The sequence below is a fragment of the Myripristis murdjan genome, chromosome 20 (assembly GCF_902150065.1).
Source record: "Myripristis murdjan chromosome 20, fMyrMur1.1, whole genome shotgun sequence".
In the NCBI taxonomy this organism is placed as follows: domain Eukaryota; kingdom Metazoa; phylum Chordata; class Actinopteri; order Holocentriformes; family Holocentridae; genus Myripristis; species Myripristis murdjan.
Window position 1 is genome coordinate 2,772,169 of NC_043999.1, and position 111,949 is coordinate 2,884,117.

General features: G+C 41.4%; 2 protein-coding genes and 1 pseudogene across 2 annotated transcripts; all 3 read right to left on the reverse strand.

Moving 5' to 3' along the window:
* Positions 1-10,611: 10,611 nt before the first annotated feature.
* On the reverse strand, positions 10,612-11,817 carry LOC115379182 (uncharacterized; annotated as a pseudogene).
* A 5,270-nt stretch (positions 11,818-17,087) lies between these two features.
* Positions 17,088-97,205, reverse strand: LOC115379183 (NACHT, LRR and PYD domains-containing protein 12-like). Its single transcript, XM_030079902.1, has 10 exons — positions 97,085-97,205; positions 93,199-95,235; positions 84,823-84,993; positions 72,581-72,754; positions 40,651-40,824; positions 18,835-19,008; positions 18,540-18,713; positions 17,705-17,878; positions 17,405-17,578; positions 17,088-17,115 (listed from the first exon to the last, which is right to left on the reverse strand). Exons 1-10 carry the CDS (start codon positions 97,150-97,152, stop codon positions 17,088-17,090), a joined length of 3,348 nt encoding a protein of 1,115 aa, XP_029935762.1. The 5' UTR covers positions 97,153-97,205.
* Positions 59,011-60,351, reverse strand: LOC115379050 (NACHT, LRR and PYD domains-containing protein 1b allele 3-like). The gene has a single exon (XM_030079717.1). It carries the CDS (start codon positions 60,341-60,343, stop codon positions 59,084-59,086), a length of 1,260 nt encoding a protein of 419 aa, XP_029935577.1. The 5' UTR covers positions 60,344-60,351; the 3' UTR covers positions 59,011-59,083.
* Positions 97,206-111,949: the final 14,744 nt, after the last annotated feature.

Genomic DNA, 111,949 nt, shown 5'->3' on the forward strand with positions numbered 1-111,949 from the left:
TCATTTTGTCTGTATCTCTATCCTACATTGTACTGTTGGCATTTAGAATTGGCCAAAATTTCTGGTCCAGCCAGCTGGTGCAGATGTTTCTATCTAGATTTCTGAAGACCTAATGACTGAAAGAAAAACAGTTTCCTGGTTCAATTCTAATATTTTAAGGATAATAAATGAGTCAATTTCAGTAAACAAACAAATAACTAAAAGTAAAGGGTCGAAAATTATGCTAATGGTAGGATAGAATGTAGGCCTATCCAGAATGAATTGACCTATGCAATATGGTATTTAATTATCTGAATTATGAAGCTAATGGTGAGGTAGGTGATAGGTGAGGTCAAATTTAGGCAGGAAAATGGTTCAAAAGTCAAAAGGGAGAAAATCTCCACTGAAACACAGTCAAGTGGGCTTAATGGGAGCAGATGGGCTTAAAGGGAACATCAGTGAATTTCTGGTTAAAAGTCAGAATATTTTATGCTACATAAACATGACATTAAAAAACAACTACATGACATGAATCTATATATGCTGCACTAACATAACATGAAAAGTATCAATTGATCATGCACTTAAGTAATTAGCTATACTCATTTACATCCATCCTAAATGGTGTGATTTTTTTTGCTAGTGTCCCCTTTAAGCTCACTTGGTAAAAATGTTAATTAAAAAATAAATAAAGATAAATATACACATGTATTATCTATTTAACAGTATAATATATTCTGCATACAAAAATGTAAACTATACATGCTTATCATGCTTTATGTCATTGCAGTGACCAATTCTATGCAGCGATTGTATTGATGCAACATGTAGGCTGTTTGCTCGCATGCTAAAACGCATATTTTGACTTCAAAAGAAAACATTTTCCTAAATCTAGTAAAATTCTAACATATGTTTTATTTAAAGCACTAATCTCTTAAATTTTGATAACAAATGAGTACTTAACAAAAGCAGGAGTAGAAATGTTACAATTGGCCGTATACTTCAATGTTTCTCAATTATTCTCGGTTGCGTTTAAGTCCAACCTCTGTACGGGGCAGGCCCAAGCCCAAGAACATAAATGTGTATCATTTCCTGATATCGGGGCGCTTTCTGACTGAGATCCCGCGGGAGCTCTGTCACACTGAGACCAGCGCTGCCTTGCTTTATATGTGACCAAATAAATATTATATCTGAGAGCTGAAGATTGAGTCCGGTCTGTCCTTGGGCATTCAACAAAAGAATCGGGTGCTAACAGAAATATGGAAAAAATACTGTTTTCTGAGGGCATCAAAATCACTGAAGTTTTTTTTGCAACTTCTTCTGGGAGCAGCAGGCACATGTCACACATGTGCTTCGATAACTCAAGATCAACAAATCTGATCTGCTTACAATAAAACGGATAATTTATGTAACAAGCAGCTTCATTGGAAGAACCATGAACTAGCAAAAATGGTGATGTAGTTTTTTATTTATTTGACTCAGAAGTCACAAGTGGGCTTATATGGTACGCGGGCTTAAGAGGGACACTTATTAAATACTGTTGATGTTTTGTACTGGGCACCATGTATTAACTGGAAAAAAAAAAAAAAGTTATTAAAAACTTAAATTAGGTTAGAACAATGTGTGTACTCTCGAGCCAAAGTCATACAATGTTTAAAACACAGAAGTAAAAACTCATGAAGGGAATATGCTTTTCGAAACTATACGTATAGCATAGTGGCAGTCAGAGGGACACTAAACTCTGCTCTGCACTAGTCTCCCTCCTCTGTAACACTCACCTTCTCCCGGTAAGTAGACGTTGCCTTGTTGTTGTTGTTTTTAATAAATACAGAGAAGTATAATGAACACTTTCAGTTTGAGCCGTGTCGCGTCAAAATGGAGTCTGACCAGGATGGGCAGATTGACACTGATATAAAAAAAAAACAAAACGTGGATGGCTGCAACAATTCCTAACGTTTTCGGTACTTTCTAATAATGTCTGCGCAAATAAACAGCCCGCATCTGTAAACTGGCCCGTGTTAAATGACCACGGAAAACTAATGAGATGTAAAAACCGAGCGTGTAGCCTACATTTCCGCGTCTGACAGACAGAATCATGGAGGAGGATGCAGACGAGAAAACGCAGCGTGGTGTGGAGTCACTTATCGGCTGGCACGTGCAGGGGGAGGGGGATGGAGCACCTGCCCCCTTGCCCCTTGATGCCCAAAGTGCCCTTTTGTCAAAGTAATATTTTATTTATTTATTTATTTATTTGTTTGTTTGTTTGTTTGTTTGTAAGTGTGTGTGTGTGTGTGTGTGTGTGTGTGTGTGTGTGTGTGTGTGTGTGTGTGTGTGTGTGTGAAAGTCTGTCTGTGTGGCCCAAATTAATAATAAATAAAACAAAATAATAATAATTTAGATCTACCTTGGTCGGTCACATGATCCTGGAGAAGTGTGGTGCCATGGTTCGGTTCCTCCACCAAAGCATCTGACAAGCTAAAAGAAGTATAAGCTCAGATGCAACTCTCAGAGCACAAATTAATCCAAGCAGTAGAAACGAGATGGAACTGGTGGATGGTGTTGTACATACTGGAAAGATTGTATGAACAACAAGTGGTTAGCAAATCTGACGCATCAGTGCGTATCTGTCAGTTTTAGGCTTGACATCATATGATTACGACTGACACAATCACCTCAGACATACAGAACTGGTGTTTCTGCAAGGCTGAAATACAGGCTGTATTTTTATTTAAATATTTGCTTTGATTAAAAAATTCTTTACATTAGTAGCTTTAATCATGTACTACATGCTACTTAAAACCGGTGATGGTTAAGTCATAATTCCCTCTCTAATATCTATTTGATATTGCTGTGAAAACACTAACAAGTTTCTCATTCAAATAAAAAAAAAATAAAATAAATAAAAGATTATTCAAGTTTCTCGCCAAAAACAAAATTTTACAAGATTACATCTGAACACATCGTGATAACGTTGAAATTTTCCTTTGCCCAATACTCATTTTTACTTGACAGAGCCTGAACACACCACAGTGTAGCTGGATGTAATGTGAGTGTGGATGAAGAGGCGGAGTGAGCCTCATGATCCTTCTCCCTGCTCTGCCCTGGCTTGGTCTGACTCGGGTAAGTTTCAGTTTTGCTGGTGGCTTTCAGTTTCGTCCGTGACAGTGCCTCAGACAACACAGCTGGAGGCGTTATAACTGCTGGCATGACCGGGGATATGATCGCTACGGCCGGATCATTTCACAACGGGAGTGGCGCCTCAGTCCAGGACGGGGGCAGCCAGAGAAACTGTGACCAGCCCCGCCGTGGAAAACACAGGCTGCAGCAGCTAGCCATGCTACACTTGTCATTTTCTAAGTGACAGGCAAACAATAAATAAATAAATAAATAATAACAATAATGATAACAACAATAATAATAATATTGACAATGAAATCGTTGAATTCCTCTTTCCTCCGCGAAGCCTCCAGCGAGGTTCGTCCATCCCCAACACATTTATTTATTTATTTATTTATTTATTTATTTTACTGCGTTCCGTTTTTCTTGTGACCTGGTTTTTGATCTATGAAAACATGCTGACACACTGTAAAAAATGATTACTTTCAGGCCGTACTAACTGGTGCAACACTGAAATTATCGTTAAACAACTGTCATGAAAATTAAGGTTATCATTCCCAAATATAGCAGCAGTAGCTAGCGTTAGCATAAACACGGCTCTCAGCCGAGTGCGGTCCAGGCTGTAGGCTAGCTAATGTTAGCATTTGCGGACCAGATTCTTCAAAAAGTATGAGAACCAACATAAATACTGACCTTGTTAATGTGACAATATTCAACTCAGATTACAAACAAACAAAAACAACAAAGATGGTGCTTACCTTCTTTTAAATGAACTGCAGTATTTTTTTAAACTCCATTTCTCGTAGTTAAAGTGCACTAACGGTAAACCTAATTTGAAATTAACCAATTAACGATGCAGCGCGTGACGGATGGCGCTGTTGTCCAGTGAGATTTCCTGACGCGGCCGTTGTCGTCCAGCGGGTCAAAATGAACATTTTTTTGCACAAATTTGATCAACTTCATTACTGGATCAGTTAATAATAAAGCTATTTAACCTAATTAACATTTTTTTTTTTTTTTTTTGCACAAATTTGATCAACTTCGTTACTGGATCAGTTAATAATAAAGCTATTTAACCTAATTAACATTTTTTTTTTTTTTGCACAAATTTGATCAACTTCGTTACTGGATCAGTTACTAATAAAGCTATTTAACCTAATATTTCTTTGGCCAAAAATGAAGCAATTCACATTTAGTTATAGCAGTTATGCTGCATTCAATATCACCGGAAAGTAGGAAAAAACATTTCTGCTACTGGGAAGTCTTTGAATCAGTGAACATGTGCCATCTACACAGCCCCATAATCACACTGGTATTGAATTAAAACATTAACCTGTACAAGTGCTATTTGAGTAACTTCTTTGTTTTACAAGCTTTTTACAATAGATTCATCAAAATGGTTTATTTACACATCACATCAGCAGAAGCATTATCACACACTGACGATTCCCAAGCCAAGAACTCTTTATAATCCTCAAAATAATCCTGTCATTACAGTGGAATAAAATGGCTCAGTCACATTTGGAAAAATGGCAATGGCCACTTGTTCTGACCTATGAAAATTAGTGAAAGATTTTTATTCATTCATTTATTTATTTATTTTTGTGTGCGTGTGCTTTTATTTGTTGCACTTCCCAGTGTTAAAGTTTGCCAAACAGCTATTATCATGAATATTACAACTGTGATCTTTTTTTAAATTTTTATTATGATTATTATGATTCTTCATCTGCATCTTAATCAGCGTCTTGTTAATGGGAAAACTTTGATCCTCAGTCAGGAGAAAAATGTAAGCTATATCATATTGTGTCGAATTGTCCTTTTCTGAAGCATGTATCAAACACCTCAACATTTAAATAGAAAAACAGCTTTGTGGATCAGGTTCTGAATCCCCACCTTGTCTGTATGTGGAAGAATGTGTTTAACTGGATGAATGCAAAGCCGTGCGTTGATTGATGATACATAATTCAAAGCAGACTCCAATTTCAGAGTATCTTCTGAAATTGGTCATATTATTAGCTGCCCTCACCAGGAATGACTGGATTATCTTACAGCCAACATTCAGCCTTTTTTACAGATTCAAGTCATTAACACCAGAGTACAGCTTCACCTTCTCCAGTTATCCAGCAAACTTTCTAATCCCAGTCTGTGAGATAATAGACGTGTGTGAAAAAACACACATGAAGTCCAGATTATGTAACAACTCACTCTGGTTTCATGTGTCCTGATCAGCTGGATCAGCTCAGAAAAACAGAGATGTGGTTTCAAACGTGTTTAAACCCGTCTGGGATTTGAGATTTAAAAAAAAAAAAAAAAAAAAAAAAAAATGAAATGATACAAATGCAGTGAATAATACAATAGATAAATAAACACGGTTGCATGCACAGTATAATGCAGGCATGGCACTACTCCGGGGCTAGGGGGCGCTACAGCCCCATCTCAAGTCTGTACAGCCTCATTTAATCTCCCTGAAGCATTTTAGTATTTTATTCTATTTTGAAACAAAGGATGTGATGAGTGTGTATATGTGTATATGTGTGTGTTTGGACATTAGTATGTGATGTTCTGTTGGGTAATTTTGTGTATTGTGTTCCTCTCGTAGCCTCATCTATTATTATGAATTCACAACTGAAAGGCCTTTACTTTGCTGAAGCGGTGAAGGGAACAGGAAGACGCCTCAGACTGTCGGCCCATTGTTGGAATAAAAATAAAAGTTATGATGATGACGACCTGCAGAACACCATCCTGCAGAACGCACCTGATTCAAAGTGGAGGACAGATTAAAACACAGTCTGATAATCTTATTCAGGAATATTTGTGTTTCAAAACAACCCGACTGTCTCTACTTTAGTAATATTTTCACAGAGCAGACATGATCCTGAGACGAGGCAGGTTAGGAGGGGTCACGTTACAGCGCCTCAACCTGAAGCCAAAGCTACCTGGACAGAGCCTCCTCTCTGTGGAAGAAATAATCTGCCAGATTTAATCCCTCAGGCAACAAGCAGAGCAAGTTTAAAAAGGCAGCTAAAGACTCTAATATTGGGTACAAGCCAGCAAATTATTTATTTGTTTTTTGTAACATAAGCATCTAGCAAATGTGGTTATAGAAGCAGCTGTGAGTACAGATGTGTGTGTCAGCTTGGGGTTGTGCATAATCTGGGTTTTATGTGCATGTAGAGAGGATTGCTTCAAATGTGACATGGTTACTGAAGTGCTGTTGGTTTTGTAATGTCTCCATGTCTTAATTAGGGTGGGAATGGTTGTGTGTGTGTGTGTGTGTGTGTGTGCGCGCGCGCGTCCACATTTCTAATGAGTTTAGTTTTAGTTTCTGGTCAGAGGAGAGGCCAAGGTTCAGGAGCAGTAGCTGAAGGCAGAGACGTGAGAGAGAAACCACAGCGCTGCTCTCACCGCCGAGCCGCACCTGAACGCCCCGGCAAGCAGGTAACAACGTGTTTCACTTCATAGTTGTCGGGCCAGATGTTTGAAACATGTTAATATATGAAATTTTCCGTGATCCGCTCCAGTGGGATTTAGATTTGTTGGTAACTGATTTCCTCGTCTGTCCCGGCCGCTCGTTAAGCAGCTTCAACGCTCCAGAGTTGTGAATGTGAAATCTGTCCGACTGATCAGGCATTCAAAAACTTTTAGTCTGAGATTTTTGGACATGAAACAAAGACAGCATGTGGCAAATGTCTGCTGACAGCTGTTCCCTGAGACAAATGCCACACACAGCAACACAAAACTGCTTTGCTAGCTCAATCATGTTGTAAGTAGAATATCCGCTGCAAAAAATTTTATTCATGGACTGATAGATACTTCTGCCGACTTCTCAGTCATTTTTAATCTAACAGATGCCGTGACAACGACTCAGCAGCACAGCTAATCTTAATTCACAACCAACTTATATTATCAGTTATATTTAAATACAGGCTACTGCTTTCCAGTGTCCAGAACAAACATCTGTCTTTTCATAAACTCACCGGCAGATGTTTTATTTCAGCTGGGGGTGTGTCACTCCAATTTGACGTCAGCTCCGATTAATGTGGCTAAGCAGCAAAAGTAACAGTAAGCAGTCACATTAAGGCTGAACATAGTTATATCATTTCAACCGCACCTTTCGGGGGCTTTTGCTAATCACCTTTTCAGGCAACTATCAATTTACCTCTGAAATAAAGACAAAAGTTTTCACAGATGTGTTGATTTATTAAATGTTCATTTCAATGTACAGATGACAAACTGACAAATTAATTAAATCAGTGGTCTAGGAAACTCATAAAGACTAAACAAATTAATAACGATTAATAGGCTAATTAATAACTGCCTTAATCTGCCTCAGCAGGTACTGTCCGTAGTGCTGAATCTGCCTCAGCAGGTACTGTCCGTGGTGCTGAATCTGCCTGAGCACAGGTACTGTCCGTGGTGCTGAATCTGCCTCAGCAGGTACTGTCCGTGGTTCTGAATCTGCCTCAGCACAGGTACTGTCCGTGGTGCTGAACCTGCCTCAGCAGGTACTGTCCGTGGTGCTGAACCTGCCTCAGCACAGGTACTGTCCGTGGTGCTGAATTTGCCTCGGCACAGGTACTGTCCGTGGTGCTGAATCTACTGAGGCATTTCATTCTCTTTATTATAGAAATTAAAGCTCCATAAAATTCACGGAGGATCTTGTTTAGCTCTTCTTTACTTACAGCTGAGAAATTAGGTGTTTGCCCGGTGTTTGTTTTGTATTGATATACATGTGTTGAATGTGTTTTGTAATAAACATTTTTCTGTAATATGTCTTTAGTTTAGTTTGTCCTTAAGATTTGTAGAACTTGTTAAATGGTAAATGGAATATATAAAAAAAAATAAAAATAAGCAAATAGGCTGACTCTAGCAAGAGAAAGTAGGAATAGACTCTGAATAGAGATACACTAAGATGACCCCGTTAAGAGTAAGTTGACTCTGGAAAGAGTTGTTGGCTTCAAGAGTAAATTTTTCTTCACTCCCTGTGGAGTTTATCTTGGCGATTTTCTAACTCTCTATAGAGTAAATTTAGGAGCAGAGTGAAAGTTACTCTCTGTGGGGCAGGACCAATGGGTCTCTATGACAGAGTTCAAATTGACTCTATAAGAGTTAATACAGCTCTGTCGATTTCACTGTGTAGGCAGGTAGGACATGGAAAAAATATTGTTTCTAGTTTTATTAGTTAGAATAGCTTAAAATTATCTTCATTTAAAATACATAAATATATTGGGGGTGTACCTTGCCATACACTGCCATATGTACAACAATGGGAATCATGAAATCATGATTCCCATGATCATGAAATATGATCACTGGCCAAGGGGACCTGTAGATGAAAAAATCTACCGGCCAACATTTTTTTTAACGGCCAAAATAACAAATTGCCTTTTGTTGTCCCATATGCATCTGTTTTAGTATTTTTAATTGAGACAACAGTATTAAATTGAAATACATGTTTAGAGAAGAGGCCAAAGTAAGATTTAAAATAGATTTTAATATTTTGTTGTTGTAAACAATTATTTTTTATTTACATTAACTCTGTAAATATTACTAACTGTAACTGTAAATATTAATAGAACAAAATAACCTTTATAAATAAAATAAATCTTTCTGTAAACAAAATGGCATTTGCAACCAAAAAGGCAGTCATATTTCCTCAGACATCCCTTAATATGCCTAGGTAACCTAAAACATGGCATCTCTAGTCGTCAGGTCCATCCATGAAGTTAGGCCGACTGCCTTTGACAGTGTCCTGGTGCCACAGCAGGGGTGAAAATCCCATTTCATTATTGGGGGGGGACAATAAACAGCAAAATTTCTGAGAGTAATTGTTGGGGGGGGACATGAAAAAATTGCTGTCTGGCACAACTGTACCACCCTCTTTCTCTGTTACGCTCCTTTGAAACTTGCTGTACAACGTTGAGCGCTCAGCATGTTCATATGTTTTAAATAATGCTATTAAAAGCAATAAAAAGCAATAATCTTTCTTTGCTCACTGTTCGATTTCCACTACAGTCCATCAAAGTAGCTTTACAAGAACTAGAAACTCAAAATAAGCTCTAAAACTAGAGGAAATACCTTGAATAATCCAACTACATCAAACTGTCCTTCAAAAAACATTTATTGTAGTGTCAACAAAAAAAGCAAGATATGGCATCAAATAGTGACATACAGTATATGTTTGAGCTGTACACTGTCCCTTTTAGATCAAATAAGAAAATGAAATGAAACGATGCCACAAAATAATGCAACTTAAAATGCAAAAAAATAGATATCTATCTAGAGACAAATTCAAAATATCAGTAAAATATTAACTATTTCTGACATTAATATCCTGACAGACTTTTGGAAAGAATAAAAAGCTTAGTATTTGCTCCTCCTGTGGTCTGTCCTCTCTCTCCCTCACTGCCCTGCACTCGCTTGAGCTTGGAAACAATCATTAGCTATTAGCTTAAACCGTGAGCTGAAAGAGGCAGGTTTTGGACCAAGCAGGGGAAAAATATCGCTGTTCATATTACAGCCTTTGTGCTTGGTGAACAAGTGGTGTGATAAATGACTCACTGGCTTTCACTTGAGGAGGTTTTCTTGCTAGTTATCATCAGACTGCTGCCTCTCAGGTTGACGGACTGACTGAAAGTTACCAAGCTGCCGCTCTGCCAGGAGCAGGATGCGGAACAAACCACTTTGAGGCATGGGGCGGTCATAAGACACACAACAAACAGATCTCTAGCGCTAGCCGACAGGCTACGGGGAGCTACTGAAGTGCGGCACACAAATGTCACCGGTCAAGCGCTAACGTTAGCTACCGTATGAATTTAAAGCCATCTCTTGCATAATTTATTGCATGACTTGGTGCAAATATTTGCCCGCCCCGCAGGTAGACCTCCAAAATTAACTCGCCAAGGGAATATTTTAGGCGCATTTGGCGAGTGGCGACCGCTATTTTACAGCACTGCTCAGAGCTGAGAAAACTCACATTTTCCCACTTCTGCAAGTGGCTTGCTCACACTAACGTTTGAGACCCTGCATGAGCGCAACATGCGGCAGGTGAACCAATCGCGTACACGCTACGGGGTGGCAAATGCAGTCAGGATCACTGATTGGCTATCAACGCCGACACAGGTCCTGGTGTCCTCGCACATATTTTTCGTTTTAATATTTCTTTAATTAAAGAATTAAAAATCTTTACACAAATTACACATCGTTGCTAGTAACACAGTTGTGCTTCTATTGTTAATATGCTAATAAAATTTATGCAGCACCTTTCATACAGGGTGTAGCTCAAAGCGTGTTACAGTAAAGTAAAAAAACAAGAGTACAAAACAGGCAGTTTAAAACAAGTGCAAAAAAATAGTGCAATGACAAACCAAGCAATCACCTGAAATTGTTGTTGTAATGACACATCTTCCAATGCAAAGCTAGGGCACATCATCAGTGATGTATCCTGGGCTCATTGGGTGTTTCGGGTCTTCCAAACATCAGACACCCTCGCTCAGGCGACCCAGCTGAGGTTGATCAGTCCTCAGCTTGCGCCCTAGCTGCACTCAACCACGGATCTGCTCTCTTCATCCAGAGCCATCTAGAGGCTTTCTCTGCTGCCTCTGTGCTACTGCAGATGTGCTATGTATGCTCTGCAGAGAGACTGTCCTGCAAAGCCTCTGCACCCAACCTCCACAGGCAAGCACCTTGCCTTCCAGCCTTGTCTGTGGCAGTCGCTGACTAGGCTGTCATACTTCTCCTTCTTTCGCTCAAAGGCCTCCTCCATGCGCTCTTCCCAAGGCACAGTGAGCTCAAGCATGACGATGGTTTTCGTTGCCTCTGACAGTAGGACGATGTCTGAGGGTGGTTTTAGCTACGTGCTGCGGGAACTTGAGCTGGCTACCTAAATCCACTGACAGTTGCCAGTCCTGTGCAGTGCTGAGAAGCCCTGGTGTTGCTCTTGGGGTTGTTTTTGGCTTCTCCCCGGCTCTGATGAAGTTGATCTTGTTCTTCACGGGTCTTGACTTCTGACAGCCGGTGATGGCACAACCGATGCTCTCTGCAATGGTCTTGAGCACCTGGTCGTGCCGCCACCGGTATCGGCCTTCCCCCAGAGCTTTCGGGCAGCAACTCAATATGTGTTCAAGGGTTCCCTTCCTCTGGCACAGGGAGCATGCTGGTGTATCAGCCAGGCCCCAGCAGTGCAGGTTGGATGGGCTGGGCAGGACATCGTAGACGGCCTGGACCAGGAACTTGATGCGGTGTGGCTCTGCCCGCCAGAGGTCAGTCCACGTGATCTTCCTCTCCACAACTTGCTCCCATCTAGTCCAGGCGCCTTGCTGTCATCCCCACTGCCCTGCTGGACCGCTCCTCCTCAACAGCTGCTCTCACCTCGTTCTGGACTAGTTGCCTCCGCTCTTTCCCCCGAGCCTTGTCAAAACGGGGCGAGGGGGCACTGGTTCCTAGTCCAGCCCTTCCTCTGGCCACTGTTCCCACCAGGACTCCATGTCTTAGCCGTGCCTCTGCCTGCTCCACTGCAGCCGCTGCTCTCCACTTCCTGCCGGTCTTGACTGCCACCACTGCCCCGGCAACTTTGGGGTCTGTTGACTCACGCAGCTGCAACACCTCCCTAGCTCGCAAAACTTTTAACTCCTCCTCGATAGATTTCAGTGTGTCAGTGTCAGTTTGCAGGTGTTTCCATAAAGGGCGATATTGCTCAAGCTCCTCGGCAGACCTAACCATCTCCTCAGGTAGCGGCTGACTCTCAAAAAAACAGCAGACAGTGAAAAACAAATATGTACAAGATGGAGAGAAAACTAATTATGATATAGATGGTAAAAATGTAGAAACAGAGGAAAAGAACAGAGTAATAGATATAGCTTTGGCAGAAGATGATGATGATGGCAATATTTCATAAATACTGTGAAAAAAATCAAGCTGTAAAGGTCACAGACTGACTGTGTGTGTTTAACTGCAGATGACACATCTACCTGATATGACGTCCACAAGAGCCCGGCAGACGCTGCTCACTGCGGTGAGGAGTGGCTCTGACTAGCAGACAATTTCCTCAACCATCATGGCAGCTCAGGAGAAGGCCAGCAGGCCGACAAAGAGAGGAGCAGCTGTTGCTCCTAATGCAACAAGAAACTGTCAGTCATAGCTACAGAAACACTGTGTATCATGAAACACTGTGTATGATGCTGACAGTCTTCTGTTTGGAAAGCAAAAAGGAAAGAAAGACAAAGCCCTCTGGACTCGTTCCTGGGTGTTAAGAGGAGGACAGGACTAGCTGTCTACTCTGCAAAGAAAACTTGAGGAAACATCTGTGCACGTCAAAAACAACACACAGCTAGCTTCCAGGTTTGCTGTATGTAAACAGGTCATCGCACTATTCAAATTTCCCCTTTTCAAAGCCTCCTTCTTTTTTTTGTTTCTTTCTCTTTGTGTGTGTGTGTGTGTGTGTGTGTGTGTGTGTGTGGCAGAAAAGGGTCCTTGTCTTCTGTTTCCTTGAGAGTGCTGTGTCTTCCTATTGGTCAAAATCAACAAACTCGTCACAGGAGATGTCAAACTAGGCGAAAATATACAAAAAATGCTGACATGCTGGACTTTCCGTCAGGATGTCGTGGGGCGTCCCAGACCCTGGAAAATGTCAAAATTGGGCTGAATTTGTGTAGTCTGAACCGGGCATCCAGAAAGAGCAAAGCAGGGAACAGTTTGCTGGACTTAACTGGAGTTTAAAGTCTCAGTTTAGAGTAAAAACTAAACTGAGGGTTAAACGGAATCCTGCATTTGAACGGTTTTAAGCTTGGTGCAACAGAATTTAACGTTAAAACTGTTTAATGTAGTTTTAAAAAATGAATGCAACCCAGTCTTAAACTTGAGGTTGTTTTTTTAAAATGTTCCCCCAAGCAGCTTTTCACACTGTAGGCAGATACCTATTCACTTCTTTAATCTCTTTTTATTTAGTTTTTAATTATCCCTGATCTTAGAATAAAACCTTCTTGAGAGCTCACAAGTGAAGTTTACCATCTGTGAGCTTTAATCATGCATCTGTAGAATATTAACTCCATAAGAAGTTAGATGAGGAAGCAGACTTCCTGGTTAGTGTTGTAATATTTCATACGATGATGACCTTTGGCTCTGAAAGTAAAACTCCTGTTCATTTTCCCAAAGTCAGAGTCAGACGTATATGAAACTCTCCCAGTGGAATCATCAGTACAAAGGACCAACCTGTGATATCTGGGGGCCCCTAGCAAAAAATAATCATTTGGGGCACTGGTGTGTGTCACTATTTCAACAACAGATAATCATAAAGAGCCAACCAGGAAAGAGGAAGGGCCTTAAACTGCATCACCAATCTAGATGAAACTTTCTCCCAAGACGGACAAAACATGACTCCATCCACTGGGACCGTTAATTAAAATATCAGACAAAGAACAACAACACACCTTCAGGGAAGAATGGATAGCTGCCAAAGAAAAGTTTCAATCAACAGATAGAGTCAAATGAAAGACAGCCAATCAGGAGGAGGGTAGACGTTTCAGTGACATCAGCAGTCAGTAGGATTGGTCTCCTAATCAGACAAGCTATCGATTATCTTAGTGTGAGTTTGGGTTCAATTCTGTTAATGATGTTTTTGACAATGTGGAGGTTTTCTATACATGAACATTTTAAGATCAAGGATGTTTAAGAGTGCCTGAGCCTCGACAGCTGATAATTAACTAACATTCATGTGGAAAATGATCCAAAATATTTTCAAACAAAAGAAACTGGCAGCAGAGCCACACTAGAGCCAGGAGACCACAACCCAAACCCAGGGTGGAGAGGAGCGGTGAATGTGGTGTTGAAGGTGTGGAGGAGTTTCAGTCTGTCAGAAAAGATGCTGTAGAAGGACAGAGTTCCAGCAGAGCAGTCCAGATCCACTGCTACTCTGTTAGCTCCACGGGGACGGACAGAGATGCTGGTAAGCTTCCTGTTGTGAACGGCTGCGTAGCTGTCATCATAGCACCACAGACTCCAGGAGTGATCACTGAATCCAAACTCACCTTCTCTGGTTCCTTTGTAAGTCACAGCTATGATAACCTCTCCACTCCACTCAACCTCCCAGTAACATCGCCCAGTCAGACCTTCTCTACACAGAACCTGAGGTTCCTTGTCAAATCTGTCTGGGTGATCAGGATACGACTGCTGCTTTTTCACTCTCATCACCTTCCTGTTGTCCTCAGACAGACGGAGTTCTCTGTTTGCTGTGTTTGGATCCAGTGTGAGATGACGGGCATCTGATGAGAAGACAAACAACAGACGTCAGAAATCATTATTTACTGAGACCCAGTTAATCAGCTGTCAGTATGACGTCAGTAGGGATTTCAGCGTGTTCATAGACTGCAGTGAACACACTGAGCTCACAGCTCAGAACATTTCAAGTGTCAAGTCTCCTCTCTGCACACACACACTGCATATTTCATTCAATATGCATTAGAATCAGATAATTTGTGATGAGCTCTGTTGTCAAGGAACGATCGACACTGTACGTGAGTAATGTGTTGTTTTGATACTGAATAAAAATAGCTCAAAATAAAAAAGTAGCAGATATATACAACATGTCCATATTGTTTCAGTACTCACATTCTCTGAGGCTGTTGGCTGGGATCAAGTTTCCTATATAGTTTGTCCTGTAGAGATGAACATATCATCATCAGCAGCAGCAGCAACATCATCATCATCATCATCATCATCTTCAACATCTGCAGGTCACCTCAAACACCAGCTAACAACACACGTCTAGCTGATCCATTGTGTATCTCAAAAATTTCATTGTCTGTTTGGTTGCTCACCCCAACCTGAAGTTCCACGGTAAGATCAATTATTTTTTTTCTCACCAGAGATGATGTTGGTTAGTAGATGACATTGTTTCAAGACGTGATAAGAATGCCCTGTCCATTAGATAATTTCCACTCAGGTCCAGCTCTGACAGATGGGAGAGGCTGGACTTCAGAAAAGCACAGTAACTCCTTGACAAGCAGCAAGACCTCAATCTGAAGAGAGAAAAAGAGCATGCATTTATGGGATATTATACCTAGAAATCCTGCTAAAAATGATAGTGTCTCAGTGTTTTCCCTGGTCAAACTTGTATATAAGCGAAGAAAGTTACCATAGCAACTTTTGGGAAACTAGCATCAACAAATCCAGAGGAGGCGATGGTTAGCCTGCTGCTAACTTACTCTACTCAGATGTTTTTTATACTCTCTCCCTGTACCCTAAACTTATTGTTGAAACTCTTCTCATATTTTACAATAAATAGGAAACTCCAGTTGTACAATATGCAATAGATAATGCAAATGTGTGAATTTTAATGTTAGTATAGGCCATAAAGAAAGCCTCCCACAGATGTAAAGCTAAACAGGTTCAGGGACCAAATGACTTTCCATAAACTCACAAGCTGAACTGAACTGAACAGAGAGCAGCACAGCAGAAAACACTGGCCATTTGATTAGAACAAATATGTAGAGCTGGTTGGTCCTGGGACATGCTGGTCTAATGAGAAGAATTGACTGCTGATACAGTGTGGATGACATTAATACTGCTGTTACATAGATGTCAAACATTATTGAAATATTTACATAATATTTAGACAGGGCTTAAAGTGAAAAATGTTCCTGAGCCTGAAACCCCCAAAAAAGGGGGGGTGGGGGGTGGGGGGTTCAAATCTATAATTTTGTCAAAGTTGGCTGCACGTGCTGTCTTTAATGGAGTACCTTTTACCACGGATCTTTTGTAGCACTGAGGAGATAAGATAATTATCTTGAAGGAGTAGATGTTTACCAGTAGGCTTGACTCCAATAATTTAACAATATGTTAAATTATTATTATTTATTATTATTATTATTATTTGTTTTAAAAATGTAAATTACTTATCAAACAGACCTAACAATTCAACTACCAGTGACTGAGCAGGAGTATGCATGTGATAACATAGATTGAATATGAAAAATAAACCGAAGTGACACCTCTTCTCTGAATAGACAAGCTAAACTGTCAGTGTGTTGCTGTTAGCCAGTGAAAATAGAACAGAGTGGCAACTCTTCGCTTTGTTACACAATCTATGTCAGTGTGCTGAGGTAGCCTGGAAAGTTTCTCTGCCTTTTGAACTCGTACGGTGCCGGAGCAATTGTTGTAATGTTTTTTCTTGGTGGTGCAGGTGCAGGTGAGACGACTGGAGGGATTGTGCCACCCAGATTTTCTTCCCTCCATGTAATTTTCTCCAGACATACCTTCATATCCCACACAAAACAGCATTTCATTCAAATTATGTCAAAATCCGCGATAAAAATAGATTCCGTTTTATTTGGCTAATTCCGCGATTCCGTGTTTGCAGAAATTATAGGGCCCTAGTTAAGTTAATCCTTAACTAGCGCACCGAAAAGTTAACGCTTTTGCATCCCTGTGAGTTGCTCAATATTCTTCAGATTTGTACTCATTGACCCATCTTTATATCAATCTATATTAATAGAATAGGCTCTGGTCGTGAGTAACAGCGGCAGTAGTGCTTTAAACACCCGTGTGGGTGTTCATTCGACTTGGACTGGGACCGGAGGAGTGCAAACGCACTCATCTTCGCCGCCGGTGGTCGACTCAGGCTGTCGCGCCGTGCTTATAAAAATTTTTTTAAAAAAATAAAAAAAAAAAACGCCGATATTTTCGCCTATTTTTCAGGAGGCTGGAGCCGATGCGACATGAATTATTTATTTCACTAACGTGGGTACACGTGTGATTCTCTTCTGATCCCCTCTCTCTGTCTTCATATGGATGAGTGCGGGTACAGAAACGTGACGTTAAATTATTTCTGTTGTGATTTTCTTTATTTTTTACTTTGAAAATTAATTTAGTGTGTCAAGGGTCGCGCGCTGCGCCCCGCCAATAGAATGATAGGGGAAACACTGAATGTATTTTGCTTCCATCTCTCTGCCCTACTCCACTCTACTTCAACGATGTTTAGCTCTACCGGATCTACTCTACCGGACGGTGGACTGCCATGTCCACCTGTTGCACAACTCGCACACGGCATGCTGTTCTTAGACCCTCCCCACTCAGCTGTTATTGGCCAACTGAGTTTGATAACACTATACTATTGGTGGATCTACCCATGTGCTTTGCTGAAAATCAGAAGACTATTCGTTAAACGCTAACTTATGCCAAATTGTTGCCACAAAAAAACAAAAAAAAAAAACAGAATGTCCGTCAAGCCGGAAATCCGGCACCATGCCGGAGTACTTTAAGCCCTGTTTATAACAAATGTATGTCATCAAAGTACTAAATAATTATGTCTGACCTCAGAGTCTCCAGCCTACAGTTTGGACTCTCCAGTCCAGCAGATAGCAGCTCCACTCCAAAATCCTGCAGCTGGTTGTAGCTCAGGTCCAGCTCTGTCAGATGAGAGGGGTTGGACTTCAGAGCCGTGGCCAGAGAAGCACAGCAGCTCACTATCAGTTCACAGTGGTTAAGTCTGTAAGAAGAAAACAGTCAATTACACAGGTTTTATTAGAAACTGGTGCATTATTTTTAATCACATGATCTTATAGAGAAGATACAGTATGCATCAGCAACAGTACAACACAGTACATGAACTGACCTCAGGATCTTCAGTCTGCAGTTTGGACTCTCCAGTCCAGCAGACAGCAGCTGCACTCCTGAATCCTGCAGCTTGTTGTAGCTCAGGTCCAGCTCTGTCAGATGAGAGGGGTTGGACTTGAGAGCTGAGGCCAGAGAAGCACAGCTGCTCTCTGTCAGTTCACAGTGGTCAAGCCTGTACGAAGCAGACAGTCAATCACACAGGTTTTATGAAAAACTGGTGCATTATTTTTTAATCACACAATCTTCCACCCAAGAGTCTGTCAGCCTGCAGAGAAAGAAGGAGTTTAGGAAACCAGCACTGCACTGCAAAAAGTCAAAATCTTACCAAGAGTATTTGTCTTATTTCAAGTAAAAATATCTTATTTCTAGTCAAAATATCTCATTACACTTAAAATAAGACATGATCAGCTAAGAAATAACTTGTCTTTAGACAATTTTCACTTGCTTCAAGTGAAAATTTACTTGAAACAAGTTAAAATTTGGAACAAGCAAATTTTTACTTGTGACACAAGTGAACAAGTAAAAATTTGCTTGTTCCATTGGGAGAATTTGTTTCTTGTTTCAGGCTAATTTTAACTTGTTTCAAGTAAATTTTCACTGCCTGTTTGACCTAAGCCCCGCCCAAAGCCAGGTATGCCCTGCCTGCAAGCCTTAGCTCCGCCTCAGAGCTGGGTCATCCCTGTCTGGACCATAGGGATTCTCTGTGCCATTAACAGCTGGAAACTGGCCCCAACAGCCGCACCGAGGAGCCAACAGAGACCAGAAGTGACAGTGGAAATGCAACTGGCCACAACACCACTAGCACCGACAGTGGAAAGCCGACTTTTGTGTACCTCAGAGTCTCCAGCCTACAGTTTGGACTCTCCAGTCCAGGGGACAGCAGCTCAATTCCTGAATCCTGCAGCTTGTTGTTGCTCAGGTCCAGCTCTGTCAGATGAGAGGGGTTGGACTTCAGAGCCGAGGCCAGAGAAGCACAGCTGCTCACTGTCAGTTCACAGCAGTCAAGCCTGTATGAAGCGGACAGTCAATCACACAGGTTTTATGAAAAACTGGTGCATTATTTTTAATCACACAATCTTTCAGAGGAGATATGCATCTGCAAGAGTACAACACAGTATATGAACTGACCTGAGAGTCTGCAGTCTACAGTTTGGACTCTCCAGTCCAGCAGACAGCAGCTTCACTCCTGAATCCTGCACATTGTTCTTACTCAGGTCCAGCTCTGTCAGATGGGAGGGGTTGGACTTGAGAGCTGAGGCCACGACTTCACAGTGAGTCTCTGACAGTCCACAGTCAGACAGTCTGCATTTACAGATTTAATAAAACAATTATTAGCAAAGGTGGAGCATACCAGTCACTACAGTATAATGATGATTATAATGAAAATGTTCACAAACATATTCACTATATGCAGAACCCAAGAAGGAACACCTTTATGTATACTCAAAATGACACACATTAATTTAAAAAAAAAAAAAAAAAAAAACACCCTGTAGGCCTGTACAATAACTATATAAAACTAAGCGCACGTAGGACACCATTGGACATGCAGCAGAACGTCTCACTGCTGCTTAAAGCAGCTGTAGGCAAGTTTTCTTTGAACACAACTTTATCATATGTGGTGAAATTTCCATTTTCACCAGCTGAGAAAAAAGTGTCACTGGCAGCTCATGGAGGATCACTAGGGGGTGTCCTTACTTTAATGTCAGTTGTGTCAGGTGTATGCACAGAGTTGTGTATGTGCAACTGTGTGCACCTCTGCTGTGCACAGTTTCAGCAACTTAGTTTGTGGCAAAAAAAAAAAAAAAAAGAAGAAATTTTTTATTCCTTCACTGCCAAAGACAGCTTACACAGTCAAGTTAGGTATATTTTAATTTACCGTACATTTCTGAATATTGGTCATCTTGCATGTTGTGGTTAAAAGCATTTGGGCCTCATGCCTGTGTGTGCATGTGGGTAGGAGTAACATGGTGGCAGGACAGGAATTCAGCTGGAAGTAAGGGGGTAGTTCTTGACATTTAACATACTTTCTCCCATTCCCTAAACTTGCCTGTAGTTCTGAAGCATCTTGGCTGGTTTTGAATTGAGCCTCTGTGAGCATCTTCACATTAAACTGTAGAGTCATAGCACTTAGTGCAGCTTAAAAGAACAACTCTTTATTATCATAGATAGCTAGAAAGAAAATCAGTTGAAAACTAAAAGTGTCATTTGTTCGGGCATAGACAGCATTTGCAACTGAAAGAGTGAATATTTCTGTCATGTCAATCTATCTCTATCTGTATGTATGTATATATTGTAATTGTGATGGAATCAGTTATGAATGGAGCTCTAAACTGTTTTATAATGTTGATGTTAACATCAGGACTAACCGAGCCTTCCTGCAGTTCCTCACAGCTGGGATCAGTCTCTGTCGTCCCTCCGCTGAGGCGTTGTACGTCTGCAGGTCAAACACATCCAGAACCTCCTCTGACATCTGCAGCATGTAGGCCAGAGCTGAGCAGTCAATACCAGAGAGTTCCTTCTCTGATCTGTTCTCTGACTTCAGGAACTCTTGGATGTCCTGATGTACTGAGAGGTCGGTCATCTCCATCAGACAGTGGAAGATGTTGATGCCTCTGATAGGAGAGAGACTGAAGGTGTTCATCATCTTCAGGTTGTTGATGACTATTGGGATGTTTTCAGGTCTTCTCTCTATCTGACCCAGTAGTTCTTTTAAAAGACTCTGGTTGCACTCCAGTGAGAGGCCATGAAGGAAGCGGACAAAGAGGTCCAGGTGGCCATTTTTACTCTCCAGAGATTTGGACATGGCTGTCTTCAGGAAGACATCCAGGGATTGACCAATACAGCCATATCTATACCAGTTTTCTCCCAGGAATCTGTCCAGTACTTGAGACTTTTCACATCTAACAGGGGGAGCACCAGAGATATCTTCATCATCCAGGGATGAATCACTGTCTTCCCTGTCCCATTCTTCCAGGAGAAGGAGTTGCCTTATGTCCCTGTTGGTGTAGCAGTGGAAGATGTAGACTGCAGCAAGAAACTCCTGAATGCTCAGATGGACAAAGCAGTAGACTTTTCTCTGGAAGAGCACACACTCTGTTTTGAAGATCTCTGTGCACACTCCTGAGTACACCGAGGCCTCTCTGACATCAAGACCACACTCCTCCAGGTCTTCTTGGTAGAACATCAGGTTGCCTTTCTCCAGATGTTCAAACGCCAGCCTGCCCAGCTTCAGAAGAACTTCCCTGTCAGTCTCCATCAGCTCCTGCTGACTCCTGTCATGTTTCTCATCATACTTGTGCTTCTTCCTCTGTGTCTGAACCAGCAGGAAGTGTGAGTACATCTCAGTCAGGCTCTTGGGCAGCTCTCCTCTCTGGTCTGTAGTCAACATGTGCTCCAGAACTGTAGCAGTGATCCAGCAGAAGACTGGGATGTGGCACATGATGTGGAGGCTCCTGGATGCCTTGATGTGTGAGATGATTCTGCTGGACAGCTTCTCATCACTGGATCTCCTCCTGAAGTACTCCTCCTTCTGGAGGTCAGTGAACCCTCGCACCTCTGTTACCCTGTCCACACATGTAGGAGGGATCTGATTGGCTGCCGCAGGTCTGGAAGTTATCCAGAGGAGAGCCGAGGGAAGCAGATTCCCCTTGATGAGGTTTGTCAACAGCACGTCTACTGATGATGTCGGTGTGACATCAGACACGACCTCATTGTTCTGGAAATCCAATAAAAACCTGCTTTCATCCAGGCCGTCGAAGATGAACATGAGCTTACAGACGGCAAGCTTCTCTGCTGTGACTGTCTGTAATGTTGGATGGAAAACACGGAGCAGCTGGAGAAGACTGTAGCGCTCATCTTTGATCAAGTTCAGCTCCCGGAACGAAAGCAGAACCACAAGACTGACATGTTGGTTTTCCAAGCCCTCTGCCCAGTCCAGAGTGAACTTCTGCACTGAGAAGGTTTTTCCAATGCCAGCAACGCCCTGTGTCACAACTACTCTGATGTGTGTGTCTTGGCCAGGTAAGGGTTTAAAGATGTCCTGGCACTTGATTGGAGTGTCACTGAGGGTCTCCATCTTGGATGTTGTCTCCAGCTGCCACACCTCATGTTGGGTATTAACCCCTTCCCTCCGTCCCTGTGTGATGTAGAGCTCAGTGTAGATCCTGTTGAGGGGGGTTCCACTTCCTGCTGCAGCAGTCCCTTCTGTCACAAATTCACATCTCCTCCTCAGACTGATCTTATGCTCGTCTAAAACCTCCTGCAGACCCCCATCCACTGTGCTGGTTTGACTGGATGTCTGCAGTCCAGGTCTTGTTCTGGATTTTCCTCCACACTGGGGACAGGCAGAGTCTCCTGATGAGCCAGACTGGTCCCAGTCTGAGGTGATGCACTGTCTGCAGAACCAGTGTCCACAGCTGGTGGAGACTGGATCCCTCAGGACCTCCTGACACAAAGCACAGCAGGACAGCTGCTCCTCCACAGCCTCACTGCTCCTCTTCCTACAGAAGTGAGGGAAATCAATTATGACCGATTAGATATCAAAACTTACCATTTTTAATTAAATCTATTTTGATGTTGGAGTATTTTGTGTGGTTTTTCTTTCATCATTAATGAATGCTCACTCAAAACAAACAGCACACAGTGAACCTGATATGTTTCAGTGAAACTTTTCCCTTATTGTAAAGTTATTTCAATGTGCCTTACAGAAACCCAACAGATATTGGCCAAAGATGCAATCATTTTTATTTTAACTGCTCTTACTGATAGTGAAAAAGTTTAGTTTAAAGCATTTTAGAATACACACATCATTTTGGCACCAAATGCTTCTAAGCATTCCACAAAAATTGTGGAAAACTGTGGACTGTGCAGGTTGTGCAGTGATGTGTAACAACATCTGACAGTTTGTAACAGCTACTGTGAGAAACATTTTTTCTGGAAAAAAAATTTCTGTCAGCTCCTAAATGTCTACTGTGAGTTTAAGTTTAGGACACAGCTGTGTAAAAAAATATGTCTATTAATTTCAACATGCAAGTTATCAAGAGTCTTGTTATAGAAAATAAATAAATAAATAAATAAATAAAATAATAAATAAAAATTATATCACATTCCATTGGGAGTCTTGCAGTGGAACAGAGCTCTTAGATAGATAGATACACTCTAAAAACTGCTGGGTTGTTACAGTAACCCAAATGCTGGGTTCAGGCAGCTGGAGCATGGGTTGGGTGACTTTGACTCAACTTTGGGTTAAAAATGGTGACAATCAATCAATCAATAAGCAATCAATCAATAAAACCCAAGTGTCTGACCCAATGATGGGTTAATCTCAGAAAAAATAACCCAGAAATATTACCCAACTCGAAAAACCCACAAATTGGGTCAAAATAAAATCCTTATAACCCAGGAAATGGTTGTGGCTCTGGAAAAATAACCAAGAAATGTAACCCAACACAAGTAACCCAGGAATTGGGTTAAAGAAATAACCCAAGTGTTTTTAGAGTGCATGTACTCATATTCTGTCAGGTTGGTCTACAGTACAACAGTTCTCTCACTTTGTGTCTGAAGGTCCAGGTTCATCACTGAAGTCTGGAGGTTGTGGTTTAGACCAGTCACTCTTCATAGACACACAGCTGGAGACTGGAGACTCTGCTCTCCCCTCCTCTTCCTTCTCACCATCACTCATCTTCTGGACACAGAGTAAGAAAAACATGGTAAGCTGGTCCTAACTTAATGTCCTTAAACCTTTCATGCATGAATTATTAAATCAAAAAGTTATCAATTTTGTCATGTTTAATTATTAGTACTCAAGCTGAGAGGCTCCAAAGACACCAGGAGAACAAGTATTAAATAGTGTTCATGTTTTGTAGTGGGCACCATGTATTAACTCAGTTTGGTCAGAACAATGTGTGTTCTTTCAAACCAAAGTTATCCGACATATAATGTTAAAAACACAGAAGTAAAAACTCATAGTTTCGAATAGCATATCCCCTTCATAAATATAGCTCAGTGGCAGTCAGAGGAACACTAAACTCCGCTCTGCACTAGTCTCCCTCCTCTTTAACACTCACCTTCTCCCGGTAAGTAGACGTTGCCTTGTTGTTGTTGTTTTAAAATATATATAGAGAAGTATAATCAACTGTTTCAGTTTGAGCCGTGTCGCGTCAAAATGGAGTCTGATAGGGATGGGCAGATCGATATTTCGATACTCACAAGTTACTCATTTGGCATCAATTCCTTTTGAAGATATCGATAAAAAGTTACATAAAAAACAAAACGTTGATCACTGCAACAATTCCAAACGTTTTCGGTACTTTCTGATAATGTTTTCGTAAATAAACAGCCCGCATCTGTTAGCTGGCCCGTGTCACATGACGGAAAACTAATGACATATTAGAATCGGGCGTGTACATTTCCCCGTCTGACAGACAGAATCATGGAGAAGATGGAGACGAGAAAACGCAGCGTAGTTTCAGCCACTGATAAAAACACATCAAGAAGCACAAGCTGTGGAAAAAAAAAAAGACACAGCTGCCGCACAGCAGTAACACCAGTAATCTTTTCAAGCATTTAAAATCACACTCTGACAGTTTCAAAGAGGCTGAACAAACGCCAGAGCAGGCTGCCACACCCAAGTCCCCCGCAGCACCCCCTGTCCCCTGTCCGACACAGGACTTTGCAAGAGACTCTACAGGAAAGCAAATCCAGGGAGCACCGCTGTTAGTTTACATCTCTCCCAAGGAAGTGGCAAAGGTTGTTTTTGTCATGTCTGTCTGTCTGTCTGTCTGCAAAACAGTCACCTTAGGCTGCAGTGAGACAAGCTTTTGTCACGTATGGATGTGCAATGAATGAATCAATGAATAAATAAATATACTAGGCAAAAAAGTTCTGCACCGCTTTTTCAATCTATAATTTCTCCCCTTTATTTATACCCAATAGTGTTGTATCTTATACCGTTGTAAAGCCTCATTCGTCCTCTTTCCAATGAGATACAACGTGTACATTTCTGGAATGAGTGACACCAGTAATTGTGTGGGAAGCGACCAATTTTTTTTTATTTTTTTATTTATTTTTTTTTTTTTTGGACAAAATCCCCTGCAATATTTTTTCAGTTGATCATTTCTCCCATTTAACAATACCGATTGGTGTTGTCCCCGCGACCCTAGTGAGGATAAGCGGTTAAGAAGATGAATGAATGAATGAATGATTGGTGTTGTCTTTCATACCGTTAGAAAGCCTGATTAGTCCCCTTTTCAATGAGAAATAAATTGTAAGGATTGTCAATTGATTGGTATGACCAACATGGCTAAACATGTCCCTTCCCCCCGTTTTTGAGGGGAGCAAAATCCCATTCAATGTGTGAGCCGGTCATGATCCTTCTCCCTGCTCTGTCCTGGCTTGGTCTGACTCGGGTGAGTTTCAGTTTTGCTGGTGGCTTTCAGTTTCGTCCGTGACAGTGCCTCAGACAACACAGCTGGAGGCGTTATAACTGCTGGCATGACCGGGGATATGATCGCTACGGCTGGATCATTTCACAACGGGAGTGGCGCCTCAGTCCAGGACGGGGGCAGCCAGAGAAACTGTGACCAGCCCCGCCGCGGAAAACACAGGCTGCAGCAGCTAGCCATGCTACACTTGTCATTTTCTAAGTGACAGGCAAAAAATAAATAAATAAATAAATAAAATAAAATAACGATGATGATAACAACAATAATAATACTGACAATGAAATCGTTGAATTCCTCTTTCATCCGCGAAGCCTCCAGCGAGAGAGGTTCGTCCATCCCCAACACATTTATTTATTTATTTTACTGTGTTCCGTTTTTCTTGTGACCTGGTTTTTGATCTATGGAAACATGCTGGCACGCTGTAAAAAGTGATTACTTTCAGGCCGTAGTGACTGGTGCAACACTGAAATTATCGTTAAGCAGCTGTCATGAAAATTAAGGTAATTCTGCCCTAATGTGACCTTGCTGCAGTAGCCAGCGTTGACTAACGGTCAACCCAATTTGAAATTAACCAATTAACGATGCAGCGCGTGACGAATGGCGCTGTTGTCCAGTGAGATTTCCTGACGCTGCCGTTGTCGTCCAGCGGGTCAAAATTAACATTTTTTTTTGCACAAATTTGATCAACTTTGTTACTGGATCGGTTAATAATAAAGCTATTTAACCTAATTAACATTTTTTTTTTTTTTCACAAATTTGATCAACTTCGTTACTGGATCAGTTAAAAATGAAGCTATTTAACCTAATATTTCTTTGGCCAAAAATGAAGCAATTCACATTTAGTTATAGCAGTCGGTAGTTATGCTGCATTCAATATCACCGGAAAGTAGGAAAAAACATTTCTGCTACTGGGAAGTCTTTGAATCAGTGAACATGTGCCATCTACACAGCCCAATAATCACACTGGTATTGAAATAAAACATTAACCTGTACAAGTGCTATTTGAGTAACTTCTTTGTTTTACAAGCTTTTTACAATAGATTCATCAAATGGTTTATTTACACATCACATCAGCAGAAGCATTATCACACACTGACGATTCCCAAGCCAAGAACTCTTTATAATCCTCAAAATAATCCTGTCATTACAGTGGAATAAAATGGCTCAGTCACATTTGGAAAAATGGCAATGGCCCTTGTTCTGACCTATGAAAATTAGTGAAAGATTTTTATTCATTCATTTGTTTATTTATTTTTGTGTGCGTGTGCTTTTATTTGTTGCACTTCCCAGTGTTAAAGTTTGCCAAACAGCTATTATCATGAATATTACAACTGTGATCTTTTTTTAAAATTTTTATTATGATTATTATGATGCTTCATCTGCATCTTAATCAGCGTCTTGTTAATGGGAAAACTTTGATCCTCAGTCAAGAGAAAAATGTAAGCTATATCATATTGTGTCGAATTGTCCTTTTCTGAAGCATGTATCAAACACCTCAACATTTAAATAGAAAAACAGCTTTGTGGATCAGGTTCTGAATCCCCACTTTGTCTGTATGTGGAAGAATGTGTTTAACTGGATGAATGCAAAGCCGTGCGTTGATTGATGATACATAATTCAGAGCAGACTCCAATTTCAGAGTATCTTCTGAAATTGGTCATATTATTAGCTGCCCTCACCAGAAATGACTGGATTATCTTACAGCCAACATTCAGCCTTTTTTACAGATTCAAGTCATTAACACCAGAGTACAGCTTCACCTTCTCCAGTTATCCAGCAAACTTTCTAATCCCAGTCTGTGAGATAATAGATGTGTGTGAAAGAACACACATGAAGTCCAGATTATGTAACAACTCACTCTGGTTTCATGTGTCCTGATCAGCTGGAGCCTGAATGTTTGGTTTCACCTTAAAAAACCCAGATGAGAGGCAGTGAGAGAACACTTTCACTTCAGCTCAGAAAAACAGAGACGTGGTTTCAAACGTGTTTAAACCTGTCTGGGATTTGAGATTTAAAAAAAAAAAAATGAAATTAAATGATACAAATGCAGCGAATAATACAATAGATAAATAAACACAGTTGCATGCACAGTATAATGCAGGCATGGCACTACACTGGGGCTAGGGGGCGCTACAGCCCCATCTCAAGTCTGTACAGCCTCATTTAATCCCCCTGAAGCATTTTAGTATTTTATTCTATTTTGAAACAAAGGATGTGATGTGTGTGTATATGTGTATATGTGTGTGTTTGGACATTAGTATGTGATGTTCTGTTGGGTAATTTTGTGTATTGTGTTCCTCTCGTAGCCTCATCTATTATTATGAATTCACAACTGAAAGGCCTTTTCTTTGCTGAAGTGGTGAAGGGAACAGGAAGACGCCTCAGACTGTCGGCCCGTTGTTGGAATAAAAATAAAAGTTATGATGATGACGACCTGCAGAACACCATCCTGCAGAACGCACCTGATTCAAAGTGGAGGACAGATTAAAACACAGTCTGATAATCTTATTCAGGAATATTTGTGTTTCAAAACAACCCGACTGTCTCTACTTTAGTAATATTTTCACAGAGCAGACATGATCCTGAGACGAGGCAGGTTAGGAGGGGTCACGTTACAGCGCCTCAACCTGAAGCCAAAGCTACCTGGACAGAGCCTCCTCTCTGTGGAATAAATAATCTGCCAGATTTAATCCCTCAGGCAACAAGCAGAGCAAGTTTTAAAAGGCAGCTAAAGACTCTAATATTGAGTACAAGCCAGCAAATTATTTATTTGTACTTTAACATAAGCATCTAGCAAATATGGTTATAGAAGCAGCTGTGATTAGGCTACAGATGTGTGTGTGTGTGTGTGTGTGTGAGTCAGCATGGATTTGTGTATAATCTGGGTTTTATGTGCATGTAGAGAGGATTGTTTCAAATGTGACATGGTTACTGAAGTGCTTTTGGTTTTGTAATGTCTCCATGTCTTAATTAGGGTGGGAGTGGTGTGTGTGTGTGTGTGTGTGTGTGTCCATAACATTAGAGAGCCAACACACAGCAGGACCCGTGGATATCATAGACCTGTGAGATATTTTTGTCTGCAGCAGAAATAAAATGAATAACATCAACATGATGGACATGAAAGACGTTTTTGGCGCCGCCTTGTGGTCGCTTGTATTAGGGTTTATTAAATATTATTAAATATATTAATAATATTGGTGCTGGTGCCTGAATCTGCTTTTATTGGGGAAAAAAATTGAGAAACTCCTTACAAAGTCACTCTGAAGGCGTGAAACCCTGACGGCGTGTCTGCTGTAATGTGATGATGATGATGATGATGTAGATGCACACTGAGTTAAACGTCTACCTGCATGGTGACACATCTCTGCTGAGTTTATTAGTTTCTGGTCACAGGAGAGGCCAAGGTTCAGGAGCAGTAGCTGAAGGCAGAGACGTGAGAGAGAAACCACAGCGCTGCTCTCACTGCCGAGCCGCACCTGAACGCCCCGGCAAGCAGGTAACAACGTGTGTTTCACTTCATAGTTGTCAGGCAGATGTTTGAAACATGTTAATATATGAAATGCTAATTTTCCGTGATCCGCTCCAGTGGGATTTAGATTTGTTGGTAACGGATTTCCTCGTCTGTCCCGGCCGCTCGTTAAGCAGCTTCAATGCTCCAGAGTTGTGAATGTGAAATCTGTCCGACTGCTCAGGCGTTCAGTCAGATTTTTTCAACAAACACAACACGTGGACAATTCCTGCTCACAGCTGTTTCCCGTGACAAAGCCTGAGGTTTGTTTGGAATAAACAGAGAAAGTAAAGCTGGGTAGTTAGCAGCGTTAGCAGCAACGGCAGGAACAAAAAATAAAAAATATAATAAAATAAAAAGGCGATACAACGGTGATTTTAGGATTTTTCTCTAAGGGAAAAAAGTGCTTTCTGCTTTTACTTTACTGAGAAAAACACTGGTTCTTAAAAGGGGCCTCAAAATGCTCTGTGGTTCCGCAAAGAACCATCAGCAGCTGAAGAACCTCTTTATTTAGGGGCTGGTTCTTTAAAGTGCCAAAGGTTCTTCATGTGTATTGGAGTTATTTGATGGTGGCAGCAGCTAACAATTCTTTTCCTTGTGGATTAATTAAACATTATTATACGAACTCGGTGCAAGCGCCTCGTTCCTTGCTGCATCACTGTCGTGACAATAATGACGGTCAAGCACACCCTCTTGTGTAATAATGCAATTATACAACTATTACTAACAAAATAAAATGTATAATCAAAATGTATTCACACTGTGGGCATTTCGTTCTCAAAATATAAATGTTTTTTGCTAGTATTCTCTCTGTTTCAGTGGAAATACATGAGATCTGACGGTAACTAGTCCTTGTCAGCCAGCCAACTTGGGCTTATGTTTTCTAGACATCGTGATTTCTCCAAACTGAATAAATACCACACATAGTAACACAAAACTGCTTTGCCAGCTCAATCATGTTGTAAGAATAATATCCGCTGGAAAAAATAATGTTATTCATGGACTGATTGTTACACTTCTGTAATTTTTAATTACATTTTTAATCTAACAGGTGCCGTGACAACCAACTTATATTATCAGTTATATTTAAATACAGGCTACTGCTTTCCAGTGTCCAGAACAAACATCTATATTTTCATAAACTCACCGGCAGATGTTTTATTTCAGCTGGGGGTGTGTCACTCCAATTTAACGTCAGCTCCGATTAATGTGGCTAAGCAGCAAAAGTAACAACAGTAAGCAGTCACATTAAGGCTGAACAGAGTTACATCATTTTAACCCCACCTTTCAGGGGCTTTTGCTAATCACCTTTTCAGGCTTTTATCACTTTACCTCTGAAATAAAGACGACAGTTTTCACAGATGTGTTGAATGAATGAATGAAATCTTTAATACGGACTCGTGGTCCATAGAAACACAGACATGGATACATATAGACATATCATTAAAAACAGTGTCACAAAAATGAATACAAAGGAAAATTAAAAGAAGATGTGTAGCGAGGTGCTTGATGTTGATTTATTAAATGCTCATTTCAATGTCCTGATAACATTAACGCATTAATAACAAGAACACAGTTATATCCTGCACATCTCTGTGGAAAATCCTACAGGTACTGTCCGTGGAGCTGAATCTGCCTCAGCGGGTACTGTCCGTGGTGCTGAATCGGTCTCAGCGGGTACTGTCCGTGGTGCTAATCTGCCTCAGCGGGTACTAGCCGTGGTGCTGAATCTGCCGCAGCGCAGGTACTGTCCGTGCTGCTGTATCTGCCTCAGCACAGGTACTGTCCGTGGTGCTGAGTCATCTGAGGCATTTCATTCTCTTTATTATAGAAATTAAAGCTCCATAAAATTCACGGAGGATCTTGTTCAGCTCTTCGGGCAAACACCGTTTGCATGGTGTTTGTCCGGTAGTTTTGTAGACATTTGGCGGCCCAAGACGTTGAACGGGCCGTACCGGCTTCATTTCCTGACTCTCCGGCTGATCCAGCTCTTCACTCGTCTCTCTCGCGTAGCTCGGCTTTTTCTGTTCTTGTCTTCCTCGTTCAGCCATTTATCCAAACTTAGGTCGCCAAATAAATCAAAATTGACAGCAAAATGGTCCATTATGCAGGCGAACAAAGTTGACAGCGGCTTTTGATGCGGGTTTCAGTGAAACGTTTCGTGTTGCCATGGAAACCACACAGACTCCGGCAATGAGATATAGGTGGAGTAATATTTTCAGTGATGAGGTATTTTTCATTTGAGTACGGCTAGCCGTGCTGTCATGCTCATCTGAGCACATTCTAAACGTCTGATTGACCAATCAGATTGTTCGGTCGGATCTACGTGTTGTATAATGTGCAGATTATTTCCTCAGTGAATGGATTAATATCTCGCTCTACAAACGGGGAGAAATGCCACAGCGTCACAGCTGACATTTTTAATAGCTCATCTGGAACCCAATGAAGGAACAAGGAACGTGGAGAACCGGCCAACAACATGTTCATGTTGGTTTTCAACCTGCACACAGTAATCTGATTTCAAACTCTCAGAGAGGCTTTTATTCTAGAAAAATTACCAAAGAGAACCATTTAAAAGAAGGCTCTTTATTGTGTATTTTTCCGAGAGAACTCTGTCTGAAGAGGTGCTATCAGGAGCAGAGCTGTGGCCCGTGGCCCAAATTTGGCCAAGCAAACACATTTTCAAATCAAAATGTTTTTTTCTAAAGTGTAAATATTTGTATCTAGTTATTATCAGCCATATGCAGTAAGAAAACATAAGAGGCTTCTATGACAAATTAACCAGACTTAGCAATACAAATGATCCACTGGCCGGGAGAGGAATCGGCTGAAAGTTCAGGAAGGACCAGCAGGTGAAAGTCAAACCTGTCTGCTGTGTTTGTTGAGCTTCTCTCTCCTGCTTGATGTAATTCTATATTATGTGTTATTTTCATGAGCCAACATGCAGTTTCTCATTGATTGATTTAAAATAATAAATCAGAAAGCAGCCTAAAATATGTGTCGGCTGCTTGACAAAAAACAATGCGGCCAGTGTGAAGGCCTCATGTGAACGAGTGCAGCTCACCACCTGATATCAGCCTGACAGCCCCAACCGAGAGAAAATCCCACCCACAGTTTGATTAGAAAATGAAATAAAATAAAAGCCTTGTGTGTGAAAAGTTTCCTCTGAGCCGGTCACGTGTGCTTTAGCTGGGCAGTGCAGTAACAACTAGGACTTCCTGTGACTGACTGAGCTGCTGGTTTGTTCAGTGATGGATGCAAAGCTGCAGCTCGTCAGACAGCCGAGCCTGGACGATGCCAGGACTGGGACCGGGACCGGCTCTGCACAGGCCAGCTCTGGGCAGATCCCTTAGCCACACAGTGAGCTCATCTTTATTTTTTTATTTATTTATTTTTTTACATTTTCCTCTGATTCTTTTAGGCTCTGTCTTTGAAACTTTCCACACTAAACCACAAAACCTCACAGCAAACCAGCAGAACATCCTGCTGCTCCAAACACCGTCAATACACACACACACCATTATCTGAATAAGTACAAGAACCACCGTCTACACCCTGACAGTAGAAATGAAACACACTTGGCCTCCTCTCTCTCTGTGCAGCCACTACAGACACAACATAGACGTGCCGTTGGTGGTCCAATATGGACATAAGGAGTTTTTTTTTTTTGTTTGTTTAAAGCTCTGAAGCCACTTAATGGGAAATTTAAGTGAAAATCAGATTTCAAGGATTCAAGTGCAGTGGGTTTTCCACAATACAAGGGAAACTGTGCCGTGCTGATTCTTTGTTAAAGGAATAGTCCAACGTTTTGGGCAAAATCCCCTTTCTGCTTTTTTGGAGTATTCCTTTAAGAAACATTCTCCATAAAGATATTACAGTTGCCTTTAATTTCCTGGCAGTGCATCACATGAAGCTGTAGAAAAATATTGAAAAATAAAAAAATAAGAAATTTGATGGAACCACTGAGGAAGGCTAAAGCCAAAACATCTGGCTGCACAGTTTTGTACATCATACTGAATAAATAGGAAAGAGATGAACAGATTTTTCCTGAGCACAGGTCACATTGAATTTTCCTGGACTCTCAGATGTATATTCATATTTTGAACATGCATTTTTTTTTTTTTTTTTTTTTAAATTTGATCTGTTCTCCCACCCCACAGGGACGCCCGGAGGCAGAAGCTCAGAGCAAACAGACTGTCCTGTGATGAGAACACCAGCAAAAAAAAAGAGTATCTGTATTTCTAGCCTCGGCCTCACAGTAACACTGAGCGGCCTCTCTCACGCCATCTGCAGGCTGAAGGAGCCATGAGTGAAATCTCCTCGGCACGCTGCGTCACACCGTCTGCCTGCACCTCCTCCCCCTGAACCCCTCTGTCAGACACATTTACATTATTCTCACTTTGGGCAGCAGACTAATCCTGTTTGGTGTGGTTTCCCTGCACAATCGTCTCTTTTCACATCTGGAAATCACCATTACAAAATCAATAGTATGTTATATTTTTTGATCCATGTGTCAGAAAAAGAAGGGTTTATGATTTGCTTGTATATTGTTAAGGATATTTTAGTGGAGGAAGCAAGCTCATTACTGTGCATGGTTCTCTAACTACAATCAACTGATCTAAGGTTATTGGAATAATTTGTCATGTATTTTTTTGTGAGTTTGTTTGTTTGTGGGTATGTTTATTGCCCTGATCCCAAAACAGCTTCTACTCCTTTGCACTGACATGGACCTTCCAGTATCATCAATATCAAAACTAATTATGTGATGTAATGATAATAGTAATTATAATGATGATGGTGATGTTTAATACTGCCCTTAACTGAACAGCCATGAGATATTAAAGGCTTTTTTCCTCTTCAAGGCCTCAGATTTCTTCTGCAAATCAAAACTAATTCCTATGTGTCCTGTCTGTACTGCAGGGCCGTCCCAGCAGTGATTTTGGATGTGTAGCCTAATATTTACAAAATGCACAGCCTGTACCTCATGTTCCTGCCGATCTCCTCCCAAAGCGAGCAGTAGTGTTTCACTCCTCCTCCCTTTCCTCCAGCCGCTGCTTTCCATTCATTCCACTACGATATGAAAATGAACTTCCAGAGCCTTCACACTTTCTTCACTCCAGTTTTCCATCAGCGGAATAAAGTCCTCCACATGAATTTTCCTAAAAGCAGCAGCACTGTTGTGTTTTCAGGACTACTTTTTGAAACGCTCCCTCCTCCTCCTCCTCCTCCTCCTCCTCCTCCTCCTTCTCCTCCGGAGAAAATAGTCCTTAAGCGGGGAAACGTTTTGCTCTCAACAGCCAATTATCAGCTGTGTGGTTTCTGAATGTTGAGGTCTTTGTTGGGTCTGCCCCTTCATGGAGGTCAGTGTTCCTCTTGTTCTTTATTTGTGAGACACAGCTCCTTCTTTAGTTGTCTGTTTCTTTTGAGATGAGAAAAGAAAAGTAGCTGAATGTATCTGGCTGAGAGAGAGCAGACTAACATTTAACTATCACATACATTAGGTAGGCAGGTAGCAGCCATGGAAAAAAATTGTTTTATCAGTTAGAATGGCTTAAAATTACCTTAATTTAAAATATATAAATATATTGGGGGTGTACCTTGCTGTACACTGCCATATGTACAACAATGGAAATCATGAAAATCATACTAAAAAAAAAAAAAAAAGTTACAATTTTCTATATATTTTTTTAAAATCAATCATTTTCTGAATTATTTTGAATCATTTTCTGCATTTTGATTAAACTGCTTTAGGAGTGTGTGTATCATGAACTGTCTCTGTGAGATCAGTTTGCTGTCATGTTTCCCAGTGGACTCAAGTTGCAGGGGGGAAAACTCTTGCAAATTAGACATTGTTGCTAGTAACACAGTTGTGCTTCTATTATTATTATGCTAATAAAACTTTATTTATATTTCATCCCTCATACAGGGTGTAGCTCAAAGCGCTTTACAGTAAAGTAAAAAACAAGAGTACAAAACAGGCAGTTTAAAACAAATGCAAAACAAATACTGCAATGAAAAACCAAGCGATCTACTGAAAACAAACAGCAGACAGTAAAAAACAAATGTCAGTAAGATATGTACAAGATGGAGATAAAACTAATTATGATATAGAAACGGTATAATATGTAGAAACAAATGAAAAGAACAGAGTAAAAGAATAAAACAAAGCAAGCCTGAAAGTTATTGAACAGCAATGTTGATTACAGATTATGGTTTAAAAAGGTTATTTCTTATAGCTTTGGCAGAAGATGATGATGATGGCAATATTCCATGAATACTGTGAAAAATCAAGCTGTAAAGGCCACAGACTGACTGTGTGTGTTTAACTACAGATGACACATCTACCTGAAATGACGAATACAAGAGCCCAGCAAGCACTGCTCACTGCGGTGAGGAACCATCATGGCAGCTCAGGAGAAGGCCAGCAGGCCGACAAAGAGAGGAGCAGCTGTTGCTCCTAACGCTTCCCTGAGTTCATCTGGCGTCGGGGAGGAGGGTCAAGAAAGTCAGTCATGTCTACAGAAACACTGTGTATTGATGAAACACTGTGTATGATGCTGACAGTCTTCTGTTTGGAAAGCAAAAACGAAAGAAAGACAAATCGCCTGTGGACTCGTTCCTGGGTGCAAAGACAAAGACAACTTGAGGAAAGAAACAACACACAGCTAGCTGTATGTAAACAGAAGGTCGTCACACTTTTCAAATTTCCCCTTTTCAAAGCCTCCTTTCTTTCTTTCTATGTGTGTGTGTGTGTGTGTGTGGCAGAAAAGGGTCTTTGTCCTCTGTTTCCGTGAGAGTGCTCTGTCTTCCTATTGGTCAAAATCAACAAACTCGTCACAGGAGACGTCAAACGAGGCAAAAAAACACAAAAAAAGCTGACATGCTGGACTTTCCGTCAGGATGTCGTGGGGCGTCCCAGACCCTGGAAATTCATCAGCAACATGCCCATCATGTCAAAATCAGGCTGAATTTGTGTAGTCTGAATGGGCATCCAGAAAGAGCAAAGTAGGGAACAGTTTGCTGGACTTAACTGGAGTTTAAAGTCTCAGTTTAGAGTAAAAACTAAACTGAGGGTTAAACGGAATCCTGTATTTGAAAGTTGTTAAGCTTGGTGCAACAGAATTTAATGTTAAAACGGTTTCATGTAGTTTAAAAAAATGAATACAACCCAGTCTTAAACTTGAGGTTGTATTTTTAAAATGTTCCCCCAAGCAGCATTTTTTTCACACTGTCAGCAGATACCTATTCACTTCTTTAATCTCTTTTCACTTAGTTTTTAATTATCCCTGATCTTAGAATAAAACCTTCTTGAGAGCTCACAAGTGAAGTTTACCATCTGTGAGCTTTAATCATGCATCTGTAGAATATTAACTCCATCAGAAGTTAGATGAGGAAGCAGACTTCCTGGTTAGTGTTGTAATATTTCATACGATGATGAACTTTGGCTCTGGAAGTAAAAATCCTGTTCATTTTCCCAAAGTCAGAGTTGGACGTACATGAAACTCTCCCAGTGGAATCATCAGTACGAAGGACCAACCTGTGATATCTGGGGGCCCCTAGCAAAAAATAATCATTTGGGGCACTGGTGTCTGTCACTATTTCAACAACAGATAATCATAAAGAGCCAACCAGGAAAGAGGAAGGGGCTTAAACTGCATTACCAATCTAGATGAAACTTTCTCCCAAGGCAGACAAAACATGACTCCATCCACTGGGACTCATAATTACAATATCAGACAAAGAACAACAACACACCTTGAGGGAAGAATGGATAGCTGCCAAAGAAAAGTTCCAATCAACAGATAGAGTCAAACGAAAGACAGCCAATCAGGAGGAGGGTAGACGTTTCAGTGACATCAGCAGTCAGAAGGATTGGTCTCCTAATCAGACAAGCTATCCTTTATCTTTGTGTGAGTTTGGGTTCAATTCTGTCAATGATGTTTTTGACAACAGGAAGATTTTCCATACATGAGCATTTTAAGATCAAGGATGTTTCAGAGTGCCTGAGCCTCAACAGCTGATAATCAACTAACACTCACACAGAAAATGACCCCAATTATTTTAAAGGAAGACAGAAACTGGCCGCAGAACCACACTAGAACCAGGAGACCACAACCCAAACCCAGGGTGGAGACGCCAGGCCAATGTGTTGCTGAAGGTGTGGAGGAGTGTCAGTCTGTTAGAAGAGATGCTGTAGAAGGACAGAGTTCCAGCAGAGCAGTCCAGATACACTGCTACTCTGTTAGATCCACGGGGACAGACAGAGATGATGGTGGACTCACTGTTGTGAACAGCTGTGTAGTTCTCATCACAGCACTTCAGACTCCAGGAGTGATCATTGAGTCCAAACTTACCTCTTCTGGTTCCTTTGTAAGTCACAGCTATAGTAACCTCTCCTCTCCACTCAACCTCCCAGTAACATCGCCATGTCAGACCTTCTCTACACAGAACCTGAGGTTCCTTGTCAAATCTGTCTGGGTGATCAGGATACGACTGCTGCTTTTTCACTCTCATCACCTTCCCGTTCTTCTTAGACAGACGGAGTTCTCTGTTTGCTGTGTTTGGATCCAGTGTGAGATGACGGGCATCTGATGAGAAGACACACAACAGATGTCAGAAATCATTATTTACTGAGATCCAGTTAATCAGCTGTCAGTATGACAGTCAGTAAGGATTTCAGCGTGTTCATAGACTGCAGTGAACACACTGAGCTCACGGCTCAGAACATTTCAAGTGTCAAGTCTCTTCTCTGCACACACACTGCATATTTCATTCAACATGCATGCATGCTCTGTTGTCAAGGAACAATCGACACTCTATGTGAGTAATGTGTTGTTTTGATACTGAATAAAAATAGCTCAAAATAAAAAAGTAGCAGATATATACAACATGTCCATATTGTTTCAGTACTCACATGCTCTGAGGCTGTTGTCTGGGATCGAGATTTCTTCATAGTTTGTCCTGTAGAGACGAACAGATCATCACCACCATCATCAACATCTGCAGGTCACCTCAAACACCAGCTAACAACACACCTCCAGCTGATCCGTTGTGTTTCTCAAAAATTTCACTGTCTGGTTGCTCATCCCAACCTTAAGTTCCATGGAAAGAGCTGTGCCAGTGATCAATTATTTTTTTTCTCACCTGAGATGATGTTGGTTAGTAGATGACATTGTTTCAAGACGTGATAAGAATGCCCTGTCCATTAGATAATTTCCACTCAGGTCCAGCTCTGTCAGATGGGAGAGACGGGACTTCAGAGAAGCACAGTAACTCCTTGACAAGCTGCAAGACCTCAATCTGAAGAGAGAAAAAGAGCATGCATTTATGGGACATTATACCTAAAAATCCTGTTAAAAATGATAGTGTCTCAGTGTTTTTCCTGGGCAAACTTGTGATTAACTTTTAATTAGTAAAGTTACAGAGAAGAAAGTTACCACAAAAGCTTTTGGGAAACTAGCATCAACAAATCCAGAGGAGGTGATGGTTAGCCTGCTGCTAACTTACTCTACTCAGATGTTTTTTATACTCTCTCCCTGTACCCAAACTTATTGTTGAAACTCTTCTAATATTTTACAATAAATAGGAAACTCCAGTTGTACAATATGCAATAGATAATGCGCATGTGTGAATTTTAAATTTTAGTATAGGCCATCAAGAAAGCCTCCTACAGATGTAAAGCTAAACAGGTTCAGGGACCAAATGACTTTCCATAAGCTCACAATATGTAGAGCTGAGCTGAACTGAACAGAGAGCAGCACAGCAGAAAACACTGGCCATTTGATTTGGCCAAATAACTTACTGGGATATGCTGGTCTAGTGAGAAGAACTGACTGCTGATATGGTATGGATGACATTAATACTGCTGTTACATAGATGTCAAACATTATTGAAATATTTACATAATATTAATTAACAACTGTGTTTGTGTGTGTGTGTGTGTGTGTGTGTGTGTGTGTGTGTGTGTGTGTGTGTGTGTGTCATCACCAGTGTTGGGACCAATTACTCATAAAACTAATAAGTTACAATTACTAATTACTTCAGTAAAAAAGTAATTTTGATTACTCAATTACTGCTGCAGAAGAGTAATTCAGTTACTGGGGAAAGTCATTTTTATGATTACTTTTTTCTTTTCTTAAATCCTCTTATTAATGCACATATTTTTGCATTGCTGTTGCAGTGTGGACATTGCTGTCAAATTTCATCTATCATTGTCAGTGTTGGGCACGTTACTTTGAAAAAGTAATTCATTATACTTTAAAGCAGTGATGTCAGTTAGTCAGGATGGGGAACTGAACCCCCGGTCTTCTGTACGGCAGGCGGAGAAACTATCCGCTCTGCCGCCGGGGAGCACATGCGCTTCTTGTAATTTGTACTCATTCTCCATGCATGTTGATAAGTTACGAAAAACTGCAAAGTCCGACCGGTTTGAAAATTGACACACCGCTTTTTCTCCACAGGATGCACTTTTTTTGAATAGGATAATAAAATAATAATTATTATTAGTAATAAGTAACGGCTATTAACGGCGCATTTTATTGTCAGTAACGGTAACGGCGTTGTAACGGGGGAAACAGTCATTTCTTTGATTACTCGTTACTGATAAAAGTAACGCCGTTAGTAACGCTGTTTCTTTGTAACGCCGTTACTCCTATCACTTATCATCACAGGGCTAAATACTTATGTCTTACCTCAGAGTCTCCAGTCTGCAATTTGGACCTTCCAGTCCAGCAGACAGCAGCTTCACTCCAAAATCCCACAGCTTGTTGTTGCTCAGGTCCAGCTCTGTCAGATGAGAGGAGTTGGACTTCAGAGCTGAGGCCAGAGAAGCACAGCTGCTCGCTGTCAGTTCACAGTGGTTAAGTCTGTAAGAAGAAAACAGTCGGTCACACTGGTTTTAATTAAAAACTGGTGCACTATTTTTAATCACATGGTCTTCCAGAGAAGATATGCATCAGCAACAGTACAACACAGTACATGAACTGACCTCAGGATCTTCAGTCTACAGTTTGGACTCTCCAGTCCAGCAGACAGCAGCTTCACTCCTGAATCCAGCAGCTTGTTGTTACTCAGGTCCAGCTCTGTCAGATGGGGGTTGGACTTCAGAGCCGAGGCCAGAGAAGCACAGCTTTTAGCTGTGACCCGACAGTCTGTCAGCCTGCAGAGAAAGAAGGAGTTTAGGAAACCAGTACTGGTGTTCAAGCAGAGCTTCCCACAGGAAGAGATTAGCCAGCTTTCCACTGCCGTGCCACTGTGAGCTAGGGCTATCTTCAAGCCAGACAGTGCTAAAATGACGACAACATAAAAACCATTGGCGTTTCTATTGTCATGCTGATAGCAATGCAGTCCTGCCCTGTAACCTGTCTATCACATGCTGCCTCAGCATAAACGTCACATCCCGCTCATGCAACCAGTGGGAAGTAAGAAGCGAGTGGTTAAAGTCTGCACAGCCAGCACCAACTAACTACTACAGAATGGAACCTGAAGCGGTTGTATGTTTGCTGATGCTGATGTTCCATCTATAACACAAATAGGTTAAGATATGTATTCAGTTGATGTACTTTCGCTGTTTTGCTAGCAAAACAAATTAATGCTAAAGAACACACTGATTGAATCTGCCTCAGGCGAAATGTCCACACTGTTCTCGGAGCTGTGTCTGTCCAGGATGCCGTCCATCAGGTCCAGTTTTTGGCAGACCTGCCCTGTTGTGTGTTGAATCCCCACCGCTGCCAGCTCTCTCACTATATACTGCATAACGTCATCATTTCGTCAACAGCGTTGATTTGGCGTTGGACACTGTCCTCTGTCCAGACAGCGAGCACAGCCCTGGGTCAGCCCTGTCTGGACCATAGGGATTCTCTGGGCCATTAGCAGCTGGAAACTGGCCCCAACAGCCCCACCGAGGAGCCAGCAGAGACCAGAAGTGACAGTGGAAATGCAACTAGCCTCAACAGCATTAGCACTGACGGTGGAAAGCCGACTTTTGTGTACCTTAGAGTCTCCAGCCTACAGTTTGGACTCTCCAGTCCAGGGGACAGCAGCTTCACTCCTGAATCCTGCAGCTTGTTGTTGCTCAGGTCCAGCTCTGTCAGATGAGAGGGGTTGGACTTGAGAGCTGAGGCCAGAGAAGCACAGCTGCTCTCTGTCAGTTCACAGCGGTCAAGTCTGTAAGAAGGAGACAGTCAATCACAGAGGTTTTATGAAAAACTGATGCATTATTTTAAATCACACAATCTTCCAGAGAAGATATGCATCTGCAATAGTACAACACAGTACATGAACTGACCTCAGAGTCTCCAGTCTACAGTTTGGACTCTCCAGTCCAGAAGACAACAGCTTCACTCCTGAATCCTGCACATTGTTCTTACTCAGGTCCAGCTCTGTCAGATGGGGGTTGGACTTCAGAGCCGAGGCCAGAAAATCACACTGAGTCTCTGACAGTCCACAGCCAGACAGTCTGCAATTACAGATTTAATAAAACAATTATTAGCAGAGGTGGAGCATACCAGTCACTACAGTGTAATAATGATTATAATGAAAATGTTCACAAAAGTATTCACTATATGCAGAACCCAAGAAGGAACACCTTTATGTATACTCAAAATGACACATTAATTAAAAAAAAAAAAAAAAAAAAACACCCTGTAGGCCTGTACAATAACTATATAAAACTAAGGGCATGTAGGACACCAGTGGACATCCAGCAGAACATCTCACTGCTGCTTAAAGCAGCTGTAGGCAAGTTTCTTTGAACACAACTTTATCATATGTGGTGAAATTTCCATTTTCACCAGCTGAGAAAAAAGTGTCGCTGGCAGCTCATGGAGGATCACTAGGGGGCGCCCCTACTTCAGTGTATGTTTTGTCAGGTGTATGCACAGAATTGTGTATATGCAACTGTGTGCACCTCTGCTGTGCACAGTTTCAGCAACTTAGTTTGTGGCAAAAAACAGATCAAGACAAAATGAAATTTCCCATTCCTGCACTGCCAAAGACAGCTTACACTGTAAAGTTAGGTATATTTTAATTTACCGTATTTTATTTATTTATTTATTTACTGAAAAGGGACAGTGTACATTCATTAACATTTCAATATTGAATTAAAATGTAAATGCACCGGACTTAGCTAGATTAGCTAGTTTTCATCCGCAGTCCCTTGGCAGGTCAAGGCAGAAGACAAAAGTAATACAGTAGAAAGGAAAAAAGAAATACAATCAACAGAACAAAAATGAAGCACTGTTAGAATAACAAATTACTAAAAACAGACAAGCAAGCAAGGCTTACAGACAAGCAGACATACAAGGCGCTAGACATAAAGAAAGCACAGTGCAGACAGTACAACAAGCTAGCTATGGTTACAGCTTTGGTTAGTTTTAATCAAGTTTATTTTTAAAGGATGGATAACTGGTGCATTCTCTAATATCAGTGGGCAGGTTATTCCAGTAATTTGAGGCTCGTATTGAAAAGACTGACTCTCCAAACTTACTGCGTCTATACTGTATAACACAGTCTCCTCTGGTGGTTGCCCTAGTTGCCCTGCCACTGTCCTTCAACCCTACAAACTCTCCATACATTTCTGATTACTGGTCATCTTGCATGTTGTGGGTACAAGCATATGGGCCTCATGCCTGTGTGTGCAAGTGGGTAGGAGCAACATGGTGACAGGACTGAAGTTCAGCTGGAAGTAAGGGGATAGTTTTTGACATTTAACATATTTTCTTGCATTCCTTAAACTTGCCTCCAGTCCTGAAGCTTCTTGGCTGGTTTTGAATTGAGCCTCTGTGAGCATCTTCACATTAAACTGTAGAGTCATAGCACTTAGTGCAGCTAAAAAGAACGACTCTTTATTATCACTGATAGCTAGAAAGAAAACCAGCTGAAAACTAAAAGTGTCATTTGTTCTGGCACAGACAGCATTTGCAAATAAAGCAATGAATATTTCTGTCATGTCAATCTATCTATATCTGTATGTGTGTATATATTGTAATTGTAATGGAAGTTATAAATGGAGCTCTAAACTGTTTTATAATGTTGATGTTAACATCAGGACTAACCGAGCCTTCCTGCAGTTCCTCACAGCTGGGATCAGTCTCTGTCGTCCCTCCGCTGAGGCGTTGTATGTCTGCAGGTCGAACACATCCAGAACCTCCTCTGACATCTGCAGCATGTAGGCCAGAGCTGAGCAGTCAATACCAGAGAGATCCTTCTCTGATCTGTTCTCTGACTTCAGGAACTCTTGGATGTCCTGATACACCGAGTCATCATTCATCTCCATCAGACAGTGGAAGATGTTGATGCCTCTGAAAGGAGAGAGACTGAAGGTGTTCATCATCTTCAGGTTCTTGATGACTATTGGGATGTTTTCAGGTCTGCTCTCTGTCTGACCCAGTAGTTCTTTTAAAAGACTCTGGTTGCACTCCAGTGAGAGGCCATGAAGGAAGCGGACAAAGAGGTCCAGGTGGCCATTTTTGCTCTCCAGAGATTTGGACATGGCTGTCTTCAGGAAGACATCCAGGGATTGACCAGTGCAGCCATACTCATACCAGTTTTCTCCCAGGTTTTCCTCCAGTACTTGAGACTTTTCACATGTAACAGGGGGAGCACCAGAGATATCTTCACCATCCAGGGATGAATCACTGTCTTCCCAGTCCCATTCTTCCAGGAGAGGGAGTTGCCTTATATCTCTGTTGGTGTAGCAGTGGAAGATGTAGACTGCAGCGAGAAACTCCTGAATGCTCAGATGAACAAAGCAGTAGACTTTTCTCTGGAAGAGCACACACTCTGTTTTGAAAATCTCTGTGCACACTCCTGAGTACACAGAGGCCTCTCTGACATCAAGACCACACTCCTCCAGGTCTTCTTGGTAGAACATCAGGTTGCCTTTCTCCAGATGTTCAAACGCCAGCCTGCCCAGCTTCAGAAGAACTTCCCTGTCAGTCTCCATCAGCTCCTGCTGACTCCTGTCATGTCTCTCATCGTACTTGTGCTTCTTCCTCTGTGTCTGAACCAGCAGGAAGTGTGAGTACATGTCAGTCAGGCTCTTGGGCAGATCTCCTCTCTGGTCTGTAGTCAACATGTGCTCCAGAACTGTAGCAGTGATCCAGCAGAAGACTGGGATGTGGCACATGATGTGGAGGCTCCTCGACCCCTTGATGTGTGAGATGATTCTGCTGGACAGCTTCTCATCACTGGATCTCCTCCTGAAGTACTCCTCCTTCTGGAGGTCAGTGAACCCTCGCACCTCTGTTACCCTGTCGACACATGTAGGAGGGATCTGATGGGCCGCTGCAGGTCTAGAAGTTATCCAGAGGAGAGCTGAGGGAAGCAGATTCCCCTTGATGAGGTTTGTCAACAGCACATCAACTGATGATGTCTGTGTGACATCAGACACGACCTCATTGTTCTGGAAATCCAATAAAAACCTGCTTTCATCCAGGCCGTCAAAGATGAACACGACTTTACAGACGGCGAGCTTCTCTGCTGTGACTGTCTGTAATGTTGGATGGAAAACACGGAGCAGCTGGAGAAGACTGTAGCGCTCATCTTTGATCAAGTTCAGCTCCCGGAACGAAAGCAGAACCACAAGACTGACATGTTGGTTTTCCAAGCCCTCTGCCCAGTCCAGAGTGAACTTCTGCACTGAGAAGGTTTTTCCAATGCCAGCAACGCCCTGCGTTTGAACTACTCTGATGTGTGTGTCTTGGCTAGGTAAGGGTTTAAAGATGTCCTGGCACTTGATTGGAGTGTCATGGAGGGTCTCCGTCTTGGATGTTGTCTCAAGCTGCCACACCTCATGTTGGGTATTAACCCCTTCCCTCCATCCCTCTGTGATGTAGAGCTCAGTGTAGATCCTGTTGAGGGGGGTTCCAGTTCCTGCTGAAGCAGTTCCTTCTGTCACAAATTCACATCTCCTCCTCAGACTGATCTTATGCTCGTCTAAAACCTCCTGCAGACCGCCGTCCACTGTGCTGGTTTGACTGGGTGTCTGCAGTCCAGGTCTTGTTCTGGATCTTTTTCCACACTGGGGACAGGCAGAGTCTCCTGATGAGCCACACTGGTCCCAGTCTGAGGTGATGCACTGTCTGCAGAACCAGTGTCCACAGCTGGTGGAGACTGGATCCCTCAGGACCTCCTGACACAAAGCACAGCAGGACAGCTGCTCCGCCACAGCATCACCAGTCCTCTTCCTACAGAAGTGAGGGAAATCAGTTAAGACCGATTAGATATCAGAACTTACCATTTTTAATTAAATATACAGTACAGGCCAAAAGTTTGGACACACCTTCTCATTCCATGTTTTCTTTATTTTCATCACTATTTACATTGTAGATTCCAACTGAAGGAATCAAAACTATGAATGAACACATGTAGAGTTATGTACTTAACAAAAAAAGGAGAAATAACTGAAAACATGTTTTATATTCTAGTTTCTTCAAAATAGCCACCCTTTGCTCTGATTACTGCTTTGCACACTCTTGGCATTCTCTCGATGAGCTTCAAGAGTTAGTCACCTGAAATGGTTTTCCATCAGTCTTGAAGGAGTTCCCAGAGGTGTTTAGCACTTGTTGGCCCCTTTGCCTTCACTCTGCGCTCCAGCTCACCCCAAACCATCTGGATTGGGTTCAGGTCCGGTGACTGTGGAGGTCAGGTCATCTGCCGCAGCACTCCATCACTCTCCTTCTTGGTCAAATAGCCCTTACACAGCCTGGAGGTGTGTTTGGGGTCATTGTCCTGTTGAAAAATAAATGATCGTCCAACTAAACGCAAACCGGATGGGATGGCATGTCGCTGCAGGATGCTGTGGTAGCCATGCTGGTTCAGTGTGCCTTGAATAAATCCCCAACAGTGTCACCAGCAAAACACCCCCACACCATCACACCTCCACCTCCATACTTCACAGTGGGAACCAGGCATGTGGAATCCATCCGTTCACCTTTTCTGCGTCTCACAAAGACACAGCGGTTGGAACCAAAGATCTCAAATTTGGACTCATCAGACCAAAGCACAGATTTCCACTGGTCTAATGTCCATTCCTTGTGTTTCTTGGCCCAAACAAATCTCTTCTTCTTGTTGCCTCTCCTTAGCAGTGGTTTCCTAGCAGCTATTTGACCATGAAGGCCTGATTCGCACAGTCTCCTCTTAACAGTTGTTCTAGAGATGGGTCTGCTGCTAGAACTCTGTGTGGCATTTATCTGGTCTCTGATCTGAGCTGCTGTTAACTTGCGATTTCTGAGGCTGGTGACTCGGATGAACTTGTCCTCAGAAGCAGAGGTGACTCTTGCTCTTCCTTTCCTGGGTCGGTCCTCATGTGTGCCAGTTTCGTTGTAGCGCTTGATGGTTTTTGTGACTCCACTTGGGGACACATTTAAAGTTTTTGCAATTTTCCGGACTGACTGACCTTCATTTCTTAAAGTAATGATGGCCACTCGTTTTTCTTTAGTTAGCTGACTGGTTCTTGCCATAATATGAATTTTAACAGTTGTCCAATAGGGCTGTCGGCTGTGTAGTAACCTGACTTCTGCACAACACAACTGATGGTCCCAACCCCATTGATAAAGCAAGAAATTCCACTAATTAACCCTGATAAGGCACACCTGTGAAGTGAAAACCATTTCAGGTGACTACCTCTTGAAGCTCATCGAGAGAATGCTAAGAGTGTGCAAAGCAGTAATCAGAGCAAAGGGCGGCTATTTTGAAGAAACTAGAATATAAAACATGTTTTCAGTTATTTCACCTTTTTTTGTTAAGTACATAACTCCACGTGTTCATTCATAGTTTTGATTCCTTCAGTGAGAATCTACAATGTAAAAGTCATGAAAATAAAGAAAACGCATTGAATGAGAAGGTGTGTCCAAACTTTTGGCCTGTACTGTATTTTGATGTTGAGTATTTTACGTGGTTTGTTTTGTATGTATCATTTATTTTTCTTTCATCATTAATGGATGCTCACTCAAAACAAACAGCAGACAGTGAACCTGATATGAGAGTGGAGACAACTAATTAAAGTTATCTGGGACAGGTGCGCGCCCTTTTGGCCAATTGGCAGTGGGTGCTCAACTTAAAAGGTTACTGGAGATGAAGTTCACCTGTGAGTAGGTGAAAAAAGTGGCACACCAAAAAGAGTTAAAACTGCAAAAAAGAGTTAAAACTGCAAAATTCTGTTGCAGTACATCTATTCTGATGGTCAGTGTCTACACCGGTGGACATGACTGATTAATGCTAGCAGAGGAATGTTTCCAATTGAGATGGACGAGGACAGGAAGATTCAATTCAGTTCAATTCAATTTTATTTGTATAGTGTCAAATTATAGCAAAAGTTATCTTCAGGTGCCTTACAGAAAGCCAACAGATATTGGCCAAAGATGCAGTCATTTTTATTTTAATTGTTCTGATAGTGAAAAAGTTTAGTTTAAAGCATTTTTAAAGCATAGAATACACTCATCATCTTGACACCAAATGCTTCTAAGCATTCCACAAAAATTGTGAAAAATTGTGGACTGTGCAGGATGTGCAGTGATGTGTAAAAACATCTGACAGTTTGTAACAGCTGCTGTGAAAAACATTTTTTCTGGGAAAAAAAATTCAAGACCAAAATGTAAGAATGCACATTTAAGATAAACAGATCCAAATTTTGACTTGTCAGCTCCTAAATGTCGACTGTCAGTTTATGTTTAGGACACAGCTGTGTTAAAAAAAAAAAAATCTTTATATTAATTTAAACATGCAAGTTCTCAGGAGTCTTGCTATAAAAAATAAAATTATGTCACATTTCATTGGGAGTCTTGCAGTGTAACAGAGCTCTTACTTTGTGCCTGAAGGTCCAGGCTCAGTGCTGAAGTTGTGAGGAACATCTTTGGACCAGTCACTCTTCATAGACAGACAGCTGGAGACTGCAGACTCTGCTCTGTGCCTGTGGTGGACACCTCTGGAAATAAAAACATTTAACTCATGTCATTAGTAGTGTAATACAGACAAACAATATGTGAAGTTGCACATTGTCACTTTATGTCTATCTGAATTTGGGACAGTTAAAACAGTTGTGTTAACATGGGAACCTACATGTTCTGTAGGGTTGTGACAATATGCTCGTCTCCCGATTCAATACTATCACGATTTTTGGGTGCCAATTCGATATGTATTGCAACTTTTTGCAAAACGCAGTGTGGTGTAGTGTTAGTTTTCACTCACTGTTAAAAACACATCAAGAAGCACAAGCTGTGATAAAAAAAAGTGACACATAGCAGTAACACCAGTAATCTTTTCAAGCATTTAAAATGACACCCCATAAGTTTCAAAGTGGCTGAACAAACGCAAGAGCAGCCTGCCACACCCAAGTCCCTCGCAGCACCCCCGGTCCTCTGTCTGACACAGGACTTTGCAAGAGACTTTACAAAAAAGCAAATCCAGGGAGCACCGCTGTTAGTTAACATCTCTCCCAAGGAAGTGGTGAAGGTTGGTTTTGCCGTGTCTGTCTGTCTGTCTGACTGTCTGTCGGCAAAACAGTCACCATAGACTACAGTGAGGCAAGCTTTTGTCACGTACACTGATGTGCAATGAATGAATGAAGAAAAAACAATAGATAATTAGATAAATAATCAGCCAAAGACAAAGACAAAATTTGTAATGAAATGAATCTGTAAAAATATATATTAGCCTACATATTACATAACACCAACATAGCACAAACAGCAAGACAGATATAACTTACACTTATAGCCAACAGTAGTTCTGAATGACAAAATGTATTTGTGCTTTACTGAAGAGGATAGTAGTCAACATGTTCCACATGTTTTGATCCTTTTGTCTTTACTGTTACAGCTTTACCATTATTTGCTCTAAATTAACTTTTGTATTGTGGTGTGCTGTAATGTTCTGTGGTGGAGACCTCTGGAAATAAAAACATTTAACTCATTTCATTATTAGTGTAACACAAACAATATGTGAAGTTGCACACTGGCACTTTTTATGTCTATCTGAATTTTGAAAACTTAAAATAGTTGTAAACGGAAACCTACATGTTCTGTAGGGTTGATTCAATACTATCATGATATTTGGGTGCTGATTCAATATATATTACACTTTTTAGTATTGTGATTCCACAAGTATTGAGATTTGATATCAAAATTTATTGCAATTTTTGTTTTTTGAATTCCCCTCTAGTTTGTGGCTGTAAAGTTTCATGAGACTGATTATTCTAGAGGTCATTTTCTACAGCGACGTCCAGTTTGACAAAATGCTCTGCCTGCAGTGAAATGGCTGCTATGGGGGCCAACATCATCACATATGAATCAAATGTGGCTCATTGAATCCACAAGAGTCTCAGCTTTCCAGTCAAAGCCAACTGATGCAGCTCCAAGACTGTTTAGGCCCCAGTCTGCACAAACACACCATTTTACAACAGGCCACAAGAACACATGTGGACTGCAGGGTTCATGTACTCATATTCTGTCAGGTTGGTTAACAGTATAGCAGTTCTCTCACTTTGTGTCTGAAGGTCCAGGTTCATCACTGAAGTCTGGAGGATGTGCTTTAGACCAGTCACTCTTCATAGACACACAGCTGGAGACTGGAGACTCTGCTCTGCCCTCCTCTTCCTTCTCACCATCACTCATCTTCTGGACACACAGAATAAGAAAAGCATAGTAAGCTGGTCCTAACTTAATTTCCTGAAACCTTTCATGGATGAATTAATAAATCAAAAAGGTAACAATTTTGTAATGTTTAATTATTAGTGTTCAGGCTGAGAGGCTCCAAAGAGACCAAGAGAACAAGTATTAAATACTGTTTATGTTTTGTACTGGGCACCATGTATTAACTGGAAAAAAAAAAAAAACGGTTTTCAAAACTTAAATTAGATCAGAACAATGTGTGTACTTTCAAACCAGTCATCCGACATACAGTGTTAAAAACAGAAGAAAAAAAAACTCATAGTTTCGAAAAGCATATTCCCTTCATAAGTATAGCACAGTGGCAGTCAGAGGGACACTAAACTCCGCTCTGCACTAGTCTCCCTCCTCTGTAACACTCACCTTCTCCCGGTAAGTAGACGTTGCCTTGTTGTTGTTGTTTTTAATATATATAGAAAAGTATAATGAACTGTTTCAGTTTGAGCCGTGTCGCGTCAAAATGGAGTCTGATAGGGATGGGCAGATCGATATTTCGATACTCACAAGTTACTCATTTGGCATCAATTCCTTTTGAAGATATCGATTATAGGTTATATAAAAAACAAAACGTTGATGGCTGCAACAATTCCAAACGTTTTCGGTACTTTTGGATTATGTCTGCGCAAATAAACAGCCCGCATCTGTAAGCTGGCCCGTGTCACATGACGACGGAAAACTACGGACTTATGAGAATCCAGGGCGCATATTTCCGCGTCTGACAGACAGAATCATGGAGAAGATGGAGACGAGAAAACGCAGCGTAGTTTCAGCCACTGATAAAAACACATCAAGAAGCACAATATATGATTTAAAAAAAAAAAAAAAAAAAAAAAAAAAAAACATCTGCCACACAGCAGTAACACCAGTAATCTTTTCGAGCATTTAAAATCACACCCCGACAGTTTCAAAGATCCTGTCCTCTGTCTGACACAGGACTTTGCAAGAGACTTTACAGAAAAGCAAATCCAGGGAGCACCGCTGTTAGTTTACATCTCTCCCAAGGAAGTGGCAAAGGTTGTTTTTGCCGTGCCTGTCTGTCTGTCTGACTGTCTGTCGGCAAAACAGTCACCATAGGCTGTAGTGAGGCAAGCTTTTATCACGTAGCCTACATTGATGTGCAATGAATGAATAAAAAAACGATAGATAATTAGATAAATAATCAGCCACCTAGAGACAAAGATAAACACAAAATTCGTAATGAAATGAATCTGTAAAATATATATTAACCTACATTTTACATAAAACCAACATAGCACATAAATAAGTAAATGAATTGTTAATGTCCGTCAGGGGACATTGATCACATGCAGTGAATGCCCACTGAATTTAATAACCTAATAGATGAAGGAAGGACTTGGAATAACGGTTGGAATTTGATGGACCAGGCTACCGTGTTTGCTAAATCTGAAACTATTCTTGATTAACATCCTTTTATTTATATAACTCCTGACTGTAATCCGTTTTCTAATGGGAAACCTTGATCCTTTTTCAGATGGTTCCCAAAAAGCTCAAGAAATCACAAGGAGCCTTGCCAAGATGATTGTTAAAGACTTGCAGCCTGTTTCCATTGTTGAAGACGCAGGTTTCAGTCACTTCATGAAAGTCACTGACACACAATATAAAGTCTCCTCTAGGAAATCATGACATCTGAAGATCCAAAACTATACGAGCAAGTCAAAACATCACCGAAAGAATCCCTAGATTCAGCAAGCAGTATAGTTTTAACAAGTGATCTGTGGACAGCAAGAACCACTGAAGCCTGTTTGACTGTGTCAGGACATTTGACTGACCAGACTTGGCAGATGCAGGCTTGCACTCTTGAGACAGTCCATGTAGCTGTGCAGCACACAGCAGACAATATATGTGAACTTCTCACCAAAATAACTGATGACTGGAGAATTACCAGCCAGGTCCATGCTGTTATTAAAGACAAATGCGCTAACACGGTCTCAGCTGTGAGGAAAACCCATTGGAAACACATTTCATGTTTTTCACACACCCTCAACTTAGTTGTGAAGGACTCCATTAAGACTGACACAAGTTTGGAGTCTATCGTGGAGAAGTGTGGTGCCATGGTTTGGTTCTTCCACCACAGCACCAAAGCATCTGACAAGCTAAAAGAAGTACAAGCTCAGATGCAACTTTCAGAGCACAAATTAATCCAAGCAGTAGAAACAAGATGGAACTGATGGATGGTGTTGTACATACTGGAAAGATTGTATGAACAACAAGTGGTTAGCAAATCTGACGCATCAGTGTGTATCTGTCAGTTTTAGGCCTGACATAATATGATTACAACTGACACAATCACCTCAGACATACAGAACTGATGTTTTTGCAAGACTGAAGCAAGCCGAAATACCGGCTGTATTTTTATTTAAATATTTGCTTTGATTAAAAAAATTCTTGACATTAGTAACTTTAATCATGCACTGCATGTTACTTAAAACCGGTGATCGGAAGTTAAACAGGTCATAATTGCCTCTCTAATATTTATTTGATATTGCTGTGAAAACACTAACAACTTTCTCCTTTAAAAAAAACAAACAAACAAACAAACGTATTTATTCAAGTTTCTCACCAAAAACTAAATTTTACAAGATTACATTTGAACACGTGATAACGTTCAAATTTTCCTTTGCCCAATACACATTTTTACTTGACAGAGCCTGAACACACCACAGTGTAGCTGGATGTAATGTGAGATGCAGTGGCGGAGTGAGCCGGTCATGATCCTTCTCCCTGCTCTGTCCTGGCTTCAGGGTTGCCAAGTCTGCATTTTTTCCGCGGAATTGGGCTACTTTTTAAGTGTTGCCGCGGGTAACAAATTTTGTCTGCAGGTTGGGCTTGGGTAGACCTATGGCATACAGATGATGAATAATGCCTATGAATAAAGATTCATATTTTGAATGACTAATGTTTATACCAAAATCCTGTCAAACTGTCTCTGGGCCAGATCAGCATATAAACTATCCACATATGTCACATGCTCCACAGACAAATAATTTGCCAATGCTGTGTGAGGCCAACACAGCACATGTCCAATCACATCCTCAGCACCACTCACGCCCAGTGCCTGTCACCTGCTTTGAAGAGGCGAAATTGCAAGCTAGCACCGAACGAAGCCAAGAAGAAAATGACGCCTGGTAAGTGGGCAAAATACGGGAGGAAATACACAAAAGAATGGGAAAATGACTAAAACATTGTGAATGTCTGAGCTGAAGTAAGGTATCCCATATTATATTTTAAGTTCTGATATACTGTAAATTAAATAGGTGAAAGAACTGTTTTGGGAAATTGCCTTGAATGTTTATGTTGTTATTTTATAGATATTATAGTGAATTATAGTGAATTTTGTTCAATTATAGCAATGCTATTGGACTTTAAAAGCAACATATATGGATTTTTATGGGCATATTTTGAGTTCTGGTATTGGGCTCATTTTTGGGCCCTTAGTTGACTGAGATGTGCTCAGGTGTCTTCAGTGTTAACCCACCTGACAGCAGACAGACACACAGAAAGCTACTCATGTACATGTGTTGTTCGTGTAAAAAGTTGTTGATGCTGAATATGCAAATTGCACTTACAGAATTACTCAATACTGAGGAAAAATGTGGCAAATTCATTTGATTACAAACTGTGTTGTGGACAGGGACGGTTTTTGCTATGGGCAATGTGGGCAACCGCCCAGGGCGCAATCTACTTGGGGGCGCACAAGCGCCGTCCAAAAAAAAAAAAAAAAAAAAAAAAGTGCGTCCGCAAAAACAAACAAAAAAAAAAACGTTTCTAGACTAATATCGCTCATTTCCATGTCAAGTTGGTGCAGTGGGCGCTAAGGCGCCCCTACTATCATGTCAACTTGCTGCTGAGAGTCATGTATACAGGTCGTGTGTGTCAGAAGAAAAGGCAAGGGGGAGGGGGGCGCGGGGGATCAACTTGCGACTGCAGAGGCTGTGCACAGGTTGTGAGTCTCAGGAAAAGCAAAGGGGAGGGGGGCGGGGGATAGACTAACCTCTGATATGAAAGATCCCAGGCCAAACAACACAAACTGCTGCTTCCAAATAAATTGTATTTCATTCATAAAATTAATATAGACCCCTTATAGCTACATGTAATTTATTGGGTTATGTGAAAATGCCAAACAACAACAACAACAACAAAAAGTCAATGGAGTATCATGGACAAAAGGCCAAAAAAAACATCAGGTGCCCAGTTCAGAAAGAGAAGGAGAGAAGAAGAGGAGGAACGTTCAAAAGATAAAGGTATGCAAGTCTCTATGCGTGACGTTAATTGTGCATGTAATGAAACAGTAGCCTATACCCTATTTATTAGCCTCTTGCTAATATGTTGCCACTTAGCCACAAGTTTTTTTTGGTTTTTTTTGGTTTTTAGTTTTGCTGAACTAGCAACTATTAGAATTTTAGGCATCATGTCATGGAATTAATTTCACCCATAGGCTAGTTTGTGTTTGCAACACAACAAGTGCAAGTTCACATTGGCCTGTTAGTCTGTGGATTTGGTAAACAATACATCCTGACTGTGGAATTTTTAATTTTTTTTGCTATACGTGGGTCTATGGTAACCTAAATAACTTCCTATACACTGACATGACATTTTGTAAGCTATATGTGATATAGCTTTATCTATAGCTTTAGCTTTTTTTCTTAGTTAATAGGATGTTAACAAATGATAGGCCTGATGTGGTGGGGGTGGGGGGTGCGGGACGGTTCGCCCAGGGCGCAAAACTAGCCAGGACCGCCTCTGGTTGTGGACATAACAGAAATGAAAAGCTGAGCCATAAAAGACCATCATTGCACTCTCCTTTGGATGCGGTTTGTGAAAATAAAACAAATGAATATATAAATATATATATGCTCGAATGTGGAGATGTTGCATATGTCATTAGGCGGCAGGGAGAGAAAGACAGACAGAGAGAGACAGGGAGACTGGGGGAAGTTTGAATTTTGTCAACATAATGAAAGGTTCTCAGCTCTCTCTCTCTCTTTCTCAAACTAAAATGATTTGAGTAAAGTGACTGTAAAGTGAAATCCGAGATTTTATTGGAAACATATTAAATAAGTTAGAATATGGTTGCTGAAAACATGTGAAAAGACTAATAACTATATAGCGTTGAACTGTGGAGTTTGAGGGTAAATCTGTTTTTGAGGTAATTGTATGAGTCAGCATCTGTCACATCCACCAGGATGAACTGGGTCAAGATGACATTAAGACATTTTCCAGCTCTTTATGTCTGCAAATGGTTATAGAAGGAATGTGTTTGGGGCCTTCACTTAGTCTTGCTCATTATCTTATGTCTTTGTTTGTTAATACAACATGAACTCACTGTTTGCCCTCCTCCCCTCAGGCCGGAGGTGGAGGGGCATCAGGAGCAGAACCACAAGACTCAACAGCAGCTTTTACCCACGAGCTGTTAGGCTGCTGAGCTCTGCTGGCCCCTTCTGAGACACACACACACACCCCTGCCCCCCTCACCAGGGACGTGTGAATACTCATACACCCCCCCTTTGAGACACACACACATACCCCTGGCCCTCTCACTGCCCCCCTCGCCAGGAACAGGTGCAGTATTGGCTAAATTAGCCGACCGGACTGTTCTGTGCACTATATTTAATGTAAATATTACTATTTATCACACATTTTTATACTCTTTTTATACTATATTTTTATATTTCAATATTGTGTTTAACTTCATTGTATTGTTCTTGGCTTGACCGGGCCTCAGTGCTTAATTTCGTACCTCCCCATGTGCACGCATGTGTTGTTGGTATGACAATAAAGAATCCTTGAATTCTGGTATCATAATCATTTCAATATTTTATGAGATTTTAAGGTTCTGTGTGTTGGATTTAAAGTCGCCTATTTGTATTCGCATGCAGACAGAGACATGAAGAGATCCTCTAAATTAGTCATTGTATCAATTTCTGTACTTTTAATATTTTCAAATACGTGATCTGATGGAGCCAACCTCTGATGGAAATTACAAAATGTACCCATATTTCTTCTTTTGTTATAGCTCGATAAAAGTATCAAACCACGTGTTAAAATGCACCAGAATACAGGAAATGGTGTCTACTCATTACAAATGTTCTTCCCCCAGACCCCCGTTCAGCTGTCCCACCCACATTTTTTTTTTGCTTCCGGCGCCCATGATTCATGGTTGTATTCACATTGTGTTCGGTCATGCTGTGCCTGCCTGTAACATAGCGCTTCACCTTCTCATGACTTGTGACTCTCACTTCTCTTCCTCTTACCTGTGAGTGTGTCCTGCACCTGGGCTTGGACGTGCATACACACCTCCGTGTATTAAACTGTTTCCATCATCTCATCCTCCCATCCACAGGTTTAAAGGATCAGTTGTAAATGAACAATCTTAAATGGAAACCAAAGGATTTTCTTCAGTCAGTCCTCATACATCACACACACACAATGTCTTGTTAACACCCAGCTATCATTTGTCCACATTTTTCTACTGTGCAAATTAATTAAAAAAATAAAAAACACCGATCAGGCATATTTTCATTATTATACTTGAGTTAGTTTTCCAAAAAGACAAGTTAGTTTGAGTACAAATGTTCGGCCGTCTCATTTTTAGTGTTCCCTTTGTGTCAGCTAGTTTTTGTCAGTGTTATTCCTCAGGAAGAGGACGAGAGCAGCGCTTTGTGCCTCTGTAGAAAACATCACGTTGTCTTTCAGGACGTCACACAAGCATCTGCAGGAATCTTGGCACCGTGTTGACACTGAAGATCTAGTTAAAAAGCGAGCTCGCTGTTTTTCTCTTTGTTTTTTAGTGTTTAATAGAAAATAAAGTGTTAAAGAGAGATAAAAAACACAATACCTTGCGATGTCACTTCTTTGCAATACATAGTAATACTTTTGGTGCTGTTCATCATTTTGTTGATCAGAGCAGCCGAGCTCAAACACATGCCTGAACAATTTGAGTGAACAGCTCAAAATATAACACATTATTTTGCTTGAAGACTGAATCTTTGGTTAAATTTTTAGCCTCGCGGTCCTGGAAAATGTGTGTTTCAGAGGTTACAGGAACCTGGGAGAGGAGACCACGGACACAAACTCAACACATTCATGTGAAGCGTCTGAGTCACTTTCATGTCCAGCATGACATCAAGCTGCTTCAGATGGGATGTGCAGATGTGAGCCTGGTACACACAGAGAAGAAGTTTTACATGTAAATTAATCAAACAAAAAAATGCTTTTCATTTCATAACATGTAAAAGTTGAGTACAAAATTGAATAAAAACTACACTTACAAGATGCAAATTCATAAGTCATGCAGGGTTGGATTCAGGTCCTTCAGTGTTACAACATAAACTGGAGACATCAGGCTTTGTGAGCCGCTCATTAACCACTTTTAAATGCAAAACACACTTTTCAAATCTCTGTATAAAGTCCAGAACAAAATTCAAATTTATAACTCAACAGGATATTAATGCTGCATAACACACAACATTAACAAAATGAACATGTGGTATGTGTTTCAGTTTCTTCAGAGCTTCAAACACAAAACTGAGAGCATCAGGCCCAATGAGCCGTTCATTAATCCGTTTTAAATGCCAAACACTCAAGCAGGTAAACACATTCAGCTATCCTGACACTTTGTGCAGACTTGTTTTCAAATTTACTTTTGTCCCCATTCACAACTACCATTAACAGCCATACCTGGTGATCAGTGTGTCAGTCTGTATTTTGCACTTTAAGTTTAAACCACATATCTGGCAACAATCTGGACAGGAGACTTGTGTTAATGGCAGGTGTAAAGTGGGACAAAACATGTCTAGTAATACTTGCACAACAATAAGCATTCCATTCATCTACCTTTGCCAAAGTCTTGGAAGCATTTATGCAAAATGTCTCAATCCAGCATCCAGATTATCATCAGCTGTGTATGTGTCAAGTGATGTGTGATCTAACTCATCTCCAGGTTTGAGCAAAATCCAGTCACTGTCTACTTTTACACGATATGCATGAAAATGAGTCAGAGGACAATGGAGGCAAAATTTTATCACAAAGTACCCACATGGTATAAATGTTAAGAATGTATTTGATCTGCCCAAACACAGGATTTTTTCCAACATGTAAAAGGTCTAATTCAGTTTTCAATTTTATTTATTTAGAGTGTGGAATCACCATGCAACATGGTCCCAACACACTTCACAGTTAAAAAGAACAACACACAGCAATCAATTAACAATAACTATTACAAGTGGAACAACCACCCTAAAGCATCGGTGTTAAATAGATGTTAAAAGGTAATAGGCCCGACAAGTTATAATGAATGTACTTTACAGTTAAAAAGTACAACATACAGCAATCAATTTACAATAATAACAATGAAAGTGAATCAGCAACATTGAAAACCACTTTAAAAACATCCATGATAAATAAGTGTTAAAGAGTGATATGTCTGGCTAAGTTTTAGGGGAGGCTGTAATGTAGTGAGTAAAGTTGGGTTTTCAGTCTTGATTTAAAGATTTCCACTGAACGTGCTTCTTTGACATGTAATGGGAGGTGGTTCCAGAGGTATGGGGCACGGGAGGAAAAAGCTCTGAAGCCAGCCGATTTTTTGTTAAAAGAAGGAGTGATCAGGAGACCAGCATTAAGAGAACGAAGAGGGCATGCTGGTGTATATGGTGTAATTAGTTCTTATAGGTAAGGTGGTGCAAGACCATGCAAGGCCTTATAAGTTAAAATCAGCTCTGGCTTGGACCAATAGCCAGTGAAGAGAGGCCAAGAAAGGTGTGATATGGTCAAAGTTTCTAGATTTTGTCAGGATTCTAGCCGCAGAATTCTGGACAAGCTGCAGGCTTCCAGTGGAACAAGTGGGAAGACCAGAAAACAGTACATTATAATAATCGAGTCTGGAGGATACAGTTGCATGGATTAAGGTTTCAGCGTCATACAGTGATAATATAGATCTGATTTTGGCAATATTACTGAGATAGAAGAATGGTGTCTTGATAATAGCCTTCATGTGGGACTGGAATGTGAGGCGGAAGTCAAAAATCACTCCAAGGTTTTTGACAGTCAAGCTTTCAGAGATTATGCAGTCATCAATATTGACACTCGTACCCTCATACTGATGGTCATTTTTGGTGGGTCTAATAATTAATAACTCAGTTTTATCAGCGTTTAAAAGCAAAAAGTTTGTATCCAACCTTTTTTTTTTATTTCTGATAGACATGCCTGTAAATTTAGGAGCTGGGAAGGATCATTTGGCTTTACAGGTACAAATATCTGCGTATCATCAGCGTAGCAATGAAAGTTAATACAAAATTTGCGAACAATGTCGCCAAGGGGAAGCATGTAGAGGGCAAAAAGCATGGGGCCAAGGACTGATCCCTGGGGTACACCAAACTGTACATCAGAAAATTCAGAGATTGTATTATTGTAAAGTGCACATTGTGTTCTATCTGATAAATATGATTGAAACCATGAAAGCACTGTCCCCTGGACACCAATACGCTTCTCCAAGCGGTGTAGAAGTATGCTGTGATCAGCACATCTCTAACAGCATACTCGATGTTGCCTACAGTCATTTCAGAGACACGCTGAATAGTGTTGCTTCAGTATATTGAAGTAACACTGCACCACATTTTTCCACCTAAATTATAATTCATGTAAATGGGAACATCTGTGATCAAAACACTCTTGTCATCCCGTGAAGAACTCCTAGCTCCAGCCTTTGTGGTTCATGTTTTCTCACTGCAGGTTCAGGATGATCACATGACTGCACAACATTTTTTTGTCTTGTTTTTTGTCTTACCTTTGTCTTGACTGGTAGATATTTTGCGAGTCCTGCACTGATGTGTGACAGGCAGTTCCTCAATCATCATTTCATCTTCATCGCTCCTCATTCCAAGACGCCCACAGAAAAAAGGGTCGATGTCACAGAGGAGCGCCATCATCTCTGAACGAGCAGCTTCCCCTTTGTTCCTCACCGTGTCGATGACAAAACGAGCCTTGTCTTCTTTGTTCTGCATCCCATGTGCTGCCTCCCGCTCAGAGTCATTTATCACCCGTTTCTCTAAAAGCCCGTCCAGCAGACTTTGGAGCACAGGTCCTGAGACCCCACTGATGAAGCTGCTCCGTATAGAGAGCAAACTCATGTCGTGACGGAGACTCACAGCACTCTGACCCTGGGGCTTCCTTATGGCAGCTGATGGAAGATCAACTCGCCTTTCCCATACACAGAGGGAGCTGTTACTGTCTGTGAGAGACAAATGAATATTTCTCCTGATTTGTTCTAAAATCACCTCAAAAGTAGTGAAGTAGTTATCATTGATTTCATTGTCAAATTCTGCCTTCTTTGGTTGTATTAGAACTGATTCATCCTCAGGAGATGTGGACAGTGTGTACTCCTGATTTGGCTGGAGTATACAGCGTGGTGATGTCTTTATGTAGCTCTCAACCCCATTTATTTTTCTCCTTTGGTATTGTACGTCCCTGATCACAACGTTTCCAGGCAGCAACAACAAATGGAGGAAGGATGTTGGATCAGGATCAACTGGAGGAGTGTAAAACAGCAGCACTGCCGCCTTGATCGGGATAGGGGGCGAGTTTTTATTCTTGACAATACCAAAACAAGAAAATCCAGTGATGTTGATAACAACATGAGTTTCTGTTATCTCATGTGGAAGGATGAAATCAGTGCCCTCGTCGGTCACATGAGCCACTGACAAGAACTGACATGCACCTGTAGATCTGATCTCACAATGTGGGAGATGAAGCTGGCAGACAGACTGCTGCTGGCATCTGATGTCAAACAGCGGTCCTGCAGGCTTCTTGTGATGCTGGGCGAGCAGCCTCCGGTCCCAGTGGACGATCCTGTAAGTCACATCCCCTTCTCCCTCCATGTTAAACACCAGGCCTGTCACACTGCACTGGTACAGGCCTGGACTGGTGCACTGGAACCTGTAGATTTCACTGTTTTCATCATCAGAGATCTCAGGTGTGAAGTTCTCAAAGCTGTCCTGTGACATGACATCAGGTAAACTCTCTTGTTGTGTAAGTCGGAAAGGTATTATGTATTGATAAGGTTCACCAGAGGAGGGGGTGGGGGATGGCTGTTCTGATGCAAACCTCTGATGCAAACTTCCCAGTTTTCTTCTCGAGTGAGTTGTGTATTCAGAATCTAGACTGTAACCCTGCATAGGGAGAAATTCACTCCGCGAAACGGAGGAGTAAATGTCACAGCTGTTTAAACTGAGTGATGAAACACTGAGACGCAAACTACGTCTTACAGTCCCAGCCCTGGGCGGGGATAAGCGGCGCTCTAATCCTTGCATCTCATCTCTGGATTGTCCGAACCAGGAGTTCACCAGGGCTCTAATATTGTTTCTGTCAGACGGGAGCTCAGGGCCCTCGGTCCTGAAGCCGCCTGTGGAGATTCCTGCAGGTGTGTTTCCTGCCGTGCTGCAACTCTCTGCTTCCTCCACAGCAGAGCGGGGTATCAGCTTGCCTCTTCCCTCTTCAGGTTCCATCTTTTCTTCTGTTCAACTTGATCCCTCAGGTAGGAGGTTTAAAGGTCGTCCCTCTAAGGCTCCTGAGTTTTCACCTCGTCCTAGACCCCACAAAAGAGCAGAGGATGAATTAGAGTCTCCCATAAAGGCATTCAGGCACAAAATAGAATTCAAGTTTATTAAACTGATCAGATTAGGTCACCAACAAAGACACATAAAGTACCTGACACATAAACTCTGTTAACAATTTTAATCCTAATAATTTTGTGGAGGTTTAAACTGAACATAAAACATTTCATTTCCAAATGTTTGTCTTCAGAAATAATTCAGTAACTCTCGTCTATCGACTCAACTTTTCCAGAGCAGTAGTTTCAGTTTCACATCCGTCTCGTGATGATATCTGTCTACTCACGGACAAATCCACAAAACTTTCCTCTTCTTTAATACATCCTGACCTCCTGCCGTGAAGCCGTGTTACTCGTTCACCAGATAATTTGATTTCATCTTGATCATGTCCCAGTCAAAGCTCTTACCTGTCAAACTCTCAGGGTTTGTCATGCAGGGGAACGATGTCATCTCTTCCTGTTTTGAGTCTTTACAGCAGTGGGCGGAAGTAAAAAATGAAAAGGGAACCTGTTGCACAAAACGCGTCCAACGTGCAAAAAGCCACGATGCATCATGTATGAGGAAATAGTCTTCTCCAGATCAAATAACAATAATTAATGAATATTACTGCACTGTATATTATATTGTGTTATAGCTGTATTACAAAAGACCACAGCACCACCAGTAGCCATCATACAAACAAGATTCATTCATTTTAAAAGAAAAATTAAGATTTGTTGTTGCTGTTTCATTTCAGTCATAAACCCCAAGTATAAAAACTGGGCAATGTTTAATGTTAAAAGTTGAATGCACTTTTTAATGAGCATCCTTGACTGTGTTACTGATGCAAATGCACCAGACTCCCAGTGATCATCTAAAGTGAGGCTCTGCAAGCAGGTAAATATTATTAGTCCGCTTTGTTGAACATCAGTAAACAAAGTTTTGTGTCCTCCACCTCAAACTGCATGTCTGCCTCTGGGTTATGTTGAGCTCTTTCTGTTTCATAGTTATTTAAAACCTGCATATTGAACAGGTGAGTTGTGTTTTTACAGGTTTGGGTTCTTAGAGTTTTCCAGGGTTAGACGAAAAATAAAATGTTTAAACTAAATTATGGTTTGGACATTATCTCTTGTCATAGATAGACAGACAGACATATAGATAGATAGATTAACCCTACAAAATATTATGTGTGTGTGTGTGTGTGTCGTGCGTGTGTGTGGTGTATTGACACTATAACACTATTTTGAGTTTGCCTAAAGCAATCAGAAGAAACTGGAACGTACCATGGGCATTAAATAGAAAATGCCAACAGCGTCATCTGCTGGCCGTAAAGTGTAACTTCAACAACAACCTGCACGTCTCCTGAACGTCCAGGAGCCACAGGTTGACCCTCGGTGAGGCGCCGACCCCCATGTGACGTGGTTTTGCTCTGCAGGGACACAAACCCAGAGAGAGGTTTGGGTCTGTGCCTCTGACAGACGCTTCAACACGACGAGTCTGACGTCAAATCCTTTTCACGATTAGAGTTTAAAAAATGTTTTGAAAAGAAGTCAAGAGGATTAAAACATTTATTAGAAAAGTCTTCAAACGTATGACGTTTTTTGTAGTTCAAAATAAAACTTTCAAATCAAAAATCTAAATCAAGTTACACTATTATGATGAAGTCATTAAAATAGCTACATTACTTATTATATAGTTCACAGTGTAATCTCTAATCTGTAATCTGTTACATTTCAGAGGTAACCTTCCTGTTGTTCTCTTAGCAGTTTTTTTGTTTTGTTTGTTTGTTTGTTTGTTTGTTTGTTTAATCAGCTGCCAGAACCAGAGCGGCTCTTTGGGCTGAACTCTGGCACCGGCTCGCCCTCCAGGTCCGCTCGGCTGATTCTCCTCCGTCAAACACAGCACACCTTTTCTCACTCGCTCTTCTGGCTTACATTCAGTTTCCATTCAGGATTAAAGACTTAATTTTTGGTGTTTTAATGTCTTTGTCTGTATTTCTAAGTACAGATTTTTTTTTATTATTTTTTTTAATTTTTTTTATTTTATATAACTGATGTGTACAAAGTGTGTGCAGGACATTGAAAACATATCATCATGTGAATTTCATGTTGACCCGGTAGTACCCATTATATTAGGAAGAGTCATTAAATATGAAGCAAAAAAAATTATGTCAATCATTTATTTAGAGATGTTAAACATTGAATTGACCCCAAACATAATGGGAGGGTTAAATAAAGTGATATAAGTGTGTTATTTCATTATCGGCTTCAGTTATTTCAGTTTTAATTTTTTTTTTTTTAACCCATCTGATAACGTTATGATTATAACATCATGTTATTGCAGATACTCTGGAGAAAATGTGGCCAGTGAACATCAGGATTCAAGGTGACGGCCCACCTGCATATGTCTACCTGTCCGTCTGCATGGCGGCGGCCCCGCCCCCTGAGGCAGAAGGCAGCAGGGGGCGCTCAAACAGCGAGGTCCTGCAGCAGAAAACACAAGTCCAACAGGAAAAGACAGGAGCAGAGCCGGGAGGAAGGAGGGAGACGCTCCTATGGCCTCCTCTCTCTCCAAAAGAGCTGCAGCTGAAAGAGGAGCAGGAGCCACTCAGGAGACACAAACTAAGGGAGGAGATCACCAGAGTGAGAGGGAGAGAGAGAGAGAGAGAGAGGGAGAGAGAGAGGAAGAGAGAGAGAACGGAGGAGAGCCCAAGAGCACAGGAAGAGGATGGAGGCAGAAATGAGGAACAAGAAGAAAAAAGAGCTGTAGAACAGGGAGAGAGAAGAGGAGCGCAGGAGGAAAGAGGAGCAAGAGAGGAGAGAGAGAATCCAGAGAGCGCTGCAGGAGAACACACAGCAAGACAGGGACATGGGAGCAGAGGAGGAGGAGGAGAGGAAGAGGATGGAGGCACAAATGAAGGAGAAGGGGAGCGTTGAGCTGGAGAGCATGGAGAGTGAAGAGGAGCAGTGGAGGGAGGAGCTGGAGGAGAAAGAGGAGAGCCAAGGAGCCCAGGGAGAGAATGAAAAGAAAGAAACATAGGACTTCTGGGACACGCTCCTCTGAGGGATCAGAGGGGAGGATGAGGAGACGGGAGAGGAGGAGGAGAAGAAGGAGGAAGAGAAGGAGGAGGAGGAGGAGAAGAAGAAGGAGGAGGAGAAGAAGAAGGAGGAGGAGGAGCCCACTTCCCAACCGGTGGCTGACGCTTCAGTAAACCTGTCTGGTTGATGGTTTGTTCTGTGGAGTCTCTGCTTTGGGAGGAAGAGAAAGTTCTGGATTATTTCCTGCAGGCTGAAGTGCTGCCGCTTCAGTTTCAGCCACAGGAGGGAGAGCATCCAAGAATATCTGCTCAAGAGCTGACGTCGTTTCATTTTGTGAAACTTCTCACTTTTCCTCTCTTCCATTTCAGAGTTTTTACTTTTGACTGCACTCCATTTCTCCAACTTCAGCTCCTCGGCTCCTGAGCCCAAAGGACACGGAGCAGTGAGAGTCCAACATCACATCACCTCTTCCAGGTTAATGCGGCAACAACTTGACACTCTGAGAGAGAGCAGGCTTCACATGTGCTCACTTTTCACACCTCAGGCCATTTTATTACCAAAACCTGTGGCTGCTACATTTACAGTGACGACTATGAGGAGATTATTGTAGCAGAATTATTGGTAAATGTGTGTAGAGAGTTGTGTAAATGTATATCAGTCTGTGTGTGTGTGTGTGTGGTCAAGATTTGAAAATGTGCAAAAGAATCTCTGAATGCATACTGAAATCTGTGAATGTGTACAGGAATCTGCACGTGTGTACTCAGAATCTATGACCACATTTACAGATTCATCTCCACATTCACTTGCAAAACTGAACACAGATCTGCAGATGGTACAGATTTCTATTCCACATTTCCCAGTGAGATTATTTGCACATGGATTCCACTGAAGCAGCCGGAGAGACAAACCTCAGGCAACAAGAGCTGCTTTGGTTTTCAACACATTCAGGCCCTAAAGAGAGAAACATGTGACATTATTGCTGTTTACCTTCATGTCCATGTTGCTCCTCTGGATCGCAGCAACAACTCTGGTCCAGCCTGCATCCACTTCATGGAGTTTAGCGTCGGACTGTTCCTCTGATTTGTAAAAATTCAGGAGGAACAGATGTGAGAGGCAGAGTGGAGCCTGTCTGGCTGCCAGGCGCTGCAGTGTCAAAGAAGAAATGACAGAAAAACATCCAGAGTCTGCACAATATGAGTCCACACATGGATATTTCAGGCCACTTTCTGATTTATTATTTTAAATCAATCAGTTTGGTGCCTGTTGGCTCATGAAAATAACACAAAACGTAGAATTACATGAAGCAGAAGAGAGAAATGCAACAAACACACAGCAGACAGGTTTGACTTTTAGCTCCCAGAGGAAAATAAAAGAACTGCTCTTTCCATCTTTCTGGAAAAAAAAAAAAAAAAAAATCTTCATTCAGTGTCAAACTTTTGCTTTTTTGCCAGCAGGTTTGCTAAAGTAAGCAGCCTGCTGGGTTTAACTTGACCTGCAGCTGATGGACACTTTGTAGAGCTAGCTCTAATTAATTTATCATAACTCATCATTAATCATTAACTTGGCAATTTGTCACAGAGAAAGCTTGTTTTGCTTATTATACATATTTGAGAATCACTAGATGCAGATATTTCCCTACTGAAATGGAAACTTTCAGAAGTTCAACATGATATAACCACCAAATGACTGGACAGGCAGAGCAAACTGCAGGAATTAATCTCCAACTTCACAGGATTTCCAGGCCTCTGCAGAGGCCCTGTGTATAGAATTGCAATTAAGAAATACATCATCACATATTATAAAACATATATTTAAGTGCTATTAAGAAATATATAATTACATATTATAAAATATATGCTGAAGTACAACATCAAACAGTTTACTGTAAAAAAAAAAAAAAAAAAAAGGCATCACTCTAACATCTGGGCAACTAGTTAAGATCAACACACACATCTGTGTTACTTTTCAACAACAAAAAAGTGTTATAATATAAAAACAGCACAAAGTCACTGCTTCCTAACACATGTTGCTGAAAGGCACCACGTGTCGTCATCCAATAGAAACACAGCTAGCTTAAAATGACATCTTTTCTTAGATAACAGCCGTGACAGTAATACAAAAAATAAGAAAATATTAACCTGAAAAAGGCTGATAAAAATATAATACAAAGTTTTGCAGTAAAGAAAAACTCAGTGCCTCAAATGATTAAAAAAGACAGAGCATATGTATAGTGCACATGAGTAAGAAGCGTGCAAAAAGACACATGTGATTACAGAAAGATAATGGATGTCAGTCTAATAAAGTAAAACTGTGGTTTGGCTACAGCATCAAGTGTGTGTAGCAGTGCAGGACGTCCTTTAGGCTCTGACACAGCGCTGACTTGGCCAGAGGGAGGCGCTGTGCTTCATTACATCATTTTTTTCTGAAATTAGCCCAAAACTGTCCCGGTTACTGGTGACTGATCACTGATTAAAAAGAAAGACCAGACCAGTGAGACTGTGGGGACGTCCCTCTGAATTTCCTCTGAAGATGCCCCAAAGTAAAAAAAAAACAAAAAAACATTTTCCCACACTGTACAAGTGTCACACACACTCTGACATGTTTACACATTTATGGCACAATAACAGTAAATTCTGTGTATTGATAAATGTCTGTATCAACGAGCTCTGAAGCTTCCCTGAGGCGACGTCACGCTTTGGCTGAAACATTCAAAGGAAGGCACCATTTCATCAAGTTTACAAAACCTATGGATTATGACGTGTGACATCAACATGACATTTCTGGTATCCTGAGTTTTTAAAAGGTTTTATTCCTCATATTTTTTACAGTCCACAGGCTGGACACAAGAACTCAAATTATGAGCCAAGGTTGGGTCCACTGTGAGTTCACGGGCGTTTCCTCTATGAGAAATCAAGGTGCTTTGGACAGACACGCTCACAAGCTGAATATCTGAGGGGAGAAGTGCTGACAGTAGTTTGGGTGCTGAGGAACACCGACACCTCGTCCCATTTTTATTCTTTGGTCAATCTAAATTTTATGGTCATTAGGATATGTTCACATTATGGCCATTGAGTTTTTCATTTATCATTTTATCTTCATCACTATTTGGTTAGTTGTGTTTTCACATCAACCCAAGGCTTTCAGAGAGGCACTTGTCCTCCTGACAGAGAAAAGTGATCATCTCTGAACGAGCAGCTTCCCCTTTGTTCCTCACCGTGTCGATGACAAAACGAGCCTTGTCTGCTCTGTTCTGCATCCCATGTGCTTCCTCCTTCTCAGAGTCATTTATCACCCGTTTCTCTAAAAGCCTGTCCAAAAGACTTTGGAGCACAGGTCCTGATACTCTGTCGATGAAGGCTTTCCGTATAGAGAACAAATGTTTGTCGGCACTCTGACCCTGGGGCTTCCTTATGGTAGCTGATGGAAGATCAACTCGCCCTTCCCATACACACAGGGAGCTGTTACTGTCTGTGAGAGACAGATGAATATTTCTCCTGATTTGTTCAAAAGTCACTTTAAAATGAACGAAATAGTTTTCATCGATTTCATTGTCAAATTCTGCCTTCTTTGGTTGTATTAGAACTGATTCACCCTCAGGAGACGTGGACAGTGTATACTCCTGATTTGGCTGGAGTTTACAGTATGGTGATGTCTCTATGTACGTCTCATCAGCATTTCTTTTCTTCCTTTGGTTCTGAACGTCACTGATCACAACATTTCTAGGCAGCAACAACACATAAAGGGGAGATGTAAGATTAGGATCAGCTGGAGGAGTGTAGAACAGCAGCACCACCGCCCTGATCGGGTCAGGGGGCGAGTTTTTATCCTTGACGAGACCAAACCAAGAAAATCCAGTGATGTTGATAACAACATGAGTTTCTGTTATCTCATGTGGAAGGATGAAATCAGTGCCCTCGTCGGTCACATGAGCCACTGACAGGAACTGACATGCACCTGTAGATCTGATCTCACAATGTGGGAGATGAAGCTGGCAGACAGACTGCTGCTGGCATCTGATGCCAAACAGCGGTCCTGCAGGCTTCTTGTGATGCTGGGCAAGCAGCCTCCAGTCCCAGTGGACGATCCTGTAAGTCACATCCCCTTCTCCCTTCATGTTAAACACCAGGCCTGTCACACTGCACTGGTACAGGCCTGGACTGGTGCACTGGAACCTGTAGATTTCACTGTTTCCATCATCAGAGATCTCAGGAGTGAACCACTTAAAGCTGTGCTGTGACGTGACAGCAGGTAAACTCTGAGATCGCTTTTGTTGTGTAGGTTCCTTGCTCTTCGTGGTGGAACTCAGTGATGGCATGTTGCGAGAGCGAGGCAAGGCAGCAACAGTCGAGGTTTGATGCGTGGCAGAGCTGTGAGAGGGCGGAGGTATCCAGGATGTATCCAGGCCGCCTGTGGAGGTTCCTGCAGATGTGGAGGTTCCTGCAGATGTTGCTCTGGGCAGGTTCTCTGTCACCATGGATGACATTTCTCCAGTTTGATGAACATCTACATTGAAATATGAAAGAATGAGGGGAATGAAGAATTAAAGTTCTCCATAAATGCATTAAGTCACACAAAATAATTCAAGTTTATTAAACTGAGCAAAATACAAGTATAGAACATAGGTGCTCAACAACAACAGCTATAATAATAATAATTTATATATCACCTAGAGAAAAAAAAAGTCAGTTTACACAGCTTCACAAGGTGCCCTCACTTTGGAAGGATTCCATTATTGTTCCAGTTCCCAAATCTGCATCCCCCAAATCACTAAATGATTTTAGACCTGTGGCATTAACTTCTCTTGTTATGAAGTCATTTGAGAAAATTGTCAAGGAAACACTTCTGACCCGTGTTCAAGATCACCTGGACCCACTGCAGTTCACTTACAGGTCAGGCAGAGGTGTCGGAGATGCATTAGCCACCCTTTTGAATCTTGTCTTGACTCATCTTGAGGGAGCCAAGACTTTTTACAGCCACACATTTTAGCAGAAAGATTAAGGGACTTCCACAGCATCGATCCTGGTCTAATAGCCTGGCTAATGGACTTTTTAACAGGAAGACCACAACGTGTGAGGGTCAATGGTGTTTTGTCAGACACCCTCGTCTCCTCCACTGGATCACCTCAGGGCTGCGTCCTTTCACCTTTACTGTTTGTTTTGTACACAAACGAGTGCCGGAGCCAACATGTGGGGCGTCACATCTTCAAATTTGCAGACGACTCAGTAATCGTGTCCCTGCTGAGCAGTGACGACCCTGATCTTGGCCCCGTAGTGAAGGAATTCACAGACTGCTGTTCCTCATCCTTTATGTGCATCAGTGTGTCAAAGACTAAAGAAATGTTGATAGACTTTCGCAAACATCTGTCAGTCACCTCTCCTCTTGTCATTGAGGATCAAGCCGTCGAGCGGGTCCATAATTATAAATATCTTGGCACTAACATTGATGACAAGCTGTCTTTTGATTTCCATGTTGATGCTGTTTGCAAGAAGGCACATCAACGCATGTATTTTTATAGGAAACTGCAGAGTTTTAATGTTGACACAACTTTTATGAAAATGTTTTATTCTTGTTTTATTGAATCTGTTCTGACCTTTTCTTTTGTTTGCTGGTACGGCTTACTTTCCCTCAAAAACAAAGACAGATTGCAGGGCATAGTGAAAGTGTGCAGCAAAATTGCAGGCATTAACCTCAATGATCTTTCTGATGTGTACAAGCTCAGAACCCTCAGTAAGGCCCGCTCACTCCTCACTGAGCAGAGCCACTCCTTGGTTGGTGAGTTTGTGTTGCTCCTGTCAGGCTGCAGGTACATCCTGCCAAGACGCAGGACAAATAGATTAAAGTATTCTTTTGTCCCTGCTGCCACAGGTCCTCTAAACAAGTGATGGATTAATCTGTTTGTTCTATTTATTGTTGTCTTCTGTGTCATATGTGGTTGTTACTCTGTGATCGTTGTTGATTGTTTTGTTACTGCTGGCTGTGGAGCGATTTGCCCCACAGAGACAATAAAGACTCCTTGAACCTTGAACCTTGAACCAATGGGAGATAAAAAAAAATAAAAATAGATAAAACTAAGGACATAGAATCACTTCATATGTAAAAGAGCAGAATAAAAAAACAGTTAAAAGCGATGTTGAACACAAGGCTGATCTCCGGCGTACCGGCGTGACTGTGAGAAAAAAAAAAAAAGGGGGTTCGCCCAGATTTATCTGACAGACATTTCTCTGGATCCAATAGAAGCACAGCTTTCGTTCTCAACAACACTAACAATAGGCCTACTAGCCAATCAGAAGCAGGGCGGGGGCGGGACTTGGGTGTTGACAATCAGGCGCTCCATGTGCCGTCCAAAGTGAGCCTCGTTAGCCTGCAGCGGGCATCACCAAATGGCGAACGGCGGTCCAGGCACGGACCCAGTGACGGTTCTGTCCGGACCCGTGACAATTCTAATATTATTAAATATTAAATTAAATGTTAAATATTATTGTTAAATAAATCATTTGTTGTTATTTTTTCTCTGACCGTCGTGGCCACAGACTGCATGCACAGCTAATCTAGCTAATGGGGCTTCCACATAGCGCACGCACGGCGCAGACCTCAGCCGGTGCAGCCATTCATTGTGTATGTGATCGCGGGGCGCGAGGGTGCACCGGTCTGCACCGAGCTGAGCGCAGCACGAGGCTGGCACTGGTAGTAGCATGGAAGGGTGCAAGGGAGTCATTTCGCCTAGGGAGTCCCCACTGACCAGGTGTGTTTAAAAACTGGCAGAGAAATATCATGTTTTTTCTTTTTTTTTTCCTTTTCTGCAATCAAAGATCAATACTGTTGTAAAGTGGAGCAAAGGATTTACTACAGACAGGAGGTGTACGTATTTAGAAATCTAGATGACACATCATGAGATATGCACTACTCTTGCAAAGACAATGCAGTACAGCCGTACATTTATCACGCACGCTGCTCTGTGCCCGTCTGCACCGTACCCAGCGCAGAGCGCGGCCCAAACCGTGCACTATGTGAAAGCTGACAGGAGTGTCATCAATAGCCAAGCCAATCAAATCGATTGTTTACCTTTCAGCACCAGAGAGTAGTGGAAGAGAGGAGATGAGACGAGAAAATGGCTTGCTCCAAAATGAGAAGTGAAAAACGAACTTTTAAAGATGAATGGACAGACCAATACATGTTCATTCTGCCTGCATCCACTTCTAAGCCATTGTGTCTCATACGATGTGAATCAATAATCAATAATGTCTAAATTTTAGACCTTGCAAGATTTGGACGTTTGCTGGAAGGAAATTTTAGTAACTGGACCTCTTTCAGTTTTAACTGAATACCCCTGGCCTACAGTGACGCACTGCAACCCACAGGACAGACTGCAGGCTCATGAAGCCCGGAGAAGACAGCCAACATGTCGATAAGGGCGTGAAGAAGAAATGGAGCTGGGCTTGGACAGAGGAGAGTGGGAGCGATGTGGCAATAGATAGTTACAAGATAGTTAATAGGGTTATTTTCAAATAATGTATATATGTTATATGATGAAATTTGCCGCATACATATATACATATTCCCCCGGGAGCGGAAAAAAGTTCAGGCTCAGGATTTTTTTTCCACTATCAGCCCTGGTGTGTGTGTGTGTGTGTGTGTGTGTGTGTGTGTGTGTGTGTGTGTGTGTGTGTGTGTGTGTGTGTGTGTGTGCTTGCTCATACTGTCTCAGTACTCACATCCTCTCTGACTGCCAGCTGGAATCCAGTCTTTTACCTGTTCCAGGGTGCTATATGTAATCCAGTCTTTTACAGGTTCCAGCCTGTAGGGATGAACACAAAACCATCATCCTCTTAATCGTCATCATCATCACCTGCAGGTCAACTTGAGCAAGAACCAAGCAACCAAGCTGCTCAGCCTGGACTGACTCCACCCCTCTACTGACCTCAGAGGACTGACTCCACCCCTCTGCTGACCTCAGAGGACTGACTCCACCCCTCTAGGACTGACTCCACCCCTCTACTGACCTGAGAGGACTGACTCCACCCCTCTACTGACCTCAGAGGACTGACTCCACCCCTCTACTGATCTCAGAGGACTGACTCCACCCCTCTACTGACCTGAGAGGACTGACTCCACCCTCAGAGGACTGATTCCACCCCTCTACTGATCTCAGAGGACTGACTCCACCCCTCTACTGATCTCAGAGGACTGACTCCACCCTCAGAGGACTGACTCCACCCCTCTACTGACCTGAGAGGACTGACTCCACCCTCAGAGGACTGACTCCACCCCTCTACTGACCTGAGAGGACTGACTCCACCCTCAGAGGACTGATTCCACCCCTCTACTGATCTCAGAGGACTGACTCCACCCCTCTACTGATCTCAGAGGACTGACTCCACCCTCAGAGGACTGACTCCACCCCTCTACTGATCTCAGAGGACTGACTCCACCCTCAGAGGACTGACTCCACCCCTCTACTGACCTGAGAGGACTGACTCCACCCCTCTGCCGACCTGAGGACTGACTCCACCCCTCTACTGACCTCAGAGGACCGACTCCACCCCTCTACTGACCTCAGAGGACTGACTCCACCCCTCTACTGACCTCAGAGGACTGACTCCACCCCTCTACTGACCTGAGAGTCTTCAGGCTGCAGTTTGGACTCTCCACCAGAGCAGACAGCAGCTTCACTCCTGAATCCTGCAGCTTGTAGTTCCAGCTCAGGTCCAGCTCTGTCAGATGGGGGTTGGACTTCAGAGCCGAGGCCAGAGAAGCACAGCTGCTCTCTGTCAAGCTGCAGCCACTCAGTCTGAATGAAGAATAAAAAATACAGAATGGAATGAGTCTTGTGCTGTATCTTCATGCAAGCATAGGCTCAACATTTTCCTCCAATCAGGGCGCTGCATAACAGATTCAAACTTCCTGTCAGTCATTCCATTTCCATATTATTATTATTATTATTATTATTATTATTATTATGGATTTGCCATGTTTTCTAGCAGCCTGCTTGCACTGACACAGGTATTCATTTTGTAAGAAAGTGAAAATACTAAACAATAATAGGCTAATTATTCCTAAATAAATGAATATGTTGTCATTTGAAAGTCTGGTCCCCACAGTGTCTGCTTAAAAACATTCTGGCCTTTGGACAAATGAGTTGATGAGCCCTGATGTGTTTGATTTTCTTCCACACATCACAGCAGAGATCTGGAACCGACGGCTCAGCAGCTCTTTTTGATAGAAGTCATGTGGCTCCTGACAGAAACCGAGTTTCAAACACACAGAAACACTCCAATCTAAGAATAAGGTTTCTCTCTCTCTCTCTCTCTCTCTCTCTCTCTCTCTCTCTCTCTCTCTCTCTCTCTCCCTCTCTCTCTCTCTCTCTCTCTCCCTCTGTCTCTCAGTATGGGCTGATGTTCATGGTCTCTATAATCACCTGTTGGTTCAGATGTATAATTTGGTAGAAGCTGATGCTGTTTATGATTGTGGAGATTTGAATAGTTGAATAGGGCACTTGGCAGACTGTATTAGTGAGACTGACACGAATGTTCCAGCCAGAGTCTGTTTGGAAAATGTTGTAAATAAACAGTGAAATGTTGACAGAGTTTCTAAAAGACTCCAGATGTTGTGTGTTGAATGGACGGATACCTGAGAAGGATGACTTTATTCAATATCTGTAAAAGGGAAGGCTGTTCTAGATTATATAATTACTCCCCACAATTGTTTAAGAACTTGCACTAAGTTGAACCTTCACAGCCTAATGAGTTCATTGAGAGGATCAGCTGTTTAAACCTGATAGGTGATCGGTGTAAAGGACCTGATCACTCAATGTTAGTCCTAAGTTTTCAAGCAGGTGGGGCTCCACTGTTGATTATATGGGTTCAGATAATACTCAATTTAGACAATATCCTCAGAAGAATATTAAAATGGTCTCTCCTCATTTTCTTTCCTCCAGTGAGTGCCAAATGATGCTTACTGAATTCTTAGATAAGCTCTCTCAAGTACATCATCAAAAAGAAATCGATAAATGGTTTGGTGAGTTCTGTGAATATTTCTGTAAGGTTGCTGAAGTCCGTAGACATCCACATTCCATTAGGACAGGTGGATTCTCTAGAAAACCTAAACCTGACTGGAATGGAGAGTTGAATGTACTGTGGAAGGAGATGAGGATGGCAGAGAAATCATTTTTAAAATGTGATGGTAATGATATGAGGAGGCAACAGCTAAAGAACAAATTTAAGGTCAAACAACAGAATTTTGACAGAAAACTGAGAGCTTGTAAAAGAAAATATGAGAGGGGTCAGGCATTACAAATAGAGCATCTGCAAACTAATAACCCTCAGTTGTTTTGGAATTTAATAAATAATTTGGGCCCAAAAAGAGTTAAACCTATCCGGTCTGTCTCTACCGAGCTGAGCTCTGTGCGTGATGACGTAATCCAAGCCCGGCAGAGCGTCCCGTCGCCATGTTTACTGTATTAAACTGCATTGTGGGTTCATGAGCAACTTCTTAGCTTTCAGGAACAGTAGGAATTTTTTCAATAGAGCAAACTTTACAGAAGTTACGGTATTTACAATATAACATGCACATTTGTGTCGGCGACGACACGTTCAGCCTTAAAATTAACTGACAAGATTATCCGGTTAAAGTTCAAACGGTCAACAACCAGTGAAACGGCCACCGGTTAGCATCCTAAATTTGGAAACATCTGACCTGCTGGCAGACCAACAGAATGGTTTTGGTAAGAATAGAGCTTGTACTGACCACATATATTCGCTAACTACTATAGTTCATGCTAGAATACAAGAAGGGAAGCATAGTTTTTGTTGTTTCATTGATTTTAAGAAAGCGACTGACTGCATAAATCATGACCTTCACAGTTTCAAACTACTGAAATCTGATATAGATGGAAAATTTTATAATACTTTAAAAGTTCTTTATCAAGCCCCAGTTGCATGTGTGCAGGTCAGTGATCATAGAACAGGGTGGTTTCCTACCCCATTTAGTGTTCAAAAGGGGTCGTGCTCTCTCCTACTCTGTTCACCATCTACATAAATGATTTATATCTTGTTATGGAGTGACCGAACATTGGACATGATGGTGGGGAGAGGTGATAAATGATTTGGTATTTTGATTTGAGATTTGAGATTAAGCAGCAGCTTGTGGCGTTAGACTGGCTGATTGCACGTTTGGCACTTTTCTATTGACCCTTTGCAGACACGTCACAATTATCACGTGACATGGGAAGCGGTGCCATGATGGACGGCAGAAGAACAGTGGACGTCAATTTAAGACAAGGAGGTGCATTGTAGTTCGTGCCATTCCGTGGTTGTAGATAGTTTTTAGTTTACTTTTATGGTAGTAAGATGGTGATTTCCTGCTGTGCCGTGCAGTGTGCCAACAGGCAAGGCTGTAAGCCTAATCTAGCCTTTTACAGGAGACCTTTTGATGCGGACAGAAGACGGCGACGGGTAGCTGCTATCAGTCATAAGGACTGACAGCCGTCCAAATACTCCTGGATCTGCAGCGAGCATTTTATACAAGGTCAGTTTCATATTAAAACGTTATCAGACTTATATAACCTTAACTATGTTAGAGTCAGTCAAAACACACTCAGTGTAGTTAGCTAACGTAGCTACCATTAGCTAACAAGGACTCTGTTCATATTAGCTGGCACTCCTAATTCAGCAGTAAGCCCTGAGAAGCCGTGGGTTACACTGGTTTTTCAGCGGCTGAGGGGCGTTCTGAGGCACGACGCCCAGCCGCTGTAAAACCACTGTAACCCACGGCTTCTCAGGGCTTACTGCTGAATTAGGACCGCCAGCTAATATGAACAGAGTCCTGAGAAGGACTAGCCAGCTAACGTTAGCAGCTAGCCAGCATCGCTACTAGTAAACAAACCCTACTTGAGTTTGTTAGGTAACGGTAGCTACGTTAGCTAACTACACTGAGTTTGTTTTGACTGACTCTAACATAGCTAAGGTTATATAAGTTTGATAACGTTTTAATTTGAAACTGACCTTGTATAAAATGCTCGCTGCAGATCCGGGAGTGTTTGGACGGCTGCCAGTCTTTACGATTGATAGCAGCTACCCATTGCCGTCTTCTGTCCGCATCAAAAGGTCTCCTGTAAAAGGCTAGATTAGGCTCACAGCCTTGCCTGTTGGCACACTGCACGGAAATCACCATCTTACCACCATAAAAGTAAATAAACTATATACAACTACGAAATGTCACTAAGTCTAACGCGCCTCCTTGTCTTACATTGACGTCCACTGCTCTTTTGCTGTCCATCATGGCGTTCATATTTCACACGACTGGATCGTGATGTCACGTGCAAAGGGTCAATACGCAGATGATATAGTCCTCCTTGCAGAGACTGAAACTGATCTCCAAAATCTGTTGGATATCGTGTGCTGTTGGTGTAGTAAATGGAGACTAAAGATAAATAAAGATAAAACTCAGATTATGAATTTCAGGAAAAAGGGTGAGTTACACACTAAATTTAAGTTTCATTTTGGGCCAACACTTTTGTCATTTACTGAGTATTATAAATATTTAGGACTTACTCTAGATGCCCATCTTACTTTTGAAAGAGGAATAAAAATCTTATCTGACTGTGCAGGTAGGGCTCTGGGTGCTGTCCTGAATAAGGTCAAGTTATGTAGAGATCTTGCTTATAAAACCTATACACAGCTATTTAAATCTTGTGTCTGTCCTATTGTAGACTACAGTGCAGGGGTTTGGAGTTACTGTAAGAAAACAAAATGTGATGCAGTTCTGAACAGAGCCATGTGTTGTTTTCTTGGTTTACATAAAATGGCCCCCAAACTTGCTGTATGTGGTGATCTGGGTTGGGAGCCATGCCAAGTGCAGCACCAGGGTGACATGGTGCCACTGTGGAATAGATTAATAAACATGCTCGATAATAGACTTACTAAACACATTTTCTTTTGGGATCGTTCAAATAACTGTTCTTGGACCAGAGTACTGGCCAAAATATTTGATGAGGCAGGTCTACAATACATATACAGAAATAAATTATCCTGCAGAGTTAGTCAAATTAAATCAATTTATGTCATCATTAAAAAGTGCAGTCTGACCTGAGAGTCTTCAGTCTGCAGTTTGGACTCTCCAGTCCAGCAGACAGCAGCTTCACTCCTGAATCCTGCAGCTGGTTGTTGCTCAGGTCCAGCTCTGTCAGATGGGGGTTGGACTTCAGAGCCGAGGCCAGAGAAGCACAGCTGCTCTCTGTCAAGCTGCAGTACCTCAATCTGAATAAAGAATAAAATATGTAGCTATAATTTCCAGTGTTTGGGATATTTATCATTCAGAGATTTTTCAAAAATACAATAATAATAATACTGATAATACTAATTTATATTTATGCTACACCTTTGAAGCAAAGTTCCAAAGTGCTTTACAAAACCATCAGAGTAAATGAAAAGATAAAGATAACACCTGAAATGAAAAGACATCAAAATAATAAAAACACAAATAAACAGGCAATGATCTCCAATTATAATATTCTCCAGTGTCGCTCTGAAAATACGACTGTGTTCATATGGCTCAGTCTGAGGGACTAGAGACAGAAAATATCCTGAAATATACAAAATGTTCATTTGGCGTGGTCGTCTGTCAGCCTGCAGAGTTTAAACAAAGTTTTGCATGGGAAGTAGGTGAGCTGTGAAAAAGTGTGTGAAGATGATCAAAATAATAATCAATGAAAAACAAGAGGTCCTAAAGGTTTAGTTCAGCTTCAGAACAGTTACAAGACAACAGTTACCATGAGGGAAAGTGATCAGGATGGTAAAAGTTGGACATATCGATTACTCGAGTACTCGTTGCTGACGTCAGCATTCAAGTAATGTCTTACTATTCGAGCACCTGTGCAGTGTGTTGGTTTTGGCTGCAACTCATTTGGCGTTACATGCACCATGTCAGCTGCGACCAGGAAGAGTGATGTCTGGAAATACTCGATAACGTGCAGTGCAAGTAGGGTTGCCAACTTTCACGCAGACAAATAAGGGAACCCCCCCCCCCACCACCAGCCAAAAAAAAAAAAAAAAAAAAAAAAAAGCTCTGTCCAAGGGCCGCCAGCTAAAAAATGTCTGATAGTCACTGATAGTTTTTTTCTACTGTTTCTACAGTGTTTATTTATTATATTCTCTATACAGTTGATTTCTTTTTTTTTTTTTTTTTTTTTTTTTAGAAAAGGGGGTTCCAGGAAACTTCTGTGAGTCCTTGCAAATGTTTTCTTTCTTTTTTTAATGTTCCATATAAAGCACAATTTTATGGCCGACCACTAGGGGGAGTTCTCATTGGATTGGAAAATCCAATGAGAAACACTGCAATAGAGGAACTGATGTTAAGTACAGACCTCCTGGAATTATTTATTTTTTTTACGGTAAAATATATAATTTGCGAGTAATCGATTACTCATTCATAATGTAATTCGAGTACTTGAATATTGAAATCACTGAAAATGCCCATCCCTACTCCATCCCATCATGCCTAATCTATGAAAGCTACCAGAATGCACTGATATGCCCACATGGCATTTTTGTCCCTGATAATTCATCAAAGAAAATATTGGAATCCTTTGTGAATCCATTGTTGGACCAAGACCTGGATGACGGTGTCCTCTATATGTTCTGTGGAATTACCACAATAAATATCAGATTCCCACAGACGGAGGCCATTTGGACCCCTGTGTAACAACCGGTTGCTATGATAGAACCAGTTATTAAAATAAAGTAAATAAAATTATAATCTAAATGTGGACCAATTTATCAGAAGACTTCGTTCGCTCGGGAGAAATGGGTGCGAGTAAAAACATAAAAAATAAACAAACAAGAGATCACTGTTATTTTAAAAGTAAATAATTAATGTAATATATTTTTCTCAACTTATTTTTTCTTTTTTCTGATTTCTTCCTATCAAACTGACATACAACAACAACAAAACCACTTAACCTAACCAAAATAAATAAATATAAAAGATGAATAAATAACCCTTTTTCCCTCTTTCCACCTGTCAGGTAAGTATCTAATTTATTGAATATCAATGTAGGTCTAATATTAAATGTTTAATCTATTTATATTTGATTAAAATATTTTATTACTACTATTTATGTTATTATTAAACTATTTATTCCTATTTACTATATTTAAAGTCTATTTTGTTTCTTACCCGCAGGTGGTCTGTCTCACTATCTAATCAGTACATAAATAAAGAAAATAATTAACCAAATAATAAGGACAACAACAGTATCAACATAGCATGTAAATGACAAAACAAAACAAAACAAAAAATAAAATAAAGATCAACTTCTCTGATTGTCTCTGGGTTGGCTCGCCACCTCAGTCCCAACTGTGTTGTTCCTCAGAACCAGCTGAGCTGAGGATTCTCAGTCTTTCAGTTTATAACGATGGGAGGGCAACGATGGGGGGGGGGGGGGGGGATGAAGAGGGTGATGATGAGGATGATGATGATCAGGCCCACACACACACAAGCTTGCTGCTTGCTTGCTCACTCGTTCGCTCAGTTGCTCGCTCACTCCTGGCCAAGTTTACTTTGAATTGTTACAGCAGTATTGTAACTGTTCCAGGGGTGTTATTCTTCTTTTCTCTCTCTCTCTTTCTTTCTTTTCAGGATGTTCAGGATCTTTTTTTTTATTTTGATTCTGTCGGTTGGTCTCTGTCTCTGTCTGTCTCAGTGTCTCTCAAGGTGCAGCTGTGAGAGTGAGAATTCCATTCTCACACAGGCTTTTTTTTTTTATATATGGGACAGTTGTCATGGTTACTGTTCTAATATTTTTAGTTCTCAAATTATTACTTATGAATTTAACCCATAGCCTAAATATATATATTTTGTATTAATTTAATATTTATTTAATGTTTATTGCATTTAATGCCTCTAGAAACCAGGGGTTACACCTGCATGTTGAAATAATGTACAATATCATCACTCAAGTTCACAGTTTTTCATTTCAACACAAAGATTGTGTGAAAATAGTTTGACAACAATTTGAGATGTAAGCCTGTAAAACTCCTGTTCAGCTAACAGAATATTACATGTTCACACATCATTAAAAAGTGCAGTCTGACCTGAGAGTCTTCAGTCTGCAGTTTGGACTCTCCAGTCCAGCAGACAGCAGCTTCACTCCTGAATCCTGCAGCTGGTTCCCACTCAGGTCCAGCTCTGTCAGATGGGGGTTGGACTTCAGAGCCGAGGCCAGAGAAGCACAGCTGCTCTCTGACAACCAGCAGAACCTCAATCTGAATAAAGAATAAAATATGTAGCTATAATTTCCAGTGTTTTGGATATTTATCAGTCAGAGATTTTCTAAATATTCAAAAAGGCAGGACAAACCAATGAAATACTTATTATAACAATGATATTAATAATAATACTGATAATACTAATTCATATTTATGTTACACCTTTAAAGGAAAGTTCCAAAGCGCTTTACAAAACCATCAGAGTAAATGAAAAGATAAAGATAATACCTGAAATGAAAAGACATCAAAATATGAAAAACACAAATAAACAGACAATGATCTCCGATTTTAATATTCTCCAGTGTCGCTCTGAAAATACGCTTTATGTAACAAAGAAATGGGAGAAGGAGGCTCATTTTCAAATTTGGGACGAGAGTTGGCAGAGAATATGTGAAGTGCAGTGGAATTCAACCAGTTGGACTGCATGGCCAGAGCTCTGCTGCAAAAATATTGCACCATTTTTTAGGACTCCCTCACAAAAAAGGCCTTTTGGAGATGGTGGTAGTTGCTGGAGGAGATAAATGATGACAGTCACTTCCATATCTTCTGGAATTGTTAGGCTCATGTCGCATATTGGCAAGAAATACATCAGCATCTAAATAATGTATCTGGAAGTACCATTCCTTTTAGATGTCATGCTATCTACATGGGTGATATCCCATTTGAAAGATGGAGCAAAAAGGACAAGAAACTGGTTCAAATACTTTTGGCAGCAAGTAAAAAGGCAGTCACAAGGAGATGGCTAAAACCAGACCCACCAGTCACTGATGAATGGATAGAAATAGTACATGAAATATAGATTATGGAACGGCTGTCATTTTCTCTCAGGATCCAAAAAGAAAAATTCTAGCTGATATGGACCAAGTGGACTGAATACATTAAACCAATAAGATCAGATTTTCATTGATTCCACAGTGTGTTTGTACGGACAAATGAGTGTTGGATGTATATTTGTGTACCTATGTACAGGTGTACACATGTCATGAATGTATGTTTATTTATTTTATTTGTTTATTTGGATCCCCATTAGTTGGTGACAAGGCAGCAACTACTCTTCCTGGGGTCCATGGGCAAAAATGTCCAGACTACAAAAAATTTTAAAATAGAAAATGCATTTCAATACATCAAAAAAAAAAAAAAAAAAAAAAAGTATGTATGTATGTGTATATATGTGTACTGATACACATGTTATGTTTTTCCCTTTTTTATTTATTTATGTAGTTATTGATTTATTTTTCTGTCCCCTACAACTCTCTTCAAACTAGCAGTGGAAAGCTTCCAGGTTCAAATGTAAATAGTTTGTTGGGCCATGAAAGGAAATGTCTGGAAAAGCAGGACTTGAAAAGTTATGACTTGAAAAATTCGATGCTGATGTTGTGTGAGCCGAATATTAGAGTGTTTAATACCAGGAGAGTACGGTGGCCGAGAACCGCCAAACGCGCTGCAACAGCCAAATGCGTCTCAGTTACAGAAACCAGCTTCAAGTACAGAAACGATCCAAATTCACAAACTCAAACACAAGTCTAAACGAGGTGCAAAAAGAGGAACGTGGTGCAAATGAAAAAAAGGTGCTGCAAAAAACAAAGACAACTTCGTCATCATCAAATGCGCTGCAAATACAGAAATGATCAAAGCACAAAACGATTCAAACCAAGAAACCATCTTCAAAAGAAAAACGCTTCATAACTCCAAACCTGCAGGGGGCGCTCTCAGCGTAACAGCTCAATGGAGAGACACACGGGATGGAGAGCGAGATAGAACAGCTGACTGAAACAGCATACAGCGGGAACGGTAATGTGACTTTTGTTCAGTTATATTTATATATGTTTATATCACTGTACAACGCTGCACATTACGTGACGTTTATTTTATCATATTTTACACCAGACGTTACAAGGCTGCACATTTGCATGGCAGACAGGGAGAGGCTCCAGAGAGTGGTAAAGGCAGCCCAGAAGATCATCGGCTGTCCTCTCCCGTCCCTGATGGACATTTACACCTCCCACTGCCTCAGTAGAGCAAAAAATATCATCAACGACAACTCCTACCCTGGTTCTGACCTGTTTGACCTGCTGCCCTCAGGGAGGCGCTACAGGTGCATCAGAACCAAAACAAATAGACTCAAGAACAGTTTCTTCCCAAAAGCCATCACCACTCTGAACTCACACATGCACTGACATCACAGCCCAACCCTCCCCAATCCCCCCAGACTACCTCACAACCACCTACTGTGAGCACTATCACCTACTGTGAACACTATTAAAATGTGCAATATCACCACTAAATCCTTACTGTATATAGAACTACTTGCTGTATATATAACTTATTTTTACTTATTTTTATCTATATTGTAATTTATCTTTTTTATGTATTATTATTATTATTATTATTATTATTATTATTATTATTTTCTTTATTATTACATGTTTGCACTAAAAAGGAGCTGCTCTTAATCTCATTGTACATGTGTATAGTGACAATAAAGGCATTCTATTCTATTCTATTCTAGATTGTTTCAGTCAGCTGTTCTATCTCGCTCTCCATCCCGTGTGTCTCTCCATTGGGCTGTTATGCTGAGAGCGCCCCCTGCAGGTTTGGAGTTATGAAGCGTTTTTCTTTTGAAGATGGTTTCTTGGTTTGAATCGTTTTGTGCTTTGATCGTTTCTGTATTTGCAGCGCGTTTGATGATGACGAAGTGGTCTTTGTTTTTTGCAGCACCTTTTTTTCATTTGCACCACGTTCCTCTTTTTGCACCTCGTTTAGACTTGTGTTTGAGTTTGTGAATTTGGATCGTTTCTGTACTTGAAGCTGGTTTCTGTAACTGAGACGCATTTGGCTGTTGCAGCGCGTTTGACGGTTCTCGGCCACCGTAGGAGAGACAATGTATAAGGAATGCTTTTCCAAAATAAAAATAACTTTTAAAAAATAAATGAATAAATAAAAAGACTGACCAGGTGATGGCAGTAGAGGTGAGCCCATCAATATATTGATATCATATGGATACTGTGATATGAGATCAGATATCATGTGGGATTTGGGATATGGTAATATCTTATGGCATCAGTGTTGTCCTCTCCTGCTTTTAAAGGCTCTATTACAGTAAAGGGATGCACTTTTCTCAACTTATTAGACGTCCTCGCTGCTCTGTTATTGGCCTCAGCCTGCTCGCTCATCATATCCATATTACTAATGACTGTTTAGCACTCATTTACACTTTGATGAAAGCACCAACCAGTCATCCTAACAATATCCTCACAATATGGATATCACGGTATTCAGTCAAAAACATGGTGACAGTCCACTGTGTTCATATGGCTCAGTCTGAGGGACTAGAGACAGAAAATATCCTGAAATATACAAAATGTTCATTTGGCGTGGTCGTCTGTCAGCCTGCAGAGTTTAAACAAAGTTTTGCATGGGAAGTAGGTGAGCTGTGAAAAAGTGTGTGAAGATGATCAAAATCATAATCAATCAATCAACAGTTACAAGACAACAGTTACCATGAGGGAATGTGATCAGGATGGGAAAAGTTGGACATATCAACTCCATCCCATCATGCCTAATCTGTGAAAGATACCAGAATGCACTGATATGCCCACATGGGATGTTTGTCCCTGATGATTCATCAAAGAAAATATTGGAATCCTTTGTGAATCCATAGTTGGACCAAGACGTGGATGATGGTGTCCTCTATACGTTCTGTGGAATTACCACAATAAATATCAGATTCCTACAGACAGAGGCCATTTGGACCCCTGTATGTTAAATAATGTACAAAATCATCACTCAAGTTCAAAGTTTTTCATTTCAACACACAAGGATTGTGTGAAAATACAGTTTGACAACAATTTGAGATGTAAGCCTGTAAAACTCCTGTTCAGCTAACAGAATATTACATGTTCACACATAATTAATGTTGTAAAATTGTGGAACAGCTCAAGTGAAGGGCTAAAACAAAGCAAAAGCATAACTCAGTTTAAGAGGAAATATAAGGAGAACATTTTCACCAGATACAGGAACATGGATGAGTGAAAATAAATGTGTATAAATGCGTGTTGTATACAATCTAAGATTGGGACTCCACTTTTGAACTAGGTGTGTATGTGTGAATATGTGTGTATGTGTGTATATAAGTATGATATATAGTGCGTATGTATATATGTGTATATATGTGTGTGTATGTGCATGATTAGATAATATTAGACTTTATATTTCTCTGTATTTTGATATATTAATAATACAATATTGATGTTAATTACACAGATTTTATATTTTTCTACATGTTCATAGCTTAATAATATAATATTGATGATAATTACTAGAGTATGATACAATATATATGTAATATGTAGGAACTCAAGGGGTAGGATCGTATAAGTTTTTAACTTCTTCCTACTCCCTTTTGAACATGTGCTGGCCATCTAGGAAATGGCATTGAATTTATTGATCTCTTTTTGTACTTTTCTTCTGTTGCCATGTTGTTGCATTGTCTGTTGTCCTTTATACAACATGTTCAAAATAAATAAATAAATAAATAAATGAATGAATGAATGAATGAATGAATGAATTAATTAATTAAAAAGTGCAGTCTGACCTCAGAGTCTTCAGGCTGCAGTTTGGACTCTCCAGTCCAGCAGACAGCAGCTCCACTCCTGAATCCTGCAGCTTGTTCTCACTCAGGTCCAGCTCTGTCAGATGGGGGTTGGACTTCAGAGCCGAGGCCAGAGAAGCACAGCTGCTCTCTGACAACCTGCAGCCACTCAATCTGAATAAAGAATAAAATATGTAGCTATAATTTCCAGTGTTTTGGATATTTATCAGTCAGAGATTTTTCTAAATATTCAAAAAGGCAGGACAAACCAATGAAATACTTATTCTAACAATGATATTAATAATAATACTGATAATACTAATTCATATTTATGTTACACCTTTAAAGGAAAGTTCCAAAGTGCTTTACAAAACCATCAGAGTAAATGAAAAGATAAAGATAACGCCTGAAATGAAAAGACATCAAAATATGAAAAACACAAATAAACAGACAATGATCTCCAATTATAATATTCTCCAGTGTCGCTCTAAAAATACGCTTTATGTAACAAAGAAATGGGAGAAGGAGGCTCATTTTCAAATTCGGGATGAGAGTTGGCAGAGAATATGTGAAGTGCAGTGGAATTCAACCAGTTGGACTGCATGGCCAGAGCTCTGCTGCAAAAATATTGCACCATTTTTTAGGACTCCCTCGCAAAAAAGGCCTTTTGGAGATGGTGGGAGTTGCTGGAGGAGATAAATGATGTCAATCACTTCCATATCTTCTGGAATTGCCAGGCTCATGTCCCTTATTGGCAAGAAATACATAAGCATCTAAATAATGTATCTGGAAGCACCATTCCTATTAGATGTGATGCTATCGACATGGGTGATATCCCATTTGAAAGATGGAGCAAAAAGGACAAGAAACTGGCTCAAATACTTTTGGCAGCAAGTAAAAAGGCGGTCACAAGGAGATGGCTAAAACCAGACCCACCAGTCACTGATGAATGGATAGAAATAGTACATGAAATATAGATTATGGAACGGCTGTCATTTTCCCTCAGGATCCAAAAAGAAAAATTCTAGCTGATATGGACCAAGTGGACTGAATACATGAAACCAATACGATCAGATTTTCATTGATTCCACAGTGTGTTTGTATGGACAAATGAGTGTTGGATGTATATTTGTGTATCTATGTACAAGTGTGCATAAGGAATGTAAGTATGTTTATTTATTTTATTTGTTTATTTGGATCCCCATTAGTTGGTGACAAGGCAGCAACTATTCTTCCTGGGGTCCATGGGCAAAAATATCCAGACTACAAAATTAAAAAAAAAAAAAAAAAAAAAAAAAAACTACACATGTGTAACGGGATGGTTTTTCATGTAACGGGGATGGTTTTAGGACCCAGGGGATCGTATACAGGTGTAGCGGAAGCAGTGCTCTCTCTCTCTGTCTCGCGCTCTCTCTCTCTCTCATTCTCGCTCTACCGGTGTGAGCAAACACGGAAGTGTGAAGCATAACAGGTGGGACGCTAATCAGTCAGAGAAACAATGTAATTTTCAGATCCAAGGTAGTCAAGCAAATCTTTCCCAAAGATGCTATATATTCTTTACGTTCCAAATTCTTAAAATTCCCCATAAATCCAAAAGCCAAAGAATTACATTTTAAAACTTTAAATGGTGTGTACCCATCTGGAGTATTATTACAACAGAGATTTGGATTTGACACAAATAAATGTGTATTTTGTGATGATACTGAAACATCTGATCATTTATTTTTCTATTGTATGTTTTCGAATGCACTCTGGACTGATATACATGACTGGTTGCACACAAAGATTCGACTGGAACCCTTTTCTCAAAAGGACATTATCTATGGACTTATTATGGACAATAAGGAATCGGACTTTCTGGTAAATAATATACTACTCCTTGGAAAATTTTACATACACAAATGTAAATATGTGAAAGTAAAACCGAGGTTTAATACATTTCATAATGAGTTTCTTTCTTACACTAAAGCCCTTAACATAATGAAAGGTAAAAATGCACTGAGACTTTTCAGTTTATTGGAAAAATATGATCTACAAAGAAAACCCTAGCTAATGTTTTATTTTATTTTATTTTATTATGTATGTATATGTATGTTTTATCTTCTCAATTGAGTCCCTCTTTTGCATTCTTATGCACCTGTTTTTTGGAATGTTTAAAAAAAAAAAAAAATGTAAGCCACGTTGTTTGTACATGATCTTGTGAAATAAAAAAAAAAAAAAAAAAAAAAAAAAAAAAAAGATCCAAGGTAGTCTATAACAGTATAGCGGAAGCAGCGTGCTCCCTTCCACTGGTATGCGCAGACATAGAAGCGCGGTCAGATAGAGAAGACGGGACTCCATTGTCCGCGTGCACCCCCCAGGCATCTGCATACGACAGCTGCGATTTCATTTACTGTGACAGGCCCTGGGTGCTAGCTAACACGACGCCGCAACAAACTGCTGGTCTGGGTGCTAGTTAAAAATACCTGCAGGTATGGTGCATTCGGTGACTTTGTTTATCCAGTGGTATTTTATAATATGTACGGAATGTACCTGTTTAAATGTATTTTGTATTTTCTTTTGTTTCAGTAGCAGACACTGCCACATGGTCTGGGGGCTAGTTAAAACAACGTAACAACAAACAGCTGGTCTGGGTGCTAGTTAAAAATAACCAAAGGTACAGCATATTTAAGTATTTTAGTTACTGTATTTTTTTAAAGGAAATATGCTAAACACAGTATAACCCTCATGCTTGTGTTTTTATATAGGACTGTTAATGGGTGCAGTGTCTGTCACTGTTTTCTTTTCCTTTTCTTCCCAACCCGAATTTTAATTGTTGGCCTGTGTTTTGTTGTTTTTTTGATATTTGCTTTTGTTTTCTTTTAATTTCTTTCTTTTCGATATTTATTTAAAGTGGGCTTGGTGTGATATTGAGCATACTGCTAAATTCAGGAGTGGTAACTGGTCTGGGGGGGAGTTTTAGGCCTACCATTTAGTGACCTCTTGGTTTGTGTGCTCATAGTGTGTTTTTGGCAACATTGTGTGTGCTCTCATTGTGTGTAGTGATATCTATTATCCTCCTTGTGGAGTGTACTGGTCTTAAATGTGTTAGTGGATCCTATATGCTCTCTCGTAGAGTTTGTTTTTTTCCATTCTTATGAATATGGGTGTTTTGCTTGACGAATTGAATTTTCGCACATTTGCTACTGGGTAGCTACCAGCCCACATTGTCTTTGTCTTATCATATTGATTCTATTTTTGTAATAAATTTATATTTTTTATAAGTTGTCAGCCTCCTGTCCTGGTCATTCTGGGCACTTAGGGTTAGGGTTAGGGTTAGGGTTAGGGTTAGGGTTAGGGCTAACCCTAACCTGTTCGCATTGAATGAGCTAGTGAAGCCTTAATTATAGCACTAATAAGAGGCTATTGTAATCACTACACATGTATGTATGTAAGTGTATATATGTGTACTGACATATGTTATGGTTTTCCCTTTATTATTTATTAATGTAGTTACTGATTTATTTTTCTGTCCACTACAACCCTCTTCAAACTAGGAGTGGAAAGCTTCCAGGTTCAAATGTAAATAGTTTGTTGGGCCATAAAATGAAATGTGTGGAAGAGCAAGACTTGAAAAGTTATGACTTGAAAAATTTGACGCTGATGTTGTGTGAGCCGAATATTAGAGTGTTTAATACCAGGAGAGACAATGTATAAGGAATGCTTTTCCAAAATAAAAATAACATGTAAAAAAATGAATGAATAAATAAAAAGACTGACCAGGTCACGGCAGTAGAGGTGGGCCTATCAATATATTGATATAATATGGATACTGTGATATGAGATCAGATATCATGTGGGATTTGGGATATGGTAATATCTTATGGCATCAGTGTTGTCCTCTCCTGCTTTTAAAGGCTGCATTACAGTAAAGGGATGCACTTTTCTCAACTTATTAGACGTCCTCGCTCATCATATCCATATTACTAATGACTGTTTATCAGCTCGGGTGTTTCTCAGCCACAGGTGTGTTAATTGAAGACTTGGGTTCACACAGGTGTATTAAGTCTCCTGAGCTCCTTCACTCTTTGCTCTTCAGGTGAGGAGGATCTCTTTGTTCTTTGTTCCTCAGTGCGTCTGAGTGAGTAGTTCATTCCAGATTATTTGTTATAAGTCATGTTTATTTTTCCCTTGCTGGAAAAGACTTAGAGCCTGCACACCTGTACTCCGTATTAGACCTTTATTATTAATACAACGTTTCGATTAGAGTGTGATCTTTATCAAGTTCAAGTCAACACTAACCATGTTTCCTTCCACCTATTTTTATTCGCATTTCCAAAAATTGCAAAAAAAAAAAAAAAAAAAAAAAAAAACTTGGATGGAAATGCCAGAAATTTGAAAAACAGCCGAAAATTCGCAAAAAAGTTTTTACGGTTGGAGGGGGTGGATTTCTCAGCGTATAAAGAAAATGCGACTTCCTGCTGTGGAAACAGGTTTTGCGAAGAAACGATGACTGGACCGGATACCACGTCACACTTCTACGCTGCAGTCTACACTCTTAACATTAACATTCTTCTATGTCTTCTCTTATTTAGGATGGTTGGATACGAAGTTAGCGCTGCCAAAATAGTAAGCAGACTTCTCCCAAGAGCCGACAAGTTCAACAGGAATCTGTCCATGATCAGCTGTTGAGTGTCAGCTGACTGTTTGTTGTTGTTCAGTGGACACACAGACGCTATCTTATGACGTCATCTCATGGCGCACTCTTCTCTCAATAATCGCAAAACAAAACTAATGGAAACAGGCATAAATTTGCATTTTCTTTTGCGCATTTTGGCAAAATTCGCTCAAAAATTTTGATTTATTTGGATGGAAACCTGACTAATGTGTTCTGGTGGCCTCCTATATGGGTTGATTCTCTCCACCAGGTGCAGGCCATTGCCATAATTAGGTTGCCTGCATTGGGTGGTGGGCGGAGCCATTAAACAGCCTACACTGAAAAACACTGAAAACATTAACAGAAGCATATAATACATTACATAGTACATTTAGAGCATGATCATCGTATCGTATCGTATCCACAAGAATGTGCAGGATATATTCCAGAAAATGCCTGATCTCATTTTCTTGGTGAAGGCCTAATGGGTGCAGTGTTTGAAGTGTGTGTATGTAGTAGCTTTCTCGTCTCAGTAGGAGGTTGTCTCCTCTCCTAGGGACTTTTACATTTGCTATGCCTATGTACCTCATAGCAGCTACACTGTGGTTTGCTTCTGCAAATCTGGCTTACCAATCTGGTTTACCTACATAAACCAGATTGCGACAAGAACAGGTAATTAGATAAATACAATTTTTTTGATTACATGTTATCATGCCTTTAATTTTCATCAACTTTCCTGTGTGCGGGTGTTTGTAAGACGTGCATTTTGTCGTGTAGTTGCACTGCCTACATGATCCACATCTAAAATTTCCTTCTGGAAGTCTGTCTAGAAAAGTCCCTTTCCTTATGGGTGGAAGGCCAGATTTCACCAACACCTGCCTGAGGTTGGGAGGGCGTTTGTAGACTATCTTTTGGGGGGGGGGGTAAACACCTTAGATAGCTGTGGGTTTGTGCTGACTATATGCCAGTGCTGCTTCAAAATATTCTCAAACTCTTTCCCTAGGGGTGAGTACTGTAGGAAGCAACATGTGTTTTTGTCCATGGGAGCTCTCTGTTGGTTAGAGGTGAGACATTCTTCCTGTGTACGAGTACTAAACGTTTCTATGGCCGCCCTGATCCACTCTTGTGGGTATCCCTTTTGTGTGAATCTATTGTCTAATTCTTCAGCTTGTTTTTCATAGTCTGTCGCTTTGCTGCATATCCTCCGGATTCTACTGTATTGGCTAATGGGTAGACTTTTTTTCAGGTGTGTGGGATGAAAAGAGTCACCGTGTAAGTACGAGCATGTGTCTGTCTCTTTCCTGTACAGGTCAGTCACAAAACCACTGCCTTCTCTTTTTATGGGAGTATCAAGAAAACTGATCTCTCCGGGATCATGGTTTATGGTGAACTTTAGATGCTCATGACATCTGTTAAGGTAAGCATAGAACTCATTTAGGGCATCTACAGATCCCTTCCATACCATAAATATATCATCCACATACTGTTTCCACACTTTAATGTGTTGGAAGAATGGATTATCAGGGTTGTTTACATATTCTTTTTCAAAAAGTGCCACATAAAGTGAACTGAATTGGGGGCTCATTTTGCTCCCCATCGGGGTGCCTGGTGGAGAGAATCAACCCATATAGGAGGCCACCAGAACACATTGCTGACTTGAACTTGATAAAAATCACATGCTGATCGAAACGTTGTTTTAATAATAAAGGTCTAATATGGAGTACTGGCGTGCGGGCTCTACGTCTTTTCCATTGTTACTTTTTATTAGCCCAGCACCCATGGCGATGTGCGTATAGCAAAAACCCACCTTCTATTTTTCCCTTGTTGCCTGAGCAGTAACATCATTGTTCACTAGACCAGACTGGTAGTCAGACTACCATTACATTTCTCTGGAAATGTAATGACAGGAAACGGGAAAAAATGTTTTGCACCTCTATTCTAATATTTACGGTAATGACGCACATTTTGCGAGCAGCAGCAACCTCATATTATATGAGGTTGCAAATATTTTCACAGAGTAGACAATGAAACTGCTGAGTGCAGGTTGTGTGAGAGGGTGATGAGGCGTTCAGGGGGATCAACCAGTGGCTTGAGGAGACATTTGGAGTCTCAGCACCCCGCGAAGATGTCCAAGTGTCCAAGGACAGCAAAAATTAGTAGAGACTATATGTGGGTGTGAGCTTCCAGTTTTGGAAACACTGTACTAGAGGGCGCTGAGCACTTCAAGCAGTGTGAGAAAGTCCAGCCGCTGGCCCTGTGCCAGCTCTGTCTCATCAGCATGGTGATGAGACAGAGCTGCTGAGGAGACTCAGCACTGATGAGGGACATTGTTAGTTTGCTCACATTACAGCCACAGGAAGGAAGCTAGCTTCTTAGCAAGAGAAATGTCGGTTCTACAACAATAATAATAAAAAATGTGAATCTCGAGTGATCATCCACGTTTGCTGCCACACTCAGTCACATAGCCTAGGCCTGTAGTAGGGGTGGGAACGTGTACAAAAAATTCAAAACGTGTACCCGCGCTGTATAGTTGCGTGTACACGTAAAATCCATTGTCCTCAGCAATCGACACAGGCTGCATGTCGAGGGCGACCATTTCCACAATTAAGTTGTTAATTGCTTCGCTTCGTGACTTGTCACATTTTCTGGATATGAAATCCTTCATGCTGGCTTGTTGTTGTCGTCCTCCACTCACACCTGCACTGACGCTGGGCTCTGTCCCCAGGCTGTTCGGGTGTGGAGCCTGTGCTGCTACCCTTAAAGGCTAATTCAGTGTGACACACTGTACACCTGACAGTGTTACCACTTATGTTTCTTTCAAACAACTGCCGAACAGTGCTTCTATTTTTGGTGGATGCCATCTCGCTCGTGAGTGAACTTAAAGTCGTGTGATGAAAAAACGTGTACGTGGTTAGTGTTTTTTCTAAACGTTTATGATTGGCTAACCGTGTACGTTTACACGTGTACACATCCCACCGCTAGCCTATAGGCCTACTGAATCGTCTCAAGAAATGGTCTAATGAGGAATTTAGTTCGTTAATTATATAATCAAGCTATATAAAATATTGGTTGTGTAAAAGTTGCTAATGTGTAAAAGTTGCTTCCCTAGAAAAGTCACATAGCCTCAATAATTCACATGCCACTTCCGATAGCCTTCACGGCACACAGATGCATGTAACGGGCAGCTTTAATGTCTGGAATGGATGTCATAATTCTGTTATTGTAACGATCATAAAAATAAAATAGCCTACTATATTTAGCCTATAAAAAGGTTAGACTGGCATCTGTAAACAGATAATTGCCTAGATTAATGTCTGACAATGACCTGGGCTTAGCTTCATTATCAGCTATAGGCCTCGATAAAAGATATGGCAATAAAAAAAAAAAATTAAAAAAACACTTATTTCCCGGGAATCCCGGGAAAAGAAGAAAAACTTTCCGGGATTTAAAATAACAAATTTTTGGGAAAAATGTTAAACCTTAGTAAAAACCTGATGCTCAAGTTCAATTACACAGCAAAAACTTGGTTCTGATTTTGAAGTATTGTAGGGGTGAGCTGCTATGGGCATCACCATCATGTTGCCTTCTTTTTACTCTGGACTGCCTTAAGTATATTTTTTCTCTCAGAATCAATCCTTTATCCTGAATATTTAGAGAACTACATATCTTTATCATATTTCTGACGGTGTCAGGTATGGAAGCAGCTCTACACTGTATAATGTTGATTTCACATCAGGACTAACCGAGCCTTCCTGCAGTTCCTTACAGCTGGGATCAGTCTCCGTCGTCCCTCATCTGATGTGTTGTACGTCTGCAGGTCCAACACATCCAGAACCTCCTCTGACATCTGCAGCATGTAGGCCAGAGCTGAGCAGTCAATACCAGAGAGTTCCTTCTTTGATCTGTTCCCTGACTTCAGGAACTCTTGGATGTCCTGATGTACTGAGAGGTCGTTCATCTCCATCAAACAGTGGAAGATGTTGATGCTTCTGTCAGGTGAGACACTGTAGGTGTTCATCTGCTTGAGGTTGTTGATGGCTCTCTGGATGTCTTCTGGTCTGCTCTCTGTCTGACCCAGCAGGCCTCCTAAGAGCCTCTGGTTGGACTCCAGTGAGAGGCCATGAAGGAAACGGACAAAGAGGTCCAGGTGGCCATTTTTACTTTTCAGGGCTTCAGACATGACTATCCACAGGAAGATATACAACGATAGCTCATTGTAAACACGTTTATTCTTGTGTGTTCTCATGACTCTGGCCAGTACCTCTGTGTCTCTGTTGGTGTAGCAGTGGAAGATGTAGACTGCAGCGAGAAACTCCTGAATGCTCAGATGAACAAAGCAGTAGACTTTTCTCTGGAAGAGCACACACTCGGTTTTGAAGATCTCTGTGCACACTCCTGAGTACACCGAGACCTCTGTGACATCAAGACCACACTCCTCCAGGTCTTCTTGGTAGAACATCAGGTTGCCTTTCTCCAGATGTTCAAATGCCAGCCTGCCCAGCTTCAGAAGAACTTCCCTGTCAGTCTCCATCAGCTCCTGCTGGCTCATGTCATGTCTCTCATCGTACTTGTGCTTCTTCCTCTGTGTCTGAACCAGCAGGAAGTGTGAGTACATGTCAGTCAGGCTCTTGGGCAGCTCTCCTCTCTGGTCTGTAGTCAACATGTGCTCCAGAACTGTAGCAGTGATCCAGCAGAAGACTGGGATGTGGCACATGATGTGGAGGCTCCTGGACGCCTTGATGTGTGAGATGATTCTGCTGGACAGCTTCTCATCACTGGATCTCCTCCTGAAGTACTCCTCCTTCTGGGGGTCAGTGAACCCTCGGACTTCTGTTACCCTGTCGACACATGTAGGAGGGATCTGATTGGCCGCCGCAGGTCTGGAAGTTATCCAGACGAGAGCCGAGGGAAGCAGATTCCCCTTGATGAGGTTTGTCAACAGCACGTCTACTGATGATGTCTGTGTGACATCAGACACGACCTCATTGTTCTGGAAATCCAATAAAAACCTGCTTTCATCCAGGCCGTCAAAGATGAACACAACTTGACAGACGGCGAGCTTCTCTGCTGTGACCGTCTGTAATGTTGGATGGAAAACACGGAGCAGCTGGAGAAGACTGTAGCGCTCATCTTTGATCAAGTTCAGCTCTCGGAACGAAAGCAGAACCACAAGACTGACATGTTGGTTTTCCAAGCCCTCTGCCCAGTCCAGAGTGAACTTCTGCACTGAGAAGGTTTTTCCAATGCCAGCAACGCCCTGCGTCACAACTACTCTGATGTGTGTGTCTTGGCCAGGTAAGGGTTTAAAGATGTCCTGGCACTTGATTGGAGTGTCATGGAGGGTCTCCATATTGGATGTTATCTCCAGCTGCCACACCTCATGTTGGGTATTAACCTCTTCCCTCCGTCCCTGTGTGATGTAGAGCTCAGTGTAGATCCTGTTGAGGGGGGTTCCAGTTCCTGCTGCAGCAGTTCCTTCTGTCACAAATTCACATCTCCTCCTCAGACTGATCTTATGCTCGTCTAAAACCTCCTGCAGACCGCCGTCCACTGGGCTGGTTTGAGTGGTTGTCTGCAGTCCAGGTCTTGTTCTGGATCTTTTTCCACACTGGGGACAGGCAGAGTCTCCTGATGAACCAGACTGGTCCCAGTCTGAGGTGATGCACTGTCTGCAGAACCAGTGTCCACAGCTGGTGGAGACTGGATCCCTCAGGACCTCCTGACACAAAGCACAGCAGGACAGCTGCTCCTCCACATCACCTCGACTCCTCTTCCTGTCCCTGTGGAGATGAAAGCAGTTTGTTTATGTTTAGACAACATTATGTTTTAACTCAAATCTTAAAATCATTAAAAAAAGACTAAATAAAAGACCTCGAGGTGAGAAAATACTGTAATACAGGCCTGCAGTTTGTCTTGCACTGATTCTGATTTGGATTTGCAGATCAGTGAATCTTGACAGTGAATAAAAAACTTAAGACAGTGAATCTAAACTTCAGACACAGGTGTGTGAAGAACTTGTGAGTGCAGGTGCAAGTAAAAATGTTCTCAGGTGTTTTGGTGCAAAACATCAAACAGCATCATAGTTTGTGGAAAACAGCACAGACCCAGATGTGTTTTGGTTGAACAGCTGGATTGCAGAGCAGGGAGCAGTCATTTCTCTCTTTGCAGTCTCTTTTCTTGATATCCTCACTTAGGGCTGCTCGATTATGGAAAAAATCATAATCATGATTATTTTGGTCAATATTGAATATCGTCTCAGAAAGGAAACTGACAAACACTGGCGGTTCTGGGGAGGGGCCAACAGGGGCCAGTGCCCCCGTAACACTGAGTCTGGACCCCGCTGTGGCCCCCCCTCCGAACCAAGATGAGAAATTGTAATGAGGCTTTCCCATAGCGCGCGGTTTGGGCCGCGCTCTGCACTGTGTACCGCAGACCTGCACAGAGCAGCGTGCACACGCGTGCAGAGTAGGTCGCATGCACGCACGGCGTGCACGTATGTGGCGCTGGTTGCTACGTGACCGAAACAGACGTTAGGAAGTAGTTTTCTGTTCTGGCGCACTTTTTCTCTGGCGGACAATAAAGCAGCTTCAGATGAACCATGTAAAGAGGCATATACATTCTTTAATTTATGAATTAGCTGAACTAATGCTTCTAAATAAATTATGTTACATGAACGAAGGCTGTATTTTTTTCCTACCTGTTACTTGTTGTGTGTGTGACTTCACATGGAATTTTATAATAAATGTATGACTATACTGCATTGTCTTTGCAAGAGTAGTGCATATCTCATGATGTCAATCATCTAGATTTCTAAATATAAACGCAGACTGGTGCGCTCCGCGATCACATACACAATGGACGGCTGCGCCGGCCGAGGGTTGCGCCGTGCGCGCGCTCTGTGAAAGCCGCTTTAGAGCGTTGCACCACTGGAAACGGCAGTCAATTTTGTTGATCTACGGTGAAAACGGCGAGCTCAAAAAGTTACCAACCACCCGACGAGAGGCAGTCAGAAGCAAGAAATGACTACCACGAACAGTATTTTGTTGTTACAAGGTAACAATAAGCTTTTAGAGTGTAAATATGATGATGATTTATTGATGAAGATGATAAGAAGACAGTGGTGTAATGAAGATGTGATGATGATGTTGATGAAACTTCCTGATAAAGATTTTAGAAGCAGCTTAGTTTGTACTAAGTGAGGAGTTTGTCTGTACTAAGGTTACACTGAAAAATACGATGTTTCCTTTGTTTCTGTCTCTTATATTTGTGTTTCAAATGTGATATTTTGAACCATTCAATTTGGTTACAATGGGTAATCACTAGTTTTATGGAAAAAAAAAATCAGATATAATTTTGAATCTTTGTCTTTTTTGCCCCGGGTTGAATGTGCCCCTCTGACAAAACCCTTGGCCCCAGCCAGGCCCCTTCAGTAAAATTGGTCTAGAACCGCCACTGCTGACAAAATAGTCGTTTTTCCTCGATTATATGAATTTTGAGATCGTCTGGAGCCAAAATCGTAATCACGATTAAAATTCGATTAATTGAGCAGCCCTATCCTCACTACTTGCTCTGCTATATAATCTCATGTCATCATATTCCATCAGGCTCACAGTCTAACAGCTGTCTTACTTTGTGTCTGAAGGTCCAGGTTCAGCACTGGAGTCTGGAGGTTCTTCTTTAGACCGGTCGCTCTTCATGGACAGACAGCTGGACACTGCAGACTCTGCTCTGCCCTCCCCTTCCTCCACCCGGTCACTCATCTTCTGCTTTAAGTCAGTCTAAGAGGTGCAAATACACACACACACACACACACACACACACCAAAGGGATGATATATGGGTTGATTTTCTAGTTTCCTAATGGACAACAGGCATTAACTGAATTAAACGGGGTCAGTGCAGCTGCACATAAATAATGTGTGTTTCAACATATTTTTGTGGAAACTTCACAGTTATTTTTTTGCTATTTTATATTAAATGTATATTTAGAAGTTTTTCTGTTGTTTTTTCTTCTTCGATTCCAACGTTATTTTGCAAATGTATGATTTTTTTTTTTTTTTTTTTTTTACATTTTATTTATTTATTTATTTATTTATTTTTTGGTCATTCTTGATACTGATCTCATTTACACTACTCACAAAAAGTTAGGGATATTCGGCTTTCGGGTGAAATTTCAGGATGAGCCTAAAATGCATTATAACCTTTACAGGTGAACTTAATGTGACCTTCTGTAAACTTTTGAATGCACATGTCCAGCTGTTCAGTGTTTCAGTACTTTTTGCACAAGTTGCTGTTCTCTAACAAGGAGTTTAACGGCAAAATTCACATCAGGTGTTTGATGCTGCAGCTCATCGAGGTCGTATCATTATGTTATATTTACGTTCAAGATGGCGCCGCTCTAGTGGCAGCTTGTTGCAGCAGCTCCCGTTCCCGTGAACGTTTTTTTCCTTTTTTTCTAGTTTAATCTTAACTTTTATTTCTATTTAATTATTTATTGGTTTATTTAACTGATCAGTGCACTATGGAGACCAAAGTCGCCATGTTTGTTCTGGTCTTTCTTCTGTTTTTTTCACTTTTTTCGTCCGTGTCTGGAGACCGCGTACGGGACCCTATTGTTTACAGTAGGGATCAGCTGTTGGCCCTCCGTGGCACCGCGGTGCTGCCCCACGAGAGGCCCGACGTTCCCCGGGAATTGAAGAGGAGGAGACGGGGGAGCCGTGCCGGAGCTGCTCGCCGCGCTAGAAGGAGGAGATACAGACCTGTCCTCCCGTCCATCATCATGGGGAATGTAAGATCTCTTCCCAATAAGATGGACGAGTTAGCGGCGCTGACTCGGCACCAGAGGGACTACCGGGAGTGCAGCATCATGATGTTTACGGAAACATGGCTGACTGAGCTGACCCCAGACACGGCCGCGGACCTGGACGGATTCAAACTGGTGCGGGCGGACAGGACGAGGGAGAGCGGTAAGAGGAAAGGAGGAGGGCTGGCAGTGTTTGTGAACGATAGATGGTGTAACTCTGGGCACATCACTATTAAAGAACAGCTCTGCTGCAGGGACATTGAACTGTTAGCTGTTAGTATGGGGCCATATTACCTGCCGCGGGAATTCTCGCATGTTATCGCGATAGCTGCGTATATCCCCCCTCCGCTAACGCTGATGCAGCCTGTGATGTTCTCCACTCTGTCACAAGCAGGCTGCAGACAGAGCACCCACAGGCCCTCCTTCTTATCTCTGGGGACTTTAATCATGCCTCTCCATCCTCCACTCTGCCCACTTTCACCCAGTATGTTACATGTTGTACTAGGGACAGTAAGATACTGGATTTGTGTTATGCCAACACCAAGGAGGCATACACCTCATCACCCCTCCCCCCCTGGGAAGATCTGACCACAACCTGGTTCATCTCCTGCCTGTGTACAAACCTCTCGTGCACAGGCAACCAGCTGTGTCCCGCACAGTGAAGAGATGGTCCGACGAGGCTGAGGAGGCTCTGAAGGACTGTTTCGACACAACTGTGTGGGAGGAATTCTGTGATTCCCATGGAGAGGACATTGACAGTCTCACTCAATGCATAACGGACTATATTAACTTTTGTGTGGAAAACACTGTACCCACCAGGACTGTACGGTGTTTTTCCAACAGTAACCGTGGATTAACCCTGACATAAAGGCTCTCCTGAAGGAGAAAAAGAGGGCCTTTAAGTCTGGAAATAAGGACGAGCTGAAGGCTGTGCAGAGGGAGTTGAGAAGGAAGATCAGAGAGGGGAAGAACACCTACAGGAGGAAGATGGAGGATCAGCTGCAGCAGAGAGATGTCTGTGGAGTCTGGAAAGGCCTGAAAACCATCTCTGGCCACAAGAAACCTGACTCCCAAGCTACGGGGGACCAAAAGTGGGCTGATGATCTGAACTTATTCTTCAATAGATTTGATCAGTCATCTGCCCCTCCCCCAGCCCAGTCCTCCATGCTGCAGCCCCCCCTCTCTGCACCCAGTGTTAACTGCCCAAATTCCTCCCCCTCCCCCTCTACAACACTCAGCTCACAGCCACCCCCCACTTCTCACCTCATCAACCCAACCCCCCCACTCACACCCTCCAGCACACAGCCCCCCTGCTCCAACCTGTCTCTCACAACGACCCAGGTGAGAAACCAGCTCCGGAGGATCAAAGCAAGGAAAGCTGCAGGTCCAGACGGCATCAGCTCCAGACTCCTCAAGTCCTGCGCAGATCAGCTGTGCGGGATTGTTGAGCACATGTTCAACCTGAGCCTGAAGCTGAGGAGAGTGCCACAGCTGTGGAAAACATCCTGCGTGGTACCTGTGCCCAAGACTCCGCACCCCAAGGATCTCAACAGCTACAGGCCGGTGGCGCTAACATCCCACCTGATGAAGACCCTGGAGCGGCTGGTCCTTGTTCATCTCCGCCCCCTGGTGGGACCATCACTGGATCCACTTCAGTTTGCCTACCAGCCTGGCATTGGGGTGGATGACGCTGTGATCTTCCTCCAACACCGAGCTCTCTCTCACCTGGAGAAACCTGGGAGCACTGTGAGAATCATGTTTTTTGACTTCTCCAGTGCTTTTAATACCATACAGCCTGTACTTCTGAGAGACAAGCTGGAGCACACCGGGGTGGACCACCACCTCACACACTGGATTCTGGACTATCTCACCAACCGTCCACAGTATGTGAGGACCCGGGACTGTGTGTCCGACACCGTAGTCTGCAGCACGGGGGCCCCGCAAGGAACGGTCCTGGCTCCGTTCTTCTTCACCCTCTATACTGCAGACTTCTCATACAACACACCCTCCTGTCACCTGCAGAAGTTCTCTGATGACTCTGCAATCGTCGGCCTCATCACAGAGGGGGACGACAGAGAGTACAGAGAACTGACGCAGGACTTTGTGGACTGGTGCCAGCGGAACTGCCTCCAGATCAACGCGGGGAAAACCAAAGAACTGGTGGTGGATTTCCGCAGACGTGCACTCTGCCCCTCGACACCGGTGAACATCAAGGGAACAGATATTGAGATGGTGACATCTTATAAATACCTGGGTGTTCACCTGAACAATAAACTGGACTGGAGCCACAACACAACTGCACTTTATAAGAAAGGCCAGAGCAGACTCTATCTGCTCAGGAGACTGAGGTCTTTTGGAGTGCAGGGGGCACTCCTGAAGACCTTTTATGACACCGTGGTGGCATCAGCCATCTTTTATGGAGTGGTCTGCTGGGGGAGCAGCATCTCGACAGCTGACAGGAAGAGACTTGACAAACTGATCAGGAAGGCCAGCTCTGTCCTGGGATGCCCCCTCGACTCAGTGGAGGTGGTAGGTGAGAGGAGGATGATGGCTAAGCTGTCATCCATGATTGTGAACGACTCCCACCCCCTGCAGGACACTTTAACTACACTGGAGAGCTCCTTCAGCGACAGACTGCTTCACCCAAAGTGTGTGAAGGAACGTTATCGCAGGTCCTTCCTTCCTGCAGCCGTCAGACTCTATAACAAGCAGTGCTCCCAGTAGACCACACACTCTCCAGGACTGCACTGACTGCACTAGAATGCACATTCTCAGCACCTTAACTACCCCCCCACCCCCACCCCCCACCCACGTACACACATACACACACACGTACACTGCACTACTGCACACACATAAAGACGGGAGGGAAGGGGAGATCCCATAAGGCAGGATCAAGTGTGACAGTTCCTGAGACCCAGTCCGGGAGTCAGGTTCTGCCACTTGGTCTCATGGGTTCACACTAACCCTGAACCTCCGGAGTGTGTTGTTCCCCAGGTTTTTGGGTTTTTTTCTTCTGTGGTTCAAATTGTTCACAGAGTATTTTTCTCATTCCTTGTTTACAGTGTTTATATTGCTCATTCCTTGTTTACAGTGTTTATATTGCTCATTCCTTGTTTACAGTGTTTATATTGCTTTATTGTGTAAATTGTGCTTCGTATCTTGCTATCCACTTTGCTGCTGTGATGCGGGAAATTTCCCCACCGTGGGACTAATAAAGGAATATCTTATCTTATCTTATCTTATCTTATCTTATCTTATTAGGGAACGGCTGCTGGAGACTGGGGTACCTCAGATGGAGTGGCCTGCACTTTCTCCAGACCTGAATCCCATAGAAAACCTATGGGATCAGCTGAGTGGCCGTGTAGAGGCTCGGAGCTCTGTACCCCAGAACCTCAATGTCCTGAGGGCCGCCCTTCAAGAAGAGTGGGATGCCATGCCTCAGCAGACAATAAGTCGACTTGTGAACAGCATGAGACGTCGTTGTCAAGCTGTAATTGATGCTCAAGGGCACATGACAAGTTATTGACACTGACATTTTTTGTTGTGGTATATCCACCACCGTTGTTGGCTTTTGTTTCAAGAAATTGTTTGAGATGAGGAAATCACCAGTGCATGCTTCTACTTAAATGCCCTACTTTCATGATATAATATCACTGTAGCGTGAACTTTTTCCATTTTCCATAAATTTCACCGAAAACCCAAATATCCCTAACTTTTTGGTGAGTAGTGTATGTAATCTTTTTTTTCCATTACCGTCTTGCTAATTAGTTGTTGTACTTTTTTTTCACTGATTTGCTCATGATTTTGTTTCCCATGTCACAGAAAGTAAAAAAGTGAATTCACGCAGGTGACAGAGTGACATAATACACACACACACACACACACACACACACACACACACAGTTGTCCCTGTCTTCATAGATCACATGTTGCTCTTCACTGGTTCACTCCTCCTTACTCACTTTGTTCAGTTGTGAATGTCGTCTTTTTTACTGAATATATTTTACACTCACAGAAAAATAAAGACATAAAAAAATTATTTAAAATCTCAGTGTCTGGATATTTTCAGAGCAACAGCAGTCATCCCTACATTAACCATATTGAGGTATGTGGTCAAGAAATATCTCGATATTTGATTTCGTCTCTATCACCCAGCCCGAACATTACAGTGAAATTTGACATTTTAATTTGAATTTGTCATGGCGACCAGTTTCATGCATGCAGCGTTTGGTCTTTGTAAAGGAGCCAGGAGCCGCTGATGATCTGCACAAATAAATGCAGATTCACAAATAGTTTCTGAAGCACAGATTCACTTTAGGAATGCACAAATGACAGAGTGTGAATCCAGCAAAGCTCATGGACATGTTTCCCTGTTTCTGTCCAATCCAGAGGCTGCGTTCCAGACGCTGCGCTCACCAGCAAATCCTGGTGACGTCATGAAACCTGCAAATCTTTCTTTCAGTAGTTTTGGTGGCGCACCGTGTTCCCTTCATGTCTTTTTCTTGTTGTTGTTTTCAGAGAACAGAGCCTCAGCAGAAAAACACAAACTCCCTTCCATCAAAGCTTCAAAGCAGATGATGCTTTCTTGTTAAGGAGCCACAGGTTTGGCCCTTATTCTCTTTTCTGTGTTGAGGGACCAGAGGCCTGTTCTCACCCTGACAAACAGGAAACACTTTGCTTTCTGTTCAGGCTGGAAAAAGAAAAAGCCACAGGCCTGTTCAGGGCCCTGGGAACACAGGGGCCTGCTCAGTTTGAAAACTTTTAAGAGGTTTGCATTTTTTATTAATTTAATTTATTCATTTGTTCATTTTCCAGTGGCGGGTTTCATACATACAGATCAGTCTGTATGTATGAAACGGCTTTAAAAACGAACTGGCTAACATTTGTTTTTTACTACAAAGAAAATGATCACTGCTTTTATTTACTTTTAAAATTTATTTCTAACAGATGAACTCAACAGTGAAAAATGCAGCTTGAAAATGGCCACAGACGAAAGTAGCGACTCACAGCAGAAGCGGAAGTTTCTTTCATTCTTCCACTCATTCTTCCACTCTTTCTTCCACTCTTTCTTTCTTTCTTCTTGGACTTGAACTCAAAGATGAAACAGAAATCCTCTCCTGACGTCCGACCGTCTGCAGCTCTTCTACATCATGACAGTGTGACAGAAGTCCAACATTAATGATGTTAATGATGATGATTAATGATGTTGATGAGCTTCCTGGTCGCGGCTCGTCCGAACCTTCAACCAAAGTTTCACTTTCACTTGAGCTGCGTTCACGTCCTCATCGGACTCATGGGATAATTCAGCAGCTCCCACCTGCATCCCTGTGCTTTGAGACTCTGGACGTCATGAGATTATAATCTGATGCCGTGAAGTCTTTGGCCAGTAAACTCACACTGTTCACTGTTTCATTTAAACACCCGCAGAGGAGAACAAAGCATCTGGGGACAACATCTCATCAGATGTGACTTTTACTTTGAAATGTTCCGCTGTGGCCCGCTGAGGTTTGAACAGAGCAGATTTGTGTTCATTCACAGAAAACTCCGTGCCGTGAGCTGACGTTCTGAAACGTCACTTCGTGTTAAATCCCGACTTTATCGGACGATTTGGTGAGGCGTTCACGTGCACTTCCTGCCGGGAAGCTGAACTGTCTGATAATCCCGACACCACCCGAACGCGACACGACTCAACTGACGTCACATGCCCACCTCTGACTGTCTGTCTGTCTCTCTCTCTCTCTGTGTGTGTGTGTGTGTGTGTGTGTGTGTGTGTGTGTTCAGGTGTTTGTTAGTTTGAAAAGCAGAGTGTTTGTTTCCCTCTCAGTTCTCATAAACACACAGTGAGGTGATTTTCAGTTGGTTCTGGTTTTGTTGAAAAGGCTCTGAGCCGCTCCTCCGCCACCCATTCCTAAAGCTTGCAAAGAGATCATCTCCTGTGGTTCAAGGGGTGTCACAGCCAACGCTGCAGTTGTAGGAAAAGTGGCATGCAATGTATGGAATCATGCAGCTGCAGAAAACTTGGCAACTCCTGCCAGAACACTGGAGAGGAGGAGGATGATTGGGAATAAATGTAGCCTGTGTGTGCATATCTAGCCTACCTCTCCACACCATGGATGCATAAAACATACATTAGCAAATAAATAGTTAAAATTCAGATAAATAAGTAAATAAATAGTTAAAATATTGTAATCAACCTTGTTCCTAAACATATTTCAAGTAAATTCTTCAGAATACTATCAACCTGTTTCATGGTCCTCTTTTGTTCATGAATTTTTCATTATCCGAGACAACAATTTTAACCATGTACATTGATTTCAAGCATTTTCTGTGGTCGTGATCTTAAATGTGAGCATGGCATTGAATTCCCCATATGTGAAAACCTATAAAAGCACATTACATTCAGGTATTTACCTTGTACAGTCAAAACGAAAAGTGATTAATTAGATATCGACCTGGCGGCGGCGGCCATTTTGGATTTCTTCATTTTGAGGCATTATGGGACATTTTTGAGCCTGGCATAGAGAATATTTGAATTCAGCACCCTTCAAACCCCCCCAAAAACACTGTATGCCAAAAATTAACATGATTTGCCTTTGGGACTTTAAATCAGCACATTTTCCAAAATCCTGCCTGGTCTAAACAGAAAAACAGCTTTTGGATCAGGTTCTGAATCCCCACCTTGTCTGGATGTGGAAGAATGTGTTTAACTGGATGAATGCAAAGCCGTGCGTTGATTGATGAGACATAATTCACTGACGTCACAGGGTTCTTGCACCTTTTCTTAAGTCAAAGTCCAGCACTCCACCAGCGTTTCCAAGCAGCATTTTCAAGTTTTTCCAGCTGTGGTAAATTAAATATACCACTGATTCTTGGGAATTTGGATAAAACAGGTTTTAATTTTGAAAAAAAAAAAGTGCGCTAAATTACAAAATCTGAAGGTATACCATTATAGGCCAAGGTCTTGGCTGTTCAGCAATGTACCAGTGCAACCTCCTCATTTTGCATTTTTTTCATAAAATAGGTTTTTCCAGTTATTAGGCTACTTTGTTTTTGTCAACACCGTCACCGTAATGTTTTTTTTTTAAATTTGAAAAACATATTTTTGTATTAAAGAGACTATTACTTTAATAACTCAACAGCACCAAAGAGACATATTGTAAGCATATTCATTTAAAACCAATATAACTGCCTCTGACGGTGGTGACACTAATCTGACGGTGGTGACAGTCGCCTCATTAAAACATACATTTCCAAAATTTATACCACTCAAGTCAATGGCTTCTTGCTTAACAACTTTATTTAACTATTTGGTTCAAAAAGTAACAATCCTGAGCTCTGTTATAAGGATTTTTCAGACTTCAGTCATCACCGTCACACAGAAAACCTGACGGTGGTGACGTCTGGCGGTGGAGACAAAAACCTGCTCTTTCACATGATCAGCAGGAGTTGTTCACATTAGCCAGCTTGTTTTCGCCCTGTTGCTACCTGCATCAGACCTCTTCTTAAAAAGTATACATTTATTCCATAATCTAATCTAATATTTTTTATACAGAAGTGACGGTGTTGACATGTTATGGTTGTGACAGTAGCAGTGTCCAAAAATATGAAGAGATTTAAGAGAAAATAGCAAACTTCCAGGAGCCTGAGTGGTCTTGAAGCATGCAGTAGAGCTGAAGGTTTGAAAAGAGATCCTCAGGAATGGAATTGACCTTGTAGTTTTTTTATTATTATTTTTTAAATATATATCTGACGGTGGTGACGAATATCTGGGACACATTTTGAGCAACCACAAAATAATAGAAAATATTGTTCAAAACCCATCGTTTGTAGTTTTTAATACATATTATGATGTACTCTTTCATGTGGTAAAGATATTATTCAATGAAATTATTACTTTTTGTTGTTTTAATCAAGTTGAAATGATTATCTCCTATCCGAGGACAACTGGTTTTGTAGGCCATGGGCCAACATATAATCATTAAATTAATACAAATTAAAAATAAACCTATGAAAAAACCTTACAAATGTGCAAAGGACCCCCTGATTATGCCCTTGATTCTTTTTATTTATTAAAATGTTGTAAATTTCCAGCAGAAATAGCATTTTTCTTAGTGGGACGTGATTTATCCAAATTCTCAAGAATCAATGATACTCAGAATGATTATTACACTTCTTCATCACATTAAATCAGATGTTACTGTGCTATAGAAAACCAAATTATGTTTAGTGAGATCATTCTACTGAAGGGAGATAAACAGTAACATTATTAAATGTGTCATCGACTCACGGTTTTGCTTTGAGAGTAATGCAATTACAATCTGTGGTAAGTGTAAGGGTAAGGGTAAGGGTAAGAGTGACTGGTTTTAGTAGGAGGCAGACTCTGAAGACATGGTCCCAGTATCAAAAACGGTGTTTATTTGCACAGCAGAGTGTCGCCAAGGTGCACATTTTACAAAAAAAAAAAAACTATTTACAAAAGTATCAAAGGAAATCAACAGTTAATGCGGCTTAACTGAAGCAAACTGATCTCATAGTAAAATTAAAGTAACATCACAATGTGCACTCAGCTGCACCCTTGGCCTCTGCTCTCTGTGACGGCCCTCACACAACTCAGGCTTTCTGCAGCCTTACAAGCATCAAACAGGGGTGTATTCAGCGCAGACGCACCGGTGTGTAACGTCAAGCTAACAGAAACGATAAAGATCTGAACAACCTGTTGCATTACACAAGTGTTGCAAGTATGGAAGCCCAGAGGGCCATTCTCCTCACGATTATAGCCGATGAACTGTCTGAGCAGGACTTTACTTTAAATGGATCATTAATTATAGGAGTACTGCAATATGTTCAATGTCCACTATGACAAAAACAGTTATTGTTAAACATTGTTTCCAAGATTTGTACCATAAGCCTACACAAATGAGTTTTAAGTTTTAAGTTGAATAAAAGTTGCCATATTATTGAGAAAAACAATAAACTATGTCTGTTTATCATCATACTTACCACATACATGCGCTTTTACCTCCTCAAACAGTTTAAACATAGGCTGCACTAATTTAGCGACTTGGAAGCCATAATGGAGCACTGTCGTTTTAAATCACAGAGGCTTCAATACAGGCTGATGCTGATTGGTCAGGAGGTCCTCCCCCTGGAAATTTTGAGCATCTTACATTTAACTTCCTGCATTCTGGTGGATTTTTATGCACCCCTTTAACATTTTTATGTATCAGTTTACTAGGAAAATCTTATTTTTATAAATATCTATTAAAAATTTTATAAATATCTATCTATCTTTTATAAATACTGACCCACCCTAAATTTGTGCCCATGTCTTAAACACTCACCTTCTCCTGGTAGGTGAACGTTGCCTTGTTGTTGTTGTTGTTGTTGTTGTTGTTGTTGTTGTTGTTGTTGTTGTTTTTAAATATATACATATAAGTATAAAGAACTTTTAGTTTGAGCCGTGTCGCGTCAAAATGGAGTCTGCTTCTTCTCCTGCTTCTCACCTTCACTCTAACTCGGTGGTTTTGTGTCACAGAATGCTTCAGCTGCAGTTGCGTGGCAGAGGCAGTGACTCAGAGGGAGGTGTAAGAAATTCATAAAACATTCCATCCCAAGTTCTAATCTGTCCAAACAGGTAGAGGCACGAAATTCCACAGAAGTCTAGAATCAAGTAACTGGCAGAAGTGAAAAAACAGTCATGCAAGGTACACAAACTGTTTCCCACAGTTTGAGAATCACTTGTGGTGGGTGGTGCAGCACGGCATGCAACAGACAGGTTCATTAATAAACTAGTCAAACAAAAATGTATTAAGTAATGCAATTATTGCAAAAGAACAACCACTCAAAAGTATATTTCCAAAACATAAGTAACTAGTAAGAAATAAATAACTATTTACAAATTTAAATAAATGCTCATTCATGACTGAATAATGACTCATTCTTATTTCAACATAAATACACTCCTGATCAAAATCTTAAGACCAGTTGAAAAATTGCAAGAATTTACATTTTGCACTGTTGGATCTTAAGAAGGTTCTAAGTAGAGCTTCAAAATGCAAAAAGAAGAAATGGGAGTGAGACAAAAAAAAAAAAAAAACTGAGTAAGCAATTTATTGTAAACAACCATTAAACTGAAATAAGCTGATCAAAAGTTTAAGACCACAGCCTTTAAAAGCCCAAATCTTGGCAAAAATGTGGATTCAGTGTCATTTTCTGTCAGGTATCCACAGTCATGACCTCCTGATGGCAAAGGCAAAAAAGCTTTCTGTCTTTGAACGTGGTCGGATTGTTGAGCTGCATAAGCAAGGCCCAACAACAAGGCCCTCACAGTGTGCCATTGCTCCTGAGGTTGGACGCAGTAAGACAGTCATTTTAAACTTCTTAAGAGATCCTGAGGGTTATGGAACAAAAATTGGATCAGTTAAAAATTGGATCCAATTGGCTGTCCGTCAAGACACGGGCCAATCCTCAGCCCAAATTAAGCTCGTCACTGGTCCAACTGCAGTCCCATAACCATCAGACAGCATCTGCGAGAGAAGGGTTTTAAGAACAAAAAACGTCCTCAAAGTCCTCGTCTCCTTCAACGGCACACAATTGCACGAGAGCACCAAACATGGGACATTGAAAGGTGGAAGAAAGTTTTATTCCCTGATGAGAAAAAATTTAACCTTGACGCTCCTGATGGCTTCCAACGTTACTGGCATGACAAGGAGATCCCACCTGAGATGTTTTCTACACGGCACAGTGGAGGGGGCGCCATCATGATTCTTGCAATTTTTCAACTGGTCTTAAAATTTTGATCAGGAGTGTAATTTGTTTCAAAATATTTCTGTGGAAACTTCAGTTATTTTGTTGCTATTTTATATTAAGTGTGTATTTATTAGGGATGGGAATCTTTGACTATCTCACGATTCGATTCGATTCTGATTTTTGGGTCTACGAGTCGTTTCAGAATTGATTTTTGATTCAAAACGATTTTCGATTCAAAACGATTTGATTGATAATGATTTCTGCTTCAATCTATAGGTGTGCAAAGGATCGTCATGATCTACTCCAGTCTGCTTTGTAAGACAGAATGACAAATGGAGACATTAAAGTGTCTTTTTTTGGGTAAAGCTGTGGCACAGCTGTCTCAGTGAAAAACTTACGGGATGTGATAACTAAGTATCCAGCTAGATATCTTATGATCTATGTTCTATATGAATTACTACTTTGTCATCACCTGTTGTGGTGTGTTTTGGATTATTTTGTTCAAACAGGCCGTGATGGATGCGAGTTCAGGAAAACTGCAAACAGCCAATCAGCAGAGTCGATGCACACCACCATCTTTTTCCTGCATCGCCAGAAAAGCTGCAGCCACACAGTAAGATCAGTGATCAGATCGTCCTGTGGATTTCCACTTTCCACAGGCAGCAGAAGGCTCCAGTCAAAGGCTGATCTAACAGCAGAGCTGACCTGCTTGTCACAGTCCTCAGTAACATGTATTCTACCAGACTACTGTCCAACAACCAGTGTTGGGACCAATTACTCACAAAACTAATAAATTACAATTACTAATTACTTCTGTAAAAAAGTAATTTTGATTACTACTCAGTTACTGCTGCAGAAAAGTAATTCAATTACTGGGGAAAGTAATTTTTATGATTACTTTTTTCTTTTGTTAAATCCTCTTATTAATGCACATATTTTTGCGTTGCTGTTGCAGTGTGGACATTGCTGTCAAATTTCATCTATCATTGTCAGCGTTGGGCACGTTACTTTGAAAAAGTAATTCATTACGGTTTTAAGTAGTGATGTCAGTTAGTCAGGGTGGGGAATTGAACCCGTGGTCTTCTGTACGGCAGGTGGAGATACTATCTGCTCTGCCATCAGGAAACACGTGGTTCATATAATTTGTGCTCAGTCATTCTCCATGCATGTTGATAAGTTACGAAAAACTGCAAAGTCCGACCGGTTTGAAAATTGACACACCGCTTTTTCTCCACAAGACGCACATTTTTCGAACAGGATAGTAAAATAATAATAATAAGTATGAGTAGTAAGTAACGGCAAGTAACGGCGCATTTTATTGTCAGTAACGGTAACGGCGTTGTAACGGGGGAAACAGTAATTTCTTTGATTACTCATTACTGATAAAAGTAACGCCGTTAGTAACGCCGTTACTCCCATCACTGCCAACAACATGATGACTTTTTTATCCTCACATTTCTTTGCCTTCAAAATGAAAACAGTAATCAAAACAGGCAACTGAGTCTGGTTTTGAAGTCTTCACAAATCCTTTTCCTTTTTTTTTTTGTTTTGTTTTGTTTTGTTTTTTAGATCCCCAAGATTGAATTAATCCCAAATAAAGTCAGATTTATTTGATATGAACCCTGTTGGTCTGGTGCCAGCAGGCCAACAGGAGCCTAAACTGCACATTTAATATGTGGGACACTGCTGGGTCAAATCTGATGAACCTTTGCACAACATTGGACAAAGTGCACAGCCACAGGCCACAGCTACATTTGAAATTTGTTTCCAGTTTTTGCCTCCTGTCTACACTAAGCTGGTGATTTCCACCTGCAAAAATGGATAATTTTTAAAATGCCCTTCAAGCTTTATAGATCTAAGAAATGCCAGTCTGTTGATTAATACATCATTTTACAGATATTATGTTTATTTTTACAGATTTGTTGTGTTTTAAGCACTGCTCTCCAGTGTGCAGTAGACTTTACATGTGCAGCAGATATTATGTTGTTGCCCTTTTAATTTGATTTGTCCTACTTGCTGATATGTATTTCATCCCGCACAGGAACACACAGTCTTCTGCATGAAGCAGGCCACGTGACGAGGACACACAGCGACCGATCTGCTGGAGGTCGTCCCAGTTTCCAGACTGAAGTCCAAACGTCTTCAGACGCTCGTCAAGATTTAATCCCTTCACTTCGCTCTCACTCTCCCTTGGAGTTGGAGGAGGCGGCGGCTGAATGCTGCTGCCTGTCTGACGTTCCTGTGGAGTCATGATTTCAAACATATTGCAATGCTCTGTTTTGCCTTTGTCCTCATTTAAAAAAAAAAAAAAAAAAAAAAAAAAAAAGAATTTACGAGGAAATTACCAGAAACTGAACGGTGGTCATGATGTTCTGGAAGCAATTTCCTAAGTGATTGTCACTATCTATAATATTTAGCATATTTATATTTATATTATTAACAAAGCTGTCAGTATTATACACTCTGCACATAGCATAGCAGGTTTCACTTGTTTTATTAGAAAACCAAATTATGTTTAGTGAGATCATTCTACAGAAGGGAGATAAACAACACAATTTTCTAAATATGTCATCGACTGTTTTGCTTTGAAAGTAATGCCATTACAACTCCGAGCTGCTTCAAGCACTTTATTCAAATAAAGCTTTTTTCAAACCTTGAAAATTCCACATTTATTATAAAATCACTACTTTTTCTTTCTTTTGGCTGCTGGTCAGAGTAAGGAAGACATGAGCCGGCTTCCCACTGCCGTGCTGCTGCTGCCGAGGACAGCTGGGTCTCCACGGTCTCTGCCGGCTCCTCGGTGGGACTGTCCCGCCCCGTTTCCAGCTGCTGATGGTCCGGAGGATCCCTACGGGCCAGACAGGGCTGACCCAGCTCTGAGGCGGAGCTAAGGCTGGTGGGCGGGGCTTAGCTGGCTGAGGGCGGGGCGACGGTGCAGCT

Coding starts and splice junctions, on each gene's coding strand:
- LOC115379050 (XM_030079717.1), bottom strand. CDS start 60,343: ATGTCACAGGACAGCTTTGAGAACTTCACACCTGAGATCTCTGATGAT.
- LOC115379183 (XM_030079902.1), bottom strand. CDS start 97,152: ATGAAGAGCGACCGGTCTAAAGAAGAACCTCCAGACTCCAGTGCTGAA. Junction 40,825..72,580: donor TGCAGCCTGAAGACTCTCAG/GTCAGTAGAGGG, acceptor TCCTTCTTACAG/ACTTGACCGCTGTGAACTGA. Junction 17,879..18,539: donor TGTAGGCTGGAGACTCTGAG/GTACACAAAAGT, acceptor TGCTTCGTACAG/GCTTGACCACTGTGAACTGA.